The sequence below is a fragment of the Acanthopagrus latus genome, chromosome 7, assembly GCF_904848185.1.
Source record: "Acanthopagrus latus isolate v.2019 chromosome 7, fAcaLat1.1, whole genome shotgun sequence".
NCBI lineage: Eukaryota > Metazoa > Chordata > Actinopteri > Spariformes > Sparidae > Acanthopagrus > Acanthopagrus latus.
The window spans coordinates 25,530,538-25,646,787 of record NC_051045.1 but is presented as its reverse complement, the minus strand read 5'-3'; the positions used below and the strand labels follow the sequence as shown (position 1 = coordinate 25,646,787).

Sequence of the window (116,250 nt, the reverse complement as noted above, 5' to 3'; positions counted from 1 at the left end):
GCATTTCGCTGCTGGGTAGACGACCACTGCATAAAACTGAGCTGTCTATGCAATGGAGGGACAGTTTGAAAGTGGCACTACGTGACCAGAGAAAACAGATCAAAAGGGTTTCGATTCCCTTTTGCTCAACAAGGTAGGAAGACCTACAACAACCGGAATGCACCGCGCCGCGCTGGACCAACAAACACTCATAATGATGGCCGACTGCAGGGTGGGAGGTGTGCAAGGCAGGAGCTTGGTTTTGGCTAGGAGGCCATTTTGGAACAGGGAACCGTGACGCTAGTAACAAACTAATGAAGCGGAGAGAAACTGACAACGAACAGGATGGTGGTTTGTATGTGATCAGCACTGAGTAGTGCAATAAATGTGTTACGTGATAAATCAAGAAAAAAACGGCGACGACCATGATAATAAAACAGAGCAAATCTGAACTGTGCAATTCTGCATTTGCAAAATGTGAACAGTCGGGACAGTTTTATGAGGTAGAACGTGATTGTAAACTCCTATCTGCTGGTTGGGAGTCTGATGGCAGTGGAAACGAAAGAGTCCTTTAGTCTGGTGGTCTTGGATTTAACACCTCTGTACCTCCAGCCTGAGGGAAGAAGCGGGAACAGTCCGTGCTGGGGGTGGGTGGGGTCTTTGAGGATGGAGGCGGCTCTCCTGAGGACTCGGCAGTGGTAGATGCTCAGTGGAGTCCTGGTGATCTTTTCCGCAGTCTTCACCACTCTCTGCAGGTGTTTGTGGTCCGAAACAGAAGTGCTGCCGTACCAGATGGTGATACAGCCGGCCAAGATGCTCTCAACAGCTCTGCAGCTGTAGAAGTTGCTGAGGATCTCAGGCGACACGCCAAACTTCCTCAGCCTCCTCAGAAAATGCAGCCGCTGTTGGGCCCTCTGCAGCTTCCAGCTGGATGTGGACGTCCAGGCATTTAAAGCTGCTCACTCTCTTTGCTTCAAGCTCCCGAATGCACAGTGGCCAATAAGGTCTCATCTTCTTACTCATGGTTCAAGGTGAGAACTGACTTAAGTTGACCTGAAGGTGGCTTTGTTACAAAGGTCAGCGGAAAGATGGAGATGTTACGGTTCATCCTGAGGGGAACATGTATGACTGGCCCAGAGTTTGTGGCACTGCAACTAATGGTCGAGACATTTTAAAGCACCAAGAGCGAATTTCAACCTCATGGGGGCGCTAGGGGCAAAGTCAAAATGTCCCTCCACTCACCACCGTGGCTGTCTGTACAGCATTTTATGTCAGTACAACCAAACGTTCATGAGATATATTTCTTTCTGGACCAAAGTGGGAACCTGCTCAGTAGGTAGAGCTGGTCATCTAGTAATTGTAAGGTTGCTGGTTCGAATTCCAACTCCAGCTGCATGCTGAAGTGTCCTTGAGTAAGATACTGAGCCCCAAATTGCTCCTGATGAGCAGGTGGCACCTTTACACAAGTGGTGTAAAGCGCTTAGAGAGGTCAGTGGAAGTCCTGTCCTGCCATCTGCAGAGCTAATGCTGATAAAGACACGTAGCTCACCGCAGATAAACAGACGGTGAGCCTAACAGAAATAATGAACTAGTGACCTGGAGGTAACTTGGTCATTCTGGTGTGCGAGACCTGTATTTGAAGCGCAGTCGCCACCTAGAGGACTCCCTCCGTCACTGCACACTAAGCCTAAAAGTCACCAACAGGAAATATATGAAGTATATTGTCAAAAATGCCACACTGCTATGCTACATTTTGGAGCAATTAACATCGGGTTCATTTCTAATTTATGCTCATTCTCATACCTATCTTCATTTTGACATTGTTTATAATATATACAGCAGGTAACACACCACTTCCTATCAACCCAGCTCCTGCCGCCTCAAAGAATGTCTGCTATGAGGCGATGCTGCCCTCCAGTGGTCATTGATTCTATTACAGTATGTGACTGTTTAATATTACCGATATCCACCCAAGACTATTAAATTATTCCAGCCATTCTAATATCATTCATAAACAACAACGTGGTCCTTCATTTATTCTTTTCAAGTTTTATTTGAGAACAGTTGAGTGAGTTCCAACAGTACAAATGAGGATCAATTATAAATTCCCACATCTTTGCAGACGAGTTAAAAAAGAAACGAATATTGCGCTGAATCCACGCTACTGATCGTGGATATCTTACACATAATCATACAAAATGAGACATATACAATAACTCTCAGGTAAGATGAAATGTAACTAAGGCAGGGTTATATTTCTACTGTGTACTTATATACGCTGTACTGGTACAGTCTTTCATGATTTACCAACAAATATAGATTTTTCAGTGTTTTTCTACTGTGCAATCAAGTAAATATCTTACAGAATTGAATCCTGACTTAGACAAATACGTTTCTGGAAGTCCAAGATATACATCACTGGATGGATCGATCATCTTTCATTTCACAGTAAGAAGCAGAATAAAATGTTAGCGGTTTAGGTTTCTACAAACCAAGGATATGTTCAAAACTGTACACGCCACATGTACCGTATACGTGTCATATCACGTCCACATGACATGCACACGAGGGTCAGCTGGTGGTTGCATGGCAGCAGCTCAAGACTGCGTGTCAAAATTTAAAACCTTGAAACAAACTTTTTTTTTTAGCAATACGTTGGGACATTTTCCATCATCAGAATCTCTCTTCTCTGTTGTCCTCTACAGGCCACCATACCAAGTACTGCTGCCCTTTAGTGAAATTGCCGTTCAACTGCCGAACATCAGATGCACCGTAAGAAAAAAACAAAAAACATTCAAGTTATCTTTATGCATTTTATGTTTGTTTCTCTGAGCTTGGCAGTGTTGTTGACCTTTGCAGTATGTGGATTTAGAACCAAACACTGGGAGGGCACCAGCTCATCACAGCCTCCTACATGGCCGTCTTGCTGGGGTTGTCGGGGTCGAAGGTCATGATCTCCATGTGGATGAGGCCTGGTAGGAGTATGAAGGGAGAACGGGTTTTTATGCTTTCAGACAGTACGGCATAAACTCAGTCCTGACACTCTCAGGCATGGTTTAAAACCCCACGGTAACGGTCACCTCCAGCCTCCTCTGCTCAGCCATACTTACTCTTCCACTCCCCGACGGCGAGTTCCAGGCTCTCGAACGAGTCGTCGTAAGCCTCAGAGTCGGGCTCGCACTCCGGGTCAGCAAATTCAGCCAGGAACGGGTGTGACAGCCCCTGCTTAGCTGTCAGCCGGGTCTCTGGGTCCAGCAGTAACATCCCCTCCAGAATGTCTACAGCTGGAGGAACCGACACAAAACACTCTTCACCTACAGGTCCTCTCATAGTTACAGTCATTCAAAAATCTGAGAACTAATTTTATTGGCTGCTCTATTTTATCCCACTATTGACCGATGATTCCTTGCTCCTCTTAATATATATGTACACAAGACGAAGGTTACTAGTTAATTGTGTAACTAGGAGATCATGAGTACTTGCTGTATGCATGTGTAGGTCTATGTACCTAAAATTGCATATATATGTGAGTGAGTGTGTGTGTAAATAAGAAGTTCATATTTTGTACTAACTACTACTACTAATGAGGTAGAAAAATCTTCCTACTTGTGTTTTTTTTTTTTTTTGGAGAATTTCTTTAGTTCAAGTTTTTATCAGACTTTTTGCTTTCTTTTGATTTTACATGCTAGAGCGAAAAATATATATGAATCAAATTACTCTCTCAACTGGCTGGTATAGAGTGATCAACGCCTGCTTCGGCTGTGAATCTTCTTTCCGCTTGAGACAACTTATAATGAGATCTAGACGGCGTCATCTCAGTGGCACGCTCGCCCACGCGACACTGCAATCAGCTGTCCATACCGGTTTTGAACATCTCAAGGCGCTGAAGTTTATTTGCATAATAAAACCTAAGTAAGTTCACCCATGAATGAAAATTCAGTCTTTGTTTACTCAACCCCATGCTGATGGAAATTCGGGTTAAGTTTTATAGTCCGCAAAACATCTCTAGAGCTTCATAACATAAGATTGTAGCAGCACTGTAGATGGGGACTTGATTTAAAACTGGAAAAAAAATAAAAATAAATGTCCTTATAGAGCTTGTCCTTTGTAATCCAAGCCTCCAAAAGACGTGAATTATACTCTTTATTTAACTGAAATGTTAAAAGCTAAAAAGCTAAAAAGCTAAAAGCGTTAGAATTTCCGCCATCTGAAGTGAGTGGCATGCTAACGCTTCCTAAAAATTGGGTTACACCAGATGAGCTTTATGATTACTACGATTTCTTTGTTTCATTTTTTTTTTTAAACTTTACCCGACTTTCTATCGACATGGGCGCGAGTGAATAATGACTAGATAACGGTGGTGACTTTTCATTGGGCGAACTGTTCCTTTAAAAAGCTTCAGCTTTCAGCACCAACTTGGCGAACGAGAGGGGGCTCCTCTCCTCTGACGCGCGTAGACTGTGTCTGTTATTGGCTGTGATCAAACGCTCCAAAGGATGCTTGAAGTAAACAAGTAGAGGCGGTTGAGCGCACCTTTATCGTCCATGGATGAAAACACTTCCCTGAAGTTCCTCTTCTTCTGTGGTGGAAGACCTTGCACGTATGATTGTGCCTGGAAAACAGTTCCAAAGCATGTAAAGAACATGCAAGAAAAGGCAAAGTTAGATGTGTGTAATTTTCCACTGATTCCACGCAAATGCACTCTGTATTTATGAGTTGGCTTAAATGTCATACATGGAAGGTGCAAAGTGCCGCGGTTAGCGAGAATAATAAAGGATGTAGACAAAACGTACGTCTTTACTCTGCATCCTCTGAACCAGGGAGGAGTCTGGTGTTCCTGTCAGACGAAGGATCTTCTTCAGCTGATCAATACCTGAACAGGCTGGTTAGGGAAGTGTCATATAGCACAGCATACACTGTGTAGATGGAGGCAGTCCAAATCTTATCGTTTCCAAGCAGCGTTCCACTAAAGTGTCTAGTTAAAGGAGCAATCTGGAGATTTAATACTTCACAAGGTGGGTGGATGTGCAGGAGACAACAGAATCTTGAGTATCTTGATGTTTATCTGCCTCTGTAAGGGGGTCACAGTAGAATGTTTCTAAATCGCTGGATCCTACGTTTCACATGCTGTAATGCAACGTAATCTTGTTTTCTGGGGAATAGCCATGTCTCTTAAAGGTTGAGTTCACACAAAATTTAAATTCAGTCATCACGTACACATGCTGATGGAAAGTCAGGTGAAGCTCTGTAGTCCACACAACATTTCTGGTTCTCCTAAACAACTAAAGCAGATGGGAAATTGCTTTAAAATGTGAAAAAGAAACAAGCTACATCTTTATTCTAGTCTCTGGAATCCCCAAGATCCCACATTGATTTGAAAAGATGTTATTTCACCTCCTCGACGCTCGGGCCAAGCTCATGCATCCACACAAAGATTTTGGCTCAGAATGAGCTGTAAACAATGTCTTCTCAAAAAGAATCTGGCTGTCAGGGCTTCCAGAGACTTTGATCATACCAGATGAGCTGTACGGTACAATGTCATTTTACATTTCAAAACAAGACCCCATCTACTTCAGTTGTTTCAGTGTGCATGGCCTGAACTTCAGCAGGTCTTTCTCTGCATGGTGGTGGCTGGATCGCGACTGAGTTTCGAATTTTGGTGAACTTTTTTTTTAACCTTTTAAACCTCACACGGGAAGTTTGTGATGAAGTTAAGCCTGAGATGAGATACGGCTGATGATTAAATCAGTCATATACTCAGATTTAAGACAAAAACTCCCTCAAGAGCCACTGCAGATATTTCATGGCCGTTATCGCAGTCAGAGTAGTAAGCTCGAATTATAACAGGTAAAATCTGTGGAGTACTCCTTAATGCCTCGCAATACTGCACCAACATTTTCTATATTTTAAACATGAAACAAGCCTGGCACAGTATGAGTTTCTGGCGACTGAAATTGAGCATACGCAGTTTTTATTACAGCGAGGATACTGTCATGCCCTGGGAAAAGCACACTGCCAGTAATCATCTCGGCCAGGATACAGGCGGCTGACCAGACATCCACTGTGAGCCGGGAGGGAGACAGAGAGAGAATTTTAATAACGAAAACGTAATACTTTGTCATAATACCTCAATATTCTGTTGTATTCATAACAAAACTGACCACGGTAAGACCGTTTGTATTAAGGAAGGTAATATTGTTACCTGTCTGACTGTAGTGCATCCAGTTGAATATGACCTCTGGTGCTCTGTACCAGCGCGTCACAACGTAGCCGGTCATTTCGCTCTCCGTCTGTCTCGCCAAGCCAAAATCCAGGATCTAAGACAGTAACATTTAAGTTCACCACTCAGAATCTGAAGCGGTCCATTTTGCCCTGAAAAGATGTTTCAACTTTTGCTGCAATTCCTGTATTTCAGTTCACTTTACGACTTTACATTTTGCATTGTGGATAAAAAGACGACTGGGGTCGGTGAGTCATTCAAGGAGCAAGAAAATCTCTTGACATCCCGTCAGCAATCAACAAATCAAATGCTCTGAGATACAGAGAGAAATAAATCCAGCGCATGTCACTGTTGCAGGCCTCTCACAAGAGGCCCATCCAAACACTAAATTGGGATTGAATAAAAGATTGTTGAACATTGCGAGCTAGCTGTGAATACGTCTCCCAGCTGTGGCCGTTGAGCTACATGGCAGTTTGTAGTCAGGAAGTGTGGAGAGAAGGGAGGGGGGGGATCGTTACATCGCATACTAGTTTCTACAACCTAACCAACCCCAACTTTACATGTCTAACAAGAAAAGTGGAAATAAAAAATCTTTTCAGATTTAAAGCTGAAACTAATCATCAAACTACCTAAATAATCCTGTATGCAACAAGTTCATTTTTTTTTTTTAAAATGTACCTTTAATTCACAGTTCTCATTCACAGCAAGGTTACCAGGCTTCAGATCCTGAAATAAAAAGCAGTCATGGCATGAAGTTAATACACTGAAGCGAGGGTTAAACAGTTTTTTAATCATTTGCACTCTTACAGAAAAGTTACATTAAAAGAACGAGTATCACTCCCATGCCTGCGCAATAAATACGGAGCTACAGTCAGCAGCTGGTTAGCTTAGCATAAAGAGTGAAAATAAGAGGAAACTGCTGGCCTAGCTCTGTCCGAAGGACACAATTTAACATACATTTTATAGTGTTGGGCAAGTTAATAGAAAACTATGATCTGATTATAAGTGTACTCAATTGCCAAAGTAATCTGTCGCATTATTCATTATTTTCACTTTTGTAGTGTTACTTATGCCACCTACATTTCATGGGTTCAATTTAGACTGAGCTGAGCGCGCTTTTCATGTTTTTCTATTGATGTCAAAATGTAAATATTCAGCTCTTATGTGTTTCTGTTTAAGGCTTCTACACCTTGAGTTTATAATATGAGTTGCAGATGCTTGTCACATTCCCTCCTGGGTTGTTTGTCACCTACAGTCTGACTATATGTGTCACAGATTGTGAGCGATCGATGTCAGGATGAGTTGAGTATTCTTATTCTTTGTGCTGTTTCTAAATATTGTTATTTAAAGAAAACACAAAAGCACTTATGGACATGATTCTGTATGTTCTGACGATGCGGGAGACACATTTTTCAAATTCATAATTAAAATTGCTTGGATTTTTTAAGTCCATATCTTTTGAACAGAGTAAACTCAATTAGAGTTAGGTCACTGCAGTCCTACATGACACTTTAGACTTCCATTATACACTAAAAAGTAATCTAAAGACACTCATTACTGAAAGAGTTGAGTGCCAGATTCTGACACTTTGCAAGAAAGCAAATAAGCACATTTCCTAAAACCATTCCTTCAGGTGAACAGCTCCAGTAAACACACACTGATAAGGAGTGAGACACAATGGCTGCAGTAAAAAAGGTTCAAATACCAACCCGATGAATGATCCCTGCAGAATGAATATACTGTAAAGAAGGAGAGCACAGATTTAAGCGCATGTTATAAAACATTGTACATGGACATATTGCACATACACAACGTTTAGCCGAGTACACAGACCCACACGCTTTGTTTTCTAAGTGGCGTGGTGTGGACTCCACCCACAGCCCACTGCGAGCGCTCTGTTTCTGTGTGTTTTCCGTCCCTCAGCACAGTAGAGCGCTTAAAGGACACGTGTCAACAGATAAGAAGGGGAAACTTCTCGACATCTAAAGCTTAAAAGCTTTTCTTTCAGAGACAAAAGGCCATTTTAGAGAAGTTAGTCTTTATTTTCCACGTAAAACGTGCTTCCTCTTTTGTTTCCATTCAACACTCTTGGTTACACATTGACTAGCAGTGAGTGCCAAGCCATAAATAAGGGTAGAGCAGTCATCGGCCACAGTGCACAATCTGTCTGGGAATGGCATTTATAGTTCTTAAAGTGAGCGCATTATCACATCAGATCTTGTGTACTTAATGAGTGTGACAGTACATGTCAGGTCACCACCACTGCCACCCTGCTTCCTTATATTTCCCTTAAAAAAATAAATGACTATAATTCAAATTCTCCTTCTGTGTTTAAAACTAAATGATTAATACCATTTTCATGTAAACCACTTAAATACAGAGGAGTTCATTTAAAGGAGCTGTAAGAGTTTTAGTTGAATTTGTTGGGAAAAGAGCAGATATTGAATAGCAGTGTTGATATTACGATGTCTATGCACTGTGTTGCAGAAATTAGCCACTGAAGTTTAAATGCTAACCAGCTAGCTCCAGTCCGTCACAGTCTAAATCTCCTGCGGTGTACACACTGATACCGCTTTTCCATCATAAATGTGCCGGACACAGAAACACTGATAGAAGAGATAACAACACCAGACCCGTTGTGAAAGAAAGGTCTATAAAATGTCTCATAACCCCTGTGACATGACTTGTTTCACTATCATAATTTGAGCCATTCGGTCTAATAACATTTGAAAAGTCTAGAAGAGCCGCTTGATTTGATTATCTGTCGACAATCCAGGTATTCACACCCAGGAAGTTGAGCTTTTATGGCTCCAAAAAAATATTGATCAGCTTTCGTAGGAATGAACGGGGATCCGCCTCCAACACTGTGTCCAATAATGAAACATCCTTGATAGACCTCATCCCAAATTCCTTCCTTATTTAGGCGCCACCACTGGATGTTGACAATGCGTCATCACTTTGCGCAATGGAATTCAGCGTGTTCGCACGGGTCTTACATTTGGATCAAAGCTGAGCTGAGCTGAGGTGATTAAACCTGGGTCTACTGCAGAATCAGCTGACCCGGATGTAAATGCAGAGTTCACACATTCCTGTTGCAGACAAAAGCTGTCTACTTGAAATATCACAATGGTTTTAACATTGTTCAGACCCAGAGAAATGTGTAATCATACTGAGGGTAATGGTGGGTTTCATTTGGTGTCTGAGAGGGAGGAAGGTAGTCCATGAAAGTGACCATACAAATCATCAATTCATCCACATTTCTGCCTAAGTCGCATAGAAATGAAAGAATGAAAACAACAACTCCCATGATCCCATGCTGCTTATGTCTCTAATTTGTTATAATTGAGACATATCTGTTGGCTGACTAAAGCCACCAGTGACCCCAAAATACAATCCTACTAATATTTTTAAGCCTAGCGGCTGGTTTGCTGTGTATGAATTGATCTAGCACAGCTGCTCTGTTGTTGTTAGAGGTGCTGGGGTCAGGCATGTGTGAGCTGACCAATCAGAGGAGACTGCATTTTTAGGAGGGTGGGCCTTAAAGAGAAAGATGGGGAAATACAGAGCTGCAGCACTGGACAGGATGAGATGTGTTTTTTGAGCATAAAGCATGTAAACCTATTGTAGTGGAAAATCATGAATTAAATGATGGACCTGAAAATGGTCATTGTATGTCTTAATGTATCAGCATTGTTTTTCTTGCCTCCTTAGGGACTGTGCAACATGCTATAAATACGACACCGACATACTGTCAGGAAACCGTTTCTTATTTCCACATCGAACAAATAGCGAGCTAGTTATAAATTCAGAACCACTCACCATCGTTACCACCCACCTGCTGCTTATAAACACACGAGCTGTCGCGTTGATTGTAACAGAAGCCTCTGTGCTTCCAGCATTACAGCGTGATAACCTTTGGCTCACATCTGCACCCCAGCACACCGTTGACTAGTATACTATTCAGAGAGCAGGACTGGAAAGTGGAATATTGCACTGGTGATAACCTGGAGACTCAGCCGGTTGGACACCTTTGGCCACTAGGAGGGGTTAATGCAGCAGCTTGATGCTGGGAGGCTGGAAGATCTAGAAACTAATTTGTTGTGCTTCTGTTTTACATTTAAGTCAATTGTGTGGTTGGTTTTCCCGCAAAAGCTGAAGTTGCGCCAGACTTATGTCCGCAGAGCAATGCTGCATTCATTTAAAGAAATTTCTGTCCGCAGAAAGAAGTGAGAGTGAGTTATGACAGCAAAGATGTGGGAATTTAAATTACAACAATGATCTGGAATAATGCAGAGGAGAACTGCAGAGAGGGTTCATCTTAAAATGAAACTGGCCTGAAATTAAACGACGGATTTCTCTCGGATTGAACAATTTTGGAAGGGTTTGGGATGATTTCAGCACTCAACTCAGCAAAACATTAGCAGAAACGACTATAGGATTAAGAACAAAAAATAATAAACGTACCTTGAGTCCTCGTAGAAGCTGGTAGAACAGGTATGTGATGATGCGATCAGTCAATCTCCGCCTTTTCATGATGTGGCCCAGATCCTGGGCTACGAACGGCATTACCATATAACTGGAGAGAGAGTCAACAAACAGATAAGGGATCAAATGTGTGTTAAAACAGTTAGGAGACAGCGGCTCATCGCTATGGAGAGGATACACACAAAGCGACCATAACAAGCTTGCTCTCACGCATCCCCGCTCGAACATTTCATACATGCACACACATGCACAGCCGGTCTCAACAAGCTGTGACAACCAGCAGAGGAATGTGGTTCTTGACTCCCAACTCACAAGGTTTGGAATTTCTCCAGCGTGGAGTCAGGTGTGAAGACGTCGAGGAGGCAGATCACCTTCAGGGAAAAAAAAAAACAAAAAAAAAACACGGCGAAGGCATTAGAATCCAATACGTCAGTGTTCACGCACAAACCACTGACGGGTCGAGGGGTCACATCAGTGCTTCCCCTCCAGTTGGTTAGAACTGAAGAGGCCTGCTGGATGAGAAGTGAAACGACTTCGACAAACTGAAACACGTCCAGCTGTCTCAATGCAGAGCGCGACTCCCTGGGCGACTGAGAGCCTTCATCAACATCAGCACAGAGTCAATAACACTGCACACCCCTGGACAAAATGCTGTGTTTATAGATGTAGAAGCCTCTATGGCTGCTGGAACTCTGGTTCAGCTATCACCATGTCGATCTTTAAAGGGACAGTCCAGCCAGATTTAAATAAAAAATGCGTCATTAGTCTACATAACATTTCTGGAGCTTATAAGGTGTAGGCTAAGTCCAAAATCCAGAGATGCTATTTAGCCCCGTTTAAAAGCCAAAATCTTAACTGTAGCTGCTAAGCTAAAAGCGTTAGCACAGGTGATCTCACACCAAACAAACTGTATGGACACAATTTTATGGTTTGTTTTCATTCAGTTTTTTTTGCAGCCTCAATCTACATCAGTTGTTTAGGACAATACTGGCTGGCTGTCCATCAATTTTGGGGTGCGTAGATGAAATCTGAAATCTCTTTTTTGATCGTACTTTTAGCCTTTAAGCTATTATATTTCTGTGCTGTATTTCCCAGGGATTGATTCTAAAGCATTAGTGCATCCAGGACTGTCACCATTACCCTTACACTTTCTGTCGAAGATGTTTGTGCTTAAAATAATTTTTAAAAAAACCCCAAACAATTTCTTGTTGACATGTACCCATGTGATAGAAAAAACATTATATTAATTAAGTTATGTGAAGTTAGGTGAATCGGTATTATTAGTAGACTAAAACCTGACACATAAAAATCACATTTGCATTTCTAGTCCATGTTAAAACTCAAATAAGGATATTTCAGACTGCATTTTGTCATCTTGATGTACATGAATTCATTATTTAATTTCTATGTCATTACCATTACCAAGATCCGTTTTATTTTATTCTATTTGACTATTTATTGTGTACTCAGGTCTAATTCATAAATACAACTCTGTCTCAGCTTGACTTCCTGATTAGAGTAAATATTGAGGCTAAGTCAAAGGTAGTTCTGTTAGTGTTTGCAGTTCCTCAAGCCTTCAGCAAAACTACTGAACCATGAGGGTTTCGACAACACACAACACTCCCAGCAGTGATGAGATTATCAGTTTTTGTTGAATGGTCAACAAAGTTTGCTTAACCTCCAACTCACCTTGTCTCTGTCTTCAGGTTGAGCTGCCTGGTTGAATATAGACCGAGTGGATTGACAGTAATTACAGTTTCTACAGTTGTATGACAGCGAGTCTGAACACATTTTTCATGTGAGTTTCCACCCTCTTGCTAAAGAGAAACCATTCACTCCAAGTGTTTTCTCCAAGCCCTTGTTTTTTTTTTTTTGTTTTTTTTTTTCTCTCTCCCCGGGTTCTTACATTTTCGTGCTGTATGTGGCGGAGCAGCCTGAGCTCCCTGTAGGCCCGCTTGGTGTGGATGAGGGACTGGAAGGGACGATACAGCTTCTTGATGGCCACATTCTCCTTTGTCTTCTGGTCGATGGCAGAACTGAGCGCAAGGGAACAAAATACAGCCGACGCTGGAATTTTAGGGCCGATGCTGATAGTGATGTGAAAGAGTAAAACGGTTCCGAAATCAATAAATCGACAGGTTTTTCATTGATTTCTTAAATGTTGAACACTTGTGACGAAGTTTTGTAATGGAGGCAGAGCATTTTACTGGTCAACAACAGACTATATTATCTACAGTAACATCAGTGCACTGATACAGCAAACTTCACGGAACACTTAATAATTCTAACCTGTATGTTGATACTGATATACATGTGAAATGACTCACACCCTTACTGTTATCTCAGGCTTTCAATGATTATTTACATTATTTGTGATCGATCTATACAATAGCATTTGATTCACTGTGATTGACTGACTTTCCATTTTCCAGACAGATTTTTCATTTTCATTTTTTTTTGCGTCTGACCACCGTTCTAATCTAGAATCTATAAAACGGAAGAAATAGCAAGTGTTTAGGTTTCTTTTCCTGATAAATGACATTTAAGACGAATCATTCATCAAAAGGAACTGATCAGTTACATGAGTAGTCATTTCAGCTGGACTGTTACTGTGTATAAATCAGTGTCCTTTCTACTGGCTTCCCACCAAGACTCTTTAATATAGTCACTGTAATTACCTACAACAAGGAGGTTTGTTGGTTTGTCAGAATAGACAGACAGAATAGTTAACTTTCGGTGTGGATCTGGGTAAAGGGATGAATCCAGGAATTTTTTTTTTTCTCACTTTCTTTGGATAGGGATAGGGAAGAAAATCAGGTGTGTTTAGGTGCCTGGTATCTAAGGCTGAGTCCAATTTGATGCTGATCCTAATAACACTCTAACACTCTAAACAGATCTAGACGATTGAGTTTTGTTTTCAAAGAGGACAGTCTTTTATACTGTAACAAAGATATAAACTTGCAACAACGTGTGCCTCAGATAACAGGGATTCAGGAGGGTATCAAGTTATAAGACGTAACTAATTCAAGGGGACAGTTGGGCGCTGCCGCTGCAGTGTAGTTCTCATGGAAGAAAACAGTTTATTATCCAAACATTAGTCAACCAATCAGGACTGAGGTCTCCTCTGTTAAACACTGACCCAATGTGATAATACCAGCACTAGGATCTTGTCTCTCAGCGGCTTATCATTAGAGAGACGTGAGTCTGAGACTTCTTGGGATTCCTGTGTTTTCTCTCTGTTGGTGGAGGAGATTCTTGTCTATCGGAGGAGACCTGCGTTGACTTGCTGACTCGCCTCAGGCGGGACAATAATGCTTCTGTTAGCAGATGTCACAGTAATCTAGGCCTCTTGGACTGGATGCAGCACAGTCTGGGAGTGGAATGCAGACTTGAGGCCTACATAAATGTAGGCGGCCAGTAGAAAATCATTTTGTGAGGATAAGGCATCCATACCGATAGTGAAGGAAGGTGAGCAGCTCTGAGCATTTACAAAACAGCAACCCCTGGCCTTCATTTAAGAGTGCCTGCTATGATTAAAAAAATAAATAAATAATAATAATAATCATTTTGTGTATGTTAAAGGTGGCTGATTGTAATGTAATCTGAATTAAATGTCGCAATGTGTTTTGTTATGTAAAATACACACTTTACTTGTCCTATAAGACAGTTTTACCCGAGATTGGTGTTAACATTGTACAATGCAGCCTTTATGTCCGGCATTTTATTACAGTCCCTACTAAAATAATTCAGGGCGGGATTAACATTTTTTTATCGGATTATTAGTCTAAAAGGTCCAAACACCTCTGATGAACACACTGACTGACACGAACTCTGCGGCTCCTTCCTCGTCAGTTTACCTGCAGCCGCGCGCCTCCTCCCCGGGAACACTCACCACACTGTCCCGTACGCTCCGGAGCCGACCGCCCGCAGCGCCGTGTATCTCTCCGGGACGTCCCACGTCGTTTTCTGGACCTCCAGTCTGTGGTAACCCGCTCTGACGGGGGACTCCGTCCCTAGAGCCTCCATGGCGCTCTGCTGTTACAGTCTCCCGTCGGTCAGTTAGTCATAAGACGTGTTTACGGTCTTGCAGTTTCAACCTGGCAGGTGAGCCGCTGGCGGGCGGCGGAGGTAAGAGCAGCGGGAGGGAACGCCCCCGTGTGTCCGCAGCCTGCCCTCCCCGCCCCCGTCACACGGCCCCTCCGACAGACCCACAGCTGCCACGATCAACGTGTAGTGTGTGTGGATCACATGTGGACACGTTACCATTCTGAATGACAGCAATATGTGATGGAATGTGACTTCGGACATTTACACAGTACTTTACTGAAATACAATTTTGAGATACTTGGACTTTGCTTGAGTATTTCCATTTTTGTGTTACTTTGTACTTCCACTACACTACACTCTAGAGACAAATATTGTACTTTTAACACTCTTTATTGATAAGATATGTTTTTTTATTTATCAGCAGTCAGATTTGAATTCTGATTATTGAGTGATTTTATAATTAGGGGTTACACGTCATGTCAATTTTCTTAATATTAATTCGATGATGATAACTGGTCAATCATAGTCAGACATAGATGTAAAAATAAATGTACTACTTGTATTTGTATTTAATGTTTTATCAGACACTAAGACTTTTACTCGAGTAAAAAAAAAAACTTCAGTTTAAAAAAGTGATATTTTAAAACGGTATTTCTACTTTTGCTCAAGTGTGACTTTTGGGTATACTATGGACACACCACTTCTGTTGGGCTCATTAACAGACAGTGAAATGTACAGCAGGTTATCCTACAGAGGTGCTACTTATATACATGGTCAGTTACAACTCAGAGAGTTTGTATTCTCTGTTTGACATGCACAAGCTGAAAGTGAGAATCCAAACAGACCTGCTGCTGCATACTGTCGTGGACACCAATCACGGCTACAGAAACCCAGTGTTTCTAACCATGTGTGACAGCTAACACATTAACAGAGGTAATGTGCTGTTTTTGTGTGTGTGTGTGTGTGTGTGTGTGTGTGTGTGTGTGTGTGTGTGTGTAGAAGACTTGTAAAACTTGTCATCGCTTTATTCATAAGCAATTCTCATCAAACTAGGATAAGTCATGTACAATAAAACCAAGGTGATAAACAAAGTTGCGTAATCAGCAATCATCAACAATAATAATAACAGTTATAATAAAAATGATAATAATCATCATCATCATCATCATAATCATAAATCAACTCTAAGACTTTAGTTTTAATTACATGTAAATTGTCCTTTACAATGTTATCTTATTAGTTGGATGAAAGGGGTCACATTTAATACAAAGGTTTTCTGTAACGTTGAGTCAATGTGAATAATTAATTAAGAATTAAATAACTTAGTCTGATCATATTAAATGAATGCAGCCTTATACAGAAATCTAGTTGTTACTGAGTTGGTAGTCAGTGGTGTCGTAACCATGAGGGAGGAAAAATATTACAAAAAAACCCCTGAACATAATGCAGTCACAACAACAACAACTCTAAATTACATATTTCATTTAACACCTCTGTGGCAGTGTCATCAGAGCTGATCATGCAGTATACTTCATGGCTAATAACAGTAGATTCCATTGTGCAGGTGTAACTAATAAAGTGGCCACTGGCAGTAAAATAAAAAAAAATGTTTTAGTAGTGAACACCAAGCGGCTTCTCTCTTGTTGTTTTGCTTTTTTTGAGCTGCATCTCAGCACTTCCTGGATTAAACAGGATGCATTCACAACTTTGAAACTGACATACATGTACATTTGGGAGGTAGATCGACCGGTGACCAGCAGAGGGCAGTCACACGTCATCAACGTAGGCGCACAGACGAGGAGGAGAGTCACAGCTCTGTAAGTCATTGTTCATTCTCATCTGAAGTGATCACAAAGCTGGAGTTGGACATTCAAAAAAAAAAAAATGCTTTCAACTAAATGGCAGAATGAACTGTAGTTAGACCATACAATGTGTTGTATAGACTGAAAAGAATAATAAAATAATTTGAACTAACTGACCATGACTTGTATGTTGGAATATAATGGTGGGTGGGTAAACATACTGGCTGACTGGAGTCCTTTAGATGTGTGTAGATGTGAGCATATTTAAATCAGTCTCACCATGTGTTGCAGGTTTTGCAATGCTGCTACAGTGTGAACAGCATCATCGGAGGGCCACGTTTTACTTTTTATTCATATGTTTTCAGTGGTTTCAATGGGGTGAATCCAGGTTGCCAGTGCCTAACAGGAGCTGTCTGTCTGAGCCGGTCACCCTGTCTGCACAGACAGAGAGCCACGGCTTAGTGGTACTGCTGTTAAGCCAGCAGAGGCAGGGCAGCATGTCTGAGCAGAATTTTCAAAATAAAAGCCTCGTGTTCGAGCTCGTTTCTATTCATAAAGCACAGGAACGGGGAAATGCTTCAAATATAACCCAACTTTAATCCACCTGGTATTAGGGGAAAAGCACTTTTATTTTTATAATCAGTGAAAATCATTTCGAGATAATAAATCAACCAACCAATCAATCAATCAATCAATCAATCAATCAATCAATCATATTTTTGCTCCAAGTTACTAATAGGGATGGTACTTTCAATGAATGATCCCTTTCAGAATAATAAGTTATATAATTGGTGGGCAATTATTGATATATATCAGTGTATTGTAGCCTACTTATCATGTTCTGCTACACAACGTAAGTAGATAGGTAGGCTACTTGTTATAAAACATTAAAAAACAACTGAAAAACAAAACCAAAAAGAAACATAAAATGGCTCCATACAGCTCATCCAGTGTAATCCAAGTCTATGGAAGCCCTGAGATCCAAAATGGGTGTGAAAAGAACTTACGTGAAGTCATGACACATGGTTGAGCTTTAGAGGGTGTGTGTGCTAAAACTTTTAGCTAAGCAGCCATAGGGTATAAATAACATCTTCTCACATCCATCTGAATGTATGGAGCCATTTTAGGATGTTTTTTTTTTGTTTTCTATAGTATTTTGGTTGTTTTATGTTTGTCCTTTGTAATCCAACTCTCCAAAAGGCGTGATTTACACTCTGTATTAAGCCAAAGTCTTCACTGTAGCTGCTAAGCGAAAAGTGTTAGCATGTCACCCCATGTCTGGGGTGACATGCTAATGCTTCCAGAAACCTGGGTTACACTGGAACCTTATGGAACAATTGTTTTGTTTCTTTGCTTTGTTTTTTAAAATACATTTCATATAAAGTCCCCATCTACTTCAGTAGTTTAGGAGAATGCTGGAACATTGTTTTGCTGCAAAGCTCTAGCAGTGTTTTGTGGAGTATAAACATCAACGCTTTTCTTCAGTCCGCATCAGAATGAGTAGGCATAATCAATGAATTCAAGTTTGGTTAAACTTATCCTTTAACGCTGCTGCTGGTTATGGCAGGGCTACTTTTTAAAACTCCATTATTATACTGGACACCACACACATAATTTATTTAGCTATTGGGAACTTGAAATTGGTAGGAAGCCTACTGAAATAGAAGTATGAAGAAAATGCTATTGTGCCTCTTGAGGTGCGGCAGGTTATGGGCTTTTATTTCGAAGGCGACCCCTTGCCGTTTCCTGTCCCACCCTGTCTGACTCCGTGCCTCTTGTCTCAGCCGCCTGTCCGCTCTGTTGTTGAAGCCCATCAGAAGTGCAGAGCTGCCTTGACTGTCCAGAGCGCTCTCTCTCTCTCTCTCTCTCTCTCTCTCTCTCTCTCTCTCTCTCTGGCCAGCCCACCGAGACAAACGGCCTCAGGTTCTGAAGGTTCTCCCACACACACTTTCTGGACTCGGACTTTCTTCTACTTTCAGACCGTTACTTTCCCGAAAAGCGCGTCGGCTGTTGGAGGGGAAACTCACAGTGAGCTGAAGTGGAGCCTCACCTCATCACGCACTCTCAGCTCGTCGGCGTGGATGCGAGGCTGTGTTTCACTCGGGCAGCATGGACGGCTGATTCACACACGCCGCTGACCGAACAGGTGAGTTCAAGGCCGGCGTTCATTAAAACGGAACAAAGGGAAACTATGGTTCACGTGAGGAAAAAGAAAAAGAAAAGAAAAGAAAACAAAAAAAACTTTCCTGACGAGCATCACTTCTGCTTGTCAGAGAAAAAAAAAAAACAGGGTCTTTATTGTTCAGGTGCGCTCGACGCTTGCTAGTGTGATTCATGTTAAATTCATAGGTAGCGTCTCAGTTCACGTCATGAACTTCATCCTGCTTTTAGGTGTGTGTGTGTGTGTAGACGATCTTTGGTGCTCAAAAATGCTTTGTTTTCACGTCCAAACAGTTAAAGGGGCAGTATGTAGTTTCAGAGAAGGAATTTAAACTCAGCATTTTAATATTTACTATATAACTGAGGTAATAATTCAGACTTAGGAATATATTTTCTTTCCATAACTGATAAACAAGCTGTTCTCAGAGGAAAATAAGGTACCAGAACACTGTTTGAAGCTAGAAAGTTGGCAGGGTCCGCCAAATACAAACAAAGTAATACAGTTAAAATTGTGCTGTTCTTTAAGTACAGTTTGTTTGTTCAGTTTATTCAGTCATGAAAACAAAAGAGTAGGTTTATTGCATTGGTTTAAGTACAAAAAAGTCAGTCAGTGAAGAAGATCTCTTTATCTTCTGATTAAAAAAAAACTATCAGCCAAAACTACACAGTGCTCCTTTAAACCTCGAAGTAACCATCATCTCTTTCTTGAATGTATGTTACATGATATCCAGCACACTCAGACGAGACTGCTCACTGCAGTATAGAAGCTGTGGGCTGTGGTGAGCTCTGGGGTTTTGTCAGCTGATGTAGGAATGTGTGTGAGCCAAATGTCAAATGCCTTGTTCACCTGCTAGCAGTCTGCCGGACATACACAGCTGCCTATTTATTGCCCAAGTTAGAAAAACTGTGATGATCTGCTGTGGCAGTGTTTGTTGAACTTGAGGAGAGCTCACAGATTTTAGAATGTGTGATTATTTCCTGGAATTGGTGTCATCAGTGGGTGATGATGATGAACAATGTTTGTTTACGTTTACTCGTATCGAAACATGCTTTTACAACCCTCATTGAAAATGGTAAAGTTGGCCTTCGTCCCGGTCAGTTCAGCCTCTGGACTTAGCAGAATTAGTTGAAATTCTTCAGTCCTAGAGGGAGTGTGTGTTCAGAGCCAGTCATGCGCTATGATATCCGCTATTCCGCGACTAGGTGAGGCTTGGCTCTCAGCGGATCCCCCCTCAGTCTGCTTGTTGCACATGATGAGCCCGCTGGATCTGAAGACAGAAAGCTCTTCAGCGCTGGGTGTGTTCATGGTCTCGTTGAAAATGGCTAAAAAAGGAAGATGGAGCTGAGTTTGGCAGCTGGTTCCCCTCTTCTGTAACAGCTGTTGGATTTTATCTGGTAAAACGAGGAACAGCTAAATCAAAGCCTCGCCTTGTATCATTCTCATTCCAAACGTTCGAGCGCACATTTCCTATGCAACCTTTCTTGTGGTCTCCACTTTTCTCTGGTTTTGCTTGGGGTCCCAGCATCCAGACATGTTTGAATAGCTGGCCATCTGCTTGCTAAGGGCCTGTTCCAGAAGCACAATATCACATTACCCACACTTGACAGTGGGGGATGAATGAAAGTGTGCATGGTTATGGCATTATCGCAGACTGTAGTGTGTAGAAAAGTTCTATTGTTCACTCGCCACAAGTCCAATTTGTCACTTTTTCCAGGTACACCAGGATTACTGTGTGGAGCCCCAAAATGAGCATTTAAAGGTCAAATATGCAACTGGATACATCAATAAATAATGCTTTTAGTTTACTGATTTAAATGAAATGTAAAATGAAATACAAAGCTTTGTACTGTATTTCCTTATCAGTTGATCAAATGCACCTCGCAAGTATTATATCAATATCCATAATGTTATATGAGACAGTAAAGTGATGTCAAAGTGATGTCATTTTCTTAACTCACCAGACGGTTCTAGGTGTAGTAATATTTTCCCCCGGTCATCATGCTGCTGCTGATTATTCATCAAGATCTTATTGTGTTAGCATTTTGTGAAAGCACCGATTACTCTCTCCATAAAACCAAATCAGCCGCATAATGTTAATCATCCATATGTGGTGCTTACTGCTAGCATCACTTGTGTAACTGGAGCTAACGCATTTTGGCTGGTAGGCTAAGGTCAACAACGTTAGCTTGCTAATGCTACTCAGAAGCTCACGGGCACTCCTTCTGTGTTCACAACATTAAATGGCGTCCCCTCCAAGACTTTTGACTTTATCAAAGACCACCATGGAAATTAGTCTTAGAATAATTGTGTTATCTCTGACATTTTGAAGGACTGTGTGTGACTCCTGTCTTTACCAATGTGTGTTAGCTAACTTTGGTAGCATTAACTTAGCTTGATTACTTTTATTGCTGATGCAAAAGTTTACAGTATTTCCACCTAAGTAGTAGCATTAAACACTCACCCTGTTACTAGGGCTGGGCTATATATACATGATATATATATATATATCGATATTGTGATACGAGACTATATATTGTGTTAGATCTTGGATATCGTAATATTGTGATAAAGCGTGTAGACTTTTCCTGGTTTTAAAGGCTGCATTACAGTAGAGTAATATCGTTTTCTGGACTTCCCAGACTGTTCTTACACTTGCTTTTTCCGCAGTTTGTCGTTAAATCCACATTACTGATGATTATTTATCAGAAATCTCATTGTGTAAGTATTTTGTGAAAGTACCAATAGTCCTCCATAAAATATTGTTGCAATATTGATATCAAAATATGGCCTAATTGGTCAGAAATATTGTGATGTTTGATTCTGTTGCCCAGTCCCAGCACTGATTTTAAAATATTGAGGTGAATATTGTGTATCACTAAATGGCCAAAAGATATTATATTAAGGAATATGATATTATTTTAAGGTTAGATCGCCCAGTCCTACCTGGTCCAATCACTATCCAGTAAAAAACAAAATATATTGTGAGGTAAAGCAAATGTTGCTTGTTGGGGTAAACAGATAGACTAAAATAGAAAATTATTGAAAAACATAGTCAAACTTTAATCCTAACCCTATGTAGAGCATGGATGCCCTTCCTGAATCTGTTGGACCTGTTGGAAGCCAACAGGCGGGGCCATGTTTGGACCAAAAGTACATTTGAAATGATGTCCAGGTTTTTTTTCAGGTTCAGTCATGTCAATTGACAGCAATAGTTACTGCCTGGATGTAACACTAGTTCTGTATGAGTATGTGCGTAACCATAGTTCTAAAATATATTGAAATGTTTTTTATTTTATATCTGTGTACACAGAACAGTGCCTTTTCATGGTCATCTACACTGCAAATGTCTGTAATCAGGGTAAACAGTCGAGCTCCAACCAGGTTAGCACAGAAAAAACAGTTTTGGATTTGGATGACATTTACCTTTTTGTACCATCTGATTGGAGGTTAAAGGACAGTATAAAGTTTATATTTCTTCATACAAACCATTGTATTCATATAACTGTTATTTATTTACATGTTCAGCCCAATATTTGACTTGTCTTACAGCGTTTTGTCAGCTTCTGGCCTCAATATTACCAGAAATATTCTGCCTCAAAATCCAGAACAACATCGCTGGCTGTTGCCATTTCTGCCCTGCAGAGCTTTTGAAATCAAACTATGGGATGATTATTCTCATTAGGTGGCATACAGGAAGTGGTTGGGTTACCATCCGGACCTCAAACCTCTCAGACACACACGGAGGAACGGGTCGAAGGCCACTTCAGCTGCAGCTGGTCATTGAAAAGCGATGCTCTGCAGCTGAAACAACCATTTTCCAGTCCGTTCAATGGATCATAAAAGTGAGACTGCTGGGCATGGATGCCGCACGGATGGGGTGTTATGATTTATAGGTGTCAAGTGTCGGGCGCAGTGTAGGTTAAGTAGTTTGCTTTTCAACAGCGTGAGAACTGGAAATGAGTGGGAGCATTAAAGGGAGAGGAGTGTTAATGCTTTTGAAATCAGACGCCAAGTGTGCCCCGCTCAGCGTGCTCTCTCATTTGTTAATCTCAGGTGTCACATACTGTAGTAGGATGTTGGATATATTTTTAGCACTTCTGTCCAAAGAGCCTTGAGTCAGCGCGGAGGCATCTGAAGAAATGACCGGATAGGAATATGTTGACCCGCTGAGTTTCTGATGAGCTCTTGGCCTGTTAATAAATGGCTTTGCTGGATGAGTCTCGGAAGATTTCACCGTAATTATTAGCTTAACTCCTTTAACAAGCAGAGAGGCATCTCAGAAGAAGTCACAGAGCGTAAAGAACCTGACCGTGCTGATCTCGCAGTAGGTGTGGAGGCGCACGAGAGAGAATGTGCGTGCCAGATTTTGATGATAGAAGTATTTTGGGCGTTCCCTGTATCGGTCACTGCAACAGCTGGTGGTCCCTCATGGTACATTCTTCTCCATGCCTGTGTGTGTGTGTGTGTGTGTGTGTGTGAGGGGGGCTCTGTTTGTGCTGTTACAGGCTGTGGGAGTGGAGATTCTGCAGAGAACACTTGCTGGGGCACCGCGGTGGCCACAGGCATCCCTGAGAAGATAAGGGAAAATGAACGGCATTGTGAGAATCCTGAGCCCGTATTCTCCTCTCCTCTGGGTGCCACAGTGTAACCTCGAGTCGCTCCTTTTTATCATTTTAACATGCGTAGTGGCAGCGCTTTACAAACGGTTGACCCCGGTTCAGAAATGCTCGCTATCTGCCGGGCACGAGCCCTCAGGGGAGTTTGGCCGACGGGCGGATTGGCAGGCTAATAAATACTTCTTTTCATTAGCAGCAAGCTTCTATCCATCGTACTTAAACGGAATTCCCCTCCATCCTCTCAGTCCCGTTCACCACACACACTCTTAAAAAGAGGTACAGGGCGAGCAGACTTTTGTCACGAGAAGTACATGCACAGATGGATCATGACACATAATGGGCCCTCATGAGACCAGATGCATATCTTTGAGGCTGGTGAGGGATCCTTGAGTGACTCGTTATGATTGGTCTGTCTTTCTTTCTTTGTCTTCATCCTCCTCACGTCAAAAGCGGGAGTTAACATTCCTGTGTGGGGAAATATGTTTTCTTAGAATATCTCGATGTGGTTAAAGGTGCACTTGGGTCACTTGGGGTTTGCGAACAATGGAGATGGACATAACCATCTCAAACGATGTAACTGTAACTGTTTCCTTTTCGTTGGCATGGATGAATCCAGTAGAGGGCAGCTCATAGTCGAGAGTTTCTAACAACAATAAACATCAGGCCGATGGTCACCAATGAGATTATCGAGTTCCAGTGCTTTCGGACGTCGGCCGTCGTTCAAACTTGTTCGTCGTTTCCTGTGGTCTTTATTTCTCTAACTGTAGGCTGCGCTGCCCCGTCTACGATTTAAGATGGTTCTGCTCCGTTTCATCCACATCAGTAAACTCACAGAAAACATGCAAGCAAGATGAACGCTGGCAGTTACACCGGGAACAACAGCTCTGTGGTTTCCCCACAGTTCAGAAAGACTTGGTATTTTGTGATGCTTCTTCAAAGGTTTTTGTAAAACACTGTTTCCACGATTTTATTTAGAGAGAATGGTAGGTTACATACACAAGAAACAGACAACACAAACACAAAGTCTACTGTGATTCTTCATCAGCACGTCTGTGCATCATGAATGAGAAGAGGTGTTCTCCGATTTTTAAAATCCGTCTCGCCTGAGCTGGCTGTGGTGTTGTCTGGCTGCTATTTTCAGGCAGAACATCTCAGTTTTCTTGTTGCTGTCCTCCTCCGTTCCTTTCCTGTCCCGCCCATTTGCACATAAAGCTGGAATGATGTACTGTGGTCTCTGTTCTGTGAGCAGTCTGACAGCCATGTTGTCTTTGATGTTTTGCGTTGAGGAATAGTGTTGTTTCAGTAATTTTTCAAGCAAAGATGTCAAACTTTTCCCTTTTCCAGCATCTTGAATATAAGGATTTGCTGTTTTTCTTTGTCATTTATGGTATGAAATGAATAATCTATGGGTTTTAGAGTGTTGCGTGAACAAAATAAGCAATTTAAAGATACAACCTTGAGGAAAAAAAAGTGAGAATAAATGTCAGATTAATCAGTAATGGAAATAATTGTTAGTCGCAGCTGTATTGGGGCAGCAGTAAGCTAAGTCACTTGGGCTCTCAGGTAAATAACTTTAGCCGACTGGCTAACACCGGCCAATTCAGATACAGAGAACAACAAAATAACCTAATGTGCAGTTGCAGCCCATGGAAGTGTCAAGATAAAACAAGAATTGATTGAAACAAGAATTAGATTTTTAAATGAGCAACATCACAAATGACAAAATGGAATATAAAACATTTCATTACATCAGCAAGATTAGTCACTGTTCACATGTTAAAAATAAGCATCTAATATGCTCAAGATTAACCCTAGGTGATGTAATCCTTATTGAAAATCTAATCTTCTTATATGAGGACAGAAGAAGGCATGCCATATTAAAGCCATAGGGTGTGGTTTTTTTTTTTTTATTGTTCTGAGCAGCCCTCGGCCCCGGGACAGTTGTGTATGTGCCACCAGCCCTCGGTCTCAGCCTCAGCCACAGCCCCTGTCCCCTTCTCCAGCTCCCTGGAGAGCCTCAGCCCAGCCTGCAGCCCAGCCTGCAGACAAAACCTTAAACCCCCAGCTGCCCTCTTCTATATCGCTGCCTCAGGCAGTGTCCACTATAGAATTAGAGTATGTAGATGTTCCCTCTGTGGAATGAGGGTAATTCATTGCAACACCAAAGCTTACTGGAATACAATCTTGACCTTGTTAATGTCATTATTTATTATGTTTTGTTGTATGACTTTTTCCTGTGACTGATGGATTTTAGTTCCACCTAGATTTTATACCGCTAGAGTACTGCAGTTCTGAGAAATTGCTTCTGTGCAGTATTGACCCGGTTATTTATTCCCTAGTATATCAGCTAGTGATGCACCAGTCAGGACTATTGGGACAGATCATTCAGAAGACAAATTTAAAAATGGCAAAAGTATTCCCAAAAAGCCACTGTGTAAAACACAGATAAAATGGACTGTAATGACTGTGTTACTTCCTTTTTGACTTCAACCCAATTGAAATCAGTTCAGAAACAATATGTGTGATATTTAATCAGATCACCTTTATTGATTTTTGTAGATATATGCGTGTACCTACTATCTCATGGTGCGCCAATTGGGATATTTGGGGGCGATCACAGATTGTTAGATTGTTACTGTCCTCTGTCTGTGTTGTTTATTTGCGGCATGCTAAATAAACCTGATTAGAAGATTCCACCGGTAAACAGGTTAATTGGTAACAGGTGATAGTCACATGACTGGGTACGACGGGGCATTCTGGAAAGGCTCAGTCGTTCACAAGCAAGGATGATGCTCACAGTGATCTCAGGACTGATCGACCACTGAGCCTGCAAAATGACCAAGAATCTGTTGATTTAAATAGGAGTTCCCATTCTGTCTGTTTAATTTCTGTCTATATTCTAGCCCTTGGTGTCAGACTGCTAGTTACACATGTGGGCACAGTTGCCTGCAGCCAGAAACATAAACCCTCCTCCCTCTGAAGCTGTTGCCCCCAACACGCTGCCACGGGCCCCTGGACAGTTGCCTTCGGACCCAGCACAGCTATGTCAGCGATCCGACTGACTCACAGGTGGAGCATTCCCTTTCTTAAATAAACCCCTCTGCATTTGTCCGTGGGGTTTCCGGCAACTGTTAGTAATGCCCTGAAACGTTATCCCGAAAGTGACACACCCAGCGACACTTGTTCGTTCTCAGAATCAGGCTCCAATTAATTACTTCTTCAAACAAGGAGTGAGAACCGCCAGCGGTCAATGTGTGATCAATATCATTTGCACACTTGTCGAGATAACATTCTGGGAATCGGCTGATCAAACGAACCTGGACCGGACTGCCTCGCTCAGCTGTCGGGCGAGCTAATGGATTTGGAATTTACTTGTTTGTACACGCAGAAAGCAGACCACCAGAGGCTATTGCTAAGTCAGCTTCTCTGCTCTTATTGTCTGCAGGGGCTCGCTGTTACGCGGGGGTTCATCTGATCCTCAGGTTTATCAGCAGTGAAGGGGATTGTCAGAGTGTCAGTTAGATCCTGATCGAGCTGACTGGGTTGAATCCCCTTAGGCTACTCGAGAGACGGGGATGAAATGAGTAGAATCTTTTCCAGGACTGTTGATTAGCCCGTTGATTATCTGCAAACCATGTGGTCCGCATTTTCTTTTCGTTGAACAGTCACTGATATCAATGGCATTTTGTTAACCATCACCGTTGGACAAAGTTTGAATTTCATTTCAATTGGATTTCTCCTTGCGCTGCACATTTGCTGATGAAGTAACCTCAAAGACTAAAACGCTTGCTCTGCTGTTACTTCCAGTGCAGGCCACTATTTTTATTCTATACGACAACTTTATTGAATTAACCCACAGTGCTGCTAAAGTTTCTCCCTTCCTGTGGATGTGTTTTTAAGAGGATTTGCGTCGTGTTTACACTTTGGAATCGGCTCTCTCCGTACTTCAGGATTGTTATGCTGTGATGTTAGCGAAAGTGCAATCCTCTTAAGTCTCCCGCTGATTAATGAAAAGCTGAGGGGAAGTACTAAGGTTGAAGATTAAGCCGTAATACCACCAGGTTGCGTTTGCCAGCCCCACAGTATGAAGTCCACTCACTGTCCAGGGCAGATAAAGCTGGCTGCCGGTTAATTTAGAATCATCTGAAGGAGACTCACATGTACAGTAAGTTTACATCCACTTGGAAAGAACATGTGTATCATGGCAGTCTGGAGTTCCAGCTTATTATATGTCTGCTGGGTCAAACAGATACGTACAGTAATTCTAATATTTGGTTAAATGTCCCATGGTTGTTTTTACTCCAGTTGGGTGCTTTTGATAGACACCCAGCAGCTTCTGGTAGCCCTCTGGCTGGATTTTAACAACTACTCTCGAAGGATGATGTGAAGTTCGGCTACATTTGTTAGCTCCTGGCATGGACTAGTTTCCTCAGCACAGTCCACATGTTCTCCATTGGATTCAAGTCAGCGAAAGTCCATTCCAAAACCTCAATTCTAATCTGATTTAGGCATTCCTTTACCAATTCTGATGTGTTTTGGCTTCATTGTCCTGTGGGAGCACCCAACTGCACCCATGATGCCGCTGTTACACTTCTATTACTTATTTTGGGAAGTGTCATACTTTTCCATGACATTGCAAATAAAAGATGTTTTTATCAAAACAATGTTGATATTTTACAGACTCTTCACTGAATACAGTATTTAGGATCTCAGAGTTCTATCAAATAATAGCTCATTTAACACTTTTGTTAATGCATACACCATGTAAATGAAAAGCAAACAGAAAACTGTTTAATAAAAATCACTATCCATTATCGCCGTTTTATTTTTAGAAAGCCACTTCCCTCTTTCTCAACCTATAGGAAGATTTGAATATAGTCCGCATTGTCTTAATGCATTTCGTTGAGTTGCATTATACATGCTGGCATTCCACTTACTGTTAACACAGTAGCTCAACGGGAAACGCTGATCTCATTTGATGTGAGATTCATCCGGAAGGTTGGTATTGAACCTGAGCAGAGGCTTTAAATTACCCTGGTCTCTGGCTCCATGAACTGACAGATAGATGCTTTTCTGTCAAACTACTCCAAGCCTGAGTGAGTGGCAGCTCGCCCTCTGTTTTATTAGATGAGGAGAGGAGAGGAGAGGCAAACTGCTCTGTGCCGAACGGTATAATTTAGTGAAGGACCTTGGCCCGTGGGCAGAGTGTAGCCGAGAAAACCATGCATTCGTGTGTGTTTCCTTCGAATGCAGCAGCTGCAGCAGAAAGAGCAGGAAGTCATTTAGATGGTTTGTTTGACCGGTTTGACCGCGGCAGTGGAAAACGTCTGCCTCATTTCTGTGATGCAGTTGGCAGCGAGCCACAATAAAAACATGCCTGCTTATTAACATAAAGCCAAGATTATTGACATAAGTACCCCAGAACCTCTGTGGAAATTGCTGTTATGCTGGATTTGTTGATGTCTTCGGTAGATCAGTACTGCAGTTATGCGCTGCGAAATCATACATAACAAGCCATTTAGGCTTGTTCTCGTGAATTGTTTCTTGAATTGATCCGTGAACAGCTGTCTTATCGTAACACTGTTTTTTCCAATTTTCTCTCAAAACAAGGGTGCTTAAAAAATATTATTTTGCAAAGAAAAGACCTATATAGTTAATTTAACTGCTGTTTGCTTTGTTTTAAAGGGACATTCAATGACTTTATCTTTGTTTTAGACAAGCAGAACTGAATGTTGCTGACAAAACTTAGGCTGTAATCATGTTTCTCTGAAAATACACCCAAGCATCCACTCAGAGAAGGTGTTGTAGATGTGTTTTATTTCTTTGCAAAGATCCTCTATTGATTTGTTTGGAAGAGGGCTCACTTGTATGATGAAATGAATCTTTTATGCTTCACCCTCTACCCTGAACTGAGCTAAAAAATAATTTTCTGTTTGCGTTTGGACTGTTGAGGTTGCCTGGAAAAGGAAAGTTTTTGCAGAATTCGGGTTTCTATATTTTCAGTACATTTCCGTGTGCTGAACTGTGTTGGCTAGTTGCCTCAGTTTGTGTTTTGCAAGGTGTGTTGTGGATTGAAGTGGGTACGTGTCAGAGTGGTTAGTGCTAATGCGTGTAGCCGTTTGGTGGATTGCCTTCTGAAAACGAGAATTGGTCATTTGAACAGTCATTTGAACAATAGTTAAAAATATATCGATTGGGTGCGACAATGACTCAGTTGATTGAACATTCATCGCATGTGCAGAGGCTGTGTCCTCACTGCAGCAGCCCAGGCCCTGTCCTGCATGTCATCCCATTTCTTGTCACGTCTCAAGAAGAAGAAAAAAAACTACATTATGGATGCTTTAAGTTCACATAAAACACATAAAATGACAAGCTTGAAAAGTTAAACTGTTTCCAAAATCATGAAACCTCTAGTCATTACATTCATAATTAAAGCAACAGCAAAGTATATAAGGAAGTAATGACTGCAAGTTTGAGAAATGTTTGGCCACGAATACTGTCACTGAAGCCTCAAAGCCCCAAAATCAGTGTCTCCTGGACAGTCCTACAGTTGAACAACTCGGCATGAAATATGTATTGGGGAAATTTTTGGAGACAGCAGAAATCTTACTTCCTGCTCGAATAAAGTAAGATATTAATGCTCGGTGCTTTGTTTAGATTTTCCGGATGTAACAGGAGGACTGGTCCAGCAGTCTGCGGGGGCTAACCAAACAGTCTACAGCGTGTCTGAGCGTCGAAGGGGAGTATAGATTTTCACAGCGGTTACAGCACAGCTGACCACACAGTGTGAGAACAGGGGGAAATTACACAAACACAGTAACCAGATCATTTACTGTCCTGAATTAGTGACAACTTGACAATTCTGTCTTTCTCTTTCCGGCGACTGTCTGTCGCTCTCTCTCTCTGCTCTTCTGGGGGACGTGTTATGTTCGCAGTAAAGTCAGTGGTCAGACAGCGGCTGTTTCCAAATGTCAATCACATGAAGTCATTCAGTTTAACATTCAATCAACTTCTTTATGTTACTGAATGCTACTGAGAAAGGCAGAATAACACAGATGACTACACTGTACGAAGGAAATGAAAAAGGTTTCAGGAAGCCTCTGGAATCGAAAGCGAGAGAGTCTTTTGTGTGATTGTTTTCACAAAGAGTATGTTTCAGATTCAATAGCAGATTAAAATGACATCCCAGATATCTCAGGTTAATACCCGATGATTGTTTAATACCTAGTACACTCTGTAGGTACTACCAGTATTGGGTATCTTTCTTTTAAAAAAGACCCATGGAGAACATTATCGTGTTTTTATTTTGTGCTTGGTTGTTCTAGTGTTCTGTGTTGGACCCATCAAACGCTCAAAGTTATTAGAAAAACAGCTCGTTTCAACCTGAGTAGTAGTCGCATTCGGTGGTACAACTACAGCTGTACACTGCGGTGGGACGGATATAGAGAGGGAAGGGCTTGGCATGCACTTGGATGCCAAAAAATGCTAAAGCTAAGTGGACCACGACTTTAAGTGGACGTGACAGCCGTCAAGATGAATGACAGAATATCATATAGTCTCTTGGACAGTGACCTACATTTTTCTTGGACATTCAGAGATGTAAGTTGCCAAAATATGCCAATAAAATATTTTTTTTTAACATATAGTATGGTGTAAAACAAAACAAACAAACCAACACGATGTAAACACTCAGAAAAGTAATCGTTCATCACTTACAACCCAGTAGAAGTATGTGGTTGTGTCTGTATCTGCAGAGACCCTGCCCCTCTGTCTGTATTTTCTTGTTTTCTTAGTATTTTGCAGTGTGTGGGACGTTTCAGGGCTTACGAATGTATAGACAGCAGTGGCTCTGTTTATTTGACTAAGAGCGGGGCGAGCTACACACACTCACACAGAGGCAGGGCAGAGAGCCAATCAGTGGACATGATGAAGCCTGCACTTCAGTGGCATTTACATACATTCTGGAGGGATTTGCAGAGAGGTGGGTGTTTTTTTTGTTCTTTAGAACATAACCTCTGTAAAAAAAAAAAAAAAAAAAAGTGAAAATAATGTTTTAGTTCTCCACGTTATTATTGTTTATTTTTGTTGTTAATATGTTATTTAAGTTTTTAATTTGTGTTTTAGTTTTGTAAACATATGATAACCAAGTTTTCCAAAAAAGGAAAAGTATACCTGCCAGCAGCCACGTAGCTTATCGTTTTTTAGAAGATCTTAGTTTGATTTAACTTAGCGTTAAGACTGGATACAGCAGGAGACAGCTAGCCTGGCTCAGTCCATATGTACGAAAAGTCAACCTATCAGGCACCTTTTAAAGCTCACTGATTAATATGTACCCTTAGTTTTCAGTACAGATTATACAAACAAGGAATATAAGTTAATGAGTGAGCTGCAGATGTGCTGATTTGAAGACTTTGTTACTTTTGGACAGGGCCAGGCTAGCTGTCTCTCTCCAGTTCACGGTCATAGAGACATTTAATTTTCTGAGCCTGACCACACACTGTCCTTGGTTATCGACAGATGGTAGCTGCTCACTGTGCGTCCATCTCCAGGTGGGTCCCCCCTCCCCCCCCCCACCTCTCTGTTGTTCTGGGTTTACGCAAATGATACCTCCCACCAGGTTCAGCCCACAAGCTATGCAGCGTGCTTATTATTGTAATATCATGCTTTCACATGAAAGTGGGTGCATGCAATATGAGAAACAGACCAGAAGTTGTTGTTATGGTGGGCGCGTGTGTGTGTTTGTGTGAGTGTGTGTGTGAGTGTGTGTGTGCTCCAGGCCATCGCTGGTCTCCATTAGTTGAACAGTAGTCAGATCAAGTCTGTTTGTCCAGCTGCTGAATCACCCCCTACCAGGCTCTCTCGCTCTCTTTCTCACTCACACACACACATACACACTGCGCTGACAATCATTTCTAATCCTAAACAAACTTTAACTTTAACCCTTGACTAACCTCACTTAAATCTTATCCAAATCTCTTTTTTTCAGAATTTGGGAATCGCATTACAAAAATACTACAAAGTGGGTTATCCTATACCCCCTCCACACACACGCACGCACACACACACACACACAGGCACACTGTGGCCTTCTGGCTTTGTGTCCCATCTAAATGGATCTTCCTCTCCCCCTCTTCTTACAGAGGCATGTCTCGATAGCCCATGTCCGTCTGCCTCTCTCTCCTCCCTCTGTCCCTCCCTCCTGTCACTCTCTTGCCTCTTTTCTTCCGCCAGGGTCCACAGTTTGACCCCAGTTGCCCTTGACACATGCATTTCTATAGCTCCAGCCAATCAATACAGACTCCTGTGGCCCAGTGTCAGACGGTCGGTCCACTAATTGAAACCAACAACAACCCATGGTGAGAGAGGGTGAGCATTCTCTTTTTGTGTGTCAGTGTGTGTGTGTGTGTTGGATTGATGAATGAGCAGGATGAAGGATCTGCCACATTCACATGGTGATCACCCAGTCCTCATCTAGTGTTGAGACCTTTTTTTTTTTTTTTTTTTTTTTTTTTAATAATTAGCGAGAAAAATTGTACCGTAATCATGTCAGCTGTATGACAGCAAGATGAATGTGGGTTGAAAATTATGCATTCAGAGAGAGAGAGAAAAAAATAATAGCCCACCTCAAGGACAAGGCTGGCATTATTCTGTGTTTTTTCTCATTCTAAACAAATCCCAGGAATCCCCTACCCTGCATGTGTCTGTGGTCCGTACTCCTGTCATGCCTATTCTTGGACAACAACAGAGCGCCATGGCTCAGAGGAATAACATATATCAGTCTGTGGATACACACAGACAGAATACTTTCTTTGTACATCTTTTATCAATCTCAGTTTAAGGTCATATTAATAACAATTTTATGTAGGCAAATCAATTTTAAAAGAATGATGAATCAACAGAGCTTTTAGAAATGTGCACAATAAAAGTGTTTTCCATTTCCTTATAATTATGATTAAAATATAACTATGATTGTGAATCAAGAATGTAAAAAATGTTTTTCCTGCTTGTAACGATGTTGACTTTACATGGTATCTGTGATTTGTCAGCATCAGCAGTCTTGGTTGTTGCCAGTTTGTGGAAAAAAACAACATACAGTTCTACAGTAGGTTTTGTGCCTAGCATACTTATCAGCATTAAAGTTGGCCTACATCAGCCATGTTTATGTTAGCAAATATCAGCAATAACAGTGCTAACGTTAGCCAACTGCAGCAATGGCTAGCTAGTGTTGGCAACTACCTAGCGTTAGCAACCACTTGAGGGGGCAGATGATTCGAACACATTGGTTTTGTAATGTGATCGAAATGGAAGGGCGAGATGGAATTTAGTGGCTGAACACCTCTAACGACACAACCAAAACAACACTGATTGTTTGACTGTATCAAATTTTTACCTTACAAAACAGAGATAACAGCAATTAATAATAATAATTTTTTTTTAAATCATAGTATGGTGATTATTGAGTAGTGGTTTGTGAGTAACACAGCCCTGTCTATGGACTGCCTGTATTGTCTGTTAATGTCTGTGTGAACCCAATAAGGCATGTTGAAGGACACAATAACAGAAGGTGTGGCATGTAAAAGCAATAAAATATATCTCAAATAACTGTAAATTTGTATGGAGTGGGAAGAGGAAACTGAAATTCCCATGAGCACATGATTTACAGTGTGATGGATGGTATGTTGCCTTAAATGACAACATATGTTTTATTACTCATAAATACATGGAGCACTTAAATAAAGGATAGAAGCGATCTCTTTCTCTCAAAGGACTTGAACACATGTTGGCTGGGTTGTTGTGTTGCATTAAGCAGCTGCACTTGTAAGCGTGTATAATGACAAAAGAGGATGCAAATGGGCGATAAAGAAGAAGCTCTTAGCCTTCTAGCTTTTCTCTGTGTGACCGAAGCAGGTGACAACAGCACGGCGCAACTGTTGCTCTGACAAATGTGAAAAAAAAAAACAGGATACGCTTTTATAGAGTGTGGAATGGAAATAATGAAACCAGACAGTAATGTCTGCTAGGGTGTCCTCAGTGTCTGCAAAACACTCGTGGAGTTCAATACTGAGCTTAAATGAGAACAAAAGTAATGTTGGCTTGGTTGTGTTGAGCAAAAAAAATGGGGGATGGGGGGGGGGGGGCTCCTTTCAAAGCTACTGTAATTAATCCCAAGCATCAGTCAGACTATTCTCATTAATAATGCATTTCTAAGCAGCAGTCCTAACGTAGGGAGTGGATTCAAGTCTTTATTCAGAGATTCAGCAACAATGCCAGGCAACCCTCGGAGCCAATCTGCTTTCGCCGAAAGCCAGCCGCACAGAACAAAACATGTTTCATGTTCGGCCATGTTTCAATTTTGAAACAATAAACAAACAGGCCTGCCCTACAAAGCACAGCAACTCCACTTGTGGTCAAAATTGAGTTATGATTGAAATTGTGAAAAATTGCAATAACTGTGAATTCAAAATCAAAAACCAAAGCAGTAGGTATATTATATTTGATTTTGTTTATATATTTTGATTATGTATATATAACTTTTGGGGTCATAGATCATGTAATTAGTCTAGTGTAGTTAGATTTTTACGATATGAAGATTACTTGAGGAATACATGTTTAATTGACACATAACCACTGTTCCACCTGTGACCCATTTGGCTGGGCAGTCAAAAAACTTCAAAGCTGTTTTTCCCAGTCTCATTGTTGCTGTGGTTAGCCTTTATCGGGCACAGGTTATGCTGCGATTGAAATACTTAGATACATACATCTATGTCTGTTCATAATCTGTCGTCATATCAGAGTAAGAATGCCAAAATCAAACGAGGGGTCACGGGCCAAATTAAAAATAATCTTTTTCGAGCCTTGAATTGAATTGAAATCACCCATTTTATTGGCCAGTTGTCTCATTTATTGCAGAAATACCATCCAGTCCACTTTGTAGGTCTGACTCTGTCCTTCCTCTGTTGATACCTTGACACAGTTGAACCTCTTTAAATGTATTTTGTCTCAAATACACAGCCTTAGCCTTAAAGGAGAACTTCGGTCGATTTAATCATGCAGCTTCATTGCTCAAGCCACCCTTGACTTGCCAGTGCCGAAGACGTAAACACATCTGGTCCAACCATTACAGGGATCTGTGAATGGAGCGTTAGCATTAAGAGCTAACAGCATAGGGACAGAACTTTACACTGTGTTTTAAGCTTCTTTACATGCTCCACACCTCACCCCAAAAGTCATGCAACATCAGCAGACACCTTACAAACACAGCACTGTAGCGTGTATGACTCAAAATGAATAAAAAAGTAGTTAAAACAGTGTGTTTGTGCAAGTAGCCACATACCGGTTTGTTGACATCCGTGTCCTCCGGTAGCTAGACCGAACCAGTCAATCTGTGAGCAATGAAGCTGCATGATTAAATCGACCGAAATTCTCCTTTAACCTTCAAATTCAAATCATTTTGAACCTGCTGCAAAGCTCAAGTATAAGAAGCTTTTCAGTGGGAACCTTAAGTAGTGGAAGAAGTGCTTAGCTCATTTATAGCACTTAAGTAAAGGTATTAGTTGAACAATGTGGAAGTACTTCATTGCAAGTGCTATGTAAGTGTCAAAATTGTAGTACTGGATCTGCAGTGGTCTCCTGTGACTACTACTATTTTTAGGTGTTACGTCATGATTGTCATAATTGTTAGCAGCATTTTACTGTTGCAGCTTGTCGGGGTGAAACTACTTCATATATGATCGGGTTTTTTTAGTCGTATAGCTTCCAACCTTGAAATCCATTCCAGGAAAAAGGGGAGTCGTGAGATAATTCATGTGGCAGCAAAGAACAAAAGTTCACCGACACAAATTTGTCAGTATTTGGGCATTCTCTCTGCAATACTTGAGAGTTATACATCTTTGGGCCTTGAACCGTTCTTTAAATGAAACCATTCAAGAGGCTTAGAGGGGGATTAATGGTTGAACCACTAAAAGCTCATTGGCAGGTATCAACATCCATAAAGGTTGCAAACCACTGGTTTAATTATTAATGTAATAAGTTATTGTATCACATGTATAGCTTATACATTGTGGTCTCTTTCGGATAAATATAGCGAAGTACAACATCCCTCTGAATTAGTCTCTCGGAAATGTACCATGAAATGAAAATATACTTAACATACAGTAGTACATCTAAATGTATCACAAAACAGTATTCAACTGATACATCACTGCATTTCCATCAATTCACTAGACTGAACAGTGTAAGAAATCAATGTATGCATGGTGCCTACATTACCCATAATGCAACCTGTATAATTTGAGATTCAGGTCTGTTATACTAGTAGCAGCTGATATAGCTCCGAGCTTCAAGCAGAGATGAGCAGCGACTCAAGTGACATCACCCGAGGCAATTTTTCAGACTTTCCAGACAGCTGAAAAAAAAAGCCTTTATACAACCCGCCTACAACTGAATTATTTCATATATAAAATCTGCGCACTTCCTCTTTAAATACAGTCTGTAAAGTAAATCTACTTAGTTTCCATTCAGCCACTCGGGACCTAATTTGATTAGTTTTTTATTTGTGCGATGCTCCAGCCTCATGGCCCCAGTGGACGCCAAGCAAGCTGTGTCTTGATCTGTTGTGTCCACAGACTCTGCAAAGAAGCTGTTGCTATAACGAACAAGCCTGATGGCAAAAACATCTAAAATAGCTGGGTGAAATAATGACATTTCCCTTTTAAGAAAGCAACGCACTATGTCACTGTGAGGACATTGGTTGTGAGTGTGTGTGTGAGAGAGTAATGTTCCAGCCTGTGCGGGTCAGTTTGAGATTCTGTTTGTCTTTCGCTGGTCTGAGCACAGCCAAAACCATGCGGGCAGGCAGCAGGGTCTCTCTAGAGCTGCAGCGGTTTGGCTTTGATCGGGATGTTTGCTTCCACAGCGGCTTCTCTTAAGTTTAGATACAGTGAACTGAATCTGGCTTTTTACACGGCCTTTTGTTGGGCCTGGCTTTTGTTTCGTTTCGGCCAATTTTGATGTTTTTTTTTTTCTGTTCAATTCTGTTCCTTCTCTTGTTAGAATTTGCTTTCTCTCTCTCTTTCTCGCTCTTGCTCTATTTCTCATTATCAAACACACACGCGCACACTCTCCTTTGTATTTCTGCCCCCTCAGTCCCTGCTTTTTTTTTTTTTTTTTTTACCCACCCCTCTCTTGGTTAAACCCTCTGGTTTGATCAATCATTGATGATCCCAGGTGTCTTGAGGGCTCGGGGGGAAAATCCTGATTGGCTGCATCCCCGCACCCACCCCACCACACACACACATACACACACTCTTGACACACACACACACCTTCTGCATCCCGCTCACTGGCCCCTCCTTTCGTTTCAGGATCAAAGTTAAACCTAACTCCTTACCCTCTCCCCAGTCTCGCCCTCTCCTCCGCCGTTTCTTATCTCGCCCTCGCCGCTCTCTCCCGACTGGATGTCGGAGAGCCAGCTTCAATTAAAGAAGCAGTGGGGTGTCCTAAGCCATTAGCCGTATTAGTGTTGGGTGCATGCCCGTGCCCCTCCTCGAACAAAGACCTCTCGATGCCTCCCGGAGCAGTTTGGTTGGCATTTGTCTGGATTTAGTGATATGTAGCCACACTCCCTCTTGAAGACGCAGTCGGCGGTGGCGTGTCTTATAATGAAGCACATGATCTATGATGCTCCTCTCACATTTAATTGTGCATTAACTTGACTTGCAGGTGGATTTTACCCACTGTGAATACAGGGCTCATGAGTAACTTTTTTCTCCTCTGTCTCGATAAACTGTCGTAAATGTCCCGAAGTGAATGAAGTCGATGTGAAAAACCCAAATTCAAATTTAGTTTCTGTACTTTGTAATTATCTTCTGCTAGTTGTTAGTTAAAAGTATGTATGTCAACCTTTAACTGTTAAGTGGGAAGTTCCCACACGGAGCCTCTGGCCGGGAACATTTCCTCTAGAGAGGCAACAAAGGCAAACAACGGTTATTGTGGGAGATGGAGAGGGTGTCGAATAGCTAATTCACTACCTGGTGCCTGAGTAGGTTACGCCATCGACAGTGACTAAACACGTGGAAAAGCACTTTGAGAAGAAAAAGGATGGGCTACAAGTAAAGCAAGCCAGGGCAGACATGCTAACGTTAGCTCTGACAAGCGACTGCTCAACAGCGCTCACTACCACCTGACTGGGAGATGTAGTCCAGTGTGCTCCTCTCTCCAGGTCCACCACAGCGACAAAACCAAGTGTGGAAATGGGACCAGCTATGAGAGAACAGTGCACTCTTTTCCGTGAGCCTCTCTGACCAACACGTCAAGCTTGCTGAGAAGCTGACGTGATGCACCTCAGCTAGTTGAGACGACCGAGTGCTGAACTCAAAGGAAAGCGCCTCTTGTAGCCTATATCATTCACGTTGTTTAGTTTTCTTAAGTTGTTAGTTGGCCTACAGGTTAATGGGTGTTGGGCCATCAAAAGCAACATTTACTGAAAATGATATCCCTAGATAAATTAGCATACAAGCATATAGTAATATATGATATAATAATAATATAATATAATATAATACATTATGCGTAATGTTCCATTGAACAAAAATGCTCAGTCTTGCCTTGTGTTTAGCTGTTAGCTCTGTTACAGTTATCTGTCAGAACTCTGTTGTCCTCTGGTTGCTAACGGCTAACTGCCTCTCCTCCTGCCGATTTAAATACATATTTGTTGTTCACGTTTGAACATTAAAAGAGAAAAAAAAAAGGGTGAGTTTCCATCGATGAGTTTATATTGTCCTTTCGGATTCTAATGTGTCATATTATTTGTAGGTCTTGCTCTGAGTAGTCAGACAATGATGCTAACTATAGGCTAGTAACATCATCAGAAGACGTGCTCCACTCAACGATGTAGTCAACGCTGCGTTCAGTTGACTTGCAGAGCGATAGTTCTGGGGGGGAACTTCCGGGGAATATCTGTGTTCGTCAAAAATCCATTTTCCAGTGTCCTCGGGACATCTGGACGCGGTTGGTCTCAAGACCTGGAATATGACTTCAGCTGATTCCTACAATTCGCCATTGACACTGTTGTTATTGATAGGAAAAGATGACAGCACACTGAAAAGAGCGAGCTCATGTGATTAATGACATCCAAAATCCCTTCCCTGCTTTCCGGAGGGGTTTTATCGTATGCTTAACCTTTGGCAATGATTCCTTTGTCCCCAGATCACAATCACACACCTCAGACCTTCAGCACAGCCAGACTCCACTCATCAATCATCTTTGATTTTCTGCCAGAGATTCAGATACTGGGAGAGCGTCTGCGGGTGTGGACACTGTGTGTGTGTGTGTGTGTGTGTGTGTGTGTGTGTGTGTGTGTGTGTGTGTGTGTGTGTGTGTATGTGTGTGCGCGCGCACGTTCACTGCGCATGTCGACTCTCACGTGCGTGTTCTTGAGCAAGATGGAGAGAGCACAGTCTATTAAGCATTTGACAATTGAAGACCTCCCACTCTAAAAGACCTGCTCAGATTGTCCTCTCTCACAATCCCAGGAAGCTCAGGGGTGGTGTCGGTGGGGGGGGACAAAGGCGTGTCTCCGGGGGGGGCGTCCATTTTCTTTCTAATGAAGCTGTCCATCAAGCGGCTTGTTGACAGAAGGCCAGGATATCACGCCCACCTGCCTACACTCAAAAACCACCAGTTCGGGAGCTAAATGAGGTGAAGTCATTTTGAATATAAAAGAAAAAAGGAAATGGGAATAGGTCAAAACATTGTGATGGGAGAATTTTGCAGTGTTCATTTAGGTTCTGCGCTGCATGTTCTGTTTCACAGCTCACTCACCAATGGGGTGTTTTCCTCAGCAGCGCAACTAAATGCTGCCAGAAGCTTCATATTAAATCTTCATAGTTCTAGCAGGCATTAGAGCAAAAATGAGTATCAAGTGAGCATGTCATTTAAATTGATGCGTTTCCTTTGATACAAAAAACAGAATTTTTCTATACTACCGTGCTATACTTACTGAATGGCTGGACAAAACCCTCAAATAATCTGGTATGCAGATGATCAAATTGCATATGCTTTATTATTATAATTCATTCTGAATTAGGTGTATTCTTGTTGGCCATTAAACATTATACCCGCTAACTTCAGCGTATTAGCATTGTGATTTAGAGCACAGGGTTGGGAAATGAATTTGCGGATGACTATGTCCACAGTGAAACATCGTGATCAAGTTTTATGTTGGTTGGTTGGATGCCTGTGGGTTTCTGAATTTTGAAGTAGTCCTTTCGGTGTTGCTGTGAGGCAGGAGTTGCTCCCCACTGTAGTCAGCCCTGTCCCCCCATGTCCCTTTGACACACTGATCTTACCTAACCAAGAAAACTGTCTCTTGTCATCACTGACACACATCCCCATGCTGGGTCTAAAAGCGTCTTTGTCTCCACACCACATGAAACTGTGTTGAGCTTCTGAGGCCTGAAACAAAGTTAGCTGGCTAGCTATATGGAAGAAGCTGAGCTAAGAAAAGCAAGGCAACAAAAAACAATAGCACAACTGAGACAAATACGCAAACAACAGCCCACAGAAAAGAAACACTGCTGCCACCAATTTGACCATCATCTGTGGTCCAACTAACGCTTAACTTTGGGGGTGGGGGGCCTTTTAAATCACAGTGTTATAATGGTGCAAGCCTCATTCGTCGATGACCGATCATGGCATTGTCTATCAACACAAGTGCTAATGTTAACCCTGTCTTTACGTGATAGGGTTAACATTAGCACTTGCATTGATTATTGTTGATAGGGTGTTTACTACTTTCTTTTTTAATAATTTGTAGTGACAGAAAAATAATCCTAACTTTCAGAATTATTTGAATATTCCTAGTCATGGCATTTTTTGCATTTTTGTTGTTAGAAATCAGTGAAAACTGTCAATTTGTTACATGGCATCAGTCTTCTTCTTAAATGAGGTGCTCACCCATTTTGTAAGCAAACATGACATATGACACATTACTGGGTCAGCACAGATCGATCAGATATATAGATTTCTTTCTGCTTCCGTAACTGTTTCCAGCTGGTTTTTGTTAATGTTCCTGAAAGCATTATAGTCTTAAAGCTGTTTAACCAGCCGTTTTCTACCTTGGGTGAGCACCACACTGGGATCAGGAAGTACCCTCCGGTAGCTACCCAATAAGCATAAATCCCCGTAGGACTGTAGGGTGCGATCCGAATGAAATGTGAATTAGGAACGCCTGTCACTGGTCCCTTTTTAGGGATTCAGAGGGATTATGTCTGCATGGGTGCCCTGGCTGCAGATGAAACACTTCTAGGATGAAAGTAGGCAGCCTTAGCATGCATACACATTGATGGTGACCGGCCATGCCGATGACGTACTCAGGCCGAGCGTTGTTGTATTGTTTTTCTGGTCAAAGAGTCAGGTAGCCCCCAACAACCGAGCACAAACAGACGCTGACAAAAACAGAAGGTGCTTTCAAAAGATTTTGCCCACGAGGAGAAACACTAAAGCAACGGCACAAATGTGATTTTGAAGGATTCACCATCATGTTTTATTTTCACTCTTAGAGAAATGGGGATTTATTCCAGGGCTGAACCATATACAGTAACACCTTAAAGGTTGCAGACGCCCATGCTTATGTTTGATTTTTCAGCAGACGCACAGAGCAGTCAGTGTGTTAGTAGAACTGACCCTACAACAGCTCTTTCATCAGACTGCCGATAGGGTGGCAAGTTCAGGTCACTGCTCCCGACTCTGCTGACTGCAAGCACCTAGTCTCACTCAGCCACAGCGCTGTGTCAGTGCTGGAGAAAGGTCTGGTTGCAACTATTATTCTGGCAAAATAGTGCCGGGGTGATTTTGTTTTGGTGGACCATTTACAGTACACAAAGAGAGGCCAACCCTGGCATTAAAATGGCTTGAAGCTCACAGAAGGTAAGGTAACACCTAGCTTGTTTGCATTCGTACCATTAGGTAGGGTAAATAGTCATTTCCAGCTTGTAGGTTGCCAGCCAGAAGGTTGTTATTGTTGTTTCCTGTAATGACAGGGATTTTAAAGATAATACACAGATAAACAGAGGACAGACCGGAATAGGCGGCCATTGGCATACTTCTACCCACTTCTACCCTGTTGGCACTGCTTCAAAATACATGAAGCTATTAAGGACATAAATGTGCAACTCAGTTTCTCCTGGAGTGAATTCCAGCTAGAGAAGCTGAGGGTCATTCATCTACAGGCTGCAGCTTGTACATTTCAAAACTTTTGCTCACGATGAAACCGACGTCATTGAATGAGTGTTCATTCACTTTATCTCTATCGCCACTCCCTAACCAACAGGTTATTCCTTGACTCATTTTGAGTGCTGAGGTTACAGGAATACCTGCTGCTGAGTTTTGACAGCCTGATCAGTACCTGTCATTACATTTGAACCCATCAAAGAGAGACAGCTAATGCTTGCCTCCTTCCTTCCTTCTTTTTCTTTTTGGCCATATGTGAACTGATTTGTAACGTGAATCGCTGTCTCTCTCGCCTGCTTACACAAGCCTATGGATGATTTATTATAGTTGTTTAATGCTGCTGGATAGTAGATTTCTTTGTGAAGGACTCCGGTCGGATATTCCACAACAGTCCAAAGGATTAGACTTCTCTAAAGGATGTTCTCAGGTGCCGTGTCTCAGTGCCTCTCTCTGCTCTGCTAAGCGACCTAACCCTAACCTTAACCCGACATTAAGAATACTTCAGTGCTATCGGGGCTTGAGTTGCCAAACTAGTCTCCTTGCAGTGCTGGCTCTAAAATGTCAGCTTTGGGAGATTGGTCTACCCTCCCAAAGGCTTGAAGCTTAGATGTGTTTCTACAAATCTACAAAATGTTTTTATTTTTTAATTTTTTTTTTTTCTTTTTTTACCTCTTTTCAAAAATGAAAGTATATCCAGCCTCGGGTGATTTGCTTTTAAATGATATTTTTAGGCTGTATTTCAAAATCCCAGTTTTAAGGCAGTTCATATCTGAAAATACTGTAATCAGTTAACACAATGTTATTTTGGGGGATAAATAATCATCAGTACTGTTGATGTAAGGACTAAGTTGCTAAAGATAAGTCTTAGAACAAGCAGAGCAGTCTGGTGAGTTCAGAAAACTACATCATTTTACTGTAGACAACCTTTTAAAACCAGGAAGAGACAACACGCATGCCATATCACCATATAAAAACATCCAAATATCATGATAGCAATATAATATTGATATATTGCCATGCTCTAGACTGGTCCAACCTCAAGAGTGTATATCCCTAATTAAGTAATGATGTAATGATATAATGCCACAGCGTTTCTCACCACCAGTCCTGCAGGGACAACAGCCGCAAAGAATCCCTGACTAAACATTTAGAAAATGTGTGGCATCCAGATAGGCGCCGGAGATACCAGGCACGATGGCCACAGAGGGAGAGACGGGCGAGAGGATTTGTTGGGAAGGGTGAGACAGAAGGGGGGGGGTGGATGCTGGACCGGCTCCACTTAGCATGTTATGAGTCAAAGGTTCGCTGGGGGTCATGAGCTGCAAACTCATTCATGAATAAAACAAATCATGTTCTCTGATCCTTGTTTCAAACTCAAACATCCAGCAATAAGATCCTCAGGGAATAGACTGGGGGGGTGGTTCTTCAGGCTTATTTAGGCCTTTTGAGAATACGTACTGTGTGTTTCATAACCATAGAACTTATTAAACTGGAGGATGGGCTGAAAGCAGACCACATTCTCTACTCTCAGCCCAGGCATATTAGCAATAATGCTCTGGTTCACTATCATTGGACTTGTGGCTGGATATGGCGCTTTTTTTTTTTTTTTTTTCCTCCATTTTCTGCTGTGTAATTCAATCACGGAGCAGAAAATCATGCTTGATGTTTCCCAGAGCACCCTGGATCATAACATGATGCTGGAATAATTTTGGTGAAGATGTGCTTACTCAAAAAAAAAAAAAGAAAAAAAAAATAGAAAATGCTAAGAAGCGTCTCTGGCCTTATAAAGGGACAGAGCAGAGCAGAAGTGTTGTTCGACCACAGACAGTGTGACAAGCTGATTAAAATGCCCACAGACTGGGAGAGCTAGACCTCCACTCCCTATTCACTCGACCCAGGCACGTCGTCACGACAACGAAGGACGACAAAGGGCTTTCTCAGGCTATTGAGTGCTGTGAAAGAAGAGGCGGCCGTGTGTGTGTGTGTGTGTGTGTGCGTGCATGCGAGCGTGTGTGTGTGTGTGACTTGGAGTGGACATGTGGCTGTACAAGCCGTAGGTGGTAATGTATGCAGACCATCCACAAACAAATGAATACGCATGCACGTCCCACTGCCACCTCCTTAGCATTCTGCCACACAATGACCATACCAGCGCGTCCTCGATGACGCGATGCTTCGTCCCAGCATATGGCCCGTCCAATTCAAACCCCACATAGTCACAGACAGGCGATTTGAGCTTCTTTTGTCTTTTTTAGATGCAATGCAAATGAACTTTGCCTTTTTGTTGTACTAGTCTGGTTTTTTTTCCCACTTTGCTACGGAAATGGCTCTGGAATTAGGATAGAGTCAGTGTATTTAAGGGCTCTAAATCTCAGTCAGTGTCAGAACTGTTACACTGAGTCATGGGTAATATTTCTGACTTATGAGTGAAATCTAAATTTGGTTACTTCTCTGCTTGGGACCGGTCTTAGAATATGTGACGGTTAAGGCAAGACTACAGTACATGACTTTGGTCGTGCGTTGCTTAGTATTTTTATTGCAAGCTTGCTCGAGTTTAAAGGAACAGTTTAACATTTTGAGAAATGAACATATTGACTTTTCTCCCCAGAGTTAGACAAGTAGATCAGCTAGCTTACCATCAAGATTGTAAACCGGGCATAACAGCTGGCCGAGCTCCACCTGAAGGTATCCATACTGTCCACCAGCACCTCTACAGCTCGGTAATAAACAGATTATTTTAGTTAATGTGTAAAAAGCAACAGTAACAACAACGGAGTTGAGGTTTTTTTACGGAGTGTAACGGGCTGAACTATTTCATGGCTTTCAGAGAGAGCCTTGGACCTCACAAGGATAGCTTAAAGCTCAAGTCAGTTTCTAAATAGGATTAATGAAGTCCTAGATTGACAAGTTAAAACAGTTTTGGTTATATAACATGATTGCTTTAATGACCCTCTCTGCTGGGAGGCGGGGCCTCGTTCATCCCTGTACACATAAAAGCCAAAAAGGTTTGACTTGGTGGATATAAAATGACATTCCACTTCATGCTGCCCATCGATCGTGCACATGAGAGACTTATGGCGGTCAAGTTGCTTACTTCCCGTTTAAAACCTGTCCATCGTTTGCAGCCTCTCCTCTCACAATGTAAGCTTATGGGAAAAAGTGTTTTAAGGACCTGCACTGGGGAATTTTAATTAGCCCTGTGCTCCACCAGGGGGCTTGTTTTAAAGTGTGTGTGACTTTAAGGGGTGATGTCACCTGTTTCTGTGCGCCAATCAGGATTGAGCAACATTTGAATATGAATCTGATGACAGTTGGAGGTTTGTTTGTTCACTGTCAGTCAAATATGATCGACCACACCCATACAGGAGATGAGCTGAGTTATAATATGTACTGGTAGGAGGTCTTTGTCTTTATTTGATTGTTATTTCATGTTAGAGGAAAATAAATGGGCTTTTCAAGCTGAGTAAATAGGCTCCTGCACATTCAGTTGTTTTTTACAAGTGCGAGTGAAAGTTTTTCGCTTTATCATCTATTCCTCCCCTTTCTCACGTTGTCATTTAGTGTGGCCAACTCTCCCACGGGAGCCCCGAGAGCTGAGCTCTGTAATTGTGGCAGGATTTCTTGGCTGCCGTCCGCGCTGTTGTGGTCCAGCCCTGTCAGCTGATGCCCTTTCTAAGGATCTGACCAGCAGTCACTTAACACGCTCCATCTTACACACACACACACACACACACACACACACACACACACACACACACACACAAAAGAAACACCCATATCCACAAGATAATGAAAGCACACGACCATGACCTGAGCTGCGTAAAGGCTTCGAGGACCACACTTTCCCATCAAACTATATGCGAACATGCACTTTTAGATTTACAACAGACATGCTTTTTAAGTGGTCATATTTTACTGCACTCCTGGGTCACTTGGGTCCCACAGTCGTTTTCCTGTCACTGGTGAAAAAAGTTAAATCGGGCTTCAGCTGCTATTGTCAATCATTTTCATTCTGTCTCGCTGTCTCTCTCCATCTGATTAAGTCCGTCCACCCCCTGCTTCCTCCGGACCGCTCTCTGATCCCTGCGCCTGTTGAATGTTGAACTGAAGAATTACAGCACCATCAGTTCCACTCTGTCATATTTCAGTGACAGCACCCGTCTCTCCTTTCTCCCACCTAGTCAAGGTCAAAAGGTCAAAGACGTCGTCATGCACTCGGAGAAAAACTCTGAGAATCATAGACTCAGTCTGCCTTCCTGTAAGATGAGCATCCATATAAAGTAAAACCTCTGAATTTTCATTGTTGCATTGCAAAAAAGAAAATACTATTAATCTGTATATTAAGGATTTCAAAATGTGCAGGGTGTGAAGATATTTGAAGCTCCAAAAGTGTTCCATATAAAAAAACATGACATTATGAAATACAGAAAGTAACACTTCATTCTTTCATTCACAAAAGCCTATTTCAAGTTGTTTTTTAATTTCACAATGGCATTTTTTATACAGCACTGTCACAATCCCCTCAACTGGCGTAGTGGAGGCCTGAAGTTTAGAGAGCTGAGCTTTTTACTGGAGGGTTACAGGTTAAATTCCCAGATTTAGTGAAAGGTAGTGTGACTTAGGTTCCCTTGTGCAAGGGCCCCAGCCCGAGCTGCGTTTTAGCCAGCAGATCAGACTGTGGTTGTACTGAGCAGCTCCCAGGTGTGAATGTGTAACTGAATGAATGTGATCAGGGCACTCCTTAAAAGGAGAGCATTGCTCTCCGCGAATGCCTCATGAATAAGTGAAGGTTTAAAAAAAAAGAAAAAAAAAAAATTCAGCCCAGTACATGCTGTTATCTGACCAGCTAGCTGCTGCTGTTAACAAGGTGACCTATGTCAGCTTTTGCTAACTCGCAAAGGAGTTAAGCTGAACGTGGGGTGAGTTACTGTGTTTTCTTTGTAATAGCAGCTGGTTGAACATCATTGTTCTAGCTAATAGCAGAAGAACTAACTAAAGTAGAAAACACTTTGAAAACAACTTGAAAACACTGTTTGACTTTGCTGATTATGATTGGCTGAAAGGCCAGAGGATGTCATTGGGGAAAATTCCATGATGAAATAAACCAGATTTTGAGAGAATTTTGAAATGATAAAAGAAAATGTGTCATGGACAGAACAACTCTGTTATTACTGTTATATGTTTGTTCATTATAATAAATCAGATTTTAATAATTTTCCTGAATATTGCACAACTTAATTCTTCATTTATTGGATATACTTATTTAGGATGATGTCTTGCACCCTGTCTTGATTCCCTTCTTCATAGCTGGCAGTGACTTGTCACACACGGTTTAAAGTCCATTTATCCTCTTTTTTTTTTACATCGGCATATTAATGAATTTGCCATACATTCATTAAATGGTCATTTTGGCCTTCACTGATAATGGATTTTGTAAAAATTAGCCCTTGAATGGTTTTCATGAATAGAATAGAGATTATTAATAAGTTAATCAGTGACGGATCATAGCAGATAAAAGTCCTTTGGTCTTACAGTGGACGTCTGGCGGCGCGTGTCACGCTGTACCAAGCAGCTAGGCTTAACACCTGCTTTTCCCAGGGAGAGCGTTACTGTCTCCAGGGTGAAAAGATCCTGTCATGAAACGGGCTGAGCGAGTGTGGGTGTGTGGGGGAGTGTGTGTGTTGTGTCTCCGCTCCTCTGTAGATGTGTGTGTGGACTCTCTTTCCAAGGGAAGTGGCTTTTATCCTGTGTCCGTTCAGCGCAGCCACTTGGTGGGAGAGCAGTGAAAGGGACACTATTCCCTCCAGCAGCAGACAGACAGAGAGCCCCTTCAGCACACCGGAGGAACCGAGAGAGAGAGACCCTCTGTGTCTGCATGTGAACCGAGGGGAGGGAGATGGCCATTGACCCTGACGAAGGCGACGGAAGTGGAGGGGGGCCAAGCATGTGTACATCTGCCTCTCATAATATTAGCGCTCTGTCTGATCTAACCATCTAGAGGGGGACACACAACCAGAGACGCCACTGTGGATGCACATGCTGGATGTAAATTGGGATTGGAGCTGACATGAAGGGTGATTACACCTCCAGATTGTTGTGTTGGTCTCAACTAGACTGGAAAAGTTGATTTTGTTATGCCTGCTTTTTGTGTGTTTATATTCACTGACAGTGGCGGTTGTGTTCAGCCTGTTTTTTTTTTTGTTTTTTTTTTCTCCCAGAGTTTTGGTTACAACTTATGCATCAGGAGATGTTATCAGCAGTAAGGTGTCCAAGCATGTCTCTAGGTTTTATAACCTCAGCTGAGCGTTATCTGTTTCCTTTTTTTCTGCTCCCTTTTTTGGTGCTCGCGCTACATGAGAAACATGAGCGTGTTGTACGTGTTCCAAGCTTGAGAGACGACAGTATCAGATTCAACCCTTAGAACTTAGCCAAACATTAAGGATGGTGAAACTGTGGAGTGTAATCAGTTTATTTTAGTTTAAGTTAGGGATGCATGACCCCCCCAACCCCTAAATTGCAGTTAGTTTGACAGTTGTTCCGATTTTGGTCTGATTCACATCGTGATGATTTTGGGTTCCACACCAAACAAACATATTTTCCATCATCTTGGAGAACAATATTTTTAGAGCAGAGTAATATAAGATAATAGATAATATCCAACGGTGTGCTTGCCTTTGATTCACAAAAGAAACTGAAAATAAAAAAAAAAACCTTGCTGAAGCAGGTTCTAAGAATCTCATTCGCAACAACGTACACACCGAAATCTGTAAACCTCAAATCAACTTAAATTGATGGCAGAGGCATGTTAATTTCCCCCTTCATAATGCAGCACAAATGAGGATTTAGTTGGGAGTAGCCACGGACCAAAACATGTAATCTAACTTCATCACAGCGATGGAAGAGACGCCACACCAGGCAGCGCGCACTAACCGGCGGAGTAAATGGCGGGTTGACAAATGAAGCGGAACATGTAGCGTGGGAGCGTGTCGCCGCTGCGCATTGTTCGCAACGCTGGTGAAGGTTGTGGCGAGCAGAGGGCTTGACGGGGAGACGCTTCGCTAGTGTGTTACAGAAAAAAAAACATCAGTCTTCCCTCCACTTCCTGTATGCGGTCTTTCCTGCGTTAGGAGTAGGAGGAAACGCTGGCAAGAATGACATTTTCAGGCTTTTTTTCGAACATCGCGATTCAATGTAGCTCTGTCGACTCCCTACTTTTAAATCAGTTGAAACTATTTACTGGCAAACGGTGACGTCTGTCATGGGTCACTTCAGTGGTGGCCCGCGTCTGGCGAATGAAAGTCTCGCTGAACTCAAACAGACACTCTCATGCTCTCTCTGCTGTACTCTCTGGATTGGATCCGCAGATGCTACTGTTGCAAAGCCTGGGGCCCGGGGCGAGACGCCAGGCGACCCAGCGGAACATAACAATGCGAGGCAGCGTTCCGTGGCTCCGGGCCCAGTGTCCCCCACTGTCCCCGTGCTGCTGACCCCACATATTTTATGGGGTCTTAGGCGTTCAGTGGGCTGTCACGGCTCATTAGGCGCTTTAAAAATGAACTTGCGCAGCAGACTCTCTCTGTGATTAATAAACATGGACAGAGAGAGAAAGTGAGTCAGATAGGAATGGTAAGGGCAAAAGTTCACGGATGAGACCACATTCTGGGAGGTTTATAGACGTCTATAAATACACTTGTTGGCACAAACACACACGCACAAACCACTTTACTACTGCTGTTGATTGGGATGGGTGTGTCATCCTCCCGTCAGCAGCTGGAACAATACCATGGTGATGGTTTTAAGTAGGGATTCAATTAAACTCCTGTTCCAGAGGCTTTTTCACTCAAGCAGAATCTCATATCTGTTCCCATACGTCTTCACTTGCATGTGAATGTTCTCTCCGTAGAAGCTTTGTGACCCCCGCCTTCCTTTCTCCTCCCCAATTGAGTTGACACTCTAAAGGTCTACCAGGGGTTATTTATAGGTTGTTGGACTGTGCCCCACGGCCAAACATGCTGCATACCAGACACAACTGATGAACTCTGGAGATTGTTAGTGAGGAGCATGAGAGAAACCGCCCCTCTGCTCCTGTGAAGGGTGGTGCTGGTATTTGTATCACTGGCGAACACTTTGAAAGTGAAACATCTCCTTTTCTCTCACTGTGAATGTCAGTGGGTCGTCGCGAAGGCCAGCTGCGGCGTATAAAGATGAAGCTCTCGCATCCGAATGGAATGGATTTGTGCTTTAATAGCTTTAAAAGCTTGTTGATTCGTGCTACTTGAATGATGTTGAAGAGTGGTCATTCAGTTGGTGAATTCAGCGAAAATGCTTCATAGCCTTAATAGGTCTCAGAAGTCGGAATAAATATCTAAAAATAGACTTCCCCTCTTGTCTTTTACACCCACCACAGCTGTATTTCCTCCGCCTATGTTCTTCCCCTCCATCTCCACTCAGTCCCACACCACAGTCATCCAGTCTGATCTCACGGTAGCTCGTAGGAAGCCATCATTGCTGGTTGGTAAGAGGAAGTTCCCATGGCGATGGGGTCGCCATAGGCTATAAATATGTTGACTGCGTCATGTTGGCCGGTCAAAGAGCAGGTGAGGACGCCTGCTCGGAGGAGCAGTGAGAATTCGTCTGAAATTGTTCCCAGGCTCTCTGTTACAGAGGCGGAACATCAAGTTAAAAAAGTAAATAGCACAGTACTTGATGCAACATTTGTTTGTAGTGTGTAGAAAAAAAAATCCTCAGTGTGCTTTAGCAACTGTTGTCATCAGTGCCCCGATGGTCTGTCAGGAAAGAAATTATTTTAATTGAAAATGCACAAATGCACAAAAATGTTTGAGAGACAACAGTCTCTTAAAGCGGAAACATTGAATTCAAAAGAAATAAAACGTGTTCTTCCTCAGTGTAATAACCTCGGGAGCTTTCCCATTACAGCAGGCCTCATTCAGTCAGAGTCAGCTGTTGCTGCAAAAAACAGCACACCTCCCATTCATTTGAGAGCGGGAAGTGTGTTTAGGGTGCAGCGGTGCAGACCATTGAGGGTGCCGAAGAAGGAAAAAAAAGAAAGCAGCTGGCTGTGGCAAAAAACTTGAAATAGAATCAACTTGGGAGAAATGCAACCCACCATCACGTCGCGGTGGCCAATCACGTAAGCTGATGACCAGACCAGAAGACGTGAATGCACAAGAACACAATAGAGCGTGACGTGATGTCTCACATGTAGGCGCTCAGTTTGGCCTTGTGCACCAGTTTATAAAACAAACCGGTTATATCCTGAAAATAAAGACGTGTAATCACTTTGGAACTGGCGAGTTGAATAGAAAGTGGCAGGAATGACGTATTTTGGGAGGCTAACCAAGAAGTCTGCATCACCCTGGTTCCCTGGTCAAAAAGCCTCTTTGATTTTTAAACTGGATTTTGGATTATTGCAGAAAATAAGCTCTGTGGTAAACTCAAGTTTATGATACTTGCATGTTTTTTGCATCAAAATAATCTTCACTGAGCGCACCATTTTAGGATTTTTGAAGCGTAAATGACATCACAAGATGTAAAGAGCTAATGTTATGCTATAAACAGACTAAATTGCTGTCACCATCACTACATGTCTTGCTGTACTATAATATACACACTTAACTATAAATTGATCAATCCTACAAGTTGTAAAGTTAGAGTTAGATTAGTTTGCAACTGAAGTCGGCCTGAAGAAACGAAGTGTGTAGATAAGTCGAATGTTGGTGATTGCATCCGTAGTATCATTACACCTTTGAATTCACGTGCGTGGTATTAACTAACATATTTTATGTCGTAGAACAAAAAAAATCTCTTAAGCTTATGTTAACCACAGACCTAGAACCCCATTGAAAATCATTGGATTCCAGATGAGGGACTGGAGCTGCAAAATGGTAAATAATGTCTTTGTTTTAGGACTCATTACAGCACCACTTATGAATCCCACTAGTTCTGCCACATACTTTTTAGCCTCATTATCCTGCAATTGTATCTTGTGGGCTCCTACAGCCTGGCAAATGTCACATTTGGAGACGTCTATGACAGATAATAGTCTATAAGCTTATTAACTGCTCTATGGCCTGTACAGCAGTGCTTTGAGCTACACGCTAACATGCTCACAATGACAATACAGACCTTTTGATTGTGAGCATGTTAGCATACAAAACAGGCTACTGCTGACACTGATGTCATTAGTTTTCCAGGTACTTGGTAGTATTCAACAGATTAAAATTTTCAGTCGGTGATGCCACAAAATGAAAATTTAATGACTCACAAAGGGACCAGAGTACAACAATTCATCCTAAAGTGAGCGTGAATGTCTGTTAATGGCAATCCAGAGAACAGTTAGTGAGATTTATCGTGGACCAGAGTGGTGGACAGACCCCATCAACAGATCTGAGGACGTTACCCATCAGTAAAGATCCACGCCGCTAACACGGCTCGAGAGAAATTGTATCTGAGAGCTTCAGCAGATTTGACTCAATAAAACATGAGGCCCACTGAATGAGTTTGTTTTATATATATATTTCATAAAGACAATTCCTCCTGTCTCGGAGGACGGTGTGGATTTTAAGCCCTGTTTAACAGACTGTAATGGCCACTCATCTTGACATTCACACACATACACACACACACACACACACACACATACACACACATCCGACCGAAATCCTCTGACAGTGGGCGTGGGGGTTATTACTTATTATACTTCTTATTCTGCTCATGAATAAGTAAAGAGACTCACCCTCTTACCAGACACATACGAAGACACATGCACCTGCTCCTGTACAAACACACATGCACACACACACACACACACACACACACACACACACACACACACACACACACACACACACACACACACACACACACACACACACACACACACACACACACACACACACACAGCACCCCGGTCCACCCCCCCTTGTCTTTGTCCTGATTGCAGCCCCAGGGGGTGGACAGTGAGGTGAGATGGCACTGCATGTCTAATGTCTTAGAAATCTATTCACACCGCAAAGAAATGGTGCACAATGCAGCATTTTCTAGAGACGTGGCTTTCTCTGCATATTTTCTCTCTCTGCCATTATGAGCGTTGAAGCGTTAGTAATACTTCCCAGAGCCCACTTCGAATTTGAATAAAAATCTGGGTATCTAATTCTGACACATCTTCAGTTTAAAGCTTGTTAGATGCACTATGACGTACAGTTTATTTATTTATTTATTTCTACACGACCTTTCTCAGCGAGGTCAGTGAAAGGTCTGAGCAACCTGTTTAATAATTAAAGGGGTTTTTATCTCTAATGCGAAGGCTCTCAGTGTCCACAAACCACTCTCCTCGGAGGTGTTGAGTGATGGCTGTGGAAATGGCAAATGACAGTTGTTGTTTTGTTGTCTGTAAGATATACTGTGTGGCAAAGATATAAACACTGTGATAAATCATATGCTTGATGTGACAATTTGATGATCAAGATGAGACTAGAATCCTTAACATTGTGTCTGACCGTGTGTCTGTGTGTCATGTGTCCATCCCTGTCTTTGTTTCTCTGCTTTGTACATGGATAATTAATCCTCTGTGTTGCATTCACAGACTGAGAGGAGAGGAATGGGATATGATACCAGGTGATAAGGCGGAGGAAGTCTTCATCTTAACAAAGAACATAGATGGTAAGATGAATTCTTTGAAAAACTGTGTTTTAAGGATAAAGCTGGCGGTAGTCTTTATTGTTGTTTCCGCCTTATGCTGACACAAAAACTTATCAATCTAGAATTTCCACTTGGATTAGACTTCCTAAAACAGCTGGGCAGTGTCATTTTTAACAGATGTTACTAAAAAAAAAGCAATAGTGCACTTATTAGGAATGGACGTGGCGCGCTGGTACATCACCTCCACTATGTATGTAGCATTGACAGAAAATAAATAACATTGCTTGGGTTAAAACTGAATTGATTAGTCAATTTATCAATCAGCAGATAAAAAGAAAATTAACTGCCAACTATTATTGTAATGAAATCGTTTAATTTTTTAGCTAAAATGTCAAACATTTGCTGGCTCCATTTTCTCCAGTGTAAGGATTTGAATTGTTAGTTGGATTAATGAAGTATTTTGAAGATGTTCTTGATCGGCAGAGTAATCAATAATGAAACTAACTGCTCGCTGCAGTGCTAGTGTGCATGGTAATAAAGGAATATACCAGCACGTGCAACAGTTAAGGTCTACAGCAAAGAGGAACAAGTTATATCATGCTTTGGCTACAGAGTCATTACGTGTTAGTAGGGTCAGTTTATTGTTGGTTTGTTGAACAATGACATCCTAGAGTTATCCTTTTATATTATTTGTCATAATTAAGTGTGTCTGCCTTGAATAGTCAGAGCTTGCAACTAAAAGAGATTCTCAGCTTACATTTCAACAGGTTCTCACTACATCTTAATTTTTATTTATTTATCTGAACCTTTACCTAAGCTCTCTAAAGCTGTTAAACGTACACTCTACACAACTACACAGAAGCAGCTTTTAGCCTTATTTAGTGTTGATGTTTAATCTGAATCTCATGCCAGTGTGGGCCCCTAACCCTCCTATTTCTTCCCTCAGAATATCTGCCATGCTACATGGGAAAGCTCTGAACTCCACCCTGCTCTTACTCCTCATTATATTTGCCACTGCCTTTGGTCGCTCCTACCCTCGTTTTTCCCGCAATGACACTGAATTCCAGCACCTGGTGCTCCACCCCGACCCCTCTGTGGGGACGGTGTATGTGGGGGCTAGGGACCACCTCTTCCAGCTAGATGGATCAGATGGACTTCGGCTAGAGCAAGAGGAGACGACGGGTCCCGTGAGCGACAGCAAAGACTGCCTTCCCCCGGTAACTGAGCTTAACTGTCCCCATGCCAGGAGAACCAGTAATCACAATAAATTACTGCTGGTGGACCCGAAGGCGTCGGAGCTGATCACCTGCGGCAGCATCCACCAGGGCACCTGCCAGAAACGCAGTCTGACATCAATCAAGAAGGTTCTCTTCTCCACTGAGAGGCCCGTGGATACGCAGTATGTTGCGGCCAATGATCCGTCAGTGTCAACTGTGGGGCTGGTGGTTGGGCTTCGTGGCGGGGAAAGGACTGTGATGTACGTGGGTAGAGGCTATACTGCCAGCCACCCGCCCATCTCCACCCGCCACCTTTCATCAGAACCCATTTTTTCCTATGAGGAGACAGCTAAGCTGGCTGTGGCTGGGCGTCTGTCGGAATACGACCATCATTTTGTGATGGCCTTCACGCGGCGCTCGTATGTGTATTTCTTGTTTTACCGCCGTGACATCAAGTCTGCTTCAAGGGAGTACCGGACGTATGCTGCCAGAGTGTGCCTAGACGATACCTCCTACTATTCCTATGTGGAAGTTCCTCTTGTTTGCCGATCCCATTCTTCTCACCACAGGACTTACAACCTGCTTCAAGCTGCCCAGGTATTTCCTATTTGTGTATATATACACCAATCAGCCACAACATTAAAAGCACTGAGCGGTGAAGTGAATAACTGTCGATTGATCATTTCATTACTGTGCTGCTGGGAAACTTTGGGTCCTGGCATTCTTTTGAAAGCCACTTGTCCTGCACCACTCATCCAAGCACTCCCTGCTGGCAGAGTCCCCCAGCAGAACAATTCAGAACATGCTCTGCCACCCCAAAAAAACTGCTCAGGAGTGGCCCAAGGAACGTGATAAAGAGCATCAACCTTGTCTCCAAATCTCCCAGATCTGAATCTGATCAAGTGTCCTTGGGACATGCTGGAACAAATCCAACCCAACTAGAACTCGCCTGGCAGCCCCCAGGCCCTTAGGGATCTCGAGCCATTCCCGATTAGTTTTGGTGGGACAGGGCATGGTGTCCTGTTGAGTAGACTGCTGCCATCGCGGGTGCCATTGCCATGAGGGAGTGTACTTCATCTGCAGCAGTGTGTGGGTGGATGGTACGCGTCAACGACCCAAGGTTTCCCAGCAGAACATTTGATTGTAACAAAATAGTCAATGTTATTCACTTCCACCTTTCACTGTTTTTATTTTTGGGGCTTATCGATCTAAGTTTCTCTAAATGTTAACAACATGAGTCCTTTATAATCTTTGCCTTGAAGGTAGCAAAAATTCCAAATGTAGCTGAATATCTTCTTTCTTCTTGTTTTGATCAAAAGTTGAACCGCTGCTGACTTTAACTTTCCGGAGTTTTTTCCCCTCGCCTTTGTTGCAACAGGTGGGACAAGGTGCGGGCAGGGAAGGCGAGGACCTGCTGGGAGTCTTCTCCACCCGCATCAGCTCCACAAACAATAATCCCTTGGATGCCTCGGCTCTGTGTGTTTACCCACTGGATGAGCTCGACAGACACATCAACTCCACCCGTGACCTTTGCTACACCCAGGACGGTCAGGTGGAGGGAAGAGGAGAGGTGGCCTACATAGAATATGAGGTTAAATCCAGCTGTGCCAATCTGCCCATGGTAAGATTGAAGAAATGTTTTTGTGTTTGAGCAGAAAATATTTGGGAGCTATGGGCTTTTAAAACAATGGTTTCATCAACCAAATACTCACATGAGACTCTCAAATGATTGTTTCTTTTGGTCCCCTTAACAGAATTGCACGCTATAGTTTTTTTCTGGTTTGTGTGCTTGTTACAGCATGGATACCGGCCATATTATACACACAGGGCTTTACATCATGGCAAATTATTTCCTTCTGTCTTTATGTACCTTAAGAGTATTGACTCACATGCTTTCATTGGTCTCTAAAAGACAATACAGAAAGTAGAGCACAGTAACAAGGGAAGACTGGATTGTTGAGATTAAGATGAGTACCTGAAAGAACTGAAGGCAGCCAAGCCTTGTAATGAGGCAGCCTTTGTCGAAAAGCCCAAAGCTCCCAGATGCCCCAGGAGACGCTATGCCCAGCTGCAGGACTCGAGTGACCCCCTCTGCTGCCCTGAAGCCGCTCAGGTCTTGCCAGCGCTCAGAACCATTTAATGGGATCGTTAGGGATCAATAAACCAAACTAACTCAGAATCAGCTGTGCTGCTGCTTAATGGGCTGTGACAGGGAAGGATGAGTTGTCTTTTGAAACCCACTGATAGAAGAGGAAAGAGAGAGAGAAAAAATGGGGGGGGGGGCATGTAGATATGCATGGGGAAAAGAAAGTCTAACATAGAGGGTGACAAGTAAAAAAGGAGATGCTGAAAAAAATAGTAGGGATTGAGTGATTAGAAAGATGCAGTAGATCACGGTTCCCCTTGCAAAACGATAATCCTATTTTTTTGCAAAAATCTATGTGGACTTAAGAAAGATGGCCCAATCTACTTCCTCCTTCAGGGCCAATTATCTGGAGCCAGAGCTCAGAGATTTACAGAAAAGGCTGGATTTGGTGCGGTTGTTTTGCCCAACCAAAAGAGCGAATTGACTTTGTCTGCATTAGTCTACTTTAATCTATGCTGCAATCCTCTTACGATGAATTAAGAGGATTCAAATGCTCTGAGGCAATTGTAGGACAGAATAGAAGACTAATTGAAAAGATGTGAATACGAATGTGTAAGTCTAAAGCTTAGATGTTTCATATACTAAGATCAATAAAACTAAAATAATCTTTTTCATCCAGATTACTTGGCTTCAAGTTAGGTAGTGATTGACTGACTTCTATCACAAAGTGTCTAAAGTGAACAGATAATAAGGGAATTTGGAGTCCAAGTAATACGGAAGCCCAGAAAGGCAAGTAAAAAAGAAATAAAGGTACTTTAAAATGATCCTGGCAAAATATTTCTTAATGTGTTCTAAGTGATAAACACAGGGAAAAAAACAAAAAAGCAAACTAATTTCTCATTTGCCTCTTAGGGATTCCATATAGTCCCGTTTGGCATCTTGACTATTCAGCACAATACAATGAGTGCTTGATTTTGGCCCATTGTCCACCCCTAAGTTTGGGGTTTGGCCCTCCAAGGGAAAATGTTTGGGCACCCTTGCTTTAGATAAATACAAAGAATCAATAAATACCTCGACGTGCTTTGTGTTTCATGTTAGGACAAACCACCTGACCAACCTCTCTGTTGTGTTCATGTATCATAGAATACCCTTAATGCGTATCCCTGTGGCTCGGACCACACCCCCAGCCCAATGGCCAGCCGGGCGCCGCTGGAAGCTAAAGCAGCGTGGCACACCTCAGCCGCCCGACTCACTGCTGTGGCAGTCAGCGTCAGAGAGGGACACAGCATCGCCTTCCTCGGAGACTCCAAAGGGACTCTGCACAAGGTAGCTCATCCTGTGTGACGTCATACTTCATTTTTTTGTGCCAGTTTCTCTGGGCCCTTCTGCCTGCCACAGCATGCACTAGGCTGAGGGCAGGGAGACGCCCTATACACTTTGCCTTAAAAGGAAATTGCCCAATGGCCTGTGATGTGCTGGCAGTTTCCTAATTTTCCATTGAAGACAATCACACAAGTAAGGCTTAACTTAATACTGTGATCCTTATGGACCTGGCTTTGTGTTAGTTTGCGCCTGTTCCTTCTAGGGTAATCTATGAGTCACTTACCGGGAAAGCAAACACACCTTACAGTACATGAAACATTTGCAGTCAATTTCAGGGATTTTTTTTCTGCTAGTTCTCATATCCCTCTACATCGCTATGCAGCTACAGCCTGGAAGATTCCAATCATTCCGACATTCATAGTTTTCCAACATACACACTCAGGCATACCACCGTGATCCCATGCCTAATGCGTTTGCTTTTTGTTCTGTGGACTGTGGTATGTGATTGTTGGAGACACAGAAGAATTTCTGAGCTAATGTTTAAAAGAAGTGATGCATTTTTTTTTTCTTTTTTGGAGGACTAGTGGAGTGTATTTCCCGAATGATATTGTTGTCCAAGTACTACTTTTTTACAGTACTGTCCAAAAACAGCTAAGCAACCTACAGTTACAGTACACAAAAGGATTGACATAAGAGGATTGCAGACATAACTCTGCCTTGAGGTATTCAATAAGTTGGCTATCGTCTAGTAGGTCTATTATGCTGTGTGTGTGTGTGTGTGTGTGTGTGTGTGTGTGTCTGTGTCTGTGTCTGTGTCTGTGTCTGTGTCTGTGTGTGAGAAAGAGAGCGAGTGAGACATGGAGTCAGACATAGTGCTTTTAGGTTGCAGATCAAAGCAGCGCTGCATGTAGCCATCTAAAGTAAGCTATTGTAACAGGATTATCGTATCACAGCAGGACAAATTCCACAGCATACAGATACAGGACTCTGTGTGTGTGTGTGTGTGTGTGTGTGTGTGTGTGTGTGTGTGTGTGTGTGTGTGTGTGTATGTAAAAGGCCACAATTACTGTCACCATCTTGATTCCAGTATGGTTATAGTTGATCCTCGGAAGTCTCCTGTTGGAGTTTGAAATAAGTCATGTTGCAAAAAAAATGCATTTGTCTTTTCTTGCAGACAGTTACATAATAAAATTGATACCTCACTCATATCATTCACTTAAATACGAATTCAATATAAACAATCACACGTCTGTAAGCTAATTATGAAGCTAAAGCCAGCAGATTGTTAGACTGAACGCCGGTCTCCTACCATCATCATGCCTAGGCTGGCTGTTTCCCTCTGCTCTCAGTGTTTTGGCTTGGCTGACCTCACTAAATCCTGGCTTCAGCGTTACACTTAGGGTACGGATGTAACTACGATTGGTCGTTTTTTTCTTAGTGTCCACAAGAAAGAAAGTGAACAAGCTTTTTTACTTTTCAGGCTGAGGTAGGTCTTTTGGAAAATAATGCAAATCACTGCATTTAAAAGTTGTCAGCAAACATCGGACCATTCGTCTACCCCGCTTACTCTCCCACATGCATGCAGCACATTTATTAGCTGTTCGATACAGCATCGCATTCTCGTTTTGACATGCAAGACAAACGGACTGCATAAATTTATTTCCAAGTCATGACACATCACAGAGTTACTTCTCATGCCATTATATGCTGAGTGCATCCTCTTAATGGGACAACTGTCCACGGTGACAAAGTGAGAGCCTTGTGGAAAGAGGCATGAAAACCTCCGCTAATGTCATTAACATGAGGTAACATGAGAGTTTGAAGGCCTGGGAATCACTTTAAGCCAGAGGTGTCTTCCTGCGCTTCATATTAGATTTGACTGTGCCGTAATCACATTTATGGCCACTTCTGCTGCGATCCTGCACAAACGTGATTCGATTTGCGTTTGAGTTGTCAGTTGAAGGAGGTATTTCTTTTGCATCGTTTTTCTCTTTTGGCAGCTCCTCACTTTAGTCTTACAGGGAGAGGATTGTGCCACTTTTCTCTAAAAATGTTTCTCTGTTATATATGCATGTATATATTTAACTCATATACCACTTTCTGAAGTCTCTATTTTCTGTTGTACTTCTTCAGGTATATCTGGGCCAGGACGGCCAGGTGGAGGTATACGCAAACATGACAATCCAGCCCAACTCACCCATTAACAGTGACCTTTTATTGGACCAGAGTGGAGCACACATCTACATCATGACCAAGACCACTGTAAGTCTAAAGATACAATACGGCCACGCGACAGTTGTAGGCAGTAAATGCAATTGTTAAAAACACACAGAATGAAGTTCAGCAGAATTATGTTGCAACTACGCTTTCGCAGAACTGCTCAACAGATGTATAAACAGCCGTAGCCTTCTTGATGAGTCTGTCCATTCAAACGCTCACCCAGATGTCTCCATACACGAGACCGAACATGGCTTGTCATTCATGGTCGGACAATTTATCGTTTGTCAGAGTTTTACAGGCTTTGATACTTCCTCAAGCTGTGTCTCACGCTCAGATAAAGAGGATAAAAGAATAAGAGGCAAAGAGCATAAGAGAAAACAGAGAGGCCAGCTGGCTGCCGGGGTCAAAGGTCATCTAACCTACTGTGATGGGTACAACAGTCGGCAGGAGGTGTGAGGTCAGACACAACAATGGTATTGATCAGTGAAAGTGGCCTCCATTGTGTTGGCACACTCCCTACAGAGTGTCTGTGTGAGTAGCCGTAGGTGCTGATGAATGGATATGGGAAGCTGCTAGTCTATTTATTGAAAGGCTTGTCTCACTTCTGGACCGCTGAACATCTTAATCCCCATTTAGAGCTGTTCACTCAAGTTTTATGCATCATATCGAGAACTGTATCACAAACAAGCACTGGAATTGTTATAAGCCTACTGGTAAAGAATCACAAGTAGATTAAAGTGTAATTTCCTTGATCACAGATTTTTTTTTTTTTACTTTGTGGGTAAAGGCAATGAATCACTGCTTTTCTGACCAAATAATGCTGACTGAGTCCGTATGAAGAAGCAGCAGCTGACATGAAGTAGTAGGAAAACACAGGTGTTACTAATGAATTTAATGAAGGCTCTGTTCTATTTAGGAACAGCCTTAATTAATGTGATCAGTAAGAGGTTTATTTACCTGCTATTTCATGACAAAATGGCTGCCGAGAAAGAGGTAGGCCTGCTGTGTACTGTAGCAGCATTGCAGCATTACTAAAAGGAGATAAAACCAACAACTTTGTTAATTTAGGAGTTGAAAGCGCTGGTCAAAGCCAGTGAGACACTTAACTTTCAAGATAACATTGAAGTTCAACATAGTGTCAACATATCTAGCTAGCTGGTTGGATGTGAACTAGCTAGTAACGTTCATTTCAAAATAGGAAAGTTTACCTCCTAAGCTAACTTGGCTAATGATGACTTGCTAACTTGCATGAAGTCAGTGCAACAGGGTTAGGGTTAGGGTTGAAGCTGAAGTTAAGCTCACACACTAAAAGAGGCAAAGGGTCAAAGAAGCAACTTAAACAGGTAATATTATGGACCTTACCTCTGACGCTAGAAGCTCAAAAACAATAAAAGTATGTAAGTGTGAAGCTCTGACTAGCTACCTCACTAACTCCGTCTACCTAGACTAGGTAAGTTATCATGGCAAATTTTCACTTATGTTAAGGTTAGCATGACTAGAATGCTACAAGAGCATTAAGCTACAGTTAAGCTCACACATTCAAAGAGACAAGAGCTAAAAGTTGGAACATGCGCAGGTTATATTATGGCCTTGACTCACTTGCTAAATCTCACTAAACTCTAGCTAGCTAGCTTATATACATAAGCATGGCAAATTGGGATACTTGCTGATGTTAATGTTAGCTAGTCAACCTTGATATAAAAAAGAATAGCTGCTAGACTGATGCATGGTTAACCTTAAAACTTGAAAGCCACTCGGTGGAAAGTAAATATAAAAAGTAGAAATAAGCCATGTTAATATTAAATAACTTGCCTGTAGCCACCCAGGTAACCTACCTCAGTGATTATAATCACAACAAATGTCATAAATGAATGATTAAAAGGCTGTGGTTGTGCCATTTGTTATTTTTTCTAAGCAATAGAAACAACATGTAGGTTAAAAATCATTTTTAAGACCTCATGCCATTATGAAGGTTGAAGTTTTACATTATCTTTAAAAGCTCATATCTACCTAATTCACCCAAAAAAATCTGTCTTCGAGTACTGACCATCACTTCATTGTCATTTTCAGGTAGAGAAGCGTCCGGTGGCAGAATGTGGGGACCACCTGGACTGTCAGTCCTGTCTGTCTGCCAAAGACCCCTACTGTGGCTGGTGTGTCCTGGAGGGACGGTGAGTCAGTGTAAAAACAAAAAAAAAGTAATGGTGGGGCTACTGTCAATTCTGTCTTTCTTCTTTGTCCCCTTCGTCTCTCTCTGTCACTCTACTTACTCCTCTGTGGTCTTTCAGGTGTGGCCAGCGCTGGGAGTGCCAGCGAGGGTCTGTGCCTGGTCAGTGGCTGTGGAGTTTTAACCAGACTCAGCAGTGCCTCAGCATCCAGCACCTCAGCGTCTACAACATCAGCCGTGGGGAGAAAACTGATGTAAGGGGAAAGAGTGGGCAACAGCTGGGAGTAATGCACAGTGATAATCTGCTGTGCTCCTGTAGTCTTCCTGAACACTTTCTGAGATATATCAGAACTGAACCCTCAGTCAAGCTTTTAACTTTTTTTTCCCCCTCACTCAGATTACAGTGTCAGTGGAGGGTCTCCCCGGTCTAGGGAAAGGAGAGGCCTACTCTTGCGTCTTCCAGGACACCGAGACTCCTGCTTTATTCACCGACACTGGTGTGATATGCTCCACCCCTGATGCCAGCAGTCTGCCCCCCATCGGCCACGGAGATGGTGAGTGCTTTGTGCTTTCCATCTGCAATTACACCCAGCTGGCCAGCAAGTTTATACAGTGTGAAAAATGGGAAAGTAGTGTGAGAAGAATTTGGAATAAATCCTGTAACACTTACAAGAATGAATCAGAAGTTGGTCAGATACTTTGAAATTGACCTAACATGGCAACTGTTTTTTTTGTTTTGTTTTTTTTTTCATCCTAACGCAGAGTTTGTGATGGTGACCCTGTCACTGCGTTTCGTAAACGTGACGGTGGCTGAGACAGAATTCACCTTTTACAACTGCAGCTTGGTTCAGCAGCTCTCTGGACGCAGACCGTAAGTAAACACGCACATCAACATCAAGGACTATTCAGCTTGTACTGTTTGTCCACTGGATGCCTCGCTGAGACTGTTCAGATATTGTATGCAGCTAAAACCATGCATAGCTGTTTTGACATTTTCATGACCGTGTTATATGTTGTTTCAGGAAAATTGCAGCTCAAGTCAACGTAATTTATGTGATAGTTTAGCAAGTATGAGTACCAGATGGTTCAGAGCAGGATGCCAGAAGGTGCAAGGAAAGGAGCAGCAAAGAATAGATAATAACAGTGTTAGATTATCTGATAGTGTAGATTTGCTGTAAGAGTTGTAGAAGAGGCTTTCTAACATTTCTGTTGTCTCATTCATGGTGATTTGTTTTGTCGTTCTGCCTGTTCTGCTGTGTGCTATGTGCTGTGCCAGATGCCAAGGGTGTGTTAGCAGCCGCTGGGGGTGTAACTGGTGCATCCACCAGCATGTCTGCACACACAAACACATCTGCAACCAAGGAGTCACCATCTACAACCAAAACGTGAGTCCACAGGAAGGCTTTCAGCTGTGTCGTTTTAATGGAAATAGATTTGAGGGGTGTATACAGTTGCCAGTTTGTTAGGCACGGCTATCTAAAACTGATTCAGTAATACAAAAGTTGTCCAATAAATAGTCCTTTGTGAAGGTTGTAATTCTCAGGATTTGTTTCAACTTTTGTAGAGTGGTGTGTTATCAAAATCCGTCCTGAGCCATCTGATCGCAAGTGGAGACTGTCAGTTCGCACTTGGCATTAGAATGCCAAGCGTCCAGTTGTCATCGTATCTCACTTCATATGTGTGTAAATGCCTACATGAGTGGGACAAACACGGACTATATTTTTCACACAAAGACAGAGCCTCATGTATAACATTTGATGAACTTACAAGAAGGCCCAAATAATTAAGAATTTGTAATGGACAGCATTTAACTAACTTTATATATTTTTCTAAGGAGTGAAAAATTGTGTGATTGCTTTTTTAAGGGGGACTGGGGACTTTTTCCCTGGTCGACAGAGAAGTTGGCAATATTGATTAATCTTTATTGCCATTGTAAAATTTACCCTGTTTACGTCGATGCAATCTTGTTGTCCATAAATGGTGAAGTCAGTTAAAACAGACTTATACAGTGATGCCGTCACAAACCAACACTTTTTACAAGGAAAGAAGCAACTCAATGTATAGTATAGCTTGGACAGCATGTAATCCATTCTGCCAGTTGTTATGGCTTCTTTTTCTTCTTCTTTCGTGGAGGACGTCATTTGAGTAGGTGGTCTTCACTGTACCCCAGGACTCATTACTTTACACGGTGCTAAAAGAACTTGGTCACATGCCGTCCTGACCACCTTTGAATGCGGAGTGATTGGATCTCAAATACATCTTCTATGCAACTTAGGGCCATTCACACCTACTTAGAGCTGTCCACTTGTGTTAGGATCACTCAGGACATGTTAATGTCAGGACTGAGCAGAGCCTTTGAAATGTATTTCTTATATTTTGTCCACCCCATTTACACAAGTGGTAGTACTAAATAACAGAAACCGCTCTCAGTTTACACAGTCGGACTCACTTCCTGTGGGGAGGATTTATTGCAGGACTGTTGTATCAGACTAAATCAGTTTTAGCTACAGGCACATAATAAACTCGCAACTGAGTGTATATGGTATATTTGAGGAAAACACTTTAAAGCACTGGGTTTGCTTTGCTGGGCATTTTTCAAGCTGCACTCTGCGACATGCTGTACATGTTCGTCTGTGCATGCGCCGTCCGTTTGCAGTAGTTTTGTTTGTTCTGTTTGTCTTTTGAGTCCAGTTTCTCCCATGAATCTTTTCTTAGTGTCCCTCATAAGTTGCGTTTTGGTGTATTTATTTGCATACCCTTTTGTTTTATCTTAATTTTGTCCTCCCCCTGCCTTTTTTCTTGTCTCCTTGCTTGTTCACTTGTCCTACTCCATCGTCAAGTTCAAACCGCCAACACCCACCATCCCACCACCCACCAGAAAACTGACCCCTTTACCTCCTACTGTCCCGGCTGCTACTACAACAACAACAACAACAACAACAACAACGACCGCAACTATACAGCCACCACCCACAGTGACACCTACCCCCACCACAGCAGCTGGCCCCTCAACTGTCACTACAGTGATACCATCCACCTCCCCTAATGCTGAGCTCACCTCACCCCCGATTCCGGACGCAACTTCTCCCTTTGTCAGGATCATCACCCAGGCCACCACAATTCACACTGATGTCACAACCGCTGGGGGGTTGTTTGCAGATTTGGACAGATGGACAGATGCCGTTGGTGGCACTACAAGAGGTTTTTCAGAGGATGAGATCACTAAACCCTGGAATGTCACTGATGAAACTCCCAACACTACATTACCCAGCAGCACTAGTGGCCAGGCAGACTCTGTCCTTAGATTCTTAGAGCCATCTGGTGAAGCGGTAGGCTCTGCCTCTGATGTAAGCTCAACCACCTCCAGCGAAGTTACCCTGTTAACAGACCTTTCTGTCAGTGACAATAAGGAAGCCATTCTTCTGACCAGCTCTGAAGAAAAAGACTCACCTCTGTGGTTGAATGAGTGGGAGAAACCAGGGGGAGAAATTGATGTGGACTCTGTAACAGGCTCATCTGTTGCAGTCACCAGCAAAAAGTCAGTCGTCTATACACAATCACCTGAAAAGGTTATCAACCCCACCACTGAATCTACAGCTAACTACCAGTCAGATTCTTCGACTGACTCTTACTTACTGGTGAGTGCAGAAGCCACACGTGCAGCTGGTGTAGCAATCGCATTGTTACCCTGTCAGAAGGGCAAACTGCTTAAAGGAAAAGTTTGACATTTTGGGAAATATATTTTTGATATTTCTTGAAAATTTATGCCACTCTTGCATATGTCTGTTAAATATTAATTTAAAGCCAGGAGATGGTTAGCTTAGCTGCCGGAGAGCAGAAGAGTTTAAATGTGTAAAGGTTGGATACAACTATGACTCAGTATCATTTTTGCAATCTATGTGAAGTAGAAGACTTACGAAGAAGCACATCTGGTAAGTCAAAATTTGAAACCTGTTTAGAGCATCTTCATGTTTTCTAAAAATATCTCTACTTGGTGCTAGTGTATCTTTAATCATGTCGCAAAAGGCAGTTATACGATATATTGCCCTCTAACTATTTTGTCCCTCCCATAGTAAGCTACACTGAGCTCTGGTTTCATTTTTAACAGACAGATGAGATCAGATTGGTAATCATCTTCCCATCTCACTCTTGACGAAAGAGCACATCGGCACATACACCAAACTGTTGAACTATTCCTTGATAAATCCTCTGATCTGCAATCTGCAGTCAGCATACAAGTACACAGTGTACATCCTACAGCAGTGGGAACCACAAGGAATATTGAATACTACACTTGAAGTGCAGTTATCTTTATTAGCTCTGTTGTCAACAGGAGAGGCCAATGACTGACACTAAATCAATGTAATCTCAGATGTGAGGATAGAAGTGAGAAATTCAAGGCACTAACCTGAAAGGTCTTATCGACTGCTCTGCCCTCTCCATATCATCTGCCGTTCAGCTCATTCAGTGCTAGCTGCCAATAATGTTTCCCTATTGCAGAACATACACAATCTCCTACACATGTCATTTCTAATTATCCCTCTTTGGTTTTTGATTTATGTCTGATGTCTCATTGCTGTTGTGTCATTTGTGTTGGTGGTCGGCTAGCTGTATTTGGAGTGTCATTTTGTTTGCAGTGGCTTTTTGTATTCATAGTCTGGTCTAGTATTAAGCTGGGTATAACATGGGATCGCTACTCCTGCGTCAGATTTGTCTGTTGCTATAAAGAATGTAACTTTCTTGTATAGTGTCCAAATGCTCAGTTAGATTTCTTTGTTCATGATGCGACCTGCAGTATGTGGATCATCCACGGTTTACACTAAGGCCCTTAGTTCCAGTCAAAGCAACAGTTCAGTGAAACTCTCCAATATTGTAGGGAGACAATGCTCAGCTGCACAATGTCTGTACAAAGTGTATTAAGATCAAGGTGTGGAATTGCATCGCCCCATGATCTGAAACACTGTTGCCAGATTGGTTTGTTTTCAACAACATCTCAGAATCTGCCATTTGATTAAAACTTCTGGAGTATTAATATTGTATACATAAAACAAACAAAACAAATGATTGCCTTAACAGCAGAATCGTTGGTAATCCCAATTTTTCAATTTGACATAATAGGACAAGTCAGTTGTTCTCAACTGCACTATAGAATACAGTTCGGAGTTTATATTGTACAATCCAACTATAAAAGTATTATTTAGTTTATTCTCTCTGCCTTAAAATAAATAAATAAAGGGACAGCTCACTCAAGAAATAAAACAGGTTTTATCTAACTTGCTAAATTGCAACAAGCCTTGACGGCATTAGGACAGAGAGAGTGAAGCAGAATAGAAAATAAGAGGCAGAGTAAAGTAGATATGATATCAAAATACAAACAAATAATTAAGTTCTAATGTTGCAAGTGTAATGGTCTCTGCTACAGTGAGAAACAGATTAGCAAAAACACGACAGACCGTGTGATGATCAGATGTGTTCTCATTACTATTGATTATAATTGCAGTTTAGCTCTGCTTGTATATTTTACATCCTTTAACCTCACCCCACTTTTAATTAAATTCACATTTATTCTGTTGCCACTTCAAACAAATTAAACCCAGCTATTTAGTTTAGGGTCAGATTTTCAATAGACCTTAAAATATTCCACAATTTTAACGCGTTATTGGTAATCCTTAACCTCTAAATAAGATTTTCAACCTCCTGCATTGACGGTGCAATTTCTTCAGAAACATCCCTCTCTGGTTTTCAGTATATTGTAAAACCAGCCCAAATCCTGTCTACCTGCCCAAAACCTCCCATTTGGCTTGAAAACTACCCAATCTGGCAACAATGATTTGAACATCTTTGGAATGAACCGGGACATGAGCCAGGCTTAACTGCATACCTAACCCTAATGCCACTTGTTTTAGCAGAAGTTCAAACAATGTCTGTCTCTGGCAAAAAGAACTTGATGTCTTACCAACATGGAGCGACCATCTCATGCCCAGGATTATTAAATAAGCCGTTCACATGTCTACATAGTGTTGTTATAAAGTATAGCAACATTTTCTTTTCCCTTAGAAGTTCAGATATTTCTCATGTAATGGATCATAATGTGTCATCAGGAATGTCCGTGTGTGGAGAGAGTTCAGGATTCCTCTCTCCTACCTGTCAATGTGGAGAGGAAAGTCACTCTGGTGGGACAGCACCTAAACCTGTTCCAGGTAAGGCAAACAAACACTGGGTCAACAGCCTTCTGTCTCATTGGAGTCAGACTACACTGAAGTTTTTTTTTCATGCAGATTATTCACATGATATAATATATATTCATCATCAAGCTTCAGCTACACGATTTGAGGCTGGGATTCCTTTCATGTAATTATCAAAAAGCAAGTCGTTTAAGTCTCATCATCTGCAGTGAGTACATGCAGATTTGCAAACATAATTTGAAAAGTCCTTTACCTGACAGACACATTTTCTGCGTCACTACTTAACAATATGAAGGCTCATTTTAAAAGCTCTAGACTTCAGGGTTTTTTGATGCACCACCCACTGTATCCCCAATGACATGGGTGAAAATTAGCATGTTTTCCAATGTGTATGTCTGCTGTACTTAAATGTTTCTGGTGTGTAAATTTAGGATGAGAATTTGGACTACGAGTGTGTGTTGGACATTGAGAATCAGTCGGTGGTGGTGGATGCCTCCGTGGAGCCAGATGCCAGAGAACAATCAGTCTTCATTATCACCTGCAAACCCCACCAGGTCAGAAGATATCTCCGTTATCATCTCAGTGTGTTGAGCCTTTTAGTGTACACATTACAAGTCTGAACAAAAGCCCTGACAACCATTTAAACAACATAACATTTTCATGACTAAATAATTACAGTCACAGGTACAATTCCACAGGTGAATCCACTCTTCCCGTGTTTGTTATTGTTCTGGATTAAAACAGAAACTGATGTAGCTCTGGGTGTTTATTCCTCCCAAATATCTGGTTCTGCACCTGCCTCTTGTCCAGAGCTGGCTGGCTTTATTAACTTGCTCTGTCTCATTCTGATGGAATAAACATTCATAATGACCATAAGTCATCATAGAAAAAGGTCACAGAAAACACCAATAGCACACCGGCATGCACAAATCCATGAACTGACGTCTCCTAATCACGCTTTTGTGTGTTTCTATGAAGGTTTTTCATTTGCTCTGATAACCAGATAATTTGATGCATACTGTCGCTGCTTTGCACATGAGTGTGCATAACATCAACTCATTTAAGATATCACAAGTAGCACTTAAGCTGGTCTAACTTAAATTGTTGTTCTTGGTGCAGTATGCCTATTCTGCCTTATTGGAGGAATATGCAGCCATGATCAATGTGAGAAGGAAAAACAACTTCCACATCGACAGCGCTGAGGATCTGTATGGTGAGGACTGTGGGTTTTTTTTTTGCCTGTGTGTGTGTGTGACATCCTTTGTATGCAGGAGATGTAAGTAACTGATTATGTACAGTAGCAGGTTCATTTTATATTGTTTGGCACTGACATAATGCAATTTCCCTCACAGACTTCCTCTCTCTGCCTCGTTTCAGTGACTCTGTTCAATTGTTCAGTGGGCCGGTCAGACTGCAGCCGGTGTCGCACTGCAGACCCCAAGTATGGCTGTGTTTGGTGTGGCGGTGCCGCTAGCTCTCGCTGTGTGTATCAGGACTCCTGCACCGATGAGGTCCAACACACCTGTCCTGCACCTGTCATTCACTTTGTAAGAATGTTTTTACCATCTTTTGAACACTTCCTAAGGATTATTTTGCTTTTAGAGAAACATGTGGTTGAAGAATAAACTTCCTATCTATTTTATTTTTGTGGTAAAAGTCACTGTCTGAGAAAAGCAAGACATAATAATGATGTGAATCCTCATCTTGTTCTGACAGCAGGACTGCTTTCTCTGACAAATTGGATGTTTTCTGTATGTGACAGCTCAGATATACGCTCCTTTGACTCTGCTGTTTGGTTCTGTTCTGTTCAGTCTTTATAATCTGTCTCTTCTGTCTGCTGTCAAGAAATGAGGGGAGAGAGATAAGGAATGACATGCAGCAATGGTCCCAATGGTTTTTACCCCCACAGTTTACCCCTTTAAGCAGTACTGCATCAAACCATACATCCAGCTTTATGTCATGCTGTCATGATATTGAGGCATTATGTCAGAAAAAGGATATACATTTCAAATTTGTGTTCTCTTGTGTTTCAGTTGGACCCAGTATCTGGTCCAGTGGAGGGGGGGACCGTCGTGACCATTTCAGGCTCCAACCTCGGCCAGAGAGCTGAAGACATCCAAAACTCAGTCCAAGTCGCCGGGGTACCCTGCAATGTCATCCACAGCAGATATGAAGTCTCCTCAAGGCAAGTCATTGGAACCACACCTGAACATAACCAGCTCATAAAATGTTTCTGTTTCCAATTTCTATAACTGTGACAGTCTTCTGTATTTATCTTGTAGGATAGTGTGTGAGACTACGAGCAGTGAAAAAGAAAAGAGCGGCCATGCCTCAGTCAAAGTGAGGGGTGGAGGACTCGGACTGTCTGCACAGGTGTTCAGATTCCAGGTAAATTCAGCCACAGTCAGAATGTTTGCAACCACTCAAGAAACGAGTTACTCTGAGAAATCAGGTAACTTCAGTCAGTGACTAATCAGAATTCTCTTCTACCATTAAGAGCACAGCTTGTTCATTTCTAAACTTGTCTTGTCTTCAGACCCAAAGCACACTATAACCTGCTTACCGAAAGGGTTACTCTGGACAGTTTATCAGATTACATGCAGCATCCTCTGGTGCCACAAAGGGCTTTATACTACAATTATCACATATGCAGTAATACTCCAAAAGCCCCGTAAAGACACAATAATGTGTAAAATCGGTGGAGTTATGCGTTAAGTGCATGTAAAGCCACTTTATATCTACAGAAACTCCTGCTCCACCCTTTCAAAAAGCCTACCATGGCAGGATTTAATCATTCTGAAGCAAATAAACAAGCATTTAAAAAACAAAGACATCTCTGGGGCATTTTCACACCCACTTCCCAAGCTGCAGTTACTTTGAATTCTTGCATGTTTCCCCCTGAGTTTTGTCCAGTTTCATGTATGAGAGCACAGTAATCGGTCTTGGGTGTGGACCAAAACAGACGCATCAAGACCTCTCAGAGAGGGAGAGTCCCTTGGTATTTGTCTAACCTAATTCTGAAACGCCTCATTTGGAGAACGTGATGTAAACGTGATCTGTCAGCGTTTGAATTCGACTCGAGGAAGCATCGAGAATGATTGGTTGTAACAGTTCACAGCAGCTGTATAATGTCCGTGTTTGTTAATCCATAAAAAGTGCTTTCCCACTGAAGATTTCTGACCAGTTAATGAAACGACAGCTCGCTGCTCCCAGCTTTTGTTAATTAAGCTTCACTTGAAACTGTGCCTCGTTAATGTAAGTGAACCACTGCAGTGCAATAAAGTAATAACATGTCTCCTCATTTACATTACAGTAAAAGGACCGTATGTTTGACAACAGCCTTAATTAATTGGCCCAAGTGACAAGCAGATTAATTGTTCTGCTACCTGACTGTGAGGCAGCCTTCTAGTGTTTCCCAGAATGCCCTGGTGTCTCTTTTATCTCCACAATAAATCAGCCGCTCAGTATCGGATTATTGATTCCAGTTTTTTTTTCGCCCTTCATCTCATCCGTTATCTTTCTTCTCCTCGTCTCTGCATCTCCAGGATCCCCTACTCAGCAGCATCTTCCCCCAAAGAGGGCCCAAGGCGGGGGGCTCGTCTCTCACCATCAGAGGCCGGAGACTGAGGACTGGACACCCGAGTGAAGTCAGCGTCTTAATCGGAGGAGTGTCATGTATGGTGTAAGTGTTTCTAATTGACCATGAATTAAGACTTTCTTTTAGTGTAAACAAATTGATGTACTCGTGGGGTTAACATGTAAAATGTCTGCCTCTGTTCAGGCTGGACATCCAGGAGGATCATATCAGCTGTCTGACCCGAGGCAGCAACAGAACAGGGGAACACAGCATCACTGTGCGGTTTGGTGGAGCAGAGCGACACCTTCAGGGTTTGGTGTATCATTACACCCCCAACCCCAATATCACAATGGCTGCTCCGTCCAAAAGTTTTCTCAGGTAATTATCATTCTCAACAGAGCAATCTTTAATCATTCATACATTTATGTAGTATAACATGTATATAATAAACATTCTATAATTGTTGTGGTGAAACTTTTCTTTTTCTCACGCTTACAGTTCAAAGTTAAGGCAGATAGTAGCCAGTAAAATCTTAAGAAGTACTGTAAAAGATGATGTTTGTCTGTCCTGAGCTCGTTTGCTGATCCTTTGTGGCTCTATTGAACACAAGTGGAAAGACAGCATACTAATGTTTTACCACATCAGTCTCTTTCATTTGTGCAAACGTATGCCTATTCTGAGTTTACACAGGAGCAACACAGCCAGGTAAAGAAAAGGCTTGTTTGGAACATTCCACAGGTGAACAGGCTCATTGGTAACAGGTGATTGTGTCATGATTAGGTATAAAAGGATCATCCACAAAAAGGCTCAGTCATTCACAAGCTAGGATGAGGCGAGTTCACCACTTTGTGAAACACATGATTGTATAAAGACTCCTACATGGGATTAGGAACACTTCATAAAACTATTGTCAGTTTGCAAATTATTGCATTCTGTTTTTGTTTGTGTTAGACATAGTGTCCCAACTTCTCTGCAGTCAGGGTTGTTGAATCCTGTTTTTTCCATATCTACGTAAATGTAGGAATACATGTGTTGTCTGTGCATTATATTTAAAGTTTAACACATCAAACAACTAAAACTCACCGATTATATTTATGATTTTCCTCACAAAGTCTTGTATCAGGCATTGCTATATTCTGATGTTTTTCTTCTCCATCACTTAGAATAAGTTCTACAGAAGTTTCATTGTGAAAAATACTATACAGTGTTATAATATACTGTACACATTCCAACTGTAATAATCCGGCATTGTCCAACACTTGGAACAAGGGGAGAATTGGAAAAGTCACCTCCTGTCAACTCATCTAAAGACAATTACATCTGTAGTGTCTAGGCTTATTAATTGTCCAACTGTATGTCAGTTGTTTAAGTTTAACATGTAATATAATCGTCTTTCCATCCTTGAGTTTCTTCGGTTTTTCTTTCCTTTGCAGGGGAGGCAGAATCATTCGAGTCTCTGGTCAGAACCTGGATGTGGTCCAGGAGCCCAAAATGAGGGTCACTCTCAGTCCCCCTGACACTCTCCCACCCAGGAGGAGAAGGAGCATCGTCAGGAGGAATAAAGGAGTCCTGACCAGATACCGGGATCATCGGAGTCCAATGAAGAGATTGAGGAGGATTGTTCCAGAGGCCGACTGCCCTGAGGGTACACTCTGTCATGTCAAACAGGTCTGTTTTCTCTGTGGTCTGTCTTCAGTTTTCTTTAAACCTGTCGTATAAATAGAATAAAAAAATGTTTAAAGCTGTTAATTTGACTGTTCCTGTGCTCTCCTCCAGTACGAGTCACGCTGCACAGTGAACAGTTCCTCCCTCATTTTGTGTCCGACTCCTGAGGTGGGTCCAGAGGCCAGGAGGGCCAGGGTCAAAGTTCAGTTCTTGTTAGACAGCCTCCATTTTGACTTCAGTGCAGTGGGGAATGAAGCCTTCAGCTACGAGCCCAACCCGGAGCTCTACCCACTGAACCAGAATGACCCCAGCAAACCGTACCACCACAAACCTGGCAGCGTCATCTCTGTGGAGGTCAGGCCTCACAACCTTTAATAAAACCAACTTCTCTTCTTCTCTCTACTCCAGTCTGTGTCTAAGAAATTACTTCAGTGTGTGGGCCAGTATAAGAAGTGCAGGAAAACAACACTGTCATCACACATAATAAACATTGCAATGTTTATTTCATTATTTGTGTCAATTAAACAGTGTTATGTCAGACATTTTATCTAATTCCATAAAGCAATGATATGTAGCGTTGACACAGGCTATTGTTAGATTAGTGTCGTCTTCATATGTATTTGATATATATTTAATAATGTACTTGCAAGCTATGAATCAATATATCAACTTTTATATTCTCTATACATTATATATTTATTACCATTTTCATACATTGTAAAAAAAAAACAAAAAAAAAACACCATATATATTCCAAAAATAACATTGGTTCAAATATATTTTAAAGGAACAGTTCACCCAAAAATAACATTTTTGGAGCGCAACAGCAAAACAGCTGCAGCATTTTTAGTTGATGGATACTTGGGGGAGATGAAAAACAAAAACAAAACAAAACAAAACAAAAAAAACATAAAATGACTTCATACAGCTCGTCCAGCATATTCCAAGATTCCAGAAGCCCAGAGATTCCAAATTGATTTGAAAAGAAATCATGGAGCTGCAGACCCCATGCATCCCAAAACTGGATAGCTCGACAGCTACAGTGAAGATTGGAGCTGAAGAAAGGGTGTCTCAGGGCTTCTGGACACTTAGATTATGCTTGATTAACTGTATGGGCCATTTCAGTCCAATTTGCATTTTTGTGTGAACTGTTCCTTTAAGAAATAGGTTTTTAAATACATATCAGTATGTACCAAGGTATTATCAATATATTTTTGTAACATTTTCTTGACTGAAAATGACAATGACACTTTCTTATATTAAAATGTATAATTTTTTATCTATATATATCCTTGTTCCATAAGACTCTGCTGTGCATCATTTCGTATCATTCCTCTCTAGGGAGAGAACCTTGATCTGGCCATCTACAAGCATGAGGTGGAGGCTCGGATAGGGGAGGGGGTGTGTTCAGTGAAGACCCTCACCAACAGCCACTTGTACTGTGAACCACCAGACCAGCAGCCGTCAGTCGCAGCCAGCAGCAAACAGGACGGCATGGACAGTCTGCCTGAATTCACAGTGAGTTAATGTCACTGAGCGCCTGTTCACATTTACATTCAGCGTGACCGGACTGTAGGACTCTGGTCAGGAGAATGGAGAAAGGATTTAAGAGCAAATCAGTTTGGAGGGACAAAATTGTATGATAGTGTTCTGAACTTTTTTTTTCTCCTTTATGGTTTAAAAAGACTTTATTTGTGCTTCCCAGGTGAAAATGGGGAATCTGAATTTCTCTCTGGGCAGAGTTCAGTATGACAGCCAGGCCCAGTCTACGTTTCCTATGGAGGCTCAGGTGGGAGTCGGGGTGGGAGCCTCCATAGTTGCTCTCATTGTGCTCATCATAGTCCTCATATACAGGTAAACATGTACAACACCTTGTCATTTCACCTCAATCCCACTGACTTACCTGGTTGCCCTTAAGAAGTACAAGCTGAAAATGATTTTCAGTCATACATGCCTGGTTTTTTTTGACAGCTGTCTTCGTCTTCTGTTAACTTTCTTTTATCTTTACCTTAATTTTGTCTATGCATCGTTGTTTGTCAGGAGGAAGAGCAAACAGGCCATGAGGGACTATAAGAAGGTACAAATCCAGCTGGAGAACCTGGAGACCAGCGTGAGAGATCGCTGTAAGAAGGAGTTCACAGGTAAAGTCCAAGTCCTGACTTCAGTTCAAACACTGTCCCAAAATAAGGAAGATGTTCAAACTGATGCCTTACTTCCCTTTTCCTCCTTCAGACCTGATGACTGAGATGATGGACATGTCCAGTGATTTGGTGGGTTCAGGGATTCCCTTCCTGGATTACCGGGCATATGCAGAGCGCATTTTCTTCCCAGGCCACCAGGACTCGCCACTGAGACGAGATCTGGATGTTCCTGAGAGTCGAAGGCAGACTGTGGAGCAAGGGCTGGTTCAGTTGTCCAATCTGCTCAACAGTAAACTTTTTCTCACCAAGGTAAACAAACTTATTTTTTAGACTATTAAATGCAAGGTTATATGAAGGAAAGTCTCTTATATTTAGAAGCACAGATAAACCAGTAACTGCCAAAGACTGAGAGACAATTCTTTTAATGGGAAAGATGTTCACTTTTTGTGTTGACTGTAATTCATCTTCCAAAAAATGAGTTTTCCGAATAGCTTCCTGTTTTTTCACATCTTCATGTTCCATATATCTTTAGTTGAACAGGGCAATGGACAAAATGAACTTCTTATATAAAACATATGGGAGAGATGTGATGTAAGCAATTGCTATGTTCCACTTGTAGATAGAATAATGATTTGCAAAATAATAAGACATTATGAGATTACAAAGTACCTAGATTGTCAGTCTGGTGAATAGATTTGCTGAATAGTGTTGATACGGACGTGTTATATGTCATGAAATTTTAGTACACTTTACACAAGGATTCAAGTGGTCTTTAGCCTGTTTTACCTGCCTGAGACCAACTTGTCATAAAGTATGAAAAGCAAAGGAATTATTGTATTCAAGTAGTGGCACTTGTGGCACTCCAGTGTGGCAGGCTTTTAAGGGTAGTAGTTTATTGGTCTAGCCGTTGGCCACTTAGGAACAATTGAATCCACCAAGGTTTGATTTCTCTTCTTGTCCTTGTTGTCCCTGTAGTTTATTCACACTCTGGAGGTCCAGCGGACATTCTCTCCAAGGGACCGGGCCTATGTGGCCTCACTGTTGACTGTAGCCCTGCATGGTAAACTGGAGTACTTCACAGACATCCTGAAAACACTCCTCAATGATCTGGTGGAACAGTATGTGGCCAAGAATCCCAAACTGATGCTCAGGAGGTGAGGCTGAACTCTGTTGGTCAGTTTATCTGATACTTTCTCCATCCATACATCGTTTGTTTATATGTGTGTTTTTTCCTTTTTCCAGAACGGAATCAGTGGTTGAAAAGCTTTTGACAAACTGGATGTCCATCTGTCTGTTTACCTTTCTGAGGGTATGTATGCTAGTATTTTAAACCTGACCAGAGATCAGTGAGTAAAGGAAAATCTGCATCAGAAGCCCATCAGACTACAGCACATTTACATCTTAAAATGTCTCAAATTTAATTTGATAAACATTAAGCCAGTTAAAAACACTTGGCATTTAAAACATGTATCACAAACGAAAACTTTCTATTGAAGCCACTACAAATGAAAATCAGTTTATCATTCTGGCCTCGTCCACACGCAGGCTGGCCAATCCTGGCTGCTCACACATAATGGAGACTGCTCGGTCAGGACACACATTGAGCAACTCTTAAATTAAATCCTGTTGTGTTGGGACATTGTTGACCTTCCGTCTTTATTCTTGGCCAGGAATCAGCAGGGGAGTCGTTCTACATGCTGTTCAGAGCAATAAAGCACCAGGTGGACAAGGGACCTGTGGACGCTGTGACAGGAAAAGCCAAGTACACGCTGAATGACAACCGGCTGCTGCGCGAGGACGTGGAGTACCGCACGCTGGTCAGCACACACAGATACAATATACAGTATAGTAACACAAGCAGAGTTAATATGTTTGCAATATTAGAGACATACAATACATTGTAAATGTGTATTTTACTGAAAAAAGCAGATTTGTCTTTGTGTTTGTCCTCCTTTTTTAAAAATCTTTGGAGACATTAAGTTTTCATAGTTCTTTTTTTTTATTCCAAACAAATTGTACCACATTAAGCAGGGGCAAATTAACATCAAGATTAACTGCTACATAATATTTGGTATAGGTAATGTCATAGCTAAGTAACATGTTTTTCTGAATTCAAACTTGAGTGACTTAAAAAAAGCTCACAAGTTTAACTCAAACCGATATGGACAGCGGCACACACTCACTGAATAACTGTTGAGTGGTATTTCCACCATCAAACAATCCTCCTGTTGATCTTTCCAGACCTTAAATGTTGTGATGCCAGCTGCAGCCACCAGTGGAGGCACTACTACCCAGACGGTACCTGCGAAAGTCCTCGACTGTGACACCATCACTCAAGTGAAGGAGAAACTTGTGGAGCAAACATGGAAGGGAACCTCCTACTCACAGAGGCCACACATTGACTCATTACACCTGGGTAAGTCCAGTTTGTGTAACAACATCCTGCTTCTCCTCAGCAGGTGACTGTAGAGATCAGTGGGCTTTTGGTCATATGGAGCAGCTTGGGGAGTGTGGGAATACATGGATAGCATAATGTTACTAGGATACAAAAAGTCACTGTATTTTGGTCAAGTTACAGGAGAAAAGAAGTAATCAGATTACATGTAGAAATAATGGGGATTATTACCATGATTACAGTTTTCACTCTCACTGACAACACATTTTAACATGAGACTCACCCAATAGCAATGATAATCAGTAACAAGAGGTTGAATAAACATTTTCTCTCCAGAATGGCGTGCAGGTGTTGCAGGTCACCTAATCCTGTCAGATGAGGACCTGACGTCAGTGGTACAAGGCTCATGGAAGCGCCTTAATACACTGCAGCACTACAAGGTCAGAGCAAGTCACGCAAACACTAACATACACACACACATCAACCACGAATGTGCAGAATGCAGCTGTGAAAACCATCTAGACTAAAATTCATCTGAATGCTTAAGGCAGTTTTTCCAGAGTATAACACCTGTGATAAAACTATGTGATGCAGGTCCCTGATGGAGCAACAGTGGCCCTCGTCCCCAGGAACACCAAGCACCACCTCCATGACAGCCATGATTACATGCCTGGAGAAAGTGAGTCTCAATTTTTTGTGGATTGTGCACAAATACATCATTTATATATGAACAAGAAGTAGGGTCTTCAAGCGGCTTTTCAATGATTCAGATTTGCCAAAATGTAACTGAAACAAAACAAAGAGGCGTGCATTAAAGACATGATGTATAACCTTTCTGAATAAAATATCTGAAAATAGCGAACAACAGAATTCGTGAAACAAGATTAAACATTACATGAATTCAACTATAACATAATACCTTGTCTGCGGATATTTTTACCCGCGTAACATACGTAGATAGATAAAATTACATCAGCAATGGTGTTTGTTTAACACTGAAGGCAGCAACTCTCATTATCTCAATTTTCTTAGTTCTTTGGTTTTGATTAGGACTCCTCATGGCAGAAATGACTTTGCAGTACTTAAGAGACAGGGATATGAACATCTTAAGCATGAATGCGAAATGGCCAACAGTGCTTTTTTCCAGATATTTTTATACTTCACAACAACTCTACATTCCTCTTGGCCTCCTCCCATTACTGTTTATACACAGCCTCCAGTTTTTAAAGAAAAATCATGGAGTATTGTCAGATGCAACTCTGACTTCTATTTTTTCCTCTGTTACCCCCTCATATTCTCTCCATTATTATCAGCCGAACAGTTAGCAGTTACACAGATTTGATTTTGTCTCAGTCATTTTTCTTTTCCTTTGTTGAAGGTATTATTCAATGAAATGCAGGCCAAGCTTTATTATTGGATTAATTGAAGTACATGATTGCAATATTGTTATTTGATTTATTTTGTGAGCAGCTAAACATATACATACGGAATGAATAAAACAACAGCTTGTACATGTAAATACTGTGTAAGTGAATGTTGGTTAGTACATACAGTATCCAGTCATGTGTTTCCTGACAAGCTGAACAGAGTCTAAATAAACAGCAGAGGTCGCTGTTTGACAGTGCATTGGTGCGTTGTGTTGAAGCTGAGAGTTGGCAATAACAGTAGTTGTAAAACAGACAACAGCTGATATATGGACAACACCCAGCCAACAGAAATATACTAATATCACTGTGGTCTCCTCCTACCAGAGACCCCAATGCTGGATGATGGGGAGGAGGGAGGAGTGAGGCTTTGGCATCTGGTGAAAGCCAGTGAGGAGTCAGAGCTGCCCAAGCACAGGAGAGGCAGTGTGAGGGAGAGGGGAGGCGAGAGGGCCAAGGCCATCCCCGAGATCTACCTCACTCGACTGCTCTCCATGAAGGTAAAAACACATGCTGCTTGGGCGCTCGGTGTTGCATACTCCCATGCACCATACATGATAGATGGTCAAATTCTTTAAATGAAACAATCCAAACAAATTGTGTTAAAAAGGGCAGTATAGTAGACAATTTGGACAGACATGTTTTGTGTCTCGTGGTGGATTTACAGTATAAACTGTGTCGTCTTTTTACTTCTGGTTAATCTTCCACACTTAACTCTCGAGCCAGCTAACATTGCCAAGAGGCTGCTGCACCATGAAGAGTAACAGAGCTGCACTTTTATAGTGAGTAAAGCCCTCTGGTTATATGGGCGTGAACATGGCAGCCTTCATGACTACAGCTTTGTGCTATTTTGAGCTTACATTTTCACAAAGAAACCATCATCAGTCTTGATCCAGTGTGAGTCTGCATTATTTAAAAGAAATTAAATATTCATCTTCAATATATCCTGAGGTTTTTTTTCTCACAATAAACATGTTTATTAGCATGGTGTTAGAAATGCAGTAGGCATGGCAGTATTATGTGTAGTATATTAGATAAGGAAAACTCTTGGTGTAGTATGAATTTCCATCATGGCTTCACTGTTTAGTAACAGAATAGTTAAAGTGGTACAAAAACAGAAACAGCAAACAGTCATGACCAAGATATCCTGACATTAGTCTCTGGTATTGATCAAGCTAAAAACAGATGATCCTACATTTCCTATAATGCAACAGAATAGTGTATTTTGTTATAACTGGCCTGGTATAGGCCTGTGACTTTTTAACTTGCATGTAAAAAGGTCTCAGTGTTAAATGGTGGCGTCTTTTGAATGGGTGAAAACCTGTGACAAAACAAAGAAGGTGATGGAACATAAACAAACGGACAATAAGACAAAGAAGTTGAAATGATTAAGACACAAATACATGTACCATTACACCCCTAGTCACTACGTGTGACAATGAGCAGGTTAGTGGATGGAGTAAGGATTATGGAATGTGCTGGGACAGAAATACCACAAATAAGCAGATAAGTCACTGTGAGCTTGATTGTGTAAATATGTGGCTTATTTATCAGTTTGATTGTGTGCTCTGTCTCAGGGAACACTGCAGAAGTTTGTGGATGATTTATTCACTGCCATCCTCAGCACCAGTCGCCCTGTACCTCTGGCTGTCAAATACTTTTTCGACTTGTTGGATGAGCAGGCTCTGCAGCACAACATCACTGACCCTGAGACCATCCACATCTGGAAGACTAACAGGTAATTGGCCATCAGCAGCAGCAGCAGCAGCAGCAGCTCACAAATGGTTTAGATGTGAGAAGACGGGGATGGAAGCCAGAAATGGGTCATGGGCCAACTTCTGGTGGGCCGCCATATGAGTAGAGATATAAACATACTTCAAGGGAAATTTCATCTGACGGTTTAAGAACGTCATGCGCCAGCAAAGCATGCCAACACAGAACATATGGACAGCAGTTGAATGCGTATTTCTACACTGACGTGATGTTACGATTCATGTGAAATGCCACATCTTAATGATACAATACCAAAAACATCTCTGAAGGAGTTCCTGGAAATGTAACCAGAGCTCTTGATCTCTTAATCAAAGGGTTATTTCAGTCACTTTCTCAATGTAGTTTGGTTCATGTGGTCGGGCAGAATGATCCATCTTGTTGCCTTTAGTTCTGATCTAACTGTGCTTCTAGTGACCTGTGCATCAATCAAAGAGAAGTAAATATGAGGTCATACGGACGCTAAAGTAACTAATTTATAGGATTGTTTTTCCCTCCATCATCATTGCTACATGAACCAACTTGGCGAAATTAAATTCCAGTGACTGACAGCCAGTCATCCTGCAATCAAACAAACTGCATTTATTTCTCGCTTTTCTAGTCTTATTTGCTACTCAAAGAAACACAAGTCAGCATTCACCCTTGTTTACACAAATTCACACACTGGTGGCAGAGGTTACTATGAAACATTCATATGCACACACTCATATCGATGGAGCAGCCACCGGGAGCAATTTGCAGTTCAGTATCTGGTCCAAGGACACTCTACATGTAGAGGGGCCGGGGATCGACCACTGACCTTCCGATTATTGGACGAACTGCTCTCCCTCCTGAGCCACAGCCACACTCACTCCGCTACTGCCTCAACTCCTTTTCAGTTTTTATCAATTTATCAGGGGAAGTCCAAGCACTCACATGCTAACACATATACAGTACACATTACCAAGAGGACAACTTAATCTTGCATGAATATATGAGTTTGATATATTTATGTTAGGTATGTTTTTCAATTTCTTCTGTGTATGAAGATGACAGAAAACTATTAGTGATTGATTGAATCACATATCTACTGTTATGAAATAATGTGGTTAGTCTGCTTTGCTTTCAAACAATAAACTTCACCAGAAGCATCTTGGAATCAGGTATTTATACATCTTTGTTAACATGTACATCGACTTTCTTGTCCATCCAAACAGTTTACCCCTGCGCTTCTGGATCAATATCCTGAAGAACCCACAGTTCATCTTTGACGTGCAGACCTCTGACCACGTGGACGCTGTGCTGTCCGTCATCGCCCAGACCTTCATGGATTCCTGCACCATCGCTGACCACAAACTGGGACGGGTGAGCTAATCACTTTAAGGCACTGCCAATAATACAGAACCTTGTTACTCTATACCACTAGAGCTCTGCTACCAAACAAATCAAAAAGCACTACACTATACGAGGCACTATGGGGGAAATCAGTACAACAACATGACTACATACAGTACATTCACAGCACATGTCTATATGTTCATGATAAGGGAAGTGATGGTAGTGTGAGTTCATACTGTATGTTAATGACTTGCACTGTAATAATATGTAATAATAACAACAAAGACAGCAATAAAGACAATAATAAAAAATATATGATGATCATGATAATGATTAATGTTGGTGATAATAAATCTATGATTATTGTTATAAACTATAAATGGGGATTTGTAATATAAATCATCTCATATTAGGGCAGTAGCTGTCCCTCATGCTGGGTTTTGTACGGATAATTCTATCATGCACGCTTCGTATGACCCGTCTTAAGGGATATTCAGGACACGTCTCTCCCATTTGTCTTCCCTGCACAGGACTCTCCCATCAACAAGTTGCTGTATGCCAGAGACATCCCGCGCTACAAACAGATGGTGGAGAGGTAAGAATATGGCAGCCAGTTGCCCCACTGACCCCCAGGCACAAAAAACACTGGAGGAGAGAGAAGTGAGAGAGGGGGGGGAGGAAGGAGAGAGGGAGCAAGGCCCAGGACAATCTGTCAGAGGCAGACAGAGGGTAGACTAAGCCTGCGAGGCTTCCATGCATGGATGGTCTGAGAGCAGACTGCTACACTTACTACTGTCTGCTGCACATTAAACCCTGCAGATTACACTGGTGATGGATTAAAGCTTCACTGGACTTGATTTGTATGTAACAAATATGCCTGTTTCATAAGCTTTATTAGTGTAATGTACATTACAAAGGATAAGTGCTGCCGAAAACTAGGTTCAGTACTCTGTCTCTAGAATTAAAGAGCAGAGACAGTAAATCTCTGTTAAGGATGGTAAACATGATTGGTGACATCAGCAACAATAGTTTTTTTCAAATTCAACTCACAAAACTGCATGAAGGGAGTCTGGGAATGTTCTCCATTGGTGACAAAGAAATAGCATATTTTGGTTCCTGTTTACTGTATTTGTAAAAAAAACAAAAACAAAAAAAACACCTCATTTGCAGACCAACATGCCCAGGGGTATGCAGATGAGCACAGGTACATTTGCTATTTACACACCGTTGGCACCGGGCGTGAAAACACTTGCACTGGGCGCCACTTTGCACCAAGTGTAAAATAGAGCACTGAGTTGTAATGGCAGTAATGGCGGCATAATTAGTTGGCACAAATAGCACTCAGTATTAACTGATGCAGTGGTGTTGCTTTGTGTGAGTCTTGATCCTTGTGAACACATCCTCCTCTGTAAGAATAGCTCTGCTCATCATACCCGTTTACCATTATTGTGTTTGAATTATAGCCACTTGACATCAGACTATCTGTACATACAGTACATGTTCTCTGTGCAGTCTGCTGTCAGGATGAGCTGAAGGTGCTTTTTATAACAGCTGCTGTAAAATACTACCATGGAGGGATTCAAGAACCTTAAGGCATTTTATTTCCTTAAATTCTACTGCAGTTCTTTCTTTTCAGTGCTCTTTCCTCCTCTCTCTCCAGGTACTATGCAGACATCCGTCAGACCATCTCCGCCAGTGACCAAGAGATGAACTCAGCTCTAGCAGAACTCTCTCGTGTACGTTACCCGCTCGTTTTCCCATTTTGCAAAAATAAGATTGTTTTTTTTAAGGCAAAGAATGAACATGAATCATTTCAGGACCCATGTTAGGCACCCACCCAGATGGTGGGTGCCTAACATGCTAGCTGTGGAGTTTGTAATAAAATATGAATAGCAACCGATGCAGTTTTAACAGCCTCTGTCCACTGACGTTTCCTCACCTCGCTATTTTTATTCTCCTCAAACAGAATTACACTGCTGAGGTCAACTGCCTCGTGGCTTTACATGAGCTGTACAAGTACATCAACAAATACTATGATCAAGTGAGTATGACCAAAGTCCAAAAACATCACTGTCGGGTTGTATGATATGATTTGCTGTGGTTTAGATGCATCTGGATGCATGTGCAATCATTCCTTTCTGCCATGTTTTTTCCTGCTTGAAGAATCGCACAACTTGCATGTTTCACTTGGCTCTGCGTCACATGTTATGTTGCTCTCAATCTGACACTCCCGGTCAGATTCTATCAGCTATAGCAAGATAGCTAATAAAGGTAACATTAAGTTCATGAGTAGGTCAAAAACAGTCACAGGCTGACTTGCTACATGCTAAATGTTCCAGACCAAAAGTTGGCTTCTTCATTAGTTATATAAATGAGGCTGCTTAGCCAACAATATGTGTTCATTTTTAATGTTACAAGAGAAAGGGCTTTTAGGATGACAACTAACCAATGTTTATAATGAAGCTATTGCTAATCCTCTAACGTTAGCTGGTTAAAAGAATGACACAAATGCTAACATTACCCCAAACTCTTATAATATCCAGGACTGGCTTCCACACAGTGATCAGATACATTTTTACGTAGCCTGTAGCCCCACAAACTAATGTAGTTGGTGTATAATCTGCTCTTCAGTTATCGCTTTAAGCTAATCAGGCATGTCATCAATCATAGTTTACATTAGCGCAGAGAAATACCTGGTTTAATGCATTCCTTACAGATCTGCTGTGTCTAGTTATAGTTGCTGTTAGCAAATGGTCAGATATATTGATGTCCCAAAAGCTCCAGTACAACTGTAATGATTATCATCCAACTTCTTCTTTCTTCTGCCAGATTATCACAGCCCTGGAAGAAGACCCCACAGCCCAGAAGATGCAGCTCGGTTACAGACTCCAACAGATTGCAGCTGCTGTAGAAAACAAAGTCACAGACCTATGACCTCAAGGATGCTACAGATCTTTCCTTTAACCTTAAAGCAGAGGACAATGATGGAAGAAACTTCCATCTCCTGGAGAAAAAAAGCAACGTTTTTTCTTCTTTTTTAAGGACAAAGGAAGAATGTGACACATACTGTGATTTTGCTGTCATTCCAGCAGACTGATTTTTAGCGAAGGGAGACATTTTTCTCCAGGATCCCTGACACTGGCCGTGTTTTCTGTCCCGTGTCCAGGAGGGTATAGAAAGACTCCCTTGACATTTCCACAGGTCCTGACACTGGGAGTGAAATGACACTGCTCTGAGGGTGAACAAAGAGAAAATGTGAAATGAAGCACATCAGAATAAAGGAACCTGCTCTGAACTGACACCTCTCACAAGGATCTCCCATGTTGGATTCAAACTAAAGGGAGACATGATATGAAAAGGGATCTTTTTGTTCTTCCCTCATATCGCAGTGGGACTTGAAGATTAGTTTTTTTGTTTGTTTTTGGACAAACTGCACAGAACATTCCTGCAAGTTTACAACTATACTTAGTAGTCTTCTGCTGAGGCAGTGATGCTGGATGAAGGAACACTGAACGAAGAGTAAGAGGGAACTGGTGGATTTTTCTGTTGACAGCCGTAAACGTGATGTCAAAAGTCTTACATAGAGGACAAATAAACAGATAGCGTCACTGTCGAAGTGCTGTGGAGGCCCAGGCAATGGCTTTTCATGTTCAAAGGACGTTTTCGATTCTGCTTTTAGCTTCCTTAAATCATTCGACCAAGTCTTACTCTGTGAAGTTTAATTAGTTTTTACTGGACAGTTTTTGTTCTGTGGAAACAATTTCCTGAGATAGGATTTCATTTTCATTTTTTTTATGCTTGCCATCACTGCAATTTGTAGATGCTGCCTCATTTGAACTGAAAACCAGTGTTTTGTAAAGTTGTTGATTTTAAAATGAATACTGACAGCCTGCTTTCTCCTCATGATGACCTACACTTATTGTCAATGTTCTTCTGCTTTGGCAATGTTTCGCAAAATGTTTATATCAGTTTTGTAAAAACAAATGTTACTTTTAGATGTATTGCCCGAGACAATTTGGCAGAGCCACTTATAGCTAACACGTTAACTGATCCGTCCTTAAGAAAACCATGAAAGTGAAACCTTCTATGAAACTGTAACTACATGTAGACAAAAGCCATAATAGCGCTACTGTAATGTACTAATTCAGTGATGATCCCATCACCTGTCAACGACCAAGCCCAACTTACAAGGAAATAAATGCACAAATATATGAATTGTGGAAAATCTAGTGAATTAATTCTGCATAATTTAATTTATGTTTGGAGCCATTTCAGGATTTATTTCCCTTCAGTGTGGTGTGACAGCCCTCACAGGTCATGAATCCTGAGACAAACAATCTAGAATTAATTTACTACATTTCATACAGTTAGTTCTCATATATATGTGCATTTTTTAGATTTTTTTTATTTTTATTTCTTCTTCCAAGTTATTTTTTTTTCTTATTTTATTTAAGTCAAGTTTGATCTTCCATATTTCTGAGATGTTTTGGCCATTTTCAACACTTTTTTTTTTTTTGTTTTGTCACTGGATTCACAACTTTTTTCATTCAGCCAGGACTCCAGTGAATTGTTATCCCTTCCTGGTTTTCTCTTGTTCAGACTAAGGCTGCATTCTGTTGTTATGCTCCAACTGTACATTTTACAATAGCCTTGTTTCAGGCTGACGGATATGGAGGAAAACTGCTGCCTCCACCTGATGGTCAGAGTGGGATCACAGCACCTCCCTCTTCTGTCAGTGTTCAAATCAAACAGTAAGCTTAATGAACGAAGGTGCCCGTGTTCCCCATCCCTCTGTAATGCCACATGCGAAAGTTTTTTTTTTACTAGTTTTTTCCAATTTAATTTATTTTTAATTTATTTTAATTCATATGTTGGATATTTTTTTCTGACATAAAAAATAACAGTGGAAATATCCCTCCCAGTCAGATGTTGCATCTGCGTCATGTTTGGTTTAAAGAAAACCGAGAGCCTTTGTCATTTTTCTACCTTTTCACGCTTCTTTTTAACCGTTGATTTCCTCTCGAGATAGTCGTGAGTCACTGCAAGTCAAAATCACATTCAGAGTTAGTTGTCTTTAATTCTGATGCAGTTCAACTCTCTACTTTTATATTTTACATCCACTTTAGAGGCGATAGGTGAAATCTGATTTTTAATGTTGCGAGTTGATTATTCTGTACATTGAAAAAAAAAAAAAAAACATTCTTTGCCAGGGACATTAGTGTTGCTTGTGGCTTACTTGTGAATGCAGAGCTCCGTTCTGATGTTTGACCATTATCCTGTACATACCTTACTGCTTTTAAGTAATCCTGACTTTAGTGTTCTCTGACTAATTGATAGGATGAACCTAACAACAACTTTAATGTGATGCAATAAAGTGGTCCCGGTGTTTAATAATGTCTGAAGTCATTGCTGTTAGTCTATATACTGGATTCTGAATATTATTTCCACAGCAAAGAAAGTGCTGATGATAACAATCCTAATAACTGGTCCTTGTTGTTTATTCATTTGTTCTTCTATCATACATTTGACACCGTAAATAACTTAAGCCAACTTTTTTCAGGTGTGTGCAGAGTCGCCGTCTGTCATTTGCTAACATGGTGTTGCACAGCAGTAGTAGCCAGACACTGTGGTAGCAGCTACCTAGCTAATTGTTGCATTTTCTCCTGCTCAACCATCAATAATGTGCATTACCATCACTTACTATGAAAAGGCAAGAACGATGAGGGAAATAATCTAGAGGCACTGGATTCTTTACACAATATTATTATTACTATATGTGTATTGTAAATATTTCATTTTTAAATACCACCTGAATATTGTGACACCTGGCTCTACAGTCTCACATTAAATTATAATTGGCTTCTGCTTGCAAACTTAAGATTCAAAAAATATATATATATATATTTATAACATTTGTTAAAGTGGAAACAGACAACATTTAAATCTATACCATTTCCCTGTGGCATCACTGTTGCTGCCCACAAGGACGGCGTTAGCAGCATGGCTACCACTAGCAGCCTGGCAACTGAAAGAATCCCAATCCAGTTGGCAGGTAGGTCTCAACGTCTTTTCAAATCAGTTTGGAAAAAAAATTCCAAATGTTCTTCTCTTCACTTTTGGACTACGAAACTTCACTTGACTCTCCCTCAGCATGAGGTTGAGGAGATTATACTGAATTTTCAATTTTAGGTGAACTTATCCTTTAAGTCTTGAAACTTGAAACAACATGCCTCAATAACATCCAACAATTATTGGCGGTAATAGGTAGCACTAGGTTGCTGACTGGCTGCAAATGAGTTCTATACCATAAAAAGGGCCAATCAAAAAGAGGTATAACTGCAATGCACTTTAGTCACTTTTCATCATTATCAAGTAGCAAGTACTCCAGGCTAACTCCCTGATTGTTGATGCTGCTAACGGCACATGTCTGATGGCATATTTATTACTTCCTGTCGCTGGGGAGCCAGACCAGGGACTCCATGTTTGGACATCCTCTCTCTCAGTAGCCTTATAAATCCAAGAGTATGAACAGCTGTCGCACACAGCTGGTGACGATCGGCCATCCTAAACTATTCAAGCTCCACGTTGTGTTTTGCCCTAGAGACGGTTAAAAGTTCAGAGTGTCAGAGGACCGTCAAGAAAACAGTGACAGACACACATTCATCTGCCGTCCAACGTGCAAATAGCTGTTGTCTTTCTCTTGTGTCTGCAGGGTGACGAAACCTCAAATCTGTTTTGGATTGTGTGTGTGTGTGTGTGTGTGTGTGTGTGTGTGTGTGTGTGTGTGTGTGTGTGTGTGTGTGTGTGTGTGTGTGTGTTTGCATGCGCTAAAGTGCTAAACTGAAGACAAGCGGGATCAGTGTGTGTCTTAAATTAGCACCATCGTAGAGTGAATGCAGGTCACGTTTCACTCTGTGGTGGAGGTGGGGGTCATATAGGTCAAACAGAAGGTCAGGGAGAGTGTGTGTCTGCATGTGTGAGCATTACATTACATTTTATTTACGAAGCATATGAGACATATGAAAGTGTGTATCCTCTGCAGCTCATGAGCTGTTCGGTCTAAAAGTAGAAAGTAGAAAAATGTAGAAAATGCTCGTCACAATTTCAGCACTAAGTCTTACAATTTAAAGGAACAGTTCACCCTAAAAATAAAAATTCAGTCCTTCACAGTGAAACAGTGTTGCAGCATTCTCCTGAACAACTGAAGTAGATGGGGACTTGTTTTAGAATGTAAATAAAACAACTGAACACAACCATAATCCTAGTTACTGAAAGCCTCGAGGTCCCAGCTTGATTTGAAAACACATCCACTCAGAGCCGTATCCTTCACTGTCGCTGCTAAGCTAAAGTATTAGCACTCAGAGCTACTCCATCAGTACTGTGGTACGCATGTGCATGTAGGCATTTTTGAGCTTGTGCATCCACTTCAGACCGGGTGTGTGCTGACGTTTTTAGCTCAGCAGTTACAGCAAAAATCTTTGAGGTTATAACATCCATTGGGGAACTCTGATTATGCCATATGAGCTGTATGGAGCTGCTGTTTTGCTGTGAAGCTCCAGAAAAGTTTTGTTGACTAGAAGCTCATCATCGCGGGTGTGAGTAGCTGATGACTGGATTTCTTTTATTGGGTGAACTGTTCCTTTTAAGAAGCCTAAACTGTAAAATGTTTGACTCTTAATTAACGAAACGGCTATCAAAGTGGCTGCACATATTCTTTGGGCTTCCTTTCGATCGGCCACTCGTTGTGACTCTGCTGGTAGAGTTATAGGCTGCTGTGTGGCGCCGCTCCACCGACACCAGCTAGCGTGATTTATTTGTGGTTTGAGGAACTTGTAAACACGGTAACAAGAAGACGAATCATCAGCCAGCTGCCCTCACACCTTATTATGTTTCGGCGTTTATGACGAGCGCCTGATTATTTCATGAACGTTGACGTACGGTGAAGTTTCTGACGTTAACCTGGAGCAAAAATACAGGCCTCGATGTAAACTGTTGTATCAGCTGATATTTATCCCCCTACTAACCCAGTTTTCTAGATCCATGCAGGTGGTGTTATGGTGTCTCTCAGCACAAACACACACACACACACACACACACGAGCGCTTGGTGCCCCTGTGGGAAGTGTCTGATTACAGCTCTCTGAGAATGGAAAGTAGTCGCAGCCAGCACAGGCTTTGGAGCTTAAGACTGGACCGACATTAGACAGTGACAGCAGGACGCTCTAATACAATCCAACCACCAGCACCACTGATACTACTACTACTGTGACGAAGCTTTCAGTGTCCAGCTCCTTTTGAAACTTCAGTATCAGAGAGGTTGGCCCAACACCGCTGACTGTAGTCTCACAGAGGACCATGTTCTGTAGTCCAGTTCACAACTCTCTGACCAAACGGAAACAAACTCTGAGCATTCGAAGCTTCACAGAGATGAAGACGTGTTGCGAGGCTGCGCTCGCGTCAAGTCCTCCACTGTCTCTGCATCAGTCAGATCTAAATCGCTGAAGATGCTGCTGCGCGCCCAGAGTCAGATGAATGACGTCTGATGAAATCTCATGTCAGTGTTCACTAAATATAAAGACCAGAGCAAGCAGTTGATTAGCTTAGCAGAAGCCTGAAAAAGCAAGGGGAAATCACAAGCTTGGCGCTGTCCAAACGTAAAATAATCACATATTTTACTGATTTTTTAAATATTTTTTTTTCATTTTATTACATGGCAAAATTGTGGAACTACTCTGAGGAGAGAAATTCCTGAATGTATCCGACAATGTTCAAACCCAGAGAAATCCATGCTGACAGTGCAGTTCATCAGGTCACTGATGCTGATTGTGGGTGAGGGTAGATTTGCTTGTTGCTAAAATGTGTATTAACCGCCAGCAAAGCTTGACTCGAACGGCTTGATTACTTTAGTACATTAGCCGTGAGCTAATGTTAGCCAGTGTGTGTGTGTGTGTTTAAATTATATATTAGCAATATTCAACTCTCCCCAGTGACTCTGAGTTTTTTTTTTCTTTTCCCTTCTGCTCTCTGTAATGTCGCCATTAAACAAACTACATTTCCCATCCGGCTCCAGTCGGCAGTCAACACCGGCAGCCTCCTCAGCAGAGCCCAGCAGCAGCAGTCAGGCCGATGAACAGGAGTGAAGATAAATACACTTTTTTAATCCCAATTACCAAAAAATGATCCCTGAGCTCTCCTCCCGTCTCCTGACCAGACAGATTTCACCCAGCTCCCTCTGGAGCCGCAGAAGGCTTTATTTAACTCCTTTCACTTGTGCAGTGGTACCAGTTTTACCGGCACAGCAGAACAGGATCAGTAGTGTTAATATGTTTTCACATACGATAACGTGCCTGCAGCCACTTCAGCTACAGTGGGCTCCACAGTGCGCTCAGGTGCTGTGGGAAAGTGTCGTCTGACTATGAGCAGTCGCTCACGTGAGGTCGACAGGCCCAAGTGTTCTCACGTTAAAGTCCCAACAACCCCCTCTCCCCACACACACACACACACACACACACACACACACACATCACACACATTTCATCTCACCTCTCAATTCTCTCCCTTCAACACCGTCGGCTCTCTCCCTCTCTCTCTCTTTCTCTCTTTCTCTGCTGTACTTTATTACCCAGCAGGCCTTTGGCTCTGAGGTATCGGCCAGGAAATCTTGTGGCATGTCAGAGGGGGAGTGTTAACAGCGCGGCGTTGGCAACAGAAAGCAGAGAATCAGGCCGAGGGATGTGGAAAGTTTTCAGGTCGCGCGCGCGCACACACACACACACACACACACACACACGCGCACACACACACACACTTTATCACTTTACCACTTTTATCCCTATTTTAGAGGTGATGAAGGTTGAGACATCGAGTGTTCATATATTTAGAAAGATTACACTGGCACTTCTTTAAAAAAAAACAAAAAAAACTCAGCTGATATAAATTCAACGTCCTTTTGTAGTTTTATATAAAGTATGCAGTAATCGCATTTCTTTGGCTTAAATGAGCTTCAACTTGTTCTGTTCAAGCATGACTAAATTATTCAAAAGTTCAAATGTCCATCATGTAGCAGTGGAGGAATAATAGGCTTTACTCTGACAGTAAAGACTGCTGTCATCATTTTAAATAAAACACACAAAATAAGGCAGAATCTCAATTGGCAGTTTATACCCTAATGCACTGGAGCAGACATACAGTACTTGTTCAAAGCCACATAAAAAATGTGCATGATTTTTCTATTATTATTATCAAAGTCTGGATTAAAGGGCTCTGTGTAACAGTTTGTTGGAATATCCAGGTGTTAATCAGTGTTTTATTGGCCACGTGTGAGCGGATCGTCACATGGCATGAACTGCTAACAGACAGCAACAGAAGCTAACACTAGTTTAGAAAATGGAGTCTGCTAACATAAACTTCCACCACAATGCAAGTTCAACAGAGCCTCTTCAAAGTACTTCTGACACCTTATTAACTTTAAAAAAAAAAAAAAATCCCTATCCTGTTTTCTGAGGATAGGAGAATTCATCAGTTGTTTCGGTACTTTTTTCATCTCTTTTTTCCCTCCTCTGCCATTTTGAATTTATGATGCAATATCTCAAAATGACAAAAGAGACAGACGACACTAATCAGCTGTAACGGCGGACAAGGCTTTAGACGTCCACCTCCTGGTGAGTGGGACATGGCACTCCATCCTACACGGTTAAAAAAATGTCTCATGTCTTAGATTTAATGTCTGAAATGAGGTCTGCAGTTCTAACATCGAGATATTTTAACATTGTGACCTGCGACATAAAATATGTCAGTAAATACAAACACTTTTGTAAACATGTCTTTAAAAAGGCGGTTGCTAACAAGCGGCTAAATGAGACTCCAGAGATCATCAGGGCCACTGAACGTCATCACAGGTCATCTGAACTGTAGTTGCACACTTTTATCATCCAACTTGCAGATCGATCAATTTATAGCAAAGTGTGTATAGTATAGTGTATCAAAAAAGCTTAGTAGTGGTAATGAAGTCGTGTTTTTTACGTTAGCTCTGTGGATTGCGCCGACATTTCAAAAAATCGTTCAAGTGGTGTTCATCTTGCTTAATAAAAAAAGTCAGGAAGCTGCATCTGTCAGAATCCTAAAAAAAAATAGTTAACTATATATAACTATATATATAGAACTATAGTGAACACACACATTAACACCTGGTCTCTCCTCTCCAGCGCCCAACATCTGATGGGTAACATCAGAGATTAGAGAGGACTCCAACCGATGACCCATTTTTGAAAAGAGGCGACCTCAGCTCACCTTGGTTCCCTGGACTTTATTTATTGTGATACTCTATATCGTGTTGGAGGACGGGGAGCCCATTCTTAAGCCAGGTTTAGCAATCTGTGATCCCCGCGGTCCCAAAGGTCAAACTCCCCGCGAGACGAGTGGAGGGGAAAAAAAAAAAACCCTCAGCAGCTGTCACTCTCTCTCCTCCCTCGGTGAGTTTGGCTTCACACGACACTCCTCTCCTCTCATCTGTTAGCCCCGCTGAACTCTGTTGTGGTTTTCCCCACAGTAATGCTGAAGAGAGATCGAGGAATAGAGATACAGGGAGAGAGGGAGAGAGAGAGGAGGATAGAAATCGCACAGGCGAGCAGGTAAAGGCCTGACAGGCGGTGAGTTAGGAGGCTGCTGGGGATTTCCATGTTTAGACCCTGCTGACTCCCAGTCTCCTGAGAGACCCCCACCTTCCCCACAACACCACCACCACCACCACCAGCTCTCTCAGCTGCTCAACTGTTACCAGGTGGTGCAACATTAAAGGTGCTGCAGCTACTGTATCCGTCTCTCTCCTAACTTTGTGCAAAAAAAAAAAAAAAAGTTTGGACCTTTGCAACACTTTATCCAATTCAAGATACCTGCTCTTTGATTGGCTGCTGCATCTGCTGAACCACACCATGAAGAGGAGTCCCCGCTCGGCGTGTATAGCTGCTCAGCAGCATCATCTGTAAGTACTGTACAGGGTGTTCTTTACTTTTGATACTGCAGGAGAATCATTGTAACGCTGTGTGTGAACGGGTGACTTAAGTGCAGACAGACTCTTTTAAACCTAAACACACACACACACACAAACATTATTTTCTAAGCATGCATTTGCTTTAATGTTTCGATGTAACCTTGAATTATGGCTCGATCCAATCAAAACGCAGCTTGGCTCATCAACTTCTTTTTTTTCTTTCCGTGGCCACATCAGCGCAGTTAAGTTTAGCAGAGCGCTGCACGAATAAAGCCTGCCAGCATTATTATAGACACCATGGAGGTGACTTTAAATGGCAGCTTACAGTTTAAGGCGGGATATCAATGTGCTTCAACAAGTCTTCACATTACACCCTGAGCATCTCACTGTGCTCACTGCATCTTAGAGCACAAGGGCAGCAAACTCCGCCGTTTTGTCCCGACCCGTTGACGGTATTTTCAGGCGTGACGTGATGACCCAAACTCTTTCACATGCAAAGCGGGCTGGGATCAGGTTGTCAAGGCTGCGTGAACATGCTGCAAAATGATTTACAGCTGAGTCAGAAATAGTGCAACTTCCGATGCCGCTGGTCCGCTCTTAGCCAGGCACAGGGACAAGTTTCCACAGCAGGGACGAGTGTATGGGAAACTCTAAAACAAGTCCAACAGTCCCGGCTGCCCTCAGCAACCTGACACTGACGCATACACTCACACTGTCACGCACACTTTATGACATGGTTATCAGAAAGTCGCTGGTTCAATTCCCCTGGTCTGCATGTCATAGTGTCCTTGGGAAAGACACACTGAACCCCAAACTGCTCCTTGCATGGCAGTCACGGCCATCTGTGCATGAATGTGTTTATGAATTACTGTAAGTTGCTTTGGACAAAAGCATCTACTAAACGTACAATGTAAACGTGTGTTTGTAAAGGAGTAAAGCTGGGTCTTCTAATAGCTTTGAGGCCCTCGGATGCCACGAGCAGCTGGATCCGAAGCACAACCAGGACTCTGAGGACCCCAGAGAATACTGTTACGGTAGGGCGCTCTCTGAACTCACGTCATCATCTGTAGAGGTGCCCGCTTACCGCTTTCTTCAATATACACAATGTGCTCTCCCCTTTGTTACTCACGCATTTTGAATTATTGTTCAAAAGGAAAGGTGATAACCTGACTGGTGTTTAAGAGATAAAGCCAGATTATTGTCCCGCTAAATGCACTGGTCAATGTGAGCACACAACAATAATGCTATCAAGCTGATGTTTAGCAGGTGTAATGTTGACCTTGTTCTTCCACCTTAATTTGGCGTGGTAGCTCCATTTTGTTATAGAATTGGCGATATTACTGTGTGTGGATTACAGTGTAGGGTAAACTGTGAAATAATAACTCTAATGCTATAATAAGGGCACCATAGCCTTGCACGGCATAGCCGCACATCTGTGACAACGTTAGCTTAGGGCTGCGTATTTTTGATCAACAGAGTCAGCGGGATTCATCCTCTGGGGACATTCAATCTCAGCACGAACCTCCATTGCAGTACATTCAATATTTGTTTATTTATTCCTGTTTTTGTTAAATATATAGTAATAGTTCTTTTACAATGTTCAAATCAAACAGTCTGCGGAGGATGGACTCATATCACGTTGTGCGAATCCTGCTCTTCATTTTTGATCAGCCACAAACTGGAAAGGTTAAATTAGGTCCCGTCCTTGGAGGTGACCTTATTAGGTGCCATTTGAACAGGCACATAAGTAATTGAACTTCAAACCACACTTTCATTATTTTCTGATTTGTGAACTAAACACTTTTTTATGACCCTTGGGACCATACTCAACCACTGTCCCTTTCTGATCACGGTCACTTGAATGCAGCATTGTGACCTTGGTCCCTCCCTCCCCCGCCAGCTGTGCGCGTCTCCGCATGTACCTCTTAAAGCAGATAAGCTCTCGAGTATGTGACACCACAGATACCTGACAGAGTAATAAATCATGTTCCGGCTTACATCACGCTCAGTTTTAGTAGCAAAAGATTCAATTTCGAGATCTCTGACTATGTCCAAGAACTGCACGTCGTGCCGGCTGACAGAGAGCTTATGACAGACAGGCTTATGCATCATCATTTTTCAGGGTCCCGCTGGCAGATTTGAATGTATTACTCACTACAGACACGATATAGCTTTAGAGGAGGTTGTAATGCCAGAAATAGCTTTGGTGTCACATTGTAGCCCTCTCTCTCTCAGATGAAACATGTAAAGGCCTACTGTACGATGATAAGGTTTCACATTCCAGTTAAGAACTGTACACAAAGGGGTCAAACTCATGAGAGCCACTTTGCCATTGAAGCTTACATTTAAAATATCATACACACAGTGAGGTAATGGATTGCTTTGTCTCTTCTCAATTTCAATGCGTTCTTAACTCCTCAGGTGGGTACCACCCTGTCCAGATAGGAGACATCCTCAACAGAAGATACCAGGTGGTTTCTAAACTCGGCTGGGGCTATTTCTCCACCGTCTGGCTGTGTCAGGACCTCCGGTGGGTTCTAATTAGGCTGTCCAGAGATGGTCAGGGTGGGGGCGGGCATGAAAACCTGATTCAGATTATTACTTTACAGGAATCATTTTCACGATAGCCACCAAAGTGTACACGAGAAATGGAATTAGAACTTATTGCAAACGTTTAAAAAAAAAAAAGAATATTTCTGAATGTATATATTAATGACATTAAGCAGCAAAACTTTGAAAAAAAAACAAAAAAAAAAACATTTAATTTTCAGTTTTGTCTTTCAACTTTTGGTCACTAGTGCCGACTTCATTCAATGATCAAGTCACACAGTCTACTTATAGTTTCTCAAGGCGGACCCCACCACATCCACTGCCCAGATCACATTTAAAAAAGACAATCTTGGCCAAAACAATAACCCGCAGTTTGTTATCTTACTGAATAGCTCAGGTAGCTTGTGTTGCAGCAGTACATTAGCTCGATGTTTGTAACTTAATATATGAACTTTATTTGCATTTCCAACAAGTGATCGCTGAAAGTAACTTTTCTTTGTTAAAGTTGATTTAGTTAAAATACGATTTGTGTAATATGGAATAAATATTTTGTTCTTAAACTTATTTGAAACTGTAAGCTTGACACACAATAACCAAAGCTAACATCATAAAGAAACTGGACTGTGTGTGATTGTCTAACTGACCAGGCGGATCCCTACGATGCGTCTGTGTTTTGGATAAAGAAATGGTCATTCTTACGCAGCCACATTGACCAAATTTGTTTTTCCAAACGTATCGTGTTGTCATAAAACACAAGCAAGAGCACTGATCTGTCACTAGTCATGTTTGGATGATGACTTTAATCATGAGTCTGTAGATGTTACTGGCGATGCCCAGCTTTTACTGTATGTAAGAGATTTCTTCACAAAGATAAGAAAGAGCTCTGTGACGACCTGTTGGGTGAGACACATACAAGAGGCGACGAAATACATGCAGTGATAAAGGAGATGTTGAGAAAGAGAGGTATAGATCTGAGACAGGTGGTCTCAGTCACCACAGATGGTGCCCCTGCCATGGTGGAAAGGGGGGGGGGGGCTGTGCCACGGATGAGAGAGGACAACCCTGATGTCATTGCTTACCCCTGTCTCATCCATCTGACGGTTCTGTGCGCTACTCTTTCAGAAGATTTTGCTGAAGTAATGAACACAATGATGAAACTCATCAGCTTCCTTAGGACAGCCTCATCCCTGCAGCATCGCCTCCTGAGAGAATTCCCGGAAGATGCTGAGGCAAATGCCAATGACGTACTACTGCGCGATAATGTGAGGTGGCTGAGTGAAGGCAGCGCACCGGGACGTTTCTGGTCCATTCAAAAAGAAATAGCAGCTTTCTTAGAAGCAGCTCAAGAGTCGGAGAGCAACGCAGTTTGCGCTTTCTCCGTAAGATGGGCACAAAATGGGTATTGCTGCTTTTTTTGGTTGACGTTACATCACACCTTAATGAGCTCAATTTAAAGCTGCAGGGCCAGAACAATTCCGTTGCCGATTTGATGACAGCTGTTGGATCTTTCCAGAGGACGCTGGACGTTTTCAAAGAAGATCTTGAAGGAGAGTGTTCACACTTCCCATAACTGCAGGAACAGACTCAGGGTGAGAGAGATGTTTCCCTCCTCTGTTGACCTCATAAACAAGCTGATTGGAAACTTCAGTAAAAGGTTTGACAGCTTCAGCCTTGGGCAGCAGCTCCTCCTGCTAAACCAGAATCCTGTCCTCATCAGAGAAGTCAGAGGATTGTCAAAGGAGGCGACATTCAAATGGGCACATGCAGGATCTCTACAGCTTGAACTCAGCGATCTGCAAGGAAATGATGCATTAAGAGAGCATTTTGAGGCAACTGACCCTGCTACTTTCTGGCTACAGACTGTATCTGAGACTGTTTTCCCTGGTCACTCCACACCTTGACCATGTTTAGATCAACTTACTGTGAGTCAGCTTTTTCCACCATGAACAGTATCAAAAACAAGTACCGTTCCATGATCACGGGTGAATAGCTACATATCTGCACTAGGATGGCCAAGATTTAAATTACTGGCAGGGCAATCACATGCCAAGTTCTCTCATTAAGAAAAGTTATATATATAAATTCAAGGGGAAAAAAAAAGTGTTATGTGATATAAATTAATTCGCCTGGGACTACTTTTATTTATGGTAAACAGCTAGTTGATTACTATGCAAGAGTTACTGCTATTATACACACTTAAGATTTTGTCATTCTTCATACTATTTCACATTTCTTCCTTCTTTGCTGCAATTATACTCACTGAGGCCACCAGAGGTCGCCAATGTAACAAAATAAGTAAATATGGGTCATGATATGCTGCTTGCACAGTTGACCTATATATATCTGCTGCGGATAGGCTCAGATAACATATAATGACTGATATCCATGAAGCTCTAGGTCTTTTAGCAAGTTGAAAATTAAAATGTGTAGGGTGAAATATGAAAAAATTGACATCGGTCTCACCTCAAGCAAAAAGAAAAAATACATCAACCCTCCCCACCAATAATCTATGTACAGCGTTTTTCTTTTTCATTTGATAAACACAACTTGAGAAGTTAAGCTTTGTCTCTAATGATGATTATTGTCTATTTTTTTTGCAAAATAATAGAAAAAGTGGTGTCTTTGCTTACAGGCTAGGTCTCCGTGTTGCTGTGAAGGTGCTGAAGAGTGGAGCTGGCTTCACCCAGGCGGGACAAGATGAACTTGCTCTCCTACGATGTGTTAGTGACCTGTTGTTTTTTGTTCCTCCACCGACATCTCTCACTCTTTTTGTCATCATTTTCTTGCCTTTTTTTTGTTTTTTTTTTTTTTGTTTGCATTTTAATTCTCATTCAGACAATGTTAGCTCCTAGTCAACACTGCTTTTGCCACTCCCTATTTACTATCAACTACATGTTTCTTACAAAATTACAAAATTCTCCCCCTCTCTTTGTATGTTATTCTATCCTGACCTCTTACACTGTCTTCCATCATCTCCTCCTCTCTCTAAGTTTTCTCCATCCTGTTGTCTCTCCAAATCAGGCTGGTGGACCTACGAGCCGCCATCCCTCCAGTCAGAGGATTGTCCAGCTGCTCGATGAGTTCAAGCTGGCCGGGGTCAACGGGATCCGTATCTTTTTTTTTTTTGTTTTTTGTTTTACAGTCATTCCCTGGGCACACATTTAAAACCTGACCTCATCTATTGAGGTGTGAGTGTGGTGCGTCTCTAAGAGCCACGAAAAGGCATCAATCAAATCAGACAGTCAACATCAAATACAGTATACTGTGGTATCAATTACAAAACATATGTGCAGAATGAATGTATTGTTTTCAGAGATGTAACAACAGATGGCATTAGCCTATGTTGGCTCACTGCAGTATTGCATTGCACTATGCAATAAAGAATGCTTGCTTATAGCTCACAGACATGTTAAACTGACCTTGACGCCTGCTGGTCAGACATGTGCCTGGTGCTGGAGCTGCTGGGGCCAGACCTGAGGAGCTGGCAGCTCTGTTTCGGGAATCCAGGACTGACGGGGCCTTCGGTCAAACAGGTGCTTTCTCAGGTAAAGAACTGCTGAGACTGACAGGGGCGATTTTATAAGATATGGCCGGAATTTTGGTCCAAATACACTCCAAAAATCAAGTAAGTACTGTAGTTTGCTTCAAATCCTGCCCATATCTAACACATTTTATTTTAAATACTGCTGAAGAACTGCAGAAATCTTCATATTCCGCATACTCACTTAAAGTAATGTCTCATTAGTTTTGGCTCAAATCCAGATACCATTAGTAAATTAATGAACAGTTGGACATTTTGGGAAGTACGCTTATTCTCCTTCTTCCCAGGAGAAGGCTGATCCAAGATATAACACGTTAATTAGTTTACTTTACCGGTGCTGCCAGATGTGTGTCTCATGCTAAGCTTTTTGCTAAACTAAGCTAATCAACTGCTCATAGTTAGCACATGAACATGAGAGCTGTAGGTCATCAATTGTCTTCTCTGACTCTCGACAAGACAGTGAATACTTTTTCCTCGGGTTATGAAAGCATTGTGGGTTTCACACTAAGTAGATTCTGCACAGTTTAAATCCAGAGCCAGCTGATACATTTCAGGTTAGACCGCCCCTTTTTCACCAAGCCTGACTCCATCAGTCTGCCCTGATAGAGTCAAAGGTCTGACAAAGTTATGCTGTGTTTCCTGTAGGTTCTGGAGGGCCTGGACTACCTTCACACTCAGTGTAAAATCATCCACACGGACATCAAGCCTGAAAACATCCTGCTGTGCCTGGAGCAGCAGTCGCGCAAAGTCCCAGCAGGGGGCAGCAGCTCTTCCTCTGTACTGGCTGGAAAAGAGACCACAGGCACATTTGTTTTGGGTTTTTTTTTTTTTAATACTACAGTGTTCATCAGTTGTGTGCACGAAGCAGATGTACTGAGCATTCTTTACTCCTTACACACTGCAGGCCTTAAATTCATCTAATCCAAAATATCAGTCTCATGAATTTATATTTCTTATCTAACAGCATGTCTTGGAATTAATACAATATTTTAATAAATGAATACGTGTTGTTTCTTACAGAGAAGGAGCAGGTGAACCCATACAGTTTAAAGGAAATTAGAGTTAAGATTGCAGACCTGGGCAGCTCCTGCTGGGTGGTGAGTTCTTGCTCTATACTTTACATACAGCCATTATAAAGCTTGAAGCTTAAACTTTGACATACATTAGTCTAGTGTTAGATCTAGATACAACAATACAGGTCCATCTTTACAGGCATTTAGTCCCATATGTTATTAAACGCCTCAAAAGTTAAGAAAAATGTTGTTTTTTTTAAGATTACAAAGTGGCTTTAATCAGTCTCTCATAGTGTTGTTTTCATCTACTAAAAAAAAACAGCTACAACACCTTTTCCGCACCAAACAGCAGACATACACAGTGTTAGACTTGCTAGTGAACTTCGTTGAGCATGTGCTGCGGCAGATAAAGATGAAGATACTCGCCTCAGGAGATAGTGGAGACCAGAAACAGAGCAGAAATTGGGAGAATATCAGACAATAATCAAGTGGCCAGAAACGCCACTCCAGTCGAGTCCCTGTGTTGCTCCATAACTGCTGGATGTGCAGTGTTAATAAGGTTTTTGCTCACAAGTTTACCATATTAACTTAAAACGTGATGATATATGCCGTTGTTGTTTTCACAGCTTCTTTCTGCTGCCCCCAAAGAGGCCAAACAATCAGATCAGTTGTGAAAAAAAGAACAAATTAAAGCCAAAAACACAACGAACACTAACTAATTTCGCTGCCATATAAAAAAACATTTGTCTCCATTTTTTAAAGAGATAAGCGCGTGTGTTACATGAGAATTTACCCTCCGAAAAGTAAAAACTTATGTAAATGTATTACCCATAACACCCTGAGAAAAACACTTACTGATTGAAATGTGTTTGTTTATGGCTGTCTCTTTATCTTGGACCAGTATAAACATTTCTGTGAGGAGATCCAGACCCGTCAGTATCGCTCACTAGAGGTTTTACTGGGATCCGAGTACGGCCCACCTGCTGACATCTGGAGTGTTGCCTGCTTGGTGAGGGAAATACCAAACGTTGGATATTTACACTGTGTGAAATATACAAACCAAGACTCTTTGTTTTTATTTCTGCATCATTATATTAAAACTGTCTCTGGGATTTTCGCTAAATTTCAAAACAATGTTCTATAAATGTTCTATATAGGTATTACAAAGTTTGTATAGTAGGAGTTTAACTGACTGTGCTATCGATGGGTCAGTGGGGTCACTACACTGGCCAGACTGCTACTGAAATTTGTTAAAATCAAACCAACTCTTACAATTCATTTACCACAGTTCTGAATATTATTCAAACCAGAACAAATTTGATTTGCATCATACATTTTAATGTTTCAAATACCTTACATGTACAGTTTGTTTAGAAATCAAACACTAACGGGCCCAACGCTGAGCCTTGTGGAACCCCACAAGCAACCGTCATAATTAATAGATGCCAAACTGTTAGATACGATTTTATTTTTCATCTTCAGCCATCATGGAGAAGCAAGAGGCTGCTGTCTCAATTACAATAGTTGGCGACCTTTATCTGCAGGAATTATCATGTTGTGAACATGAAAGTTTGAATAAATGTATGTGACAGTATGACATTCTTTATTCTTGTAAGTGTGCTGTAACCACAGAGGTCAACATATTCATTTGCGTTCATCCTCTGGAAATCATGAATGTCCATGAAAAATATTTGCCACATTTGAAGTTGGAGATTTTTCAGTGGATAAGTCAAACTTGACCAACTGGTGATGCTAGGTTTAAGACAGTGGATCATCGAAATCATGCATATTTATCCTTGGGGCACCATGAACATCTGTGCCAAACTTTGATGTAATCTAGCCAATTGTTGTTTAAATAATTCAGTTTGTGCTACCGTCAAGCAAAAATTGTAGTCACCACTGTGGTTTAGATTTGGTCCTCACTACTGACGCTTACTTGGCTACACATCTGAACCTTAATTTTCCCTCACATTCTCTCAGGCCTTTGAGTTGGTCACTGGAGACTCCTTGTTCGAGCCCAGAGTCAGTGAGTCCATCTCCCTGGAGGAAGGTATGTTCAGTACAGTGTACTGACACTAATAGAGGCACGAAAACCACTGACACAGGATTAAAATTGAGATTCCACTGTGGGTGCACTGTAATTACTGATGCACTATTTGTTAATGTGTACTATACATTTGTGTGTCCATGCATGTAACCTCAGACCATATAGCCCAGATCACGGAGCTGCTTGGCAAAATCCCACCAGCTGTTGCCTTGTCAGGAAAATACTCTGCAGAGTACTTCAACCGCAGAGGTAGGTCTGCAACTTCACCTTAATTGATTCGGAAGCGGTGTGTTTGTGTGATTTCACTTTTAGTGATTTCTTCCTAATAAATAATTTTATCATTACCGGCTGCGACAGTACGGCTGATATTGTTTTCACCTTGTGAGTCAGTGTGAATGTCATTGTGGTAAAATATGGTCCTGGAGACACTTAGTGAGAACTACCACAAAAGTAGTTTTGTGTAATTTGTCAGGGGTTTATATGTCACTTAATGACCCTGCGTCACATTCTTTTTCAGTTGCAGATCACTGTATCCCAGTTTCCATCATTCTGTTAGTCATCGCCACTGAGTACTCATGTTATAATGTAGTAAAAACTACTGAGTTCTCATGTCATAATGTAGTAAAAACTACTGAGTACTCATGTCATAATGTAATAAAAACTACTGAGTACTCATGTCATAATGTAGTAAATACTATTGTGTACTCGTGTCATAATGTAGTAAATACTACTGAGTACTCGTGTCATAATGTAGTAAAAACTACTGAGTACTCATGTCATAATGTAGTAAATACCACTGAGTACTCATGTCATAATCTAGTAAAAACTACTGAGTACTCATATCATAATGTGGTAATTACTATTGAGTACTCTTGTCATAATGTAGTAAATACTACTGAGTACTCATTTCATAACGTAGTAGTAACTACTGTGTAATCATGTAATGTGATAATCACTATTGAGTAGTCATGTTATAATGTAGTAAATACTACTGAGTACTCATGTAATGTGATAATCACTTTTGAGTACTCATGTAATAATGTTGTAATTACCACTGAGTACTCATGTAATAATGTCGTAATCACTACTGAGTACTCATGTAATAATGTTGTAATCACCACTGAGTACTCATGTAATAATGTTGTAATCACCACTGAGTACTCATGTAATAATGTTGTAATCACTACTGAGTACTCATGTAATAATGTTGTAATCACCACTGAGTACTCATGTAATAATGTTGTAATCACCACTGAGTACTCATGTAATAATCTAGTAAAAACTACTGAGTACTCATATCATAATGTGGCAATTACTATTGAGTACTCTTGTCATAATGTAGTAAATACTACTGAGTACTCATTTCATAACGTAGTAGTAACTACTGTGTAATCATGTAATGTGATAATCACTATTGAGTAGTCATGTTATAATGTAGTAAATACTACTGAGTACTCATGTAATGTGATAATCACTTTTGAGTACTCATGTAATAATGTTGTAATTACCATTGAGTACTCATGTAATAATGTCGTAATCACTACTGAGTACTCATGTAATAATGTTGTAATCACCACTGAGTACTCATGTAATAATGTTGTAATCACCACTGAGTACTCATGTAATAATCTAGTAAAAACTACTGAGTACTCATATCATAATGTGGTAATTACTATTGAGTACTCTTGTCATAATGTAGTAAATACTACTGAGTACTCATTTCATAACGTAGTAGTAACTACTGTGTAATCATGTAATGTGATAATCACTATTGAGTAGTCATGTTATAATGTAGTAAATACTACTGAGTACTCATGTAATGTGATAATCACTTTTGAGTACTCATGTAATAATGTTGTAATTACCACTGAGTACTCATGTAATAATGTCGTAATCACTACTGAGTACTCATGTAATAATGTTGTAATCACCACTGAGTACTCATGTAATAATGTTGTAATCACCACTGAGTACTCATGTAATAATGTCGTAATCACTACTGAGTACTCATGTAATAATGTTGTAATCACTACTGAGTACTCGTGTTCTAATTAATTCATGGGTTGGAACAGCAGCATGTTGACAGGCGTCACAGTGGTCCCATGGTAAGATGCTCTCTTGTTGGCACCTGTTTACATCCCTGTGTAATATTGCATGTGTTTCTTGCAGGTGACTTGCGTCGTGTCGGTCCACTGAGGCTCTGGAGCCTGTATGACGTTATGCTGGAGAAATACCATTTGCTGTTGGAGGAAGCTTCTGGATTCTCAGACTTTCTTCTTCGTATGTTGGATTATCATCCCGAGAGGAGAGCCACCGCTGCACAGTGCCTCCGCCACCCTTGGCTGACCTCCTGTTAGCCTCCTAAAGGCCCTGAAGTGCTCATCCCCATCTGCCTGTCCTCAAAGCCAGATGTTTTCAGACGCTTAACCTGGCATATTTCAAAATGTACCAGGCACAGACTCAATCTGTGCAACATTAAAAAGGCATTTTTGATTTTTTCTTTTTTTATACTAGAGGAATACAGAGAGCTTTTTAGAAGACAGTTTGTGTTTCACTCACTTTGATTTGTGAATTCCTGTGGAATGTGCTGTGGTCCTGATGGATGACAATGGATCCTCATCTTGTGCTTTACGCTGCTATGGTGATTTCTACATGGATATTTTCTAGTGTAGCGACTGTAAGCCTTTGACCGTGACACCTTTGAGCCCTGTTGATAGCAGCTCTTTCAGGGGAAAGATGATTTTGTTCTGGCTTGACACTGCTAGCCAGTGGGAGAGTCGTCAATATGATGCCAACTTTACGTGCAGTGTTATTCAGCGAGATTGAATGTTTGCTGTTGAATCAGAGAATGATAATAAATGTATATATTCCATGCTCTTTCACATCGTATGTACTTAAAATATGCTTTTTTGTTGTTAACTTTTTATACAGTGTTATGAACAACTTCAAACAATAAAGGCAGATTAATTGCAGTGCAAATGTACAGTAAGTCACAAGTCATTTTCTATTGCCAAAAAAAAAAATCATACATTTTCCAAACAAGTCTTTAAGAGCTGTTCAATATAGACAGTTACACCCACTAGACCCTTGATTTGGATATAGAAAACTCCATGAAAACACCTTAAATAACAACTGTAAACTGTTATGATGAGACTTTATCTCACACAGCTTTTTTTAAGAAATGAAAGGGCCTCTTTCTATTCCATACACGTTCAAACTTGTTTTCTCACAGAGCCTCCTGCTGCTGTAAAAGGTAAGCTCCTAATCAAAATTAAAACCCTGATCGAGGCTGATCAGGGTTCACTCACTCAACGTGTTTCTCTGAGCTCGGTTTATGGTAATGAATGGTGGCATTGACTTTCTCATTAGTTTTGTGCACTTAACATTTCTCATCAGTTTGCCATAGTTTCTTCTTGTTTTTTTCAATATCCTTATTTAAATTGGCTCTCCAGAACTTCCAGGTAGCTTCCTCAGATGATGACATGACGATTTTATGATCTACACAGGGAACATTCTTACACTTGCAAACAAACACGTTGAATGGGTAAAACCAGCCCTTTAATTTCAACACACTTTTTTTTTCCATTCTGCTCTCATGCAGCATGCAGTGCTCGTTGTGAAATGTTTTGATACTAAATGTTCTCATATAGAACTAGCAACTTGTATGTAAAATGTACAGTATGCGTTTAACCCTCTAGTGAAGCATTTGGGGTGTGAATTTCACATCAGATGAAATGCTCATCGTTGGACATGATTGACTTTGAACCCTTATAAGTACGCTGTGTTAATCCAATGTAATGCATGACCAAACACACCACATAGAAGACATAAGTGCATAAAACACTGTCAACAGAAAAGGTTGAAATCCACATAAAATCAGCCCTTGACCTTTGACCCCCTCGCCTTCAGTCAGACAATAAGCATCAAATCATGATTTGACTTGTCCTCATCAAAACACTTGACAGTGATGTCATCAAAGTCATGCTGCACAGATTTGAAGTATGACAACTCTATGTACACAGTGTGTAGTAGGCAGGTCATACATAATCTACATGCTAAAGATAGTCCAGCACGTCATCCTATCCAGCTGTAGGCTCGACACTCCACCTGTGGCTCTTCTTTATAGACGATCGTATAGCCGCACTCTGTCCTGATGCGCCGACACTTCCTGGGCCAGGATGTGGGCTTCATTGGCCTGGAAGGACAGAGAGGAGACAACACGGATGAAGAGGAGAGTGATCATGAGACTGTGGGACTTTTCAGACCTGGCACCAACACGCACCCTGAGTGATCTAATCGCAGGTCGACAGGTGTGAATGCCCCAAGGATGCACTGAGGACATGTCAATGTTAACAGATGTTTGTGAACATGAACATCTGTTTCAGCATCTGAACTGGTAAATGCAGCATCCCCAGACTCAGCTCCCCAGCGCTGAGTGAGAAGAGACTCAGCAAACTTTTGAGAAACTTCATTACAGCAAACTCTGAATCATTCATGGCTGCCTGTTGGTTCAGCATTAAATGCAGCACATTACATTGTTTCTTTCCTTTTAAAAAGTGTCATTTTGAACACACTCTTTCGACTGTTTTAATCATTTAAAGTAAACTGAGGAAAGAAGACAACATTTAAGTGTTTGACAGTAACCCAGTAACCAATATAGGCTTCTCTTTTGTCTCCCACGGAGAAAGTTCCCAGACTCCCTTTAAAAATTGTGCAATTTTGTGAGTTGTGGAGTCATTAGAGACTTTATTAACTTTGTGAAACACTGTCTACAAGAAGGTCTTAACCATTTGGGCCTCCTTGTTAATTCGGCAAATGTTAAACATCAGCTCTTTCTTACATTGTGTAAAAAGCGTTGTGTCCATTTCACCCAGTGATGCATATGCTTATTTGCATGTAGAGCACTGAAGTGGGATCCGATCGCAAGTGGTCACTTGAGATGAATGTTGAGACGCGTGTTAATGCCAGGAGTGAACTGATGGACTCAGAGCTGTCCAACTGCAATCAGATCCCTCAGGATGGAGATGACTACCAGGTCTGAATTCCCTCGACGACAGCCAGCCATTCGCATGGCTATGTATAAAGGAAATCAGTTAGTGTGTGAATGATTAGTATGAAGTGAATAATCTACTCACGTGAGGCAGTAGGAACCAAGGTCGTGACAGAAGCACTTGTCACATCCTCTCCGGAAAGAATCTCCCGGCTTGTAGTACTTGTCTTTGTATGAACAGATACCTGTGGGAGAAACCAGAACCATGGTGACACATAAATCTCTTTCAATTCACACGTTTTTAAACTAACTTTCCCTTTTCAGTGCCAGGCACGACCCTGCTCTAGGTCAAAAATACACATCTTTAACACTAAGACTTCTATAAATGTTTAGCCTCGTGGCAGAATACGTCAAGCTCTGCTGCAAGAGATCAGGCTAAATCTAGCGTCCAGACTGACTTATCCTCCCATTCCTGCAGGCTGCCTCAGCTATCTCGGGGGGATGTCAGTCACCTTGAGGAGGGGATCAATAAGAACACACTGATCTGCTGTGAAGAGCCCACAGGAGCTGAACGCAAGGTCAGGGTACAGAGGACACACTCCGCGGTCAGCCAGTTGGGGTTGGTTTAATGGCTGGAGGTGCCATAAGTCACAATGCAAAAGTGTTCATTTCTGCCCCACCCTGGACAGAAAGTAGCAACGACTGGGGCATGGACACAACAGGGAAAACAGAAGGACTTCTTACCTTTTATGTGGTACACGGAGGCTTCAGAGTATCCGTTGCTGAACAGAAGAATGAGGGACAAGCAGAGAGCCAACACCAGCGAGCATCCACTCACTGAGTGCAACATGGTAAATGAATGACTTGAAGAGTGAATTCTGAACTTTTTCAGCCTGTTTTCTATCAAATCCTTCTCACAATATTTTAAAAAACGTATGGTTTCACAACTCTTATGTGAGCGTCCAGTATAATCCAGTGAAGTCCTTGTGATGGCCCGGTGGACAACTGCTAATATTTATAGTCTCACATCTCTACTGCGCAGAAAGGGAGAGAGGAAAAAAAAAAAAATCTTCCCACATGTTTAGTTCTCTGGTTTCTTCCCTCCGTCCAACTTTTGTTTCAGAGCGCGGCGTGTTTGGAGTTTAGCTGCGAACCCATGCGTCCCTAAATATTACCTTTGGCCCCCACTTGCGGCGTGAGGCTGCGTGGGTGAAAGGATGGCCGGCGCTCGAACAGGACGGTCGATCGGTTCAGTCGTGGCCTCCGACCACCTGGACTTATTCCAGGTTCCTGCATCGTTTGTCTGCCTGTTGACCATCTATCCTCATTTTATCTTTTTCTCTCTCACATACCAGTCCGGTCGCTGGAGTGAAGTGCTGTCAGGTTACGACAGGTACGCTCAAATGTGTATGTGTTTATATTTCTACAATGGGTGTCACTGACACATTCACATTACATGTGTAAGAGGTGAAAGTCCTGTTAGATGGTGCGGGGGATACTGGTGGGGACACAGTTTTTAAGGCTGTGTTTCGACAGTTTTAAGCGTGGACAACAACTCCAGCACACTGTTCACCTCGCTTTCAATCAAGAATGAATTTAATGTTTTAGTGCAAAGATGTGCAATAGTTTTACTCTTTCAAGTGTGAAACCACTGGATACGTTTAATGAGATGTTGGAACATTTCCAGGCATGTTTGCTGCGAGAACGCCGAGTGTTTTCAACAAGACTTTGGGACGTCTCCAGCTGTGTTTGTGGAGACAAATAAAGGGTTTTTTAATAAGACGTAAGTATGTGGTGACAGAAAGAGAGCTTTTGATAAGGTTTCGGGATGTTTCCAGCCGTGTTTGTGGAGACATTAAGGAGTCTTTTTAATGGCAGGTCAGGACATTTCCAGCTGTGTTTGTGGCGATAAAACAGGGTGTTTTTAACAAGACATTGAGACGTCTCCAGCCACGTTTGTAGCAAAAATAGTGGATATTTTTCACGAGATGTCGGGATGTTTCCAGCTGCGTTTCTGGCAACAAAACCAGGTAATCCAAAGAAAATACAAATCTTATATATATCCAATCAATATATCCATGATTTGCAGAAATGCATATTATCAACATTTATTCTGGGTTAACTTTCTGGTTAACATACGCATCTCGTCTTTTTCCTCTTTCTCTTATCCTCACCAGCACCTCCTGACACACACAGATGCTGACTGTTACAGTTAAACCTATTTTTGACTCTATCTGCTGACATTATCACAAAAAAAAAACAACTCTTTGTGCTGATATCGTCCCTTGTGTGAATGAAATTGCTTCAGACCGAATGATCCCAAAGCTGCGCTGTAAAACGTCAAAAAAATGCATGAAAGATATTCAGAATCTCTCGAGGGAAATGACGAGCGTGTCATGAGTCTGCCCGGGACATTTTGTGCTTTTAACAGTTTACATACGCTGCAGTACACATAGCGTGAAATAAAGACCGCAGTACTGCCCAGAAAGTATGTCAGATATTTTTTAAGCTGTATATATTTTGTACGTGTAGTCTGACAGCTGGAAAAATGCTCAAATATTTGAGGTCAAGGACGGGAAGTTCCCTGTTGTGAGGGCATATATGTGCAGATAGTGTCAAGTATATAGACCTATAGTGGAAAACTGTTGTATCTATCTCCATGAGTCTCATTCACACACACACACACACACACACACACACACACACACACACACACACACACACAGTTTTTCACTGGATTTGTGAGTGACCACAGGACAGGTTGTGGTCAGTCCCTTCCTTCCTGACTGCCTCTGGCCAGTAACCAGTCGACACGCCACGCTCCGACCAAAAGGGAAAACAAACGGGACATCAAGGGACTGGAAGGAACTTGCGGTGGCCGCGGGGCTCCAGCTCGAAACCACCACTGTCTGCACATCAGCCCTTTAGTCACACGGGAACGCTTTGAGGGTGTTCGGTGGCTCACACAGCGCGAAGCTCCACGGTTTTCTGCCTAACCAGTACTGCTGGGCTTTGGATGTTCTTCCTGTATCTCTATCCCGTGTCTTTATCTGGGTTCTTACCACAGGAACAATATTAGGTGGAATGGAGATTATAAAACTTGCCTCTAGTATGCAACATCTTTATCATTTTGAACAAGAAAAACAAAATGTAGACCTAGCTTTACATGCAGTATTTTCACCTGTAAATAAGCACGAAGGACCCTGTTTGGGTACTTGCCGGCACAGGCAAGCAGAGGGGGTGTAATGTTCTAACCAAGATGTGTATATGGATTCAATGCAAAGTGAAAACATGAATCCATATCATACTTTTATAACATTTGTGCCACAATGTCAGTCCGAGTGCACCTCGACGCAGAAAAAACTCGTGGAAACCTGTTGCCATAAACTATTTCAGTTTTCACACAAACTGAAACTCAACATGTCTAGTTATATTATCTCAGAACTTGGATGTAGTAGACATATCAAGTTTACTTCCGTAGGCTATATTCAAAATCATTACATAAATTATGTGAATTTCTAAAATTACTAAAGAGCCACTCTTTAGTTTAGTTCAGTTTAGGTCCTTTGTTGACTCCTTTAAAATGTTTTTATACGCTACGTGACCACAAGATTAAAACCACTGAAGAATAATATTAACCATCTCATCATGATATTGTTACATCTCGTTTCTGCTGGGGAACCTCGAGTCCTGGTAATCATGTGAACCACTGTTGTAGACCAAGTACAGCCCCTCATGACAAAGATACTCCCTGATGGCAGTGACCCGACCAGCAGGACTATTTCCCCTGACACACCACAGAAACTGCTCAGGCTTGAGGAATACAACAAGAGCCCAATGTGTTGACCCGGCTTCCAAACTCCCCAGACCCAAAGGATCCACTACAAACGCCATATTTCCAAAAACCACAGGACACCCCGAGAAGTCTTCGGACCATGCCTTGCTTGGTCAGAGCTGTTTTGGCTGCACAAGCAGAACCTGCAAAATATCAAGTAGGTGTTTTTAATGCTGTCGTTGATCAGTGCATGTGAGATGAGCCAGAGATGATGTTAAATTTAGAGTTACTTTATTTCAGCATTGGTTCAAAGATGCTGATCTTTGGAAAATGAACTGTTTGAGTGGTTGAGTGGACTGAATTCAGTACCGACCTTTATCATGGTTAACAATGTCTTCATAATCGTGATCGTCCATATTAAATGCACACACAGCAAGTTTCCATCATATGTTTTCTTCAGATCATAAAAAAGGAGGGTCTCAGTTGTCGAGTTTTCACTGTCAAACAAAAATTGCTGGGAATATTCCGTCTGATTAGTGCAAACAACTTATTTGATTTAAAAACGGAAGGGCAAATCCTGAAAGAATAATTAATGATCACTCAGAAGATTCATTGATACTAAATCTGGGTTTATAGTTTACCACTTGTAGGAAAATAAGATGGTAAATTATTACAGTTATTACATTTGTATTTTGTTCCCAGGTCCCATTACTTCTTGTTGTGGCAGATACAGCACACATTTCGCCAAACAGACATGCTGTGATTTGCATGCTCGCTGTAAAACCCCAGCATCTATGGTCCACATCCTGTTAAAATCCAAGTTAAACATCTCGATGAATGGCTCGTCGTCACACAGTGAGGTAGGTCAAAGTCAACAGACTCTACTTGAGCGAGGCTGACCGACTGTGGTAGGTTGGCTGCGAACAACCGTAAGAGGTTTTCGCCTCTGGAGCGTTACAGTGTGGTAGGTCCGGGAAGATTCAGCAGGAAAGGACCACACAGACATCCAGACTCACTGGTTATCACACAACTGTGACAAGGTCTGGATCCATATGTCTAAAGGTTTTCTATTAGCGTCATTTTACATATTCTGTAACATACAGAAACCTACTGCTGTGGATCTACACATGCTTCTGTGATCCTCTAAGTTGTCTTTGAACCATATCCTTTGGGATATTTATTCAGGCGTTGATTGTACAGATTGTGATATGACTATACACAATACAAAGATTTAACATTACTGACTCAGGCTAAATAAACTGTCATCCAAGAAAGCTCCATTTGGAAAGGCTTATCCCCAGTTTGTGTCTTGTCAGGTGCCTCAGAAAAACATAAACTGGTAATTGTTTTACTATTTAACGGCTTGCCGTGATACATTTTGGCTTTCTAGCATGATAGAGGTAGTTAGTTAATGTAGTTAACATTATGGTAAACATTATGCCTCTTAAAGATTGGAATGTTAGCATTCTAACTGCGAGCATGATAGCGTGTTGGATTTTGCATTAGCCTCACACAGGCAGTAGCATGGCTGTCCTCTCAGAGTTTTGCTTCATTATGCTAATTGTGCTGCTCTTTGGATTACTGAGCCTGGGTAAATACCACGCAGGCAGTGTGTGCATATGAAACTGTGATATAAACCCAAATGTAATGGAACCAGGTCAGACTAAATGTTGTTTATTTTTAAGATCATGATAAAAAAAAAAAAAAAAAAACAGTAGTGGGAACAAAATGGTTCATACAGTGTACCATGGCTGTGTCATTCAAACTCCAGATTAAATGCTTTAAATCATTTGGACCTGTCAGAATTCATACTAGGTCTGATCTCAATCTGAAGAGTCAGGAAAGGCAAAACACAACTTTGGCATCACTGCAGTACGGAAAGACTTCCTCAGTCAGGCCGGTAGGGAAATCATTTCTGCGCCCTGTCACCTTTCACCAACTTTAGACAACAGACAACAATGTCATTGCACTACATATGATTCATATTGATAGCTTGTTTTAGAAAGGTTATCATAACTTTCTTAAAGCTTTATTCAGATAAGTTCTATATCATTTTTTTATGTGGGGTGGGGTTGGGGGGGGGGGCTCCTTTTGACTCTAGCACCCTCTATTGACCATCTGCCACTGGCTTTGATTATATCTCGTCCTGGGTGAAGAATTAACTGAAATTTCAGTTCCAAACGCAAATGGCAGGGAACCCGTTGAGGTTTCTAAAAGTAGAGCCGTGTCCTGTAGTGGAGCCAGCCTTGTGGTGGTAAGTCCATCCTGCTTTGCTGTTCCAAGTGGGTACAGCACAGAATTCAATAAATAACACTGGTGGGCGACCAGTAGTTGCTGAAAGCAGACCACACAGAGGACAAAGCCGCTGATGAATTACAGGTACTTACTGTGAGATGCTGCGGCTTCTCAAGTCGCAGGCGGTCTCAGGCTCGGCCTCCCTCTAAAGTGTGCATCTGTATGCAGTGGTCCTGTGTGATATTTTTGGTGGTGTGACTCACCCTCAACACCAACAGCAGAACTGGATGCTCTGGCCTTGGCTGTTAATTATATAAATATGACTCTGAGCATCAGGATCCTTCCATGGCACAAAACAACACGCTGTATATGAAGCTGTACCGAGCAGAACGGTGTTTATAGAGCGCAGCAGGATGATGTATT

At 41.7% G+C, this 116,250-nt stretch overlaps 3 protein-coding genes across 6 annotated transcripts; 2 read left to right on the top strand and 1 right to left on the bottom strand.

Moving 5' to 3' along the window:
* Positions 1–2,008: 2,008 nt before the first annotated feature.
* On the bottom strand, positions 2,009–14,829 carry zgc:171775 (STKc_p38 domain-containing protein). 3 transcript variants are annotated; one of them, XM_037105513.1, is made up of 12 exons: positions 14,577–14,829; positions 12,591–12,720; positions 10,997–11,055; positions 10,664–10,775; positions 7,909–7,938; positions 6,878–6,925; positions 6,182–6,296; positions 5,969–6,040; positions 4,773–4,852; positions 4,513–4,591; positions 3,090–3,263; positions 2,009–2,951 (listed from the first exon to the last, which is right to left on the bottom strand). In XM_037105513.1, the coding sequence occupies exons 1-12, from the start codon at positions 14,708–14,710 to the stop codon at positions 2,890–2,892; spliced, it is 1,095 nt and encodes a 364-aa protein (XP_036961408.1). In that variant the 5' UTR covers positions 14,711–14,829; the 3' UTR covers positions 2,009–2,889. The 3 variants fall into 3 exon arrangements, with proteins under 3 accessions (XP_036961408.1, XP_036961410.1, XP_036961409.1); XM_037105515.1 differs by lacking the exon at positions 12,591–12,720 and having other exon boundaries at positions 14,577–14,702; XM_037105514.1 differs by lacking the exons at positions 10,997–11,055; positions 12,591–12,720.
* A 3,474-nt stretch (positions 14,830–18,303) lies between these two features.
* LOC119023511 (plexin-B1-like) lies at positions 18,304–89,079 on the top strand. Of its 2 annotated transcripts, XM_037105507.1 has the most exons (39): positions 18,304–18,679; positions 54,146–54,222; positions 55,148–56,015; positions 56,797–57,039; positions 58,648–58,830; positions 60,961–61,089; positions 63,118–63,218; positions 63,336–63,468; positions 63,612–63,768; positions 63,977–64,085; positions 64,491–64,599; positions 66,055–66,852; positions 69,316–69,414; positions 69,831–69,953; positions 70,519–70,612; positions 70,777–70,946; positions 71,433–71,584; positions 71,682–71,787; positions 72,945–73,081; positions 73,181–73,354; positions 74,410–74,644; positions 74,753–74,995; positions 75,983–76,159; positions 76,347–76,495; positions 76,682–76,782; positions 76,874–77,091; positions 77,758–77,936; positions 78,025–78,091; positions 78,453–78,599; positions 79,024–79,198; positions 79,514–79,617; positions 79,772–79,856; positions 80,929–81,101; positions 82,179–82,339; positions 83,568–83,715; positions 84,219–84,283; positions 85,349–85,424; positions 85,655–85,729; positions 86,518–89,079. In XM_037105507.1, exons 3-39 carry the CDS (start codon positions 55,158–55,160, stop codon positions 86,620–86,622), a joined length of 6,558 nt encoding a protein of 2,185 aa, XP_036961402.1. In that variant the 5' UTR covers positions 18,304–18,679; positions 54,146–54,222; positions 55,148–55,157; the 3' UTR covers positions 86,623–89,079. The 2 variants fall into 2 exon arrangements, with proteins under 2 accessions (XP_036961402.1, XP_036961403.1); XM_037105508.1 differs by lacking the exon at positions 66,055–66,852 and having other exon boundaries at positions 18,305–18,679.
* A 6,452-nt stretch (positions 89,080–95,531) lies between these two features.
* si:ch211-220i18.4 (SRSF protein kinase 3) lies at positions 95,532–107,688 on the top strand. The gene is made up of 12 exons (XM_037104851.1): positions 95,532–95,667; positions 96,607–96,710; positions 98,098–98,206; positions 100,859–100,946; positions 101,248–101,335; positions 101,665–101,771; positions 102,413–102,569; positions 102,788–102,864; positions 103,682–103,789; positions 104,761–104,830; positions 104,984–105,076; positions 106,997–107,688. The coding sequence occupies exons 1-12, from the start codon at positions 95,618–95,620 to the stop codon at positions 107,182–107,184; spliced, it is 1,239 nt and encodes a 412-aa protein (XP_036960746.1). The 5' UTR covers positions 95,532–95,617; the 3' UTR covers positions 107,185–107,688.
* The last annotated feature ends 8,562 nt before the right edge of the window (positions 107,689–116,250 follow it).

What these genes read in the sequence shown, in the direction of transcription:
- si:ch211-220i18.4 (XM_037104851.1), top strand. Translation starts at nt 95,618, where the DNA reads ATGAAGAGGAGTCCCCGCTCGGCGTGTATAGCTGCTCAGCAGCATCAT. An exon ending in AACTTGCTCTCCTACGATGT is followed by an intron (nt 100,947 to 101,247) that starts GTTAGTGACCTG and finishes TCTCCAAATCAG; the next exon opens with GCTGGTGGACCTACGAGCCG. An exon ending in TGGGCAGCTCCTGCTGGGTG is followed by an intron (nt 102,865 to 103,681) that starts GTGAGTTCTTGC and finishes ATCTTGGACCAG; the next exon opens with TATAAACATTTCTGTGAGGA.
- LOC119023511 (XM_037105507.1), top strand. Translation starts at nt 55,158, where the DNA reads ATGCTACATGGGAAAGCTCTGAACTCCACCCTGCTCTTACTCCTCATT. An exon ending in CAGCGCTGAGGATCTGTATG is followed by an intron (nt 70,613 to 70,776) that starts GTGAGGACTGTG and finishes GCCTCGTTTCAG; the next exon opens with TGACTCTGTTCAATTGTTCA. An exon ending in CACAGGTGTTCAGATTCCAG is followed by an intron (nt 71,788 to 72,944) that starts GTAAATTCAGCC and finishes CTGCATCTCCAG; the next exon opens with GATCCCCTACTCAGCAGCAT.
- zgc:171775 (XM_037105513.1), bottom strand. Translation starts at nt 14,710, where the DNA reads ATGGAGGCTCTAGGGACGGAGTCCCCCGTCAGAGCGGGTTACCACAGA. An exon ending in GCCACATACAGCACGAAAAT is followed by an intron (nt 11,056 to 12,590) that starts GTAAGAACCCGG and finishes TTTTCCCTGAAG; the next exon opens with GTGATCTGCCTCCTCGACGT. An exon ending in CTGGAGAAATTCCAAACCTT is followed by an intron (nt 10,776 to 10,996) that starts GTGAGTTGGGAG and finishes CTCTCTCTCCAG; the next exon opens with TTATATGGTAATGCCGTTCG.